The sequence below is a fragment of the Microcaecilia unicolor genome, unplaced genomic scaffold, assembly GCF_901765095.1.
Source record: "Microcaecilia unicolor unplaced genomic scaffold, aMicUni1.1, whole genome shotgun sequence".
Taxonomy (NCBI): domain Eukaryota; kingdom Metazoa; phylum Chordata; class Amphibia; order Gymnophiona; family Siphonopidae; genus Microcaecilia; species Microcaecilia unicolor.
In genome coordinates this window covers 119054-259818 of record NW_021963061.1, presented here as the reverse complement: position 1 = coordinate 259818, position 140765 = coordinate 119054, and the positions used below count along the sequence as shown (strand labels likewise).

At 47.3% G+C, this 140765-nt stretch overlaps 1 protein-coding gene across 1 annotated transcript; it reads right to left on the bottom strand.

Moving 5' to 3' along the window:
* Positions 1–19382: 19382 nt before the first annotated feature.
* LOC115458863 (E3 ubiquitin-protein ligase DTX1-like) lies at positions 19383–97390 on the bottom strand (the record flags this gene model as incomplete). Its single annotated transcript, XM_030188701.1, has 2 exons — positions 97132–97390; positions 19383–20064 (listed from the first exon to the last, which is right to left on the bottom strand). Coding segments are annotated over exons 1-2 (941 nt in total), but the record flags the coding sequence as incomplete, so codon positions are not given.
* Positions 97391–140765: the final 43375 nt, after the last annotated feature.

Sequence of the window (140765 nt, the reverse complement as noted above, 5' to 3'; positions counted from 1 at the left end):
ATGACAGCTTCAAGTATTATGGCCTTTCCTAACAGAGCAGCAAGGGATAGAGTAAGGAGTAGCCTAGTGGTCAGTGCAGTGGAGTTTGAACAACAAGACTAGGGTGTAAGTTCAACTCTTTTATTTCTGTACAAATATGTGAGCCCTCCTGGAACAAAGAAATACCTACTGTATCTGCACTTATAAGACACCTGCAAGCACAATGGTTAATGTAATGGTGTATCTTTAGATACAGTAGGTTTTTCTCTGCTCCTGGAGGGCTCAGAATAACATAGTGGTTAGAACAGCGATCTTGCAATCCAGAGGTGGCCGGTTCAAATCCCACCGCTGCTCCTTGTGATCTTGAGCAAGTCACTTAACCCTCCATTGCCTCAGGTACAAACTTAGATTGTGAGCCCTCCTGGGACAGAGAAATATCCAGAGTACCTGAATGTAACTCACCTTGAGCTACTACTGAAAAAGGTGGGAGCAAAAATCTAAATAAATAAATATAAAGGAATTGATAGAGGTCTATAAGATAATGAGTGGAATGGAAGGGTCGATGTGGAGCATCTGTTTACGCTTTCCAAAAATACTAGGACAAGGGGGCAGGCGATGAAGCTGCAGTGTGGTAAATTTAAAACGAATCGGAGGAAATTTTTCTTCACTCAACGCGTAGTTAAACTCTGGAATTCACTGCCGTAAAAGGTGGTTAAGGCAGTTAACTTAGTGGACTTCAAAAAAGGGTTGGACGGCTTCCTGGAGGAAAAGGCCATAGAATGTTATTGAATGGACGAGGGAATGCAGTATTTCTAGGATGGGCGGGACAAATTGCTTGTTCTTTTGGCCGCTGTCGGTGACAGGGTGCTGGGCTCGATGGACCCTTGGTCTGTCCCAGCATGGCGATGCTTATGTACTTATGAATTAAGGTGGGGTTTGTACCTGGGTCCAGTGGTGTTCCTTGGTCGGCTGCCACCCAGGGCAGATTGCTGCTGCGCACCCCCCCCCCCCGGGGCATCACCTCTTCCCCCCCCCCCCAACACATCACCTCCAACCCCCCTCCTTCCGGGTGCATTGTTCTTACCTCCTGGGGGTGCTGGGAGCAACTGCGTGGCTGTTGGCTACGCCAGGTCCCTGCTCCGAACAGGATATAACTTCAGAGGGAGCCGGGAACCGGCGGAGCTGACAGCCGCGTGGCTGCCCCGCTTCCCCCCCCCCCCCCCCCCGGCAGCGTGCACCTGGGGCGGACTGCCCCCACCTCCCCGCCCTCGGTACACCACTGCCTGGGTCCCATTGTTTAAAGTCCACTGCACTGACCATCAGGCTGCCCCCTCTGCTCTGCAGGGACCTGTGTGTGGCCATTTTTGTACAAATGATGCCAGCCAGACGTTTTTGCGCCTGCTTTTTCGGCGTTCATATTTTTGGATGCTTCATTTTGGACGTTTTCATTGCAAGAACAGCCTTCTCACACATTTTCAAACAGGAAATCCAGATGTTTTTCCTGTTTGAAAAAGGCTGTGAGCTGGACGTTTCGTTTGGACATTATGAGCAGGACATCCCAATTCTAACTCGGACGTTCTTTTGAAAATACCCCTCCACGCGTACAGATGGACAGACAAGCCGACAGTCAGAAGGACGGAGCCTCCCCGGCAGGCACTATCGCTCGGGCAAAACATGCCTACCATGAGGTAAATTTCTATACACTGGGGTTTCAGTTTTTGCAGATTTTTATTATTAGGATTTATTTACCGCCTTTTTGAAGGAATTCACTCTAGGCGGTGTACAGTAAGAACAGATCAAACGTGAGCAGCAGGCAATTAGAGCAGTAAAAATATTCGAACAAAGTATCTCATGCACAGCCATGGTGGGTACCCTGAAAGCCTGCCTGGCGGTGGGGTCCCCTAGACAGGAGATGAGGGGAAGGGACAGTGAGAAAGGAGGATGGAGAGCGGCAGAGAGTGCAGAAAGACGGAGGAGGGGCAGAGCTTTAATGATTCTCCAAGAATCCTCTGGTGCTTCACAGCACATTGCACCTGGGCCCCGGTTGCCATGGCAACAAAAAGCGACCTTTTAAAAAGACGCAGCCTAAATCGCAGCCAGCGTTCCCCTTCTGCAAAGCCAGAAATAGACCCGTGCGCCCCCTTCTTTCACTAGCTCCAGATCCGCATCTCGACTGTATTTTTAGAAAACACAAAATGTAAATCAACACATTAGAGCTTCCGTTCTGTGTGAATTTGCCGTCGCTTTACACCTGGTAAATACAGGGCCGAGAAAGCTCTTTTCCTTCTAGCTTCGATTACATTTAGTCTCCATTACACAACCTTTGCTGATCTAACCATAATCCGGCATATTCGACAGACCCCCGGTGACATCACGCAGCTTCTTTTTCTGTTTTCTGAACCCGGGACCCTATTTTTACTACCGTTGTGAGCCAGGACCCTGCTTTTACTGCCTTAGCTACTGTATCATTTGAGGGGTTACCACTGTTTTCCGTATTATCTGACTTTTCATTTATCCAACAACGGGTCGGTCCTGTTTAGGCTGGATAAGAGTAGACCAATGGTCCAACTAGCCCAGTATCCTGCTTTCCAAACAGTGGCCAAGCCAGGTCACAAGTACCTGGCAGAAACCCAAATCGTGGCAACATTAGAACCCCAAAGAATAGCAAGATTCTGGAATCCTAAAGAGTGACAAGATTCCATATAGAAACCCAAAGAATAGCAAGATTCTGGAATCCTAAAGAGTGGCAAGATTCCATGTAGAACCCCAAAGAATAGCAAGATTCTGGAATCCTAAAGAGTGACAAGATTCCATGGAGAAACCCAAAGAATAGCAAGATTCTGGAATCCTAAAGAGTGACAAGATTCCATGCAGAATCTCAAAGAGTAGCAACATTCCATGTAGAACCCCAAAGAATAGCAAGATTCTGGAATCCTAAAGAGTGGCAAGATTCCATATAGAACCCCAAAGAAGGTAAAATTATGTATAATCATACCTGATAATTTTCTTTCCATTAATCATAGCTGATCAATCCATAGACTGGTGGGTTGTGTCCATCTACCAGCAGGTGGAGATAGAGAGCAAACTTTTGCCTCCCTATATGTGGTCATGTGCTGCCGGAAACTCCTCAGTATGTCGATATCAAAGCTCCATCCGCAGGACTCAGCACTTAGAGAATTACACCCACGAAGGGACACTCTGCCCAGCTCACCACCGCCGAAACGGGGGAGGGGAATTAACCCAGCTCATCCCCACACAAGTGGGGGAGGGGAATCCGTCCAGCTCATCCCCGCGGAGCGGGGGAGGGACACCACACCCGCCGATGCGGGGGGATCTGGCTTATCCTGCAACCGCAACCGCGGGAGGAGCTGACTGACCCTAACACCGCCGAAGCGGGAGGGGTACAAAGCTGCCCTACAGCCGCACGAAGCGGGAGGGAGTGCCGGCAGAATTTATGTCTCAATCCAGCCCCGTAAAACGGAGGGGAGAGGAATGCAGCAGCTCACTGTAACACAAACTCGTCTCAACTCTTGAAGAATCCAAGTGAAAGAAGAACTTGAACACGAAGTCCTCCTGAAGTAACTGAAGGCTAAACTTGAACCTAAAATTCAACCAGAATATAAACAGTACAGATATCTGGGAGGGGCTATGGATTGATCAGCTATGATTAATGGAAAGAAAATTATCAGGTATGATTATACATAATTTTACCTTCCATATCATCAAGCTGATCAATCCATAGACTGGTGGGATGTACCGAAGCAGTACTCACCCAGGGCGGGACATAGAAATCCCTGACCTCAACACTGAAGCTCCAAACCGGGCCTCCGCCCGTGCAGCCACAGTCAAACGGTAATGCTTGGAGAATGTATGAGCCGAAGCCCACGTTGCCGCCTTGCATATCTCTTCCAAGGAGACGGATCCGGCCTCTGCCATCAAGGCCGCCTGAGCTCTCGTGGAGGAGCCTTCAGCTGGATAGGCGGCACCTTCCCCGCGGCCACATAAGCCGCTGCAATGGCTTCCTTGACCCATCTTGCCACTGTAGGCTTAGCAGCCTGCAGACCCTTACGAGGACCTGCAAACAGGACAAACAGATGATCCGATTTCCGGAAATCATTGGTCACTTCCAAGTATCTGATGATGACTCGTCTCACATCCAGATATTCAAGAGCGGAGTACTCCTCTGGGTAGTCCTCCCTACGAAAGGAAGGGAGACAGAGCTGCTGATTCACATGGAAGCGAGAACCAATCTTGGGCAGGAAGGCAGGCACTGTGCGAATAGTCACTCCTGCCTCAGTGAACTGCAGAAAAGGCTCTCGACATGAGAGCGCCTGGAGCTCGGAAACTCTTCTGGCTGAAGTGATAGCCACCAAAAAGACTGCTTTCAACGTCAGGTCTTTCAGAGATGCCCTCGACAAGGGTTCCAAAGGCGGCTTCTGCAATGCTCTTAGCACCAGGCTGAGATTCCACGCAGGCACCACTGAGTGCAGAGGAGGGCGCAGGTGATTAATTCCCTTGAGAAAGCGCACCACATCTGGCTGCGAAGCCAGGGAAGCACCCTTCAGGCGGCCCCTGAAGCAAGCCAGAGCCGCTACCTGGACTTTAAGGGAACTGAGCGACAGGCCTTTCTCCAGACCTTCTTGCAGGAACGCCAACACTGAAGAAATTGGAGCAGTGAAGGGAGAAAGTGAGCCTGCTTCACACCATGCTGCAAAGATACGCCAAACCCTGGCGTAAGCAGTAGAAGTAGAGCGCTTCCTCGCTCTCAGCATAGTGGCGATGACCTTGTCTGAGAAGCCCTTCTTCCTCAGACGCTGCCGCTCAATAGCCAGGCCGTAAGACCAAAGGGAGAGGGATACTCCATCACCACGGGACCCTGAGGTAACAGGCCCTGCTCCACTGACAGCCGCAGAGGATCGTCGACTGAGAGCCTGAACAAGTCCGCATACCAGGGACGTCTGGGCCAATACGGACCCACCAGGATTACCCTGCCGGGATGCTTTGCCACCCGGTCTAGCACCCTGCCCAACATGGGCCAGGGCGGGAACACATAGAGGAGCTCTTGTGTCGGCCACTGTTGGAGAAGAGCATCTACTCCCAGGGATCGAGGGTCCCGTCCTCTGCTGAAAAAGCGCGGCACTTGGCCACTGGCCGATGACACCATCAGATCTAGGCTCGGCTGGCCCCAGCGCTTCGTGATGTCCAAGAACGCCTGAGCAGATAGTTGCCACTCTCCGGGCTCCAAGGTATGGCGACTGAGAAAGTCCGCCTTGACATTCATGACTCCGGCAATGTGGGCCGCTGAAAGCTGCTCCAGGTTCGCTTCCGCCCACTGGCAAAGACTCATAGCCTCCTGGCTAGAGGGGCGCTCTTGGTACCTCCCTGGCGGTTGATATAGGCCACAGCCGTGGCATTGTCCGACAGGACCCGTACAGGCTTCAACACCAGTACCGGGATGAACTCCAATAACACCAACCGAATGGCTCTGAGTTCCAGGAGGTTGATAGACCACTTGCCTCTGCAGGAGACTAGAACCCCTGCGCTGTCCTTCCCAAGCAGTGGGCTCCCCAGCCCATCAAAGAGGCGTCTGTCGTGACGACAATCCACTCCGGGGTCACCAGAGGCAATCCTGCAGACAACTTGTCTGTCTGCGTCCACCAGCTCAGCGCCTTGCGCACTGCTGGGTCCACGGGAAGGCGCACAGCATAATCCTCCGACATCGGAGTCCAGCGCAGCAGCAGAGATAGCTGTAGTGGTCTCATATGAGCCCTGGCCCAGGGCACTACTTCCATCGTGGCCGTCATAGAGCCCAACAGCTGCACGTAGTCCCAAGCCCGAATAGGAGAGGCTACTAGGAACTAGTCCACCTGAGCCTGAAGCTTGACAATCCGATTGTCTGGCAGGAACACGCTGCCCACTTGGGTGTCGAATCGAACTCCCAGATACACCAGGGACTGAGTCGGGCGCAGCTGGCTCTTCTTCCAGTTGATGATCCATCCCAGGGAGCTCAAAAGAGCAACTACCCGGTCCATAGCTTTGCCGCACTCTGCATAAGAGGGGGCTCGGATCAACCAGTCGTCCAGATAAGGATGGACTTGTACTCCTTCCTTTAGCAGGAAGGCCGCTATGACCCCCATTACTTTGGAAAAGGTCCGCGGAGCAGTAGCCAACCCGAAAGGGAGGGCTCTGAACTGGAAGTGTCGTCTCAGGACTGTAAAACGCAGAAAGCGTTGGAGAGGAGGCCAGATGGGAATATGCAGGTACGCTTCCTTGATGTCCAAGGAAGCCAAGACCTCTCCTGCCTTCACTGCCGCTATAACAGAGCGGAGAGTCTCCATGCGAAAGTGCCTCACTTTCCAGGCCCGATTGACCCCTTTGAGGTCGAGGATAGGCCGGACAGAACCTCCTTTCTTTGGAACCACAAAGTAAATGGAGTAACGTCCCTTGCCAATCTGATTTTTTGGCACCGGAACGACCGCACCCAGGCGGATCAGGTTGTCCAAGGTCTGCTGCACTACCACAGCTTGACCGGAGACTTGCAGGGAGAGAGTACAAACCCGTCTCTTAAGGGTTGGCAGAACTCTAGCTTGTAGCCGTCTCTGATGACTTCCAGCACCCACGCGTCTGAAGTTATAGTGGTCCACTCGCCCAGAAACGAGGACAGCCGTCCTCCAATCTGCACTGGGGCGTGGACCAAGGCCCCGTCATTGGGTACGAGACCCTGGGGGAGGACCGGAGGGAGCACCTCCGGGACGGCGGTCTCTGCGAAAGGAATGCTGCTTGGGGGAGAAATTCCTCTTGAAGGAAGAGGGGGCAGAGGAACCCGACTTGCCCGGGCGGTACCGATGGGCTTCCTGCAACCGTCCTCTGGAGGTATCGGGACGAGTACTAACCCGAGCCCTGACCTCTGGTAATTTCTTGCCCTTAGACGTGCCGAGGTCGGTCACGATTTTGTCCAGCTCGACCCCAAAGAGCAGCTTGCCTTTAAAAGGCAATCTAGCCAGGCGGGATTTAGAGGCGTGGTCAGCAGACCAATGTTTCAGCCAAAGCCACCGCCGCGCAGAGACTGTCTGAGCCATGCCTTTAGCTGAGGCTCTCCAGACATCATACAGCAAGTCTGCCAAATAGGCTAAGCCCGATTCCAGGGCCGGCCAATCAGCCCTCAAGGAATGATCCGAGGGGGAAGCCCGCTGCACATAGTCCGGCACGCCCTGGCCACATAGGAGCCGCAAACTGAGGCCTGCAAACTTAAAGCAGCTGCCTCAAAGGAAGACCTTAAGGCCGCCTCCAATCTTCTGTCTTGGGCGTCCTTTAGGGCCGTGCCACCTTCCACCGGCAACGCCGTTTTCTTAGTCACCGCAGTGATTAAAGAATCCACGGTAGGCCACAGATAGGCCTCACGTTCACTCACAGCCAAAGGATAGAGGCGGGACATAGCCCTAGCCACTTTAAGGCTCGTTTCCGGGACATCCCATTGAGCCGCAATTAAGGTGTGCATGGCATCATGCACGTGGAAGGTTCTAGGCGGGCGCTTCGTCCCCAGCATAATGGCAGAGCCAACAGGGGCTGAGGGAGAGACGTCCTCCGGAGAGGAAATCTTCAAAGTGTCCATGGCCTGTAACAACAGGTTGGGCAAATCCTCTGGGCTAAAAAGCCGCGCTGCAGAGGGGTCATCCGCTCCATCCGAGCGGGGATCTATCTCCTCCAAGGAATCCGCAAAGGATCGTTGGGAGACCTCAGACACGCTGCCCTCATCTACATCGGAGGAGACAAAAGTCCTCCAAGGCCTGGAAATCAACCCGAGGGCGTTTACCTCTGGGAACCTCAACCTCTTTATCCGAAGAGGGAGCAGGGGCAGCGTTTTGCATGAGGAAAGCCTGATGCAGCAGCAAAACAAACTCGGGGGAGAAACCCCCCAGACTGTGCACTTCCGCAGCCTGGGCAACAGCCCTAGACGCACTCTCAACCGGCGCTCGCAATAGCGGGGGAGAGACATGCTGCGCATCCAAAATGGCGTCCGGCGCGAAACTCCGTGAAGGAGCCGCGCGGGAAGAACGGCGCTTAACTTTAGCCGCTTTTGTGCCGTCGCCCAAATTAAGGGCGTTCATGGCATTAATGTCTCCAACCTCAAGGGCGGCCCCGAAGAAGCCGTCCGAGCCGCGTGGCCGGCCAAGATGGCGGAGGCGAGGAGCGGGGGATGGGCGTTTATGGCGGGAAAAAAACGCCACGCCGGAGGAACGACCGGGACATTCATCGGTCACTAAACTATCACCCATCAAGGGCGAATCAGGTTGTAAAACCCCCTCATCCCCTCTAGAAGCGCTCCAGCGATCCGGGGAGCGACCCTTTGCGCCCCCGCCCTCCGACGCCATTGCCACGAGGAGAAGAATCGGGGAACCCCCTGCCCGCTATAAAAAGGTAAAATTACCTGCTTGCCGCTCCGAGCTGTAACGAACTGGTGTCCCAGTGAGTAGCTGCAATGAACGTTTAAAGAAACGTCGAATTAAACGCCTTTAAAGACGTTTAAAAAAATTTTTTTTTTTTTTTTTTTTTTTTAAACGGAGCCAGCGGGAGGGGGGAGAAAAGGAGGGACCTGGCACCACCAGGTTTGCACTTGCTCAAAAGAGCCCTCAACCCCAGGCCTCAACAAAACCTAAGGATTAGGCTTGGAGGCCTAGCCAGAGCTGCTGCTGTGTGTGACCACCACCTGCTGAGATAGAGAACATACTGGGGAGTTTCCGGCAGCACATGACCACATATAGGGAGGCAAAAGTTTGCTCTCTATCTCCACCTGCTGGTAGATGGACACAACCCACCAGTCTATGGATTGATCAGCTTGATGATATGGAATAGCAAGATTCTGGAATCCTAAAGAGTGGCAAGATTCCATGTAGAACCCCAAAGAATAGAAAGATTCTGGAATCCTAAAGAGTGACAAGATTCCATGCAGAATCTCAAAGAGTAGCAACATTCCATACTACAAATCCCAAGGCAAGCAGTTGCTTCCCATGTCTGTCTCAATAGCAGACTATAGACTTTTCCTCCAGGAATTTGTCCAAACCTTTTCTAAACCCAGATACACTTACCACTGTTACCACATCCTCCAGCAAGGTGTTCCAGAGATTAACTATTCATTGAGTGAAAAAATATTTCCTCCTATTTGTTTTAAAAATATTTCCATGTCACTTCCTCGAGTGTCCCCTAGTCTTTGTACTTTTGGAACGAGTAAAAAATCAATTTACTCAGGATTTTGTAGACCTCAATCATATCTCCCCTCATCTGTCTCTTTGGTTTATGCTGAAAAAACAAAAAGGATGGCTAAAGCATGCAGAACATTTATAAGACTTTGAAGAATTCTTTTGAGACTTTTATGAGGCCGACAGGAACTTGGCTGCTGGTGTAGCCTTCTTTAGTGAGGATTCGTTATGCTGCACCTTCTCCTTAGCTGGCACAGGTCTATGGCATAATGTATTTGGATGTTAACATCTGTTACTGAATTTAAGAGACGGTTGAAACCCTTTTGCTTATTCAGACTTTTATGGAATAAGAGGGTTTAGGACTTGTTTGATAATGTTATATTGGATTCTGTAAAGAAGGATGAATTATTTTAATTGTTGTTCTTTGCTTTAGATTTGATATACGATTTGTAATATGCTATTATTTTCTTTTTTTACTATGTGTGTTTCTTGTTTCTTGCCGAGTTATAAATAAATAAAATAAATCTTTCCAAACCCTCCATACGTGTACATGCGTGTGCCTGGCTGTGTTGTCTCTGACTTGGAGGGTTCAGGGGAGGAGATGGAGTGAACGGAGCAGTACTTGTAACATTCAGCTGGTTTGCAAATAATAACAAAATGAAATCAAGAGTGAAAAATACATGTAACCATTAGATGTCATTGTCAGACGTGAAAGTGAATTCTTCAGTTTATCTTCACTGCCACTATCTCAAGGCAGCAGGTGTTCCTGTGCTTCTCTGGCTCTAGGGGGCAGTACACATGCCAACCAGAGTGAGACCACAGAGCTGGTGTAAATGCTGGCACCTAACTCTTGGCATTTGAAGTGGGAATGGTGGTAATTCTGTGTGCAAATTTTTGGAATGCTCCCTTTTGAGTTTATTTATTTAGATTTTGCTCACACCTTCTTCAGTAGTAGCTCAAGGTGAGTTACATTCAGGATATTACTCTGGATATTTCTCTGTCCCAGGAAGGTTCACAATCTAAGTTTGTACCTGAGACAATGGAGGGCTAAGTGATTTGGCCAAAATCACTGCAAGACTGGTGCTCTAACCACTAGGCCACTCCTCCACCCCAAAGAATCTTGTTACTCTTTGGGGTTCTACATGGAATGTTGCTACACTTTGAAATTCTGCATGGAATCTTGTTATTCTTTAGAATTCTAGAATCTTTATTTATTTATTTAGAGTTCGGTCACACCTTTTTCAGTAGTAACTCAAGGTGAGTTACATTCAGGTACTCTGGATATTTCTCTGTCCTAGGAGGGCTCACAATCTAAGTTTTACCTGAGGCAATGGAGGGTTAAGTGATTTGCCCAAGATCACAAGGAGCAGCAGTGGGATTTGAACTGGCCACAACTGGATTGGAAGACCGGTGCTCTAACCACGAGGCCACTCCTCCACTAGGGGATTTAGACCTAGGAGGTGTTGGTGGGGGAGCAATTATGAAGGCCTAGACCAAAGGGGTCCATTGGCTGCTAATGTTTAAATGTAAAGAAAAAAATGTCTCCACACTTCACCATCTGTAGATTATGTGTCTGATGACCTTAAAGCTTCTAAACAGGTAGAAAAAGCGACGGTCAAAGCCAGAAGGATGCTTGGGTGCATAAAAAGAGGGATGACCAGCAGGAAAAAGGAGGTGATAGTGCCGTTGTATAAGTCTCTGGTGAGGCCCCATTTAGAGTACTGCGTGCAGTTCTGGAGACCGCACCTACGGAAGGATATAAACAGGACGGAGTCGGTCCAGAGGGCGGTTACAAAATTGGTAGGCGGTCTTCAACAGAAAACATATAGGGACAGGCTTATGAACCTCAACATGTATACGCTGGAAGAGAGGAGGGAGAGAGGAGACATGATAGAAACATTTAAATATCTCAAGGGCATTTTTTATTTTGGGGGGGTTTTGCCAGGTTCTTGAAGCCTGGATTGGCCGCTGTCGGAGACAGAATGCTGGGCTTGATGGACCCTTGGTCTTTTCCCAGTATGGCGGTGCTTATGTGCTTAGATACAGGAAGAGAGCCTTTTTCAAATGAAGGAGAGCTCTGGAATGAGGGGGCATAGGACAAAGTTAAGAGGGAATAGGCTTAGGAGTAACCTAAGGAAGTATTATTTCACAGAAAGGTGGAGGCGTGGAATGGCCTCCCGGTGGAGGTGGTGGAGTCGAGGACTGTTCCAGAATTTAAGAAGGCATGGGATAAGCATGTGGGATCGCTTAGGAACAGGAAGCGTTAGGGGTTACAGAGGATGGGCAGACTGGATGGGTCATATGGCCTTTATCTGCCGTCATATTTCTATGTTTCTATTCCACCAATGCCTAAGAGCCAACCTCATCAGTGATGTCACAATGGCTCAATTGTCCTATTCTTGGCTATTCCCCCCTTAGTGTGTTTCAGTCTCTGGTAACCAGAGCTCATATTGTGATGTCATAATGGGAATAGGCTTAGGAGTAACCTAAGGAAGTATTATTTCACAGAAAGGGTGGTGGAGGCATGGAATGGCCTCCCGGTGGAGGTGGTGGAGTCGAGGACTGTTCCAGAATTTAAAAAGGATAAGCATGTGGGATCGCTTAGGAACAGGAAGAATTAGGGGTTACAGAGGATGGGCAGACTGGATGGTCATATGGCCTTTATCTGCCGTCATGTTTCTAAGACCGGAACACGTCTCCCAGTTCACAGAAATAGAAACAATGTCGATCAGGGTCACTGATGTTCACCATTTCCACCTCTTTTTCTACCTCTATCAACCAAAGGACATGCTCCAGTCCCGAAGGCCCTCCGGCACCTTCCGCTTGGGATTGTTTGGCTTTTCTCTCCAGCACAGGACCCCTTTGGCCTAGGCCTTCATAATTGCTCCCCCACCAACAGGGGGGACAGAATACTGCTCAGGAAGATGCATGTGCAGAATCTAATTACTGCCAACTAACCGCAGTAATTGATTGTTAACATTCATTTATTGCTAGTTAATGGCTTGTTACCTAATTATTCTGCGCATGCATCTTCGATCCAGGTGTACATTTCGGTGCCATACAAAGAATTCGGGGGCTTATGTAAAATTTCTTTACAACCTACAAAGAATAAACCAGTTGTGCCCAGAGGTGCTTGTGGCTTCTGATGCTGACACCTGCCTGCAAACTTCATAAACCATGGATGGAAAACCCCCAGCGTCAGAGTCTGAGAGAATTGCTTCCCTCGCTGTCTTTAATAGAAATGAAATAAAGGAAGAAACATCACAAACAAAACAACTAGAAACAAAATGAAAACATTTCCATGCACTTTCCTGTGAAACAATCCCTCAGTCGCCCTTTGTTTTTTTGTTCTTGAGGACTGATTCACAAGGGTGGTAAGGCCCCTTCCCATCACCCTGGTAGCCAGCCTTCTTGCCCACCCCTAATGAGAGGCCTGCACACAGACACGCAAATACACGCATGCACACACTCCCTACCCACACGTGCACAGGCACTTATAGAAACACACACATACGCACACCCCCCTACCCACACACGCATATATATGTACACATACATATATGCACATATATACATGCATACACATGCACACACCCCTACCCACGTACACAAATATACATACACATACCCACCCCCCCATCCAAATATGCACATACACACACACATATACACACAAGCAAAACACCCTCTACCCACAAACTCAAATATACACACACATAGGCATACACACAGTGAGTATAGTGGAGGAGTGGCCTAGTGGTTAGAGCACCGGTCTTGCAATCCAGAGGTGGCTGGTTCAAATCCCACTGCTGTTGCTTGTGATCGTGGGCAAGTCACTTAACCCTCCATTGCCCCAGGTACAAACATAGATTGTGAGCCCTCCTGGGACAGAGAAATATCCAGAGTACCTGAATGTAACTCACCTTCAGCTACTACTGAAAAAGGTGTGTGAGCAAAATCTGAATAAGTAAATAAAGATTCTAGAATTCTAAAGAATAACAAGATTCCATGCAGAATTTCAAAGTGTAGCAACATTCCATGTAGAACCCCAAAGAGTAAAAAAAATTCTTTGGGGTGGAGGAGTGGCCTAGGTCTTGCTGCTGCTCCTTGTGATCTTGGGCAAGTCATTTAACCCTCCATTGCCTCAGGTACAAACTTAGATTGTGAGCCCTCCTGGGATAGAGAAATATCCAGTGTACCTGAATGTAACTCACCTTGAGCTACTACTGAAAAAGGTGTGAGCAAAATCTAAATAAATAAACAAGATTAAAGGTTTCCACAAATAAAATTAGTAAGTTAATAAGAAAAGTAGCAAGTGAAGCTGGGTAGACATAATGTATTTCTAAGCTTAACTCTGTGTTTATAGGTGAAAGTCTTGTGCAGTATGAAGATCTGATGAATCCTGCCTGTTCGGTTTCTAGCTTTCCCCCTCCCCTCCCTTCTCTCTGAGCATTGGGACATTAAGCTGCTTTCCACAGATCTAACTGTATCCAAACGGAAGAAGAAAAACGGAGTTGTGTTTTCTCCTTGGTTGATATTCAACCCTCTCCTCTGAATTCGCCTCGTCCTCCTTTCAGCATTACCGTTACTAATAGTTCGGGGTAACCTGACCTATGAACTCTTTCATACTTTACAGAAGGCAGTGGATTGCAGATCCAGCCCCCAAAAGTTCTTTTTTAGGAAAAGCACAAGATGTATTTAAGCATTTGAGTTAAAAACACACCCAAACCACAGGACCTTGCTAAATGCATGTTGTGGAGTTTTGGATGTGTGTATCCTGTGTTTCTAAAATCATGCCATCTAAATGGCAGTTCATGCCTGTCGAAAACGTGACTAGGGCAGTGGTTCCCAAACCTGGTCCTGGAGGCACCCCAGCCCTGTCAGGTTTTCATGCGCGACGTGAGGGGGAAAAGCAGCCACAGACGGAGAAGGCAGTTGGGTCAGGGGACAGGGAGGTGGGGCAAAATGTGCCCCCTCCACTTAGGGCTCCGATCCCCTCCCCAATTTTTGCTGTCTGGCTATGCGGCGGTCCATGGGGGAGGGGGCCCAGCAGCGGCGGCCCTGCCCCAGGTCCGGCTCGGTCTCTCAGCGGCCCTGCTTAGCGGGTGTTAACAGACATCAGTGAGCACTTGGTGCTAAGAAGCCCATGATATACTTCTGGGTTCTTAGAATTTAACGTGTACTAATTCTCTTAGCGCACACTACGCTTTTAAGAGGCCCTTAGTAACTAGTTAGCTGAACGAGGGTAGTGCAGGCAACCTCAGAAATTTTTGTTCCACTCGTCACACACCACAAAACCTTTTTAGCAAGGCTCAAAAGTGAGGTCAAATCATTCAAGTCAAAGGAACTAATCTTTTAGGGGCCCTTTTCCTAAGCTGCGTAAGTGTCTACGCGCGCAAAACGGAGTTACCGCCCGACTACCGCGTGGCTCTTGCGGTAATTTCATTTTTGGCGCGCGTCCAATACGAGCATCCGAAAAATATTTTTTTATTTTCGGGCGCGTGTAATGGACATACGCCAAGTGGCATTTGACGCACGTAGGTCATTACCGCCAGGTCAATGGCTGGCGGGAAGATCTCAGATCCAAAATGGGCACGCGGCAATTTTCGTTTTGCCACACGTCCGTTTTCGGCAAAAAAAAAAAAAGCATTTTTTTGTAGGCGCGCTGAAAAATAATTCTGCACATGCTCAAAACACGAGTCTACACTACCACAGATCATTTTTCAGTGCACCTTAGTAAAAGGACCCTTTAACTTCTTAACCAATAAAAGCCTCATTTTATGCCCCTAAAGTTATTTACTCAGTATTACCACACCCGGTTCCCAGCATAAAGTTCTACCGTTCTTATAACATGACAGTTCGTTTGTTTCAAAAAAATGCTTTTTCTACTTCGTAGTGACCTCGGCTGTGCACGTTGCCAACCATGTTTTATGGCAATGGATAAAGCACATACCTCTTCATGGGCTCACTTTTAAATTAGTGTTTGCTACAGCCTAATTATTTTATATTTTAAATAACTTGTGTTTATATATTTCTGTATAAGCTTTTATTATATCAAATATTCATCTTTATTAGATGTGTCTGGTCAGGGGATTGTTGTTATTGCCCGACATGCATGTTTCGCCCTTATCCAGGGCTGTCTCAAGGACTGACCCCCTTTGCCGTCTTTAGCGTCAGCTTTGCTTTCTAATTAAAGGGATGTATCCCCGCAAAGATACTGAGTGAAATTCTGGAGGTTCCAGAAATAAATACATCAAGAGAAAGCCTAAAGTTATTTAAACATGAGGAAACAATGCTCTGGCTTAAGGGGCAAGTCAGTGAGGCACTGGCTCAGGGTGCCCAGCATAAGAGGTGCCAAAAGCCTGCTTCATGGTTCGTCTCTCTTCACAGCGGTGGAGATGCATTGCTTCTCTCTCCTGCCATTGTGCTGTGCTGCTGCCTCCAGCCCTGCTGCGTTTTTCAAAGGTGAAGAGAAGCACTTCCTGTATCTGTTCTAACTTCTCCTTTTTAAAATGTAGCCAGGCCAGTGGCCGTCTGCTGCTGTGCAGAACATTAATCTGGCAGGGTGGAGGATGGGAAGGAGAAGGAGAAGGTGACTTGATGGCTGGAACTCGGATAAACATAAAGGAATCCTGTGCAGAAGAAATGGATCCTCAGAAGCTTAGCCAAGATTGGGAGGCGGGGCTGGTGTTTGGGTGGTGGGGCTAGTTCTGGGCAAGACTTCTACGGTCTGTGTCCTGAAAATGGCAGATACAAATCAAGGTAAGGTATACACAAGAAGTAGCACATATGAGTTTATCTTGTTGGGCAGACTAGATGGACCGTGCAGGTCTTTTTCTGCCGTCATCTACTATGTTACTATGTATGATGGCTGGAACTCATGTTGGAAGTAGGCTGATGCTGGGGCTAAGAGGGCTGATGCTGGAGGGGCTGGGACTAAGAGGGAACTGAGGGCGGGTCGCTGTGTCTAGAAGGGAACTGAGGCCAGGTCGCTGGGTCTAGACTCTAGAAGGGAACTGAGGGCGGGTCGATGAATCTAGAAGGGAGATGAGGTTGGGGCGCTGGGTCTAGAAGGGAACTGAGACTGGGTCACTGGAACTAGGACGGAACTGATGCTAAGGCACTGGGGCTAGGAAGGAACTGATGCTGGGCCTAGAAGGGGGCAGGGGCTGAGGCTGGGTAGCTGGAACTAGGAGGGGGCTGGGACTGATGCTAAGACTGGGGTTTGGGATTGGAAAGAGGGCTGATTCTGGGGCTGGGACAGGAAGGGAGTTAGTGCAGCGAGGTGGCTGGGGCTAATGCTGGGGAGTGGGGGGCTGGGGGTGATAATGCTGGCAGATGTTGTGGTCAGTAAGGAAAAGGGGGGCAGAGAGCTTGGAGAGTGAGAAAAGAGAGGAGGACTGAGACTGGGGGGAGGTAGAGGGAGAAGGAAGGTAAGGTTGAGAGGGAGGGGCATAGAGATGGATGCTGAGGTACTATGGAGGAAGACAGACAGGATTAATGAATACCGGAGAAAAAGTAGCTGGACAAGTGCTGAGGAAAGGGAGACAGAGGGCAGATACTGGGAACTTGGGAATGCAAAAGAGCAGAGACTTGCCCTTAAGCGGAAACTGTAAGACTTGGTAGGAGACCAGATGAAGATAGACTCTACGGTTGGCTGAGTATTCCTGGTATAAGCAGTATAAAATCTGTTCTAACATTTTTAGTATCTTGCCAGGTACTTGTGACCTAGATTGGCCACTGTTGGAAACAGGACACCACATTTGATGGACCTTCGGTCTGACCCAGTATGCCAATACTTATGTTCTTATGAGTAGTGGGAGTATAAATGGAGACTCAAGACTTGGGTGGGACTGAGTGAAGACTCAGTGCCTCAGTAAGGTGTGGGGATAGTTGGGACTAAGACATTGACTAGGGGTTAGGAGGCAAGGGGGAACTAGCTCACTGGATGAGGGTAATGAGTAAGACCAAGCGCAGAAACAGCAAGAGGAAAAATAGTTTGAAGGACCAAGGGAGTCTGGGAGTCAGCTGAAAAGGACAAGAGACTGTGGAGTGGATGAGCGACAAAGGAAAGGGTTGAGAGAGGGTAAAAATGAGGTGGGGAGGTGAAGGAGGTAAAAGAGGGTAAAAATGGGAGAGCTAAAAGGAGAAATAAAAGCCCGGATAGAGGGTAAAACATAAGAAAGGAACTGGAGGTGGAAGGGGATGAGTGAAAGAGAAGAAGTTGGGGTTGATTAGGGGATGAGAGACAGAAGAAGGTAGATGAGACTGGGGAGGAGATAAGTCCAAAGGGAGGAAATGGGGGACTAGAAAGTAGGTGAAAGGCAAAGAAATAGGGACTGGGGAAGGAAAGAGACAAGTGAGGCATGGGAGGATTAGGGAACTCAAAGTAGGAATTAAAGCTGGAAAGTAGGTGAAGGGTTAGAAGAGGGAGACTGGAGAGGAAAGGAGAAATGACACATAGCTATAAAAAGGCAGATGATGGAAACAGAGAAATGTCTATATGGACCAATGTGATATTTGTCTGAGGTTCTAATGAATATCAGCGTAGCAGAACCCCCAGTTTTCATAGATTACTGGAAGGGGCTAAGAAGGAGGTTTGCACAGATTTAAACATGAGAAGCCCAAGAACAAGGTACGGTCACATGAAGCTCACAAAGAACGGGAGAAAAGACTTTTCCACTGAGAGGCCGGTGGACACCTGGGACAACCACCAGTGAAGATTACAAGAGACACAGAAGGAGAGAAAACAAGCCTGCATGGTACAGATGCTCATGGACCTTAGCGGTGGGAAACAGGAATGCCAAAGACCGCAGTGCAAGTGCAAGCTGTGACAGCACGTCTGGCAGGTGCAAATGAGCGGATTGTGTGGCCCTTGCCTACCACTTTCTCTGTTTCTATAAATATTTCAGAAATGATCAATGGTCCTAATGCAACAGAAACCAATGTTCCAGCTTATGTTAATTATCTGATGCAAACTTTCAAAACAGAGTATGCTAATGCTGCTGTTTTTGGTGGCCCTTGTATCTTCCTAGCTAAGGAAGCCTAAAGAGTCTCTATATCAGCGGCGTAGCGAGGCCGGCTGACACCCGGGGCGGGTCGCCGCTGCGCACCCCCCCTCCGGGTGCAGCACGGCGCCTCCCCTCGGCGCGCGCAACCCCCCCCCCCAGAATGCATCTTTACCGCTGGCGCTCCGCCCCACCGAGTGCACGTCGTCTCTGGGAGCTGATTCGGCTCCATTGGTTCCCTGCTTTCTCTGTCCCGGAACAGGAAGTAACCTGTTCTGGGGCAAAGAGAGCAGGTAACCAGCGGCGCCGACACCCCCCCAGCGCGTGCACCCGGGGCGGACCGCCCCACCGCCCCCCCTTCCTACGCCACTGCTCTATATGTAGCTCAGAGCAATATCAGAAGATCTAAAATTGAATGGAAACACTTAAAAAATGTCCCCTGAACCAAGGAGAAAAAGGCTTTACTGGAATCACTCCCTTTAGAGAGGTATTTGGACTCTGCATTTAAGCAGTAAGGGGAAAATCTCAGGAACCTATAGACTGAACTCCAAACTGAGTCTTCTCATGGACTTCAGTGCGTCGTGGGTCACTGTTCCACCATCTCTGGCCGTACTGGAGTTTGATCACTGTGGTGAAGAGACATGGCTGCACTTTTTGACCCCAGTGATAAATAAAAGAATTATAAGAATACTAGTAAAAAAAGGCCCGTTTCTGTTTGAAAGGAAACGGGCGCTAGCAAGGTTTTCCTCTGAGTGTGTATGTTTGAGAGAGTGTATGTGAGAGTGACTGTGTGAGAGAGGCTTCTGTTCCTGCTGCTGTGCATTCCCCGTGTTGTGCTGATTCGCTGCTCCCTGTATCGTGGCTCCGCCCCTCTCCCTTCTACTGACCAATCTGGTGTGGGTTGTGTGACATCACTATTATCTACTCCAACATGATCCAGACCACCTCCAAGGGATCCACGGTTCCAGGCAGCCTCAAAATGTTGGAGGTGAGAATTATTATATAGGAAGTCACTGGTCCAAAAAAGGAACTAGTAATAACCAACCACAGCTGAAGGAACATTGAAAATCTCTGACATTTTTTTTTAACAAGTGATATGAAGTAGACTAATACATGATCTCTGGACGTTAATTCACTGCACTTCTGTAATGACAGTAGAAAAATGACACAGCGTGACAGAGTGATGAGAAAGTCTTACCCTGGTGGAATGGCTGCCCTGGTACTTAAGACAGCCGTGCGCTGTGTTCCTGGCCGGTTCAGATTATTTTGCCCTGGAAGCTGGGTGCTAGCGGGGGCACTCTGACTTCTGGAGAAAGTCGAATGCTGCGTGCCATTCAGGGGGCGCACCTGCTCCATTTTGGTTGGTCCTCCAGCTGGCGCCATGCTTGTTGACCATAACGCTGTGCCATTGAAAGTGTTGCTCTGTCTTACAGCCAGCGTCCCATTCCCAGTACTGGAATATACCTTCCTCCGCTGGGATGCCAGGATGGCATTTGAGGCAGCCCTGGTGCTGTTAACAAGCAGGCACTGCTGGCATGAACAGGGCTGCCCAGAATTGGTGCCTACTGGCCAAGACTGGGACTTAGGAATGGAGCCCATGGTAAGTGGGTAGGCTAGGTCCATGCGTCGACGGAGGCGCCTTTTCCGTTGAGTCTGACGGTTCATCTGAGACATGCTGTTGAAGTAGATCAGATAGCAGAAGCCAAGGGTGGTTAAGTCTAGCCAAGGGTGTTGCTTCTCATAAGCATTTTGGATGGTGATGCAGATGTCCATGTCGTAGGGAGTCCAAGAGCCATTATCATTCTCCCATTCCCACACAATCCCTTTCCCAGGGGCCGAGGACGGGTCATAGAAATTTCTCCTCACCGGGCGCATTGTTCCTGAGAAAACAAGATGAAGAATACTGTGAGTTGGTATTATTCTTGGTCTACCAAACTTATGCCTCGTTAATCTACAACACATAGCTTTAGATTCCACGTTTTCATGCCGCACATCTGCATTCACTGCTGGCTGGTCATGCAGCTCTGTGTACACTTTCAGATGCACCTGAACTGAGGAACATCTCCCCTGTCAGAAACATAAAAGAGCTGTCCAGATAATCTGCAGCGGAATTAGAACCACAATCAGAATTTAGTCAATGTTCTCAAGATGGAGAAACCAAGGCAACTGAGTGAAGTCGTCTTAGCAGAGTAATAACTCTACCCCCAAGCATTCAACACTGTTTTGATATTAAGTCACATCTCCTAAAACAGGCCTTGACAAATTTTTGTTAAATTTAGAAGCCAGCCCAAAAGGTAAAGGGTCCTTTTACTAAGACGCGTTAATGAATTCGTGTGCATTATGTGCCATGCTGCCCATAGGTATACAATGGGATGCGGCATTTAGTGTGTACTAATCCTTAGTGCGACTTACTAGAAGGAACCCTTAGGATCCAGCAACAACTAAGACTCATCTCACAATTACCCCTCTCTAGGAATGTGTTTTCATTATCTCGCATTTACCCCCCTGTTTACTAATTTGCGCTAGCCGCTACCACGCGCTAATGCTGACACAGCCCGTTCACTTTGAAAAGACTGCATCAGCATTGCTGCGCAGCTTAGTAAGCAGGGGGGGGGTTAGTTTGTTAGTTGCCCTTTTACTAAGTCATGTAGGCGCCTACACGTACCCAACACGCACCAATTCGGAACTACTGCCCTGCTACCGCGTGGCCTGGGCGGTAATTTCATTTTTTTACGTGCGTCCAGCACGCGCACCGGAAAATATATTTAATTTTCCATCACACAGTGCTCACTGGGTGTTAATCGTTGTGCGCGTGCTGACGATTACCGCCCGGTTAACACACGAGACCTTACCGCTTAGTGAATGGGTGGTGGTGAGGTCTCAGGCCCAAAATGGATGAGCGCCAATTTTCATTTTGCCGCACATCCATTTTTTGCCCCCAAAATAAAAAGGCCTTTTTTGCAGGCATGCTGAAAAACGGACCTTTCGCGCCCAATACATGCGTCTACAACAGCGCAGGCCGTTTTTCGGCGCACCTTAGTATAGGGACCCCTTAAGTGCCTTAAAAACTTTACCTCACACTAAATCGAAATTAAGACATATCAAAATCAGTTTGCATGCATTAAACCATCCCAATATACGTTAAAACGTTTTAACTGAACGTGTGAAATGATGTGAAGAAAAATCTGAAAATCAGAAGAAAGGCCCAAACACACCAAAAGCTTTCCCCCTGTGCATATCCCTTACCCCTCTCCAAATTTAAGAGTAAGGGTAGGGCAAAGTCTACAACAGCTGCATATAAGACCGTAAACCACTTTGGTTGAGCCACAGAACGGCGGAATCTCAAATCCATGACCCCCCTCCGGTTCCCTCAACAGTAAAGTATTTAAAAAAAACTGGTGGTCTCAGGGGCGGACTGCCCAGCCACTGTCCGACACACTCCCTATTGCCATGCTGCTCCCCCCCCCCCCCTCCACCACAGCCGACGCCCTTGCTGTACAGGTCCTACCTGAAGGACCCTGGTGGTCTAGTGGTCTCTACGCTGTGCTGCCACTGTTCCCCCTCTCGCCGGCACCGTGTTTTCAAAATGGCGGCTGAAACTTCCCGCAGTAGTCTCGCGGGTCTCAACAGTCTCGCAAGACTTCTGCAGGGAGTCTCGGCCACCGTTTTTAACAGTACAGCACAGCAGCACAGGGCAGGGGAAACAGCAGCAGCACAACAGGCAGGAAAGAACATGTTCCCCCCTCCCCCCACAAAGGCCACTAGATCACCAGCGGCGCACCTTTAAAGGTAGGACCAGGGAGGGCTATAGTGTGAGCCGGGCATCCAGGCAGAGCATCTGGATCCTCGTGCCCGGTTGCCCGAATGGTCAGTCCATCCCTGGGTGGTCTAGAGGACCCCACCTCCCTAATCCACTACCAACTGTAAAGAAACACCTCCCTGATGTCTAGTGACACCCCCATACCCCCCCCCCCAGTATCCCAAAGCAAGAGTGATGCCCATTTGTTCCTGTCTCTTGTGCCATCGTCTTTAAAATGGTGATGCAATCCTAGTCATTTGCCATTTGTGCAATTCATCTCTCAGACAGTATGAACCAGGAAGTCAAAGGAGCCTCCACACTAGTCAGACCATGAGACTGACACGGGAGGTCCTTCACCATGCAGCTCACACTTATCAGTGGCGTAGACTGCACAAGGAGCCTTCATTTTCCAGCACCATGGGTCATCTTCAACATTGAGGTGCAAAATCTCAGGTACCGCAACGCAACTTCTAGACACTATGGTGACCTGGTGCCCAGGATACCTTCAGCCCTGTCCTAACATATCAATTCCCCACCCCCGCCCTCTCTGTAAAGTCATCTATGATTCACTGGTATATTCAGACATGGCCATGCTTTACCATGGAGTAGCCTAGCGGTTAGAGCAACAGTCTTGACATCCTACTGCTGCTCCTTGTGATCTTGGGCGAGTCACTTAACCCTCAGTTGCCTCAGGCACAAATTTAGATAGCCCTCCAGGGACAGGGAACCTACTACTGAAAAAGGAGTGAGCAAAACCCAAATAAATAAGAAAATTAGTTCCTGAAGGTTTGTCGAGAAATAAATGGCATTAAGTAGCAGCAGATTCCTTTGGGGTCCTTTTATTAAGCTGCGGTAAGCACTAATGCAGGCCTTGCTCAGCCATCCTGCGGTAGTTTTGGGATCAGCGCACACTTTCACGTGCTGGGGGCCAGAGAGCAGGCATGTTCTAAACTAATCACGGTTAGTACAGCTACACTGCTGCACGCTAACCGATGAGTGCGTAAGTAGCGTGTGAGCCCTTACCGCCTAGAAAATAGCAGTAAGTTCTCATGCACTAATGCCCATGCGCTAATGGGGAAATTAGCGTGTGGCCATTAATAGGAAAAATGTATTTATTTATTTGTTAACATTTGTATCCCACATTTTCCCACCTATTTGTAGGCTCAATGCGGCTTACAATATATAAGCCGCATTGAGCCTGCCATGAGTGGGAAAGCGCGGGGTACAAATGTAACAAAAATAAGTACATAAGTAGTGCCATACTGGGAAAGACCAAAGGTCCATCTAGCCCAGCATCCTGTCACCGACAGTGGCCAATCCAGGTCAAGGGCACCTGGCACGCTCCCCAAACGTAAAAACATTCCAGACAAGTTATACCTAAAAATGCGGAATTTTTCCAAGTCCATTTAATAGCGGTCTATGGACTTGTCCTTTAGGAATCTATCTAACCCCTTTTTAAACTCCGTCAAGCTAACCGCCCGTACCACGTTCTCCGGCAACGAATTCCAGAGTCTAATTACACGTTGGGTGAAGAAAAATTTTCTCCGATTCGTTTTAAATTTACCACACTGTAGCTTCAACTCATGCCCTCTAGTCCTAGTATTTTTGGATAGCGTGAACAGTCGCTTCACATCCACCCGATCCATTCCACTCATTATTTTATACACTTCTATCATATCTCCCCTCAGCCGTCTCTTCTCCAAGCTGAAAAGCCCTAGCCTTCTCAGCCTCTCTTCATAGGAAAGTCGTCCCATCCCCACTATCATTTTCGTCGCCCTTCGCTGTACCTTTTCCAATTCTACTATATCTTTTTTGAGATACGGAGACCAGTACTGAACACAATACTCCAGGTGCGGTCGCACCATGGAGCGATACAACGGCATTATAACATCCGCACACCTGGACTCCATACCCTTCCTAATAACACCCAACATTCTATTCGCTTTCCTAGCCGCAGCAGCACACTGAGCAGAAGGTTTCAGCGTATCATCGACGACGACACCCAGATCCCTTTCTTGATCCGTAACTCCTAACGCGGAACCTTGCAAGACGTAGCTATAATTCGGGTTCCTCTTACCCACATGCATCACTTTGCACTTGTCAACATTGAACTTCATCTGCCACTTGCACGCCCATTCTCCCAGTCTCGCAAGGTCCTCCTGTAATCGTTCACATTCCTCCTGCGACTTGACGACCCTGAATAATTTTGTGTCATCGGCGAATTTAATTACCTCACTAGTTATTCCCATCTCTAGGTCATTTATAAATACATTAAAAAGCAACGGACCCAGCACAGACCCCTGCGGGACCCCACTAACTACCCTCCTCCACTGAGAATACTGGCCACGCAATCCTACTCTCTGCTTCCTATCTTTCAACCAGTTCTTAATCCATAATAATACCCTACCTCCGATTCCATGACTCTGCAATTTCTTCAGGAGTCTTTCGTGCGGCACTTTGTCAAACGCCTTCTGAAAATCCAGATATACAATATCAACCGGCTCCCCATTGTCCACATGTTTGCTTACCCCCTCAAAAAAATGCATTAGATTGGTGAGGCAAGACTTCCCTTCACTAAATCCGTGCTGACTTTGTCTCATCAGTCCATGTTTTTGTATATGCTCTGCAATTTTATTCTTAATAATAGCCTCCACCATCTTGCCCGGCACCGACGTCAGACTCACCGGTCTATAATTTCCCGGATCTCCTCTGGAACCCTTCTTAAAAATCGGAGTAACATTGGCTACCCTCCAGTCTTCCGGTACTACACTCGATTTTAGGGACAGATTGCATATTTCTAACAGTAGCTCCGCAAGTTCATTTTTTAGTTCTATTAATACTCTGGGATGAATACCATCAGGTCCCGGTGATTTACTACTCTTCAGCTTGCTGAACTGACCCATTACATCCTCCAAGGTTACAGAGAATTTGTTTAGTTTCTCCGACTCCCCCGCTTCAAATATTCTTTCCGGCACCGGTGTCCCCCCCAAATCCTCCTCGGTGAAGACCGAAGCAAAGAATTCATTTAATTTCTCCGCTACGGCTTTGTCCTCCTTGATCGCCCCTTTAACACCATTTTCGTCCAGCGGCCCAACCGACTCTTTGGCCGGTTTCCTGCTTTTAATGTATCTAAAAAAATTTTTACTATGTATTTTTGCTTCCAACGCTAATTTCTTCTCAAAGTCCTTTTTTGCCCTCCTTATCTCCGCTTTGCATTTGGCTTGGCATTCCTTATGATCTATCCTGTTACTTTCAGTTGGTTCTCTTCTCCACTTTCTGAAGGATTGTTTTTTGGCTCTAATGATTTCCTTTATCTTACTGTTTAGCCACGCCGGCTGACGTTTAGTCTTTTTTCCCTTTTTTCTAATACGTGGAATATATTTGTCCTGAACCTCCAGGATGGTGTTTTTAAACAGCATCCACGCCTGATGCAAGTTTTTTACTCTGCGAGCTGCTCCTTTCAGTCTTTTTTTCACCATTTTTCTCATTTTGTCGTAATCACCTTTTCTATAGTTAAACGCTAGCGTACTTGATTTCCTAGTTTCACTTCCTTCAATGCCAATATCAAAACCGATCATATTATGATCACTGTTATCAAGCGGCCCTCGTATCGTTACCCCCTGCACTAGATCATGAGCACCACTAAGGACTAAGTCTAGTATTTTTCCTTCTCTTGTCGGCTCCTGAACTAGCTGTTCCATGAAGCTGTCCTTGATTTCATCAAGAAATCTTATGTCCCTTGCGTGTACAGATGTTACATTAACCCAGTCTATATGCGGGTAATTGAAATCCCCCATTATTATTATTGTGTTGCCCAGTTTGTTTGCGTCCCTGATTTCCTTTAACATTTCCGCATCCGTCTGTTCGTCCTGGCCAGGCGGACGGTAGTACACTCCTATCACTATCCTTTTCCCCTTTGCACATGGAATTTCAATCCACAGTGATTCCAAGGAGTGTTTTGTTTCCTGCAGAATTTTCAATCTATTTGATTCAAGGCTCTCGTTAATATACAATGCTACCCCTCCACCAATCCGATTCACCCTATCACTACGATATAATTTGTACCCCGGTATGACAGTGTCCCACTGGTTATCCTCCTTCCACCAGGTCTCAGAGATGCCTATTATATCTAATTTTTCATTTAGTGCAATATATTCCAACTCCCCCATCTTATTTCTTAGGCTCCTGGCATTCGCATATAGACATTTCAAACTATGTTTGTTGTTCCTAAGTACATCATGCTTAGTACTTGACAGTATTAATTGGCAATCTTTTGTCTGATTTTTATTGTTATTTAAAGATACCCGATCTACTACAATCTCTTTTGCAACCTCACTATCAGGATACTCTATCTTCCCTGTTATGGTGATATCTTTGAAAGATACCTTATCCCGAACCATGCTCTTTTGAGCGACTGTCGGCCTTCCCCCCATTTCTAGTTTAAAAGCTGCTCTATCTCCTTCTTAAACGCCGATGCCAGCAGCCTGGTCCCACTCTGGTTAAGATGGAGCCCATCCTTTCGGAATAGGCTCCCCCTTCCCCAGAATGTTGCCCAGTTCCTAACAAATCTAAAGCCCTCCTCCCTGCACCATCGTCTCATCCACGCATTGAGACTCTGGAGCTCTGCCTGTCTCTTGGGCCCTGCGCGTGGCACAGGTAGCATTTCAGAAAATGCTACCCTGGAGGATCTGGATTTCAGCTTTCTACCTAAGAGCCTAAATTTTGCTTCCAGAACCTCTCTCCCACATTTTCCTATGTCATTAGTACCCACATGTACCAAGACAGCCGTCTCCTCCCCAGCACTATATAAAATCCTATCTAGGTGACGCGTGAGGTCCGCCACCTTCGCACCAGGCAGGCAAGTCACCAGGCGATCCTCACGTCCACCAGCCACCCAGCTATCTATATGCCTAATGATCGAATCACCAAGTACAACAGCTGTCCTAACCTTTCCCTCCCGGGCAACATTTGGAGATATATCCTCGGTGCGAAAGGATAATACATCCCCTGGTGGGCAGGTCCTGGCTACAGGAGTACTTCCTACTTCACCAGGGTGATGCTCTCCTTCTAGGAGACCTCCCTCCTCCAAGGTAGCACAGGGGCTACCTGACTGGAGGTGGGACTTCTCTACAACATCCCTGTAGGTCTCCTCTATGTACCTCTCTGTCTCCCTCAGCTCCATCAAGTCTGCTACTCTAGCCTCAAGAGAACGGACACGTTCTCTGAGAGCTAGGAGCTCTTTGCATCGGGCACACACATATGACACCTCACCAATTGGGAGATAATCATACATGTGACACTCAATGCAAAAGACTGGATAGCACCCCTCTCGCTGCTGGACTGCTGACTCCATCTTAGTGTTTTTTGAGTTTTTCCGTAATTTAAAACTTGCTAAAGTATTAAGGATATCAGCCTATCACTAACTTACAGTTCCTCCTTTAAACCCCAATCTTCAAGTTCCGAAAGCACAAGCAAAATTTGTTCACTTACCAGAGAAATATCCTCTTCTCCCAGAACTTATTAGAAGGAAAGCTGAGAAGGCAACCGGTGGGAGAGCTGGGCACCTCTCAACCAAGAAAAGGCTTACCAGGGGTTAGGCCGAAGCCAGCATTCCTCCCCCTGAGGGTCACCTGATCCTGGCTAGAAGTACCTGGTAGCTCTGGGTAGGTGGAGCGAAAGCCCTGGGTAACTGTGGCGAAGGCCCTGGGAAGGTCGGGGTGGATTTGGGAGTCACCCCGGATGCAGCTGTGAGGATATGCAGAACGCTGCAAGTCCTCCACAGCACCTGGTAGGAGCACTGTGCACCTTGAGCAGAGGCCCCGAGTGGATCGGAACGGACCTGGGAGTCACTCCGGCGAAGGCTCCGAGGATATGCAGATGAGCTGCAAGTCCTCCACGGCACCTGAGAAGGCAACCGGTGGGAGAGCTGGGCACCTCTCAACCAAGAAAAGGCTTACCAGGGGTACCAGGGGTAGATACTATTGGAGATTCTACATGGAATGTTGCTACTGTTGGAGATTCTACATGGAATGTTGCTACTGTTGGAAATTCTACATGGAATGTTGCTACTATTGGAGATTCTACATGGAATGTTGCTATTCCACTAGCAACGTTCCATGTAGAAGGCTGTGCAGGCTTCTGTTTCTGTGAGTGTGCAGGAACGTCAGACTCACAGAAGCAGAAGCCTGCGCGGCCACATTGGTGATCTGCAAGGGCCGACTTCTACATGGAATGTTGCTAGTGGGACTCTGGGCAAGTTAATTAACCCTCCATTGCTCCATGTAAGCCGCATTGAGCCTGCCATGAGTGGGAAAGCGCGGGGTACAAATGTAACAAAAATAAAATAGATACTATTGGAGATTCTACATGGAATGTTGCTACTATTGGAGATTCTACATGGAATGTTGCTATTCCACTAGCAACATTCCATGTAGAAGGCTGCACAGGCTTTGTTTCTGTGAGTCTGACGTCCTGCACGTCAGACTCACAGAAGCAGAAGCCTGCGCGGCCACATTGGTGATCTGCAAGGGCCGACTTCTACATGGAATAGCAACATTCCATGTAGAATCTCAAATAGTAGCAACAGTGGAGGAGTTGCCTAGTGATTAGGGTGGTGGACTTTGGTCCTGGGGAACTGAGGAACTGAGTTGGATTCCCACTTCAGGCACAGGCAGCTCCTTGTGACTCTGGGCAAGTCACTTAACCCTCCATTGCCCCATGTAAGCCGCATTGAGCCTGCCATGAGTGGGAAAGCGCAGGGTACAAATGTAACAAAAATAAAAAGTAAATAGTACCGGAGAGGCCTTTGCAGGCTCCGGTGTGAAGAAATACAGGGTGATGTTGTGGTAAGATCAAGTTCATGTGGCACAGCCACATTAGGGAATCGGAGAACGGAAGAGTGGAAGATGGGGCCTATTTATCACCATGCTAAACGTGGCCTCAGTGCGCGGGAAAGACCCGAGCTGGGGATAGTGCCGGCCACTTTTCAGGGCTGCTTAGTAAAAAGCCCCCACTTTTAAATTTTTATCCTATTTGATTTAACCTTTTTTGTTTTATTAGTTTTATCTTGTATTCGGTTTAGGTCTTTCCTGTCTTTCTTTGGTTTTCAAAACGTTTTATATATGTCGTTCACCACTTTGCGCACAATGTATTATGAGCGGTATATTAAGCATTGAATAAACCACAATCCATTAGTCCAATAAAACAATATCACTTCACTCTTTTTTTTTTGTTTGTTTCTGCACATTTAGGGGTGGACTAACACAGCAAACTCATCGCTCAGTCCAACTGGAGAAGAAAAGAAACGGATAGACCGTGAGATTCAGGGGAAACTGGAATTACACAGACAGCATTTAACGAGAAGCTACCAGCAAGAAATGTACTGACTGTGCGTTGCTTGGCTGTTCCCCAGAGCTTGTGCAGCTGGGGAGCTGAAATCGTAAGCTTTTTCATAAGTGTGACAATTAGGGAACTGGACGCACCAGAGTACAGAAAACTCCTTGGGAAATCACGAGCACCAGGGGCAAGTGGAAGACAGGAAACCCAGCGAGACTAAAGCTGACGTGGCAAACGTCTGGCCCAGCGAGAACAAGGATTCACCTCCCTCTACCAAACGTCTCGCAATAGCTATCACTGAGAAAGGCAAATATTTATCTGCAAAAATGTACAGATCACCTTCCCCGTACCCAGACATCCTACACAGGACTCACTGAGACAGAAAGACAAAGAGAATGCATGAAGAAACAATCAGAATAACACCATGGAGACCCCTCGGAAGACAAGATATATCAGAAGCCTGGACGAGCTTTAATTTCTCTTCTGTAGGGTCACAGCAGATTTACTTCTCTATCTGACGCTTTACAACCAAAGGGGGGTCATCTCCTAGAGCAGTGTTTTCCTACGTAAGTACATAATAATAAGTACTGCCATACTGGGACAGACCAAAGATCCATCAAGCCCAGCATCCTGTTTCCAACAGTGGCCAATCCAGGTCACAAATACAAGATCCTGAAAAAGTTCAATACATTTTATGCTGCTTATCCCAGAAATATAACAAAATATTTAAACACACATGAATACAAGTGTATTGCTTCTTCAGCTTATTGAGAGTGGAGTAGTCTCATATATAACACACGATAAAGATTATTTGATTTTTCACCCAATGACTGGGTGTATTATCTGTGTGTATTGTCTAATCATTGATTTAACCTCCACCACCCTTTGCTAATCTTATATATGAAAATATATTTCTGTTTATCAATATGCTATCATCTAATTTTATGCAGCACTTAGCTTGAACAAGTTGGTGCTCTTAAAACCCCGACAGGTCCCCGTTTCGTGGCTACTTTTTCAAGGGGGAGTCACCAGTTCAAGTAACTGTCTCAAGTGCAACTGCAGCATTACTCTGTCTCTCTCAAAATGGCCTGCTTTTCTTCTCGGAAGCTATTTATGGGTCTTCAGCAGGGTTGCCAAATAAAAAAAAAAATTCCCACACAAAACGGTCCAAAACCCGCCCAAAAACCGCACACACCCCACCTCCGCCGTCATCAACCCCACCCCTTCCGTCCTCACCCCCACCCCTGCCGTCATCAACCCCGCCCCTTCCATCATCACCCCCACCCCTGCCGTCATCAACCCCGCCCCTTCCGTCATCACCCCCGCCCCCGCCGCCGTCAGCCCTGCCCCCACCATCATTGCCACGCCCAATACGTCAGCAAACCCCGCCCAACACGTCACAAACCCCGCCTCTGTCGCCATTAGCCCCACCCCCGCCGGCCGAAAAACTGCCCCAAAACCCGCACAGAAAAAAACAAAACGAGCCCAAAAAACCGCAACCCGCCGCGGGCAAAAGTTTCCCCGCGGCAGGTTGCGGAAAACCGCCCATCTGGCAACCGTGGTCTTCAGTCTCTAAATCCCTCCTCCCCTTCTTTTTAACTACCCCACCTACTGGTGAGCTGGTCTCCTCCTCCCTCCCCCCCTTTCTAGGATACTCCTCCCAGCTCTCTTCCGGCTTGCGCCAGAACTTTCTTAATTGTTGTCCCCCTTTTCTGGGCTCTAGCAAGGCTTCCTGGGATTTGTAGTTTTTCCTCCCCTTCCCTTTCTTAAAGGGCAATAACCATTCCCTCCCCCCCTCCCCCGGTCCTATATCTGTCACACCTTAAAGAGGAAACATCATTTCCTTTTACAGCCCTGAACTTAGACAATTAATAACACTTCCCTGGGGTCCCTCCATGACATGACATGATCTTTGTAAATTATGAATGATATTTTTCTCAAGTGGTTGCCTCTATATTTGTCTGGGGGGGGGGGGAGGGGGCAATTAGAAGCTGTTAAGATGGTATTGATACCCAAACTGAATGATACCTCTTCCTTATCTTGATTCCTTTTATGAAACAATAGAAAGTAAAATTTCTACGTTGTTATAGCACAGCAAGACGCCAAGGACAGTACAAAGAAAATTAAAATTGGTTAAAGAAAGGGCGGAGTCAATTTCCCAGATTTCAAATTGCACCACTATGCTTATCTGATGGCTGCCGCATGGTTCACAGATAGTTGATGGGGTGGTTACAGCTGGAAGGGTGTTAGTAAGTTCTCTCTCTTTTCGTAGTTTGCTTACAGCTAGACGGCTGCACTGGAATGGGGTTAGCGAGAATCCCGTGGTTACCATTAAACTTTTCTGGCGATTTTACTCCCTTGATGTCTGGTTTGTTTTTGGTTTTTCTTCCGCCATTTTTTGTGGTTTGTTCCGTTTTTACGGGAGATTTGGACTTCCTTTTTTGTGTTTACCGCGGGGATGGACCAGGTCTGCGGGGATCCCACAGGGATGGACCTGGGTCCTGCGGGGATTCCGTGGAAGCGTAGGCAAGTCCAGTCTTGCCTCCCCTTCATCCCTGGGTGCCCTTCCCGAACGTACCTCAGTACATTCCTGGTGGTCTAGTGGCCTCTTATGGGCAGGAAAGATCCCCACTCTTTCCTGCCCACTGCTGGTATTTCTTTAAAATGGCTGCCGAGTGGGGAGGGAAGGAGAAGAATACAAGATGCAAACAATAATTGTGTGGTTTGTTGTGGTTATTTTGATGTAATATGCCTATTGTTGGCTTGTAGCCAGTTGATGCTGTATCTTTTTGAAATTCAATAAATAAACCTTAAAAAAAAAAAAAAAAAAAATGGCTGCCGAGACTTCAAGTGGGATATACTGATGTACGTTCGGGGAGGGCACCCACTCTGGGCTGGAGGGAAGGCGGATGGATGGAGTCGTGCATTGGGGGACATAGGAAGGAGGGAGGAGGCTGGAAAAAAATTTAGTAAGGGGCACGTACATGGAGAAGGGAAAAGGGTAAACAGAGCACATGGGATAGAAGAGGATGGAGAACAGAGGGGTCATGCTGCTCATAGAGGTTTGCGTTTTTGGAAATGTGCGTCATTTTACATTTTTTATTTAGCAGACTATGGAAGAAAATGCATTTATGTTTCTTTTATCAGTTTTTATAGAATCTGGCTTTCCTTGAGGGGGGGGGGGTGACTGTGCGGCGAGGTGCGATGCGATTCCGAGGGAGCAAAGTGCGATGCGGTGTGCTACAGATGGGGTCTGGGTGGGCCAGGGGTGGGAATGGAGAAGATTACTTGCGGTGGGGACGGGTTAGATTTCTGTCCCTGTGCAATTCTACTTACAGCTCAGGCTCGAAGGGTGGTTGCCTCACTCTCCACTAACTGCTATATCAGAAGCGCTAAGATTTATAGTCAAATACTTACATTTGTCAAGGCCTAGGTGGGAGAATATTTCCTTTTGGCTTAACCCTGAACTGAAGATACAAGATAAAGTACTTATTTGGACTGAACCAGGGGCATAGCCAGACAGCAGATTTTGGGTGGGCCTAGGCAAGAAGTGGGTGGGCACCAAATGTTCTCTCCGACACCCCCACATCAAACAAATATCTCAGCTGGTGGGAAGATGCTTCTCTCCGGTCTCCACCTTGGTAGTCTGCAGCAAGCATGCGCTGAAAACTGAGCATGCAGAGGTGCCAGTATTGTGGAGAGCAGCATTTTCATTACCATGTGCTACTGTTGGATGGGCCTGAGCCCTAAGTGGGTGGGCCCCAGCCCACCCAGGCCCACCTGTGGCTATGCCACTGGACTGAACGGCAGGATAGACATAGTTGGTTTCAACATCAGCTCCTTTAGATGTGGGGGTGAATTTGCCGCATCCAGTGTAGATGACATATGCTCCCATTTGTGCGATGCGACCCAACTAAAAGCACACCGTTTCCAAAGTTACACACTAAGCTGAAAGAAGACACAGAAAGAAATGAACTGACAAGAGGGGGAGCAATTTTAGATCTAGTCCTTAGTAGAATACAGGGCATAGTATGAGAGGTAACAGTGTTGGGTCCGCTGGGAAACAGTGATGATCACAACATGATCAAATCTGAGCTGATATCCGGGGTGAAGTCACCAAGGAATTCTACTGTAGCAGCATTTGATTTCTGAAAGGGTGACTATGATAAAATGAGGAAAATGGTTAAAAGAAAGCTAAAAGGATTAGCTGCAAAGGTTAGGCATGGCCTCTGGAAACCCAGAGTAAAACAAAAATGAGCGGAAGCTGACCAGAAAGACCAGACTGAATCCACAAATGTAAAAGCCAAAATAAACTATTTTGGCTTTTACATTTGTGGATTCAGTCTGGTCTTTCTGGTCAGCTTCCGCTCATTTTTGTTTTACTCTTGTTGTTTTGCGGGAGACTTCGGACTCTCCTTTGTTTTGTTCTCTGGAAACCCAGACCAGATTTACAAAGGTGGAAAGAAGAGCAAACAACAGCCATTGTGATTAAAAGGTAAAGTGAAAGAGGCTATTGGAGCCAAAACAACATCCTTCAAAGACTGGAAAATGGAGGAGTGGCCTAGTGGTAAGGGTGGTGGACTTTGGTCCTGGGGAACTGAGGAACTGAGTTCGATTCCCACTTCAGGCACAGGCAGCTCCTTGTGACTCTGGGCAAGTCACTTAACCCTCCATTGCCCCATGTAAGCCGCATTGAGCCTGCCATGAGTGGGAAAGCGCGGGGTACAAATGTAACAAAAATAAAATAGATACTATTGGAGATTCTACATGGAATGTTGCTACTGTTGGAGATTGAACATGGAATGTTGCTACTATTGGAGATTCTACATGGAATGTTGCTATTCCACTAGCAACATTCCATGTAGAAGGCTGCGCAGGCTTCTGTTTCTGTGAGTCTGACGTCCTGCACGTACGTGCAGAACGTCAGACTCACAGAAGCAGAAGCCTGCGCGGCCACATTGGTGATCTGCAAGGGCCGACTTCTACATGGAATGTTGCTAGTGGAATAGCAACATTCCATGTAGAATCTCCAATAGTAGCAACAGTGGAGGAGTGGCCTAGTGGTTAGGGTGGTGGACTTTGGTCCTGAGGAACTGAGTTCAATTCCTACTTCAGGCACAGGCAGCTCCTTGTGACTCTGGGCAAGTCACTTAACCCTTCATTGCCCCATGTAAGCTGCTTGATAAAGAAGGCTAAAAGAAAATATAAAGAGAAACTTGCAGCACAGGCAAAAACTCACAGTAATATCTTTTTCAGGTACATCATCAACAGAAAGCCTGCGAGGGAATCTATGGGACCGTTAGATCATAAAGGAGCAAAGGGGCACTCAGGGAGGACAAGACCACAGTGGAGAGACTGAAAGAATTCTTTACTTCGGTCTTTACAGAAGAAGATGTTACGAGATCTACCTTACCAGAAGTGGTTTTCAACGGTGATGATGGAGAAGAACTGAAATAAATGTCGATGAATCTGGAAACCGTACTGAGCCACTTAGACAAATTAAAGCGTAGTAAATCATCTGGTCCAGATGACGTGCACCCTATGGTACTGAAAGAACACAAACATGAAATTTTTGATCTGCTCTTAGTGATCTGTAACCTGTTGTTAAAATCGTCCATCCTACCTGAAGATTGGAGGGTGGCCAATGTAACATGGATTTTTAAAAAAGGTTTCGGGGTGATCTGGGAAATTAGAGACTGGTAAGCCTGATGTCAGTGCCAGGTAAAATAGTGGAAACTATTATAGTAACATAGTAACATAGTAGATGACTGCAGAAAAAGACCTGCACGGTCCATCCAGTCTGCCCAACAAGATAACTCATATTTGCTGCTTTTTGTGTATACCCTACTTTGATTTGTACCTGTCCTCTTCAGGGCACAGACCATATAGGTCTGCCCAGCACTATCCCCGCCTCCCAACCACCAGTCCCGCCTCCCAACCACCGGCTCTGGCACAGACCGTATATGTCTGCCCAGCACTATCCCCGCCTCCCAACCACCAGTCCCGCCTCCCACCACTGGCTCTGGCACAGACCGTATAAGTCTGCCCAGCACTATCCCCGTCTCCCAACCACCAGCCCCGCCTCCCGATCTTGACTAAGCTCCTGAGGATCCATTCCTTTGGCACAGGAATCCTTTATGCTTATCCCACGCATGTTTGAATTACGTTACCGTTTTCATTTCCACCACCTCCCGCGGGAGGGCTTTCCAAGCATCCACTACTCTCTCCGTAAAAAAATACTTCCTGACATTTTTCTTGAGTCTGCCCCCCTTCAATCTCATTTCATGTCCTCTCGTTCTACCATCTTCCCATCTCCGGAAAAGGTTCGTTTGCGGATTAATACCTTTCAAATATTTGAACGTCTGTATCATATCACCCCTGTTTCTCCTTTCCTCCAGAGTATACATGTTCAGGTCAACAAGTCTCTCCTCATACGTCTTGTAATGCAAATCCCATACCATTCTCGTAGCTTTTCTTTGCACCGCTTCAATTCTTTTTACATCCTTAACAAGATACGGCCTCCAAAACTGAACACAATACTCCAGGTGGGGCCTCACCAACAACTTATACAGGGGCATCAACACCCCCTTTCTTCTGCTGGTCACACCTCTCTCTATACAGCCTAACAACCTTCTAGCTACAGCCACCACCTTGTCACACTGTTTCGTCGCCTTCAAATCCTCAGATACTATCACCCCAAGATCCCTCTCTCCGCCCGTACCTATCAGATTCTCCCCGCCTAACACATACGTCTCCCGTGGATTTCTATTCCCTAAGTGCATCACTTTGCATTTCTTCGCATTGAATTTTAATTGCCAAACCTTAGACTATTCTTCTAGCTTCCTCAGATCCTTTTTCATGTTTTCCACTCCTTCCCGGGTGTCCACTCTGTTACAGATCTTACTATCATCCGCAAATAGGCAAACTTTACCTTCTAACCCTTCGGCAATGTCACTCACAAATATATTGAACAGAATCGGCCCCAGCACCGATCCCTGAGGCACTCCACTACTCACCTTTCCCTCCTCCGAGCGAATTCCATTCACCACCACCCTCTGGCGTCTGTCCATCAACCAGTTCCTAATCCAGTTCACCACTTCAGGTCCTATCTTCAGCCCATCCAGTTTATTTAAGAGCCTCCTGTGGGGAACCGTGTCAAAAGCCTTGCTGAAATCTAAGTAGATTACGTCCATAGCTCGTCCCTGATTCAATTCTCCTGTCAGCCAATCAAAGAACTCGATGAGATTCGTTTGGCACAATTTCCCTTTGGTAAAACCATGTTGTCTCGGATCTTGCAACTTATTGGCTACCAGGAAATTCACTATCCTTTCCTTCGAAAGTAGAGGGGGCCAGGGCTAAATCCGTGGGCGCCCATGCCCCCACCTAGCTACGCCCTGGTTATGGGATAGGAGGCAATGTCCTTATGTGGATTGATAATTGGTTATTGGACAGAAAACAGAGGGTAGGGTTAAATGATCATTTCTCTCAATGGAGGAGGGTGAACAGTGGAGTGCCACAGGGATCAGTACTGGGACCTGTGCTATTTAACAGATTTATAAATGATACGGAAATCGGAATGACGAGTGAGGTGAATAAATTTGCAGATGACACAAAACTATTCAAAGTTCTTAAAACACATGTGGACTGTGAAAAATTGCAGGGAGACCTTAGGAAATTGGAAGACTGGGCATCCAAATGGCAGATGAAATTTAATGTGGACAAACATTAAAAATGTAATGGGAGTCAGCACTCAAAGAAAAAGATCTAGGTGTCATTGAGGGGCATAATTGAACGAAAACGCCTATCTCCATGGGCGTTTATCTCCGAGAACGGGTCCGTGAAGGAGTGGACCGAACCGTATTTTGGGAAAAAATAGACGCCCATGTTTTATTCAACAATGTGTGAGCTGGGCGTTTTTGTTTTTCAGCGATAATGGAAAATGAAAGCGCCCAGCTCAAAAACGAATAAATCCAAGACATTTATTCGTGGGAGGGGCCAGGATTCGTAGTGCACTGGTCCCCCTCACATGCCAGGACATCAACCGGGCACCCTAGGGGGCACTTTTACAAAAACAAAAAAAACAGGTAAAAGAGCTCCCAGGTGCATAGCACCCTTCCCTTGTGTGTTGAGCCCCCCAAATCCTCCTCAAAACCCACTGCCCACAAGTCTACACCATTACTATAGCCCTAAGGGGTGAAGGGGGGCACCTACAAGTGGGTACAGTGGGGTTTGGGGGGGGGGTTGGACGACTAATAAGCATTAAGCAGCACAATTGTAACAGGTGGGGGGGGATGGGCCTGGGTCCACCTGCCTGAAGTCCACTGCACCCCCTAACAACTCCTCCAGTGAGCTGCATACTGCTGCCAGGGAGCTGGGTATGACATTTGAGGGTGAAAATAAAAAGTTGTGAAACATCATTTTTTTGTGGTGGGAGGGGGTTAGTGACCACTGGGGGAGTCAGGGGAGGTCATCCCCGATTCCCTCCAGTGGTCATCTGGTCATTTAGGGCACTTTTTGGGGCCTTATTCGTGAAAAAACAGGGTCCAGGAAAAGTGTCCTAAATTCTAGCTAAAAACGCATACTTTTTTCCCATTATCGGTGAAATGCGCCCATCTTTGTTCGGCAGATAACCACGCCCCAGTTCCGCCTTCGCCACACCTCTGACACGCCCCCATCAACTTTGTCCGCATCCGCGACGGAGTGCAGTTGAAAACGTCCAAAAATCGGCTTTCGATTATACCGCTTTATTCGTTTTTGTGAGATAAACGTCCATCTCCCGATTTAGGTCGGAACTTGGGCGTTTTTCTCGTTCGATTATAAGCAGGATTGTAAACAATCCGCTGAAGTCTTCTGCCCAGTGTGCGGCAGCGGCAGCCAAAAAAGCAAACAAGATGCTGACAATTATTAGGAAAGGGATGGAAAATAAGACCAAGAATCCTATAATGCCTTTGTATTGCTCCATGTTGTGACCTCACCTTGAGTATTGCATTCAATTCTGGTTGCCATATCTGAAAAAAGATATAGCGCAAATAGAAAAAGGTTCAAAGAAGAGTGATCAAAATGATAAGGGGGATGGAACTCCTCTCATATGAGGAAAGGCTAAAGAGATTAGGGCTCTACAGCTTGGAAAACAGATGGCTGAGGGGGGATATGATTGAGGTCTGCAAAACCCCGAGTGGTGTAGAATGGGTAGAAGTTAATCAGTTTTTTACTCTTTCAAAATGTGCAAAGACTAGGAGACACACAATGAAGTTAAAGGGAAATATTTTAAAAACAAGTTAGGAGGAAATATTTTTTCACTCAACGAATAGTTAAGCTCTGGAACTCTTTGCTGGAGGATGTGGTAACAGCAGTTAGGATATCTTGGTTTAAAAAAAGGTTTGGACAAGTTCCTGGAGGAAAGGTCTACAGTCTGTTATTGAGATTTTTTTTTATTTTTTGTTACATTTGTACCCTGTGCTTTCCCACTCATGGCAGGCTCAATGTGGCTTAGGTACTTACTTGTACCTAGGGCAATGGAGGGTTAAGTGACTTGCCCAGAGTCACAAGGAGCTGCCAGTGTCTGAAGTGGGAATTGAACTCAGTTCCCCAGGACCAGAGTCCACCACCCTAACCACTAGACCACTCCTCCACTCCATGGGGGAAGTCACTGCTTGCCCTGGGATTGGTAACATGGAATGTTGCTACTATTTGGGGTTCTGGAATCTTGTTACTCTTTAGGATTCTAGAATCTTGCTATTCTTTGGGGTTCTACATGGAATGCTGCTACTCTTTGGGATTCTGGAATCGTGACACTTCTTGAGGTTCTGGAATGTTGCTACTATCTGGGTTTCTGCCAGGTACTTGTGACCTGAATTAGCCACTGTTGGAAACAGGATACTGGGCTAGATGGACCACTAGTCTGACCCAGTATGGCTATTCTTATGACATTGTCCTGCACGTCCTGTTAAGAATGCCCAAAACGTATGCGCATGAAAATAAAAGTTAGCTTGTAGAGAATATGCTAAACTTTAAGAAGGAGGTGTCAAAGTAATATGTAGGCAGCCTGCTACAGTTCTTTTCAGGGACTCTGAAAGAGAGTAAACATCCACAGACACAGACAAGTGCTATGCCTTTAAGGTGCCCTGTTGGTTTTTGAACTGGACAGACCACCCGGCCATCCTTTCACTTTTTGTGCCACCACTGCTACAGCTGTTCAGTCCCTCCAGGGCACAAAGAAAGGGTGGGGAGCAAGGACTCTCCCTCTTGGCTCCCCGCCTTGTGATGTACAACTGACCTGCACCTTCCCTGCATGTTTTCCCGTGGTGACACTCTAGGACAGTGATGGCGAACCTATGGCACGCAGGGCCCTCTCTGTTGGCACACGCGCTGTCGCCAGGGGCGGAGCCACAGGCGGGCCCAGGCCCAGCTACTTTCCCTCCAGGCCCGCCCATCCAGCATCCCCTCGCATGTCCTCCCTGCTGGCGCTGATTACCTCCGTCGAAGCGGCCGCGTCTTTGAAAGGCCTGCCCGTCTCTAGCCTTCCCTTCGTGAGTTCGTTCCCTCGGAGTCAGTCCCGCCTTCTGACATCATTTCCGCGAGGGCAGGACTGACTTTGAGGGAACAAACTCACGAAGGGAAGGCTAGAGACGGGCAGGGCTTTCAAAGACGCGGCCGCTTCAACGGAGGTAATAAAAAAGACTTACATGCAGGGCATGGATGGGAGCGGGAGGGGAGGGCAGGGGAGAGAAGAGAATCGCTGGGTATGGATGGGTGGAGAGCAGGGGAGAGGAGGGTTGCTGGACATGGGTGGATGGAGGGGAGGGCAACTGTTAGACGGATGGAGGGGAGGGGAGGGAAGACAGGAAGGAAATGAACATGGATGGGAGGGGAAGGGAGTGATTGGCATGCATCACATTAATTATTCAAAAGCATGCCAAATGCTTTTAAAGTTCTGTTATTCAGGTTAAATTGCCCTGTTGGCACTTCGCCATAAATAATTAAATTTTGGGTTGCTGTTTGGGCACTCGGTCTCTGAAAGGTTCGCCATCATTGCTCTAGGAGAACAGAGGCCCCTCCCCCACTAGCTATGCTTCCTTTGCTCATAGATTTCTGTAACAGGGATTTCCCTCTCCTTCTTTTTCACACAAGCATGGGCAGATCTGTTAAATTCCCCTTCTGTCCCTTCTTCCTCTGGTTTTCACACCTAAATCAAAACGAGAGAAGATGAGCTCATAATTGCCAGACACACAAGGAAATGCAGAGAGAGAGACACACACACGTCGAAGATGAAAATTCAAGCATGTATAGGAAATATGCTTAACTAGCAAAGTGCTGTCAGTCTGTCTGTGGATGAATCTCCCTGCTGGAACCACGACAATGTTACCCAGCCTGGGGGCATAGGGCATGGGATTTGGTGGCCTTGTGGTCCCCAAACACACAGCTCTATGGAAACAGGGAGCCTAGAAGGTGGCAAAGGAACGGAGGTTCTCTGTGGCCCTACAGAGGTGGGAAGCCAGGCAACCAGCAATGACGGAGATGATGGAGTTATGCTGGGCAGGAGTGGTAGAGGGGGCAGGCAAACATTCTGAAGCGAAGGTCACTGGTCGTCAGGTACCCAGAAAGCAACAAGCAGAGAAACAGAATAAGGATAATAGATCAGGCCCATCTCCTCTGCCTAGTTTTGGAGCCAGAAGCGAGAGCCCCTCAGGGCTTCCCCCCACCCCTTCCCCGGGTAAGTGAAAAAAACAACAACAAGGGATGAACATCTTTAAAAGACTGATTGAACAAAGACTTATGACTTTACCTTCCTTCAAGGGTTTAAACTGATTAGACTCTCCAATGACCATTCCCATCTGGTGAGGCCCCACCTGGAGTATTGTGTTCAGTTTTGGAGGCCGTACCTTGCGAAGGATGTTAAAAAAATGGAAGCGGTGCAAAGAAAAGCTACGAGAATGGTACGGGATTTGCGTTCCAAGACGTATGAAGAGAGACTTGCTGACCTGAACATGTATACCCTGGAGGAAAGGAGGAACAGGGGTGATATGATACAGACGTTCAAATATTTCAAAGGTATTAATCCGCAAACAAATCTTTTCCGGAGATGGGAAGGTGGTAGAACGAGAGGACATGAAATGAGGTTGAAGGGGGGCAGCTTCAGGAAAGATGTCAGGAAGTATTTTTTCACAGAGAGGGTGGTGGATGCTTGGAATGCCCTCCCGCGGGAGGTGGTGGAGATGAAAACGGTAACGGAATTCAAACATGCGTGGGATATGCAAAAAGGAATCCTGTGCAGAAGGAATGGATCCTCAGAAGCTTAGCTGAAATTGGGTGGCAGAGCAGGTGGGGGGAAGAGGGGTTGGTGGTTGGGAGGTGAGGATAGTGGAGGGCAGACTTATATGGTCTATGCCAGAGCCGGTGATGGGAGGCAGGACTGGTGGTTGGGAGGCGGGAAATACTGCTGGGCAGACTTATACGGTCTGTGCCCTGAATAAGGCAGGTACAAATCAAAGTAAGGTATGCACATATGAGTTTGTCTTGTTGGGCAGACTGGATGGACCGTGCAGGTCTTTTTCTGCCGTCATCTACTATGCTACTATGTAAATGTAATTGAATAGACCCAAACCAATCGGCTTGAGAAACACTACATAAAAACCAGTACATGGACCAAACCACACAAGTCCACCCTGAAGAAAGCCACAGCATGATGGCTGAAATGTCGGTCAAGCAAACTCGGACATCTGGACAGCTGCAAGAACCTAAAATTCAGCAAGTCATCTTTTTGACTTGCTTAGTCGTGTTGAAAACTGAACCATTGAAACATTTCTTGACCCTGCCCCCTGCTGTAGGAGGCTTGTATGAATCAAGCACTGGAGTTGTTAACAAGCATTCTTTCCCAGTCTAAAAAAATCTATTTCATCCATAGATTTTCGGTAAAATGGGTCAAGCCTGACAATAGTGCAATCACTTGGCCAAGGTTTCCAGCTGCCGAGAGGACTGTAGAGTCATTCAAACTGAGTTTGCTCCCTGGCTTTATTACAGATAGTGACAAACCACATCCGCTCAGAACTGCAAACCCGTTTTTCCTGCTGTTTTGTAAAAATAATACAAGCTTTGGTAAGTCACCACTTTTGCTCCTAACGAGCAAGAGAAGGTATATGTGTATTTGTGTGTTGAGGGTTTCCATAGCAACTTCAATGACATGAAAAGATTCAAGGAAGAGGTTGCAGCTCTGGTGTGACAGGAAGTGATCTCAGAAAGCAGAACATCATGGAGCAGAGCAAAGCCAAGAGCAGGGGTCGAGGCACCTCCATCAATACTGCCATCACCCATCCACACAGGAAAGCTGAAATGGTCACAAGGTTTCGTGACACCTTGCTGCAAAACACCATAATGAGATCATGTTGCTTGGATGGGAAATGTTTATGTGAAGGACAGGAGCACAACAGGCATCTGGGACTTGGACCATGGAGATGGCGATTGCAGAGACTTCCTTCCCAGTCCTCCAGCGCTATCAATGGGTCTGATTTTCAGGACATCTCTAATGAATATGCAAGAGATAAATGTTGCATACAATGGAGATAGTAGGCATGCAAATCTCTCTCATGCATATAAGGGATATCCTGAAAACCTGTTGGCAGCCTTCCAAGACTGGGCATGAAGACTAAGGGTCTAAAGAGAAGCCAAGGGCAATGGCCCTATGCACCTAAAGCACATTAATGCTATAGCCAGCAATATCATGCATTTAAATGCCCGCATTATCCATCACAAGCTGTGAATGCTGTTCATTAACTTGCAGAAAATCACTTGCTATAGTATTAATGGGAAATTTATGTTAATGAGGTAATGAGATGCAAAGGGAGGAAAAATATTTCATTCTCTATTAACACGGTGAAGAAGGATGCATGTTAATGTGTTGAAAGTACTTTTTGCACGTTAACTCCAACATCTTAATTATACCTCTCTGAAGTATAGTTAAGTTTTTGTGATATTATTCACATGTATGCACAGACTTTAACATCCGTGGTAATGTGGGCCACATTTGCATCTCATTAGCAGTTAATACTGTACAAACAGCAAACTCACTCCCCTGTTTACCGCGCGGCAATGCTGACACAGCCCATTCAAAGTGAATGGGCTGTGTTGGCATTAGCGCACGGCAGCCGCCGGTGCAGCTTTGTAAATAGGGGGGTGGGGGGGGGGTCAATGTTTTGCATGTATTAACAGCTATTGTTAATCCACCATAGGTAGATGTACTCTTGTCATCTCAAGGTAAGACTATCCCGTCAGATCTCTGTCTCCACCTGCTGGAAGGCTTGCACAACCCACCAGTCTTGCTGGGCCTGTCCGGAAGGCCAATAAAGAAGACCAGATTGTCCTACGCAACTAAACAGCGATTCAACTCAATCCCTTCTTCAACTTACTCTCAAAGTCTTAAGAGCACTTAGTTGGGACTTTTAGCTGTTATCATTCCAGCATTCCGCTGGGGTCTTCAGAATTTGAAATACCCAGAGCAGTGGTTCCTAAATTGGTCCTGGGAACCTCCCCCCCCCCCCCCCATCCCCATCCAGTCAGGTTTTCAGGATTTCCACAATAGATGTGCAGGAGATAACTGCTCGCCTTCCCTGGGGATAAAAATACACGACGGCAGTTTTTTGGGTTTGGTGGCTGTCAAAAGTCTATGGCTTTGCTTTGGCTGCAGCTGTTCTGCCCTGCCCCAGATGCTGCTACCCTAGGCGACTGCCCAATCTGCTTGACGGCATACTGTTTGGAAAATTCGGCTCTAGGCTAGACCACAGCTGCAGATGAGGCTTGGCAACGCCCAAAGAATAAGCAAACACTGTAACAAATGGTCTGTTATTAGGGACTGGCACTTCATACCAGGTCACAGTCAAGCAGGTTGATCTAGTCTTGATTTGATCACAGCATGAACGCAGTTGTAGTTCTGAATTTCCCTAAGCAAATCAAACCTTCAGAACTACCCATGTAGTACAGCCAAGCAGGTCTGGCTTGACCTGCCTGGCTGACCTGGAGTGGGAGGTGGCACTCCAAGCTGCTGACGGACCTCCTGTGCTTTTTTCTCGGTCTCTCGCAGTTCCATCTCTGTCTACAAGGTTGACACCGCAGCCATAACAACAGCCTCGGTGTGCAATTAATAATTCTGTTTGAAGTGTTATGCTGGCAATGAATTTCTCCCAGGAGCCTCATGAAGGTAAACAGTCATACATTAGTGGTTTCTGTGGTGTTTGCTTTCAGGAGGGCTGGCTCAGCTGATCGTGCTGCTGGCAGCGATTGCAAGAACCCGAGAGACTGGTGCAGGAAAAGAGAAGCGCCCAAGCCCCAGCCCCATCGTTCCCAGCGGTGCAAGGGTGTAGCCCATGCACAGATTCACCCCTTCCATCATCTATCTGGACGGACAGGTCAGGAGACAGGGTTGTGTCCTATGTGTGACAGAAAGAACTGATATGTGTAATGTTCTGTGCACCTGTAAGCATGCAAGAATGCGTGAGAAGAGCAAAAGTGGGCGTGGCACAAAGCACGTTTGGGTCCGTGCAAATGTGACAAGAGAGAACGGGTGCGAAACCATGTGCTGGAGAATAAGCTTGCGAACACGTGTGCGTGTGTATGTGAGATTCTGTAACACACTGGGGTAATTCTACAATGGCGCTCACAAACGGCACCAGAAATGTTTGGCGCTAAGCGTTAGTCTGCGCACCCTTCACAGAATAGCGCCGCTTTCCACACCCAAATCTGGGCGCCAGACTTGCGCCCGCTGAAACCTGCTGTAAATCCTGGACCCGAGTTGGATGCCAAGACCTGGTATTCTAGACCACTGAAGCCTCGATGATCAGAAGCAAATGCGGGCTGCCAAAGGTCATTAACGCCAGACCTAGCGCCCCAGGATCAGAGTCAGTGAGTGCGTGAAACAACGTGCTTGTCGCATGCAAACTCATGCGAACGAAAGTCTCCCGCATTCCTCCTGAATGATCAGCGGGCAGCGCGCCAAACAAGGGTGCTGCACCCGCTGCAAATCCAATGCCAGCTCCCTGCCTGGTGCATCCTGGGATGTGCTGGGCAAGGCTTAACTTCCATATAAGGGCTCGTTAGCCAATTAAATTGTACACATATTGTATTTCGCATCTTGCATACTGCTTTTAAGAAACTTTCAAAGTGGTTCACAACATATATCATACCTCATTCAGATATGATATACAATTAAGTTTAAATAATTCATTAACTGAGAAATACTACAATGAGAAGATTTTAACATTTTACGAAAAAGTCTATAATCTGGTATTAACCGCATAAACACTGGCAGACTATTCCAAATTCTCGGGCCCTGAAATACAACACGAATGTTCCCAGACAGCTTCCTCAAGTGCGGGCACCATATATATAGAAACCAGGGGATTATACCCTCAAAACTTTGAGAACAGAGACACAGCACACATTACACCTGGGTGTGTGTTTGTGTTTCTATTTAAGTGCTACAGGTGTCCTGTACAACAGAAAAAGCTATGTACAGACAGAGAAGACAGCCATGTGCCTCACATGTACATGTACAGAGAAGACAGCCATGTGCCTCATATGTACATGGACAGAGAAGACAGCCATGTGCCTCACATGTACACATACAGACAGAGAAGACAGCCATGTGCCTCATGTACAGGGACAGAGAAGACAGCCATGTGCCTCACATGTACAGGGACAGAGAAGACAGCCATGTGCCTCACATGTACACATACAGACAGAGAAGACAGCCATGTGCCTCATGTACAGGGACAGAGAAGACAGCCATGTGCCTCACATGTACACATACAGAGAAGACAGCCATGTGCCTCACATGTACACATACAGACAGAGAAGACAGCCATGTGCCTCACATGTACATGGACAGAGAAGACAGCCATGTGCCTCACATGTACAGGGACAGAGAAGACAGCCATGTGCCTCACATGTACATGGACAGAGAAGACAGCCATGTGCCTCACATGTACAGGGACAGAGAAGACAGCCATGTGCCTCACATGTACAGGGACAGAGAAGACAGCCATGTGCCTCACATGTACATGTACAGACAGAGAAGACAGCCATGTGACTCACATGTACAGGGACAGAGAAGACAGCCATGTGCCTCATATGTACATGGACAGAGAAGACAGCCATGTGCCTCACATGTACACATACAGAGAAGACAGCCATGTGCCTTACATGTACACATACAGAGAAGACAGCCATATGCCTCACATGTACAGGGACAGAGAAGCCAGCCATGTGCCTCACATGTACAGGGACAGAGAAGACAGCCATGTGCCTCACATGTACACATACAGAGAAGACAGCCATGTGCTTCACATGTACATGTACAGACAGAGAAGACAGCCATGTGCCTCACATGTACAGGGACAGAGAAGACAGCCATGTGCCTCACATGTACAGGGACAGAGAAGCCAGCCATGTGCCTCACATGTACAGGGACAGAGAAGACAGCCATGTGCCTCACATGTACACATACAGAGAAGACAGCCATGTGCTTCACATGTACATGTACAGACAGAGAAGACAGCCATGTGCCTCACATGTACAGGGACAGAGAAGACAGCCATGTGCCTCACATGTACAGGGACAGACAGAGAAGACAGCCATGTGCCTCACACATACAGACACAGAGAAGACAGCCATGTGCCTAACACGTACAGGGACAGAGAAAACAGCCATGTGCCTCACATGTACACATACAGACAGAGACAGCCATGTGCCTCACATGTACAGGGACAGAGAAGACAGCCATGTGCCTCATATGTACATGGACAGAGAAGACAGCCATGTGCTTCACATGTACATGTACAAAGACAGCCATGTGACTCACATGTACAGAGACAGAGAAGACAGCCATGTGCCTCACATGTACACATACAGACAGAGAAGACAACCATGTGCCTCCCACGTTCACATACAGGATCTGTGCTAACTACAAATGGGAGAAATGTGGACTTTCTCTGTTACATCTTCCCTCTGACACCCTGCCACAGTGTGATGGCCACATGCTGGTGATACAAAGAAAATGGCTACAGCCTACGAGAACTGGCTGACTGCATTTTCCTTTCCTGAATTATAAGGCTTTAAACTACTATCCCAGCCATCCTTCTGCAACCAGGAATTAAAAAGAGGTCCATGAGCACCAGGCATCTTTCTAACTGGGGAGTTAATAGCCCATCCGCATGTTCCAGTCTTCACTGCTCACTTCCCTGGGAGGACCTGTCATACTCTGACAGAGGATGGCTGTCTCTGTGGGAGGACTCATACCACCAGTCATACTTCTTTACATAAAATTACCCAATTAGTAATCAGGGCATGACAAGCAAGAGAGAGAGAGGGAGGGACAGGGAGACAGCCATTTCTGCAGACTCATTTTCATTACAATGTGGTTGGGGGCGGGAGTCTCTGGGCTTCTGACTGGATAAGAATAGTACTGAGCAGAGATATGGATGTTACCCCCTTCTAGTCCAGCTGCAATTCTTGGCCATAAACCCTGAACCCCTCTTGAATCCAGTACAAATAACAGCCAAATGCTTGCTGCTGTGATGATATTTTCCCCTCCCCCACCATTTCTTTGACTGGTAGTGGGGGGGGGGGGGGGGGAGATGCATCAAACTTACCGGGCCAGCAACGTGCTTTCTTGACTGGATCCAGCCAGTTTAGCGAGCACATTATTCAGCAGGAGACGCAGAAAGGGCTGTTTTCCGTTCATGGCAGCAGACAACGGGAACGGTATGAAAAGTTATTAAAATGAGTTGATTACCATTCAACTGTGCATTCCGAGCGATGCACCAGACTGCAGCCCTGCCTTTTATGACAAAACTTTTACGGGAGGTCAGGAGCTGTCAACGGTAAGCTGAAGAGGCGCTTTCCCCATGTGTTGGAAGAATGCTACCGGATAGTACTGCTGGACAGGAGTCCAGTGGGTTGGTGAGGGTTGTCTTCGCTTGTGTGCTGGATTCTTTCCCCCCTGCTCTCTCGTTTTTGCCTTCCCTCTGACCAGGAACAGGACATAGCGTCAGAAGAAAGGCTTAGGGCCAGTGCAAGCAGCGGCTATGAGTCGCTGCTTGCTGTCAGCAAAGAACTGATGCCCTCATGATCAAAAGCAAACTCCAGCGCTAGAGGCTGTTAACGCCATACTAGCGCCAGAGTTTGCAGCCGACCCATGATCAGAGCCCTTGAGCGCCTGAAACAGCGCACTCGAGGGCTCTCAGCGCAAGTAGCATGCAAATGCATGCTAAACAGGGCTTCTAGCGCAATTAACCTGCAAATGCATGCTAATTGGCGCTTAACGCATTCATCCCCAATGATCAGCGACCAGCGCGCCAAAGATTGGGTCGCTGGCCGCAGCAAAATCAACGCCAGCTCCGAGCTGGCGTTAGATTTTGCGGATCATTGGGGAGGAATGGTGAGCCCTGTCCAGCATGCAGTTGCATGCTGGCAGGCCCCCCTTCCCCCCCAAGGCAAACGCGAACGGGGGGGCTGGAGGTCCGGTGGACCTCCGGTCCCCCCCCATGTTCACAGAGGGCACCCCCGAACCCACGCCGCCTCCAGAAAAACGCTGTCCCACACTCCCACCACTGTGATCCATCGACGGGACGGGGGGGGGGCTGAAGGTCCGGTGGACTTCCAGCCTACCCCAAATCCTCCCCCCAGCGTTGTCCTTAGATTCCCTGGTGGTCCGTGGTGTGCTTTGGTGTCGTGACACCCCCCCTACCTTTTGTTGGAGGAGGGACGCAGCCTGCCTGCCTCCCTCCTCTTCCAGTCAGTCGACGCCCAAACTGGTGGTGCCCAGCCCCGCCCAGTGCATCCTGGGATGCACTGGGCATGGCTACAGACCATGTAAGGATGCAATGGGCTGGGCGCCGCCATTTTGGGCGTCGACTGACTGGAAGAGGAGGGAGGCAGGCAGGCTGCGTCCCTCCTCCAACAAAAGGTAGGGGGGCCGGGAGGGGGGTGTCACAACACCACAGCACACCACGGACCACCAGGGAATCTAAGGACAACGCTGGGGGGAGGATTTGGGGTGGGCTGGGCGTTTTTCGGGAGGCGGAGTGGGTTCGGGGGTGCGGCCACTTAAGGATTGGGTTCGGGGGGTGGGGATGCTGGAGACCCACCGGACCTCCAGCCCCCCCCCCCCCCCCCCCGTCGCTGGGCGGGAGGGTGGGAGACGGTTTGCGCGGCATGCCGTTTGACAGGTTTGGGCGTTTGACAGCCCAGACCTGTCAAACAAGTGCGGGAGGATTGTGCTGAGTGCATGCTTGGCACAATTCTCCCGCACTAAAACATGATGATCAAAGATAATAGCGCTGCTTAGATTTGCATGCATTATCTTTGATCATCGATGCAGAAAAGCCCTGCGCTATTTTTAGGGCGCTGTTTGGAACAGCGCAGGGCTTTTGATCATCTGGGCCTGAATGATTTAAAAAGGTGCCATGGGTTTGGGGGAATGTTGTTGAGACGCCTGCTCAACTGCGGGGGAGGGGAGGGAGACATACTGGGAGTCTTCGGATAGCGGGGCTTGGGGATCCCCACCGGACGCATCACATCTTTGCCGCTGCTGGATGGCCCCAGCCATGGCTACGCCACTGGCGAAGAGAAGCAGGACCCAGGATCAGAGACTGAACCTGGAATACCTGCAGGTAGCAAACACTGAATTGTGTTGCTTTTTTCGATACCAGGATCAGGCAAAAAAAAAAAAAAAAACATCTGATTTGCTTAGCCCCTTTCTTATACTATGATGCTGTCCTAGATACAGAATAATGTGGTTTCACCACAAGCAGGATCTGACTGCTCTCTTAAGCAACAGTCACGTATGGGAAAACAGCAGTATCACCCTTTCAGGCATTCTTTGTATTGACATTGCTATAATTAAACAAAGAGAAGCTGATTCAATAGTCAATGCAGCAAAGATTTCTGAAACACAGCTTAACAGAGTGAATGGAAATTCTCCCCCCCCCCCCAAGAAGCCTGAGGGTTTCCAAGCAGCCCCTCCCTCTTTACTGGTAAAGACAGGTGATCTTAGGCTGAATGTGAACTCAGGAAGAGGAAGGGTGTGGGAGGGTGACACAAGACACACCACGTTTGACTCCTTCTGACATACAAGACCGGTTGTTCACTCACTACTTCAAGGTAGCAGACAGTCTTTGGCTTTTTTTTTTTTTTTTACCTAACTCTGCACTACCCAAGCTGCAAAGGACTCAAATACAAATCAACCTGGGCAAATCTTTCCTAACTGCACCCATCTCCTCCATCGCTAACTCCAGACTCCACTCCTTCTATCTCTCCGCGCCTTATGCCTGGAATAGGCTTCCTGAGCCATTACGTCTAGCTCCATCCCTCGCAGCCTTCAAATCCGGGCTAAAGGCCTACCTGTTTGATACTGCTTTCGACTCCTGACTTGTAGCTTTTATCTTATCCTTATGTGTCCTTCTGTCTGTCCTTCCCTTATCCTTTTTGGTCCTGTCTGTTTGTCCTGATTTAGATTGTAAGCTCTTTTGAGCAGGGACTGTCTTTCTTCTTCATGTTCAATTGTAAAGCGCTGCGTACGACTGGTAGCGCTATAAAAGTGATTTATAGTAGTAGTAGTAACCTACGCATCCAGTTTTTGCTTCATAAGCACACAACTGTGGAACGCATTACCAAAAGCCTTGAAAACTACGTACGACCACCTAACCTTCCGGAAAACACTAAAAACTAACATGTTTAAAATGGCAAACCCTACCGCTCCAAACAAAAAAACAGCACCACGGGCCTTTAAAATGGAACAAAGTTCTTTAATGAATGAGCCTTGACCCGACACGGGCCGTGTTTCGGTGACTAGCACCTGCGTCAGGGGTCACAGTGATGACGTGGAAAACTTGGGGAATAACTCGAATATTTTCATCTACAATATTCCTTACCCCACGTCTCACGTAGCAAAAGTTATAAAGCACCAAGGCACCTTCACTTTCTGTATCCATTTGGTGCTTTATAACTTTTGCTACGTGAGACGTGGGGTAAGGAATATTGTAGATGAAAATATTCGAGTTATTCCCCAAGTTTTCCACGTCATCACTGTGACCCCTGACGCAGGTGCTAGTCACCGAAACACGGCCCGTGTCGGGTCAAGGCTCATTCATTAAAGAACTTTGTTCCATTTTAAAGGCCCGTGGTGCTGTTTTTTTGTTTGGACTTTAGTTTGTACTTTGTTCCCTCTCTTTTGTTAAACCCTACCGCTCCAACATAAATGCCTGATATCTGCAACCCAACAAAACTAAAGTACGTAATGGACATAACACAACTCTTCCGCTTTACGATTCCCTAACGTGGCTGTGCCACATGAACTTCATCTTAGCACAACATTACTTTGTATTTGTTCACACCGGAGTCTGCAAACGCCTCTCTGGTACTATGTAAGCCACATTGAGCCTACAAATAGGTGGGAAAATGTGGGATACAAATGTAACACATAAATAAATAAATAAATGACAAACCAATCCCTTCATTGTGTAATCTTAGTGCACTAAGATTATTAATACTAGCACTTAAGCACTAGAATGTTACGTGCTAAAACGTAGACCAACTAAAGAGAAGTAGAGGCTGACCAAAAGACGAATCCAACGTAGATATCGTGAAGAAATACTTTATTGTAGCTGAAAGAGGAACCCGAAACGGTCCGTGTTTCAACGCCATAAAACGCCTACATCAGGGGTCATATAATGGTTCTAAAAAACACCAAGATATAAAATACAAACATATAAAAAAAACAAAACTTAAAAGCAAAATGTGCATGTAATGGACTAATAACGAATAAAATCGTTATTGCTTGGTCTTTCTGACGTAGAGGTTTCTTCCTGCCTTTGTTTTCACACGTGCTAAAATGTAACATTTACACGCTCACCTATCCCTGCCCTGTACATTGTGTGAAAGTGGGTTCCTCTGGATTTGCCTCAATCTAGAATTCAGGCCCTACAGGTCATTCAAAATTGCTGCTGCACAGTCTGTCTCATTGCAAGATTAAAACACATTTCACCTGCGTTGCAAAAATTACATTGGTTACCTGTAAGCTTTAGGATACAATACAAGAATTTAGTTTCGATCTATCAGGAGTTTATTTTGCCCTTCTCCTGTGTACTTGAAAAATGCGGTGCAGCCTTATCAAGCTACTAGAGAACCGAGATCGGGTTTGGCGAAGAAGGTTGTATTCCCAGATTGGAAACAGACACATTATTCTGTTAGCCTTAAGAACTGTAATTTTGTTCTTCCTTTTTACAGTTTTAAAGAGCTTTAAAAACACTTCTTTTTTTTTTGCAAGCTTTTCTAGGAGCTTAAAAGTTATATTTTGATGGGCAAAACCCAAAATCTGTTGGTTCTATGATGTTTGTGATTCCTGTTATGTTGTTTTATTTTATGCGGCTAATACCAGATTATAGACTTTTTTGTAAAATGTTAAAAAATCTCTCTTCTCTTTGTAGTATTCCTCAGCTAATGAATTATTTAAACTTAATTGTATAACGTATCTGTATGAAATATGTCGTGAACCGCTTTGAAATTCTGTTAAAAGCGGTATGCAAGATTATTAGCGGATGAGAAATTTTTTAAAATAAATAAATAAATAGTGACCAACTTTGAGGGTCTTTTACTAAGGTGCGCTGGTGTTCTTAGCGCGGGCGAAAAATAGGTGTGTGCTAAATGCTAGAGACACCCATAGGAAAACATTGGCATCTCCAGCGTTTAGCGCGCGCCTATTTTTCACGCACACTAAAAACACCATTTTGCCTTAAAAGACCCCCTTAAGCTGTTTTATGCCATTCAAACAAGCTTGGTTTGACCGTTCGTTTCATTTGACTCTACTGTGATTGTGGTTGAGCAGCCCTGGGCGGTTCAGTTTCTCAGGGGCCCTTTGCAAACCAGGCTTACTGAGGGATGCGCTGAGGCAGCCTGTGGTAAAATCCCACCGTGCATGCACAAACCACGCATTCAAAAATTGTGGGGGGGGGGGGGGGGGGGGGGAACTTGTCTGGGAAGAAGCCACGTTTGGAGGCAGAAAGCGAGTGTGACAGTGCAAAAATCAATCCGCCGCGCGGTAACTGATTAGCATGTGATTACTGCGCGAGCCCTTACCGTCTTCAAAATCGGTGGTGGTAAGGGACTATGTACTAATGGCCATGCACTAAGGGAAACATTAGCACGTGCCCGTTAATTCCATAAATTCCAGAGGAGTGGCCTAGTGGTTAGCGTTGTACGTGCAGGACGTCAGAAACAGAAGGAAGCCTTTTGCAGGAAGAAGCGGACCTCAGCTGGCGGGGGTTGGGGTCCCCCGCCAGCAAAGGCAGGCGACGGCGGGTTGGCGGTGGGAGGGGGGGTCGAGAGGGTCATCAGCAGGGGGGTCCAGGGCCAAATCTACGGGGACCCAGGCCCCCCCTGGCCCCATGTAGCTACACCACTGGGTGAAAGAGGATACAGTCAGAACAAGTAACCTGAGAAAATACTTCTTCATGGAAAGGGTAGTGAATTCATGGAATGGCCTCCCGGTGGAAGTGGCGGAGATGAAAACAGTATCTGAATTCAAGATACGTTGGGACAAGTACATAGGTTCTCTAAGGGAGTGATAGGGAGAACAGATGGCATGGAACGGCAGACTGGATACGTCATATGGTCTTTATCTGCCTTCATGTTTCTATGTTTCACCCAGGAGCCTTCAGGATTGAGGCACCACAGCCTTGCATCTCGTTACTGCACGGCCTCTGTCACTGCATAGCCTGCAAGATTCTGGCTTCTGCTTGCGTTAACTGACCTGAATATGTATACCCTGGAGGAAAGGAGAAACAGGGGTGATACGATACAGACGTTCAAATATGTGAAAGGTATTAATCCGCAAACGAACCTTTTCCGGAGATGGGAAGGCGGTAGAACTAGAGGACGTGAAATGAGATTGAAGGGGGGCAGAGTCAAGAAAAATGTCAGGAAGTATTTTTTCACGGAGAGAGTGGTGGATGCTTGGAATGCCCTCCCGCGGGAGGTGGTGGAGATGAAAACGGTAACGGAATTCAAACATGCGTGGGATAAACTTAAAGGAATCCTGTTCAGAAGGAAAGGATCCTCAGGAGCTTAACTGAGATTGGGTGGCAGAGCCGGTGGTGGGAGGCGGGGCTAGTGGTTGGGAGGCGGGACTAGTGCTGGGCAGACTTCTACGGTCTGTGCCCTGAAAATGGCAGATACAAATCAAGGTAAGGTATACACAAAAAGTAGCGCATATGACTTTATCTTGTTGGGCAGACTGGATGGACCGTGCAGGTCTTTTTCTGTCGTCATCTACTATGTTACTATGTTACTATGATCAAACCAAACGAGCCAGCACCCATAGACTCGAGACATCACAATACTACGCAATATGCATTAAGTATGGCATTAATAAACCTATCAATGTGATGTACGAATGACATATATGGCAATATAATATCCCATGGGACCTAAAAATAATCAAACACGGGAGAGGAGTGCATACATACATGCAACCTTTTATAGTTAAAGATCCCAGAGTGAGACTTTAGATTGTTGTAACTAAAACTATTTCATTTTTATTATTAAAGTTGACTAAATATTTCATAAGCCATCTCCAGACAGGGATTGGCCACTGGTACAAAAGCTCAGCATCTGTGCTGGTGGCCAACTTCATCAGAGCAGCATTTTATTAAGAGGAGAAAGAAAAACCAGAGACGTCAAAAGCAAGATGCTGAACAAACCAAATGCAGCTCTAATTAATGGCTATTTACTCTGGCCTGAAGAGCAGCATTCAGGAACGGAGGGGACGCCACTCAGAATTAGTGGAGCGGCCTAACGGTTAGTGTAGCGGGTTGCGGACCTGGGGGACTGGGTTCAGTTTCTGCTACTGCCTGACGGTCGGCAGCGGGTTGAGATCCTGAGGAGCCGGGTTCAATTCTCACTCCCGCTCCATGAGACCCTGGGCAAGTCACTTAATCCTCCGTTGCCCCAGGTACAACGGTAGCACAATGTACCACTCTCAGACGACCCAGTACCTATAAAATGAAACTGTAAACTGCTTGGGTCTAAGTGGTATATAAATACTGAAATGAATGAACTGCCTGTCTGCTGAATTTATGAAATTCTAGCGTGACAGGTCAGGCTAGGAGATCTGGATGAGAAACGCAAATCAGGTTCTTCTATCACATTCTCACCATCCACACGGATGGAACCCAGGACATCATCTCCTCTTGCCAGAGGCTGTATCAAGTATTCATTTCAGTTGGACATTAAAAAAATCCAGCTGTTCCTCAAATTATTACATTAAAAGGAGTGAAGCCTGTGAAAACTGGGATTACTTTAATCAGTGGGATTCGAATTAGAGACTTAAGTATATGTATTGTTAAATAACTTCTGGTTTTTAAAAGAGAAAGAATGTAATCAGATCTATTATTTCTAAATAATATTGGACAATAAGTATGTTTCAATGAAATGAATTGACTATACACCGTATTGGCCTTGAAGAAGCCAACCAGATGATCAATGTGGAATAATGAATTAGATGAGTAATATCTGGGGATAATTAGGTTAATACCACGTTTTTTTTGTTTACTGTTTAGTTGATCTCCTTGTCGTGTTTCACTCTCCCTATTTAGTGGTCTAAGGAAGAGAATAGAATTATCTGACTGAAATAATTCCTGCATATTACTCTCTCTGTATTTCCAGCAAGTTGTTTTATCGCTTGTAAAAACTTAAATGGTTATAAATAAAGAAAAAAATCCAGCTTTGGGTCTCCTGCTTTTTAAGGCTGCACCCTACAATTTCATTCCAAGAGCTTATGGAAGAATGCTTTGCTTTCATTTTCATCCCAGACTTGTTCATACAGTATCTGAAAGAAGGGGAAGGTTTCAAACCTTATGCCAACAAAGCCGGCATTCGGGATCCGTCTCCAGTTCTTCTGATGCACACACTACCTTTAATTCAAATATTGTGATTAAAAACGTTCAAAGTGTAGAAAAGCTTTGGACCTGGCTGCATTTCTTAGACATCTCATTGGAAATCTTGGGAGTTAATTATTTTCCATTTCAAGTAGACACAGACATTCATTTCAAGGTAGCCTCCTTCTGGAACAGTGGCACAAACAATAACATAGTAACACAGTAAATGACGGCAGATAAAGACCTGTACGGTCCATCCGGTCTGCCCAACAAGATAAACTCATTTTACGTGGTAGGTGATACTTTATATGTATACCCGAGTTTGATTTGTCCTTGTCATTCTCAGGGCACAGACCGTAGAAGTCTGCCCAGCACTGTTCTTGTACTAAAAGTTCTGAAGATTCTGGAATCCTAAAGAGTTACAAGATTCCGGAATCCCAATTAGTAGCAACATTCCATGTAGAACCCCAAAGAGTAACATAGTAAATGATGGCAGTTAAAGACGTGAACGGTCCATCCAGTCTGCCCAACAAGATAAACGCATTTTACATGGTATGTGATACTTTATATGTACACCCGAGTTTGATTTGTCCTTGTCATTCTCAGGGCACAGACCGTAGAAGTCTGCCCAGCACTGTTCTTGTACTAAACGTTCTGAAGATTCTGGAATCCTAAAGAGTTACAAGATTCCGGAATCCCAATTAGTAGCAACATTCCATGTAGAACCGCAAAGAGTAACATAGTAACATAGTAAATGATGGCAGTTAAAGACGTGAACGGTCCATCCAGTCTGCCCAACAAGATAAACGCATTTTACATGGTATGTGATACTTGATATGTACACCCGAGTTTGATTGGTCCTTGCCTTTCTCAGGGCGCAGACCGTAGAAGTCGGCCCAGCACTGGTTTTACTCTCTAATTACCGGCGTTACCACCCAATCCCCGCTAAGATTCCGTAGATCCATTCCTTCTAAACAGGATTCCTTTGTGTTTATCCCGCGCACATTTGAATTCCATTACCGTTTTCATCTCCACCGCCTCCCGCAGGAGGGCATTCCACGTATCTACCACCCTTTCCGTGAAAAAAATACTTCCTGACATTACTCCTGAGTCTGCCCCCCTTCAACCTCAATTCATGTCCTCTAGTTCTACCACCTTCCCGTCTCCAGAAAAGGTTCATTTGCAGATTAATACCTTTCAAATATTTGAACGTCTGTATCATGTCACCCCTGTTTCTCCTTTCCTCCAAGGTATACATGTTCAGGTCGGCAAGTCTCTCCTCGTACGGTTTGCAACGCAAATCCCAAACCATTTTCGTAGCTTTCCTTTGCACCTCTTCCAATCTTTTTACATCTTTAGCCAGATATGGCCTCCAAAACTGAACACAATACTCCAAGTGAGGCCTCACCAAGGATTTGTAGAGGGGCATCAACACCTCCTTTCTTCTGCTGGTTATACCCCTCTCTATGCAGCCTAGCATCCTTCTGGCCATGGTCGTCGCCTTGTCGCATTGTTTCTACACCTTCAGATCCTCGGACACCAACACCCCAAGGTCTCTCTCCTGACTCGAGCTTACTGATCTCTCCCCTCCTATTCGGTATCTCTCTTATCATTTCCAGGGAGCTACACACATCCTTTCAGACTACACCAAAGCTGTAGTCGACACAGAAATGCCAAATCCTCTTTAATTGTTTCAGTGTGCTAGTGTTTAAAATAGTTTGTTTGGGGTTTTTTTTTTTGCTTTTAAGAGTCTGTTGAAATATACCCTACCCCTTAAAAAAAAGCGTAAAGGATGTACATGCATACTGGCTGCACCTGTGTGGGCCTGGCATTCTAGGCATGTTCCAGTCAGTTGCACAGGATTGGGTTCCCCTCCCCCTAGAGACGGGCCTCTCTCCAGCTGCAGACACATCTGGCGCTCACTCCCCAACTCCTTCCTGCTGTTTGCTGGATGACTTTTACATGCTGTCCCACTGCAGCCAGCCCTGAAACAGTTCAAACTTCTTGTTTTACTGTATTTTTACTGTATAATGCTTTGATTACGAATGCATTCTTCTGTAAATCGCTTTGAACAAGTACTCAGTACTGGTAGAAGCTGTATAGAAATGTTTAATAAAGATCAGTGGCGTTCCTAGGGTGGCTGACACCCAGGGCGGATCGCCAAAGCGCCCTCCCCCCCCCGGGTGCATCTTTACCTGCTGGGGGGGGTGCCACGCTTCTGTCGGCAACGCTCGTTCCCTGCTACCTCTGCCCCGGAAGGGGTTACTTCCTGTTCCAGGGCAGAGGGAGCAGGGAACAAGCGTTACCGACAGATGTGCGGCACCCCCCCAGCGGTGAAATGATGGACACGACCTCCATCCCCCCCCCTGGGTGCGCGCCTGTCGGCTTCGCTCGTTCCCTGCTCCCTCTGCCCCGGAACAGGAAGTAACCCCTTCCAGGGCAGAGGGAGCAGGGAACGAGCGTTGCCGACAGACGCACAGCACCCCCCCAACGGCATGCACCTGGGGCGGACCGCCCCCCCCCCCCCTTGGTACACCACTGATAAAGATAACAGAGAGGAATGACCAAGCCCAGTGGTTCCCAAACCTGATCCTGGAGGCACCCCAGCCAGTCAGGTTTTCAGGATATCCACAATGAATCTCCATGAGAGAGATTTGCATGCACAGCCTCCACCTCATGCAAATCCATCTCATGAATATTCATTGATTTCATTCGACTTTTATAATATTTTCTTCTTTACTGAAATATTTTATGCAATAACACTTTCTTGTGGAAATATTTCCTGTTTATACTGCATAGACACAAATCAACCTACATATGTATGTTATAACATCATACTTACTAAACACCAAGCATACCACCCAGTGGAGTTCCTAGGGGGGGTGCGGTGGGTGCGGTCCGCCCCGGGTGCACGCCGCCGGGGGGGTGCCGCGCGCGCCTGTCCTCCGTTGTTCCATGCTTGTTCTCTGCCCCGGAACAGGTTACTTCCTGTTCCGGGGCAGAGAAGAAGCATGGAACAACGGAGGACAGGCACGCGCGGCACCCCCCCCCCCCCCCCCCCCCCCCGGCGGCGTGCCCCCGGGGGGGGGGGTTCCTTCGCGGGGGTGTCCTTTCGCCGGGAGGGGGGGTCCGCATCGCATTGGGGGGGGCGCTGCATCCGGGGGGGGGCGGGGCGCATCGGCAATCCGCCCCGGGTGCCAGCCCCCCTAGGAACGCCACTGATACCACCATTCATACTTCAATGGAGCTCACTGCCACCGCTCTTTCCTTTTACTCAAAATACAAATGCAATACAAAAACACATCCTAAGCACAAACAAATGTCCTGAACCAATCTGTAACAAGGTTACACTTTTAATTTACTACTACTACTATTTAACATTTCTAAAGCGCTACTAGCGCTGTACAATTTAACATAGAAGGACAATCCCTGCTCAAAGACCTTACAATCTAAAGGACACGTGAACAGTCAGACCGATAGGGCAAGACAAATTGGGGCAGTCTGGAATTCCTGAAAGGTAAGAGTCAGGTGCTGAACGCAGCATTGAAGAGGTGAACTTTAAGCAAAGACTTGAAGATGGGCAGGGAGGGGGCTTGGCGTAAGGGCTCAGGAAGGCTGTTCCAAGCATAGGGTGAGGCGAGGCAGAATGAGCGGAGCCTGGAGTTGGCAGTGGTGGAGAAGGGTAATGAGAGGAGGGATTTGTCCTGTGAACGGAGGTTTCGGGTGGGAACGTAAGGGGAAATGAGGGTAGAGAGGTAGTGAGGGGCAGCAGACTGAGTGCATTTGTAAGTAAGAAGGAGAAGCTTGAATTGAATGCGGTATCTGATTGGAAGCCAGTGAAGTGACTTGAAGAGAGGGGTGATATGGGCATATCGGTCCTGACGGAAGATAAGACGTGCAGCAGAGTTCTGAACGGATTGAAGGGGGGATAGATGGCTAAGTTGGAGGCCGGTGAGGAGTAAGTTGCAGTAGTCAAGGTGAGAGGTAATGAGAGCGTGGACAAAAGTTCGGGTGGTGTGTTCAGAGAGGAAAGGGCGAATTTTGCTGATGTTAAAGAGGAAGAAGTGACAAGTCTTGGCTATCTGCTGGATATGCACAGAGAAGGAGAGGGAGGAGTCAAAGATGACTCCGAGGTTGCGGGCAGATGAGACGGGGAGGATGAGGGTGTTATCAACTGAGATAGAAAGTGGAGGAAGAGGAGAAATGGGTTTTGGTGGAAAGACGATAAGCTCGGTCTTGGACATGTTCAGTTTCAGGTGGCGGTTGGACATCCAGGCAGCAATGTCGGATAAGCAGGCTGATACCTTTGCCTAGGTCTCCGCGGTGATGTCTGGTGTGGAGAGATACAACTGGGTGTCATCAGCATAGAGATGATACTGGAAACCGTGAGATGAGATCAGGGAGCCCAGGGAAGAGGTGTAGATTGAGAAGAGAAGGGGTCCAATTTAGCAAGGAGTCTTCTGAAAAACAGTGCTGCATTTGTAATCCCAAAAAGTCTTATCTTAGAGCACTGCAATCTTGTAGGCTCCTTATTTTTCTAATGAAATCTGTGATTTTCTGACTGGCATTCGAAGTAACATATAAATTGTATGCACAGTTTGGGTACGATAACTCACTTAGTATCATATGAATATTCATTGTGGATATCCTGAAAACCCGACTGGTGGGGTGCCTCCAGGATCAGGTTTGGGCACCACTGCACTAAGCTAATCCCAAATATGCCAAGTTACCCAGTTTCAGACTGGAGACTTTCTTTGGAAAGTCCTGGTTTTGAACTCGCATCCCAAAGGAATGTGGTAGCTGCAGTGCCTTATCCTGCCCACTGAATTCAGTGCTTGTCATTAATTTAAAAAAAAAATTACGTAAAACAAAATACAAATGTTACCTTTGCATTATTAGCAAAATAAAAACGTTCAACAGGATTGTTGTAAATCCTGTGTGGATGAATCTCACTGGCAAAGTACAGCTGATTGCTCAGAGACACAAGAATGCAAACATATGAGAACAATAAAGCATGTAGAAATAACAGAAAAATACAGAAGCTGTATCCTTGACTGACCTTTACAAAGAGTCATATAATCAAGATGGGACTTCAAAATAAAAGTTATCTTCAAGGAAAAGTGTATTCTTAAAGAAAGAGAGACCGTAATTCTGTATAGAATGTGAAAACATTACACTTTAACTGTAACTAATACATTTGCTATGATCCCCTCTTCTGTCTTGGCATTTTCCTGGGAAAAGGCAAGACAGATAGATAAAAAGTTGTAGAGAAATGCTGCATGTTCTTGGGACATGGAAACCTTTGGATACATAGTTAAAACAAGATTTGTAATCATATTGACATTCTATGTATGGATACATAAAGGCCCAAGGCAGTCAGTGGAGGAGTAGCCTAGTGGTTAGTGCAGTGGACTTTGATCCTGGGGAACTGGGTTTGATTCCCACTGCAGCTCCTTGTGACTCTGGGCAAGTCACTTAACCCTCCATTGCCCCTGGTACGAAATAAGTACCTGAATATATGTAAACCGCTTTGAATGTAGTTGCAAAAACCTCAGAAAGGCAGTATATCAAGTCCCATTTCCCTCTCCTCCTTATGACATCACAATATCAGAAGTGTATTGGGCAATCAAGCCATTGTGACATCACTGATGAGGTTGGCTCTTATTGGTGGAATGAGTGGAGGAGTAGCCTAGTGGTTAATGCAGTGGACTTTGATCCTGGGTTCAATTCTCACTGCAGCTCCTTGTGACTCTGGGAAGTCACTTAACCCTCCATTGCCCCTGGCACAAAATAAGTACCTGAATATATGTAAACCGCTTTGAATGTAGTTGCAAAAACCTCAGAAAGGCAGTATATCAAGTCCCATTTCCCTCTCCTCCTTATGACATCACAATATCAGAAGTGTATTGGGCAATCAAGCCATTGTGACATCACTGATGAGGTTGGCTCTTATTGGTGGAATGAGTGGAGGAGTAGCCTAGTGGTTAGTGCAGTGGACTTTGATCCTGGGGAACTGAGTTTGATTCCCACTGCAGCTCCTTGTGACTCTGGGCAAGTCACTTAACCCTCCATTGTCCCTGGTACAAAATAAGTACCTGAATATATGTAAACCGCTTTGAATGTAGTTGCAAAAACCTCAGAAAGGTGGTAGATATCAAGTCCCATTTCCCTTTCCCTTATATCTACTGATGATACCCTTTGATATTCACAGAAAACTATCGATTTATTATCCCTTTTTCTTTTTTTTCATGATTTTAGTATTGTTTTTTTCCATAATTGTTTTTACAATTCTGTTCATTTGCACATGTAATGTATTTCTCTGATGAAACATGTTTTTGTTACTTTGCTTAAAAATGTAAAACAAAAAAAAAATTGAGCTGAATTCAGTGCTGGAAATCCCAGAATTGTTTGCAGAATTGGTGTATGCTTTTGTAGACTGTTGTAGCCACTTTGAGCCTGCCCATGGGTGGGAATATTGTGGGATATAAATGCTATAAATAAATAAACAATGCACCAGTATGGGGTGGTTAGAAATCCAGAACTGTCCTAAAAATCTCCAGCTTGGAGCTGGATAACTTGGCATCTATGGTAAGCAGTGACTCCCCACATTCCTTGAATATATATATTCATGATTCTGGGAAGGAGATGTCTCCCCCCACCACCACCACCCACCCAAAGTGGGAATTTCCCCCGTTCCAAGCAGGTCTGCATGAGGAGAGACAAGACCATCTCAGAGCCTGAGAAAGTAACGCTCACATGCCCCGCATTGCATGCTTTTTTCTGTTGGTCATGCTGACCAGGATGAAGAAGAAGAAAGCTGGGTGGAGGGATGGGGGAGGCAGGGGAACATTCCAGGGACACTTCCTCCCCTCCCCCAGTGCCTGTGGGTGCTAACCTTTTAAAACCAGCCCTGTGCAAAGATGAATAAAGTTTCCTGTGGTTTTACTCTTTCCCTCCATCAAGCGCACTTTTCCTTTCCCCCAGTCCTGTTTCTTATTGTCTTTTCTGTAAACCAATATGCAAAATAATCTACTTTCTGGTAAAATGCCAGTAAGAAAAAAAAGAAGAAAAACTCCAGAGAACACCGATTTTGAAAACCAACAAAATTTCAAATCACGCCCTGCAGTGGGCTATATTAGCGGAAATCTAGAGCCTGGTCAGTAGCTCCAGGACAGTGAAGCACTTTGGCAGTTCCCAGGATATAAAAATCCCGAGCTTGGGGCTGGATGCTAAGCTGAAGGGTATTATATTATTATTATTTGTTGCATTTGTATCCCACATTTTCCCACCTATTTGCAGGCTCAATGTGGCTTACATAGTACCGGAAATCGCTTGCACAAACTCTCACTGCCAGAGTCCATCCAAGGACAAGAAGATACATATTTATGTATGAACATAAAAGTTGCCCTAGTGGGTCAGACCAAGGGTCCATCTGGCCCAGTATCCTGTTTTCAACAGTGGCCAGACCAGGTTACAAGTACCCGGCAGAGTCCCAAAAACAGACTGCTTATCTACAGGGATAAACAGCGGCTTTCCCTAGGTCTACCTTAATAACGTTTTATGGACTTTTCCTCCAGGAATTTGTCCAAAATTTTCTTTAAACCCAGCTACTTTACCCCCTTGCTCCAGCAATGAGTTGCAAAGCTTAATTACATGTTGAATGACAAAATAGTTTTGCCTCTTTGTCTTAAATGTGCCACTTTGTAACTTCATGAAGTGTCCCTAGTCTTTGTACTTTTGAAAGAGTAAACAATCATTCCACTCCTTTCAGGATTTATAGACCTCAATCATATCCCCTCCCCTCAGTTGTCTTTTCTCCAAGCTAAAGAGCCCCAACCTCTGTAGCCTTTCCTCATATGAGAGTCGTCCCATCTCTTCAATCGTTTTAGTCGCCCTTTTCTGTACCTTTTCCAATTTTTTAAAATTATGCCTCTGAGTTAAGTCTGTGTTGTCCCAGATGGCTTATGTCCCTTTCCTGACCCTCAAAAACAGCGTTGTTGCAAGAGAGACGGGCACCCCCTGGAATGCCAGGCTGCGGCTCTGTTAGACCAGAAGAGGTATGTTCTGCACAACCAACTCAATGCTATGTCATCAGGGGGGGGGCCACCCTGAAACTCACGTGCCAGCTAGAACTCAGAGCACCCCCTCTCCCCCAAAATGCTGTTCCATCTGTTTCTACTCAAACACACACCACTTTCACACACATCACCCTTCCATGACCTCACGAATACACAAGGCTACCACCCATTATGTGACCCCTTAAGTATGCATTACACAGACAGTGATCCTTGGACAAGACCACGGTCACATGACTGAACAACCTCTCTGTGACTTTATTTTCTCTTTTGCAAGATCTGATGTAACTAAGCCAGGTTTACAAAGGCGCTGGAGGCTTTTTTGTTTTTCTGAAAGGGTCTCTGGTGGGGGAAACACTTCGTTCTTGTGCTCTCACAGTACTTGCATTTCCAAGGCTTTTCCATATAGTCCGAGGAAAAATGCCGAGGGAAAAAAAAACACACACACACAATCTAACTCCAACCACCACAGTTCCAGTGAAAACATTAATTGCAGTTCTTTCCCTGCTGCTCTGTTCTAGACAGCAAACTCTGTTTACTCGCTCAGCATATGGTACTAATCCAATAGAAATAGCTCCATCGGAGGACACGATACTTCCCCATGGCATCCTGCCCAGGAGGATAAGTTCAACAGTTGGTCAGGATCTAGCCAACCATGAAACATCTGGGCTTTCTCACATCTTGCCAGCTGTGTTACTATACACGGGCTCGTGGTGGGGCTTATGCCCCAATTCTGATTGCTAGCGTCTGAATGACACTAATGGTTAGTGCAGTGGGCTGAGAACCAGGCGAACAGGGCTCGTTCGATTCCCACTGCAGCTCCTTGTGACCCTGAGCAAGTCACGTAACCTTCCATCGCCTCAGGTACAAAAAAATTCAGATTGTGAGCTTACAAGGGACAGAGAAAGTACCTGTACACACACCCGGATTCTATATAAGGTGCGGCAAGTATCGTGTGTTAAATTGTGGACAGAGACAATTCACGCGTGCTACTCAATTGGGTAACGAGCCAATTAGTCGTGATAAGTACACATGTGTTGCCATACTGGGACAGACCGGAGGTCCATCACGCCCAGTATTCTGTTTCCAACGGTGGCCAATCCAGGTCACAAGTACCTGGCAAGATCCCAAAACAGTACAATACATTTTATGCTGCTTATCCTAGAAATAAGAAGTGGATTTTCCCCAAGTCCACTTTAATAATGGCTTATGGACTTTTCTTTTAGGAAGTTATCCAAACATTTTTAAACCCCGCTAAGCTAACTGCTTTTACCACATTCTCTGGCAACAAATTCCAGAGTTTAATTACTTGTTGAGTGAAGAAATATTTTCTTCAATTTGTTTTCAATTTACTACTTAGTATCTTCATTGCGTGTCCCCTAGTCCTAGTATTTTTGGAAAGAGTAAACAAGCGGTTCACGTGTACCCGTTCCATTCCACTCGTTATTTTATAGACCTCTATCATATCTCCCCTCAGCCATCTTTCCTCCAACCTGAAGAGCCCTAGCCGCTTTAGCTTTTCCTCATAGGGAAGTCGTCCCATCCCCTTGGAATTTACATGCGCTTGTAAGTTCCAACCCGCGTAGCTGAAAAGGGAGCAAGGCCACGGAAGGAGTGTATGTTGGAGGCATCAATCAAATTTACGTGCATTGTTACGGAATTTGGGGGAATGCATGCACATTTAGGCGCAGGTATTTACACCAGATTTTCAGTGATGTAAATGGTCGCTCGTTTCTCCGGCCTATGCGCTATTCTATAAACTACAAGAGGATTGAAAAACTACAAGAGGACCTTACGAGACTGGGAGTCTAAATGGCAGATGACGTTTAATGTGAACAAGTGCAAAGTGATGCATCTGGGAAAGAGGAACCCAAAATATAACTACGTCATGCAAGGTTCAGCGTTGGGAGTCACGGACCGAGAAAGGGATCTAGGTGTCGTCGTTGATGATACGTTGAAAACTTCTGCTCAATGTGCTGCTGCGGCTAGGAAAGCAAATAGAATGTTGGGTATCGTTAGGAAAGGGATAGAAAACAAAAATAAGGACATTATTCTGCCGTTGTATCGCTCCATGGTGCGACCGCACCTCGAGTATTGTGTTCAATTCTGGTCGCCGCATCTCAAAAAAGATATAGTGGAATTAGAAAAGGTGCAGAGAAGGGCGACAAAGATGATACAAGGGGATGGGACGGCTTCCCTATGAGGAAAGGCTAAAGCGGCTAGGGCTCTTCAGCTTGGAGAAAAGGCGGCTGAGGGGAGATATGATAGAGGTCTATAAGATAATGAGTGGAATGGAACGGGCAGATGTGGAGCGTCCGTTTATGCTTTTCAAAAATACTAGGACAAGGGGGCATGTGATGAAGCTGCAGTGTGGTAAATTTAAAATGAATCGGAGGAAATTTTTCTTCACTCAACGCTTAGTTAAACTCTGGAATTCGCTGCCGGAAAAGGTGGTTAAGGCGGTTAACTTAGCGGACTCCAAAAAAGGGTTGGACGGCTTCCTGGAGGAAAAAGCCATAGAATGTTATTGAATGGATGAGGGAATAATACAGTATTTCTAGGATGGGCGGGACAAATTGCTTGTTCTTTTGGCCGCTGTCGGTGACAGGGTGCTGGGCTCGATGGAGCCTTCCTTGGTCTGTCCCAGCATGGCGATGCTTATGCACTTATAACCTCATCTTACTGTAGACTCATTTTACAGAATATGCATGTTATTCTGATGCCTTATATAGAATCCGGCCCATAACGTATGGAAACCACGTTGGTTGTACTACAGGAAGGCGGTATATCAAATTCATGACCCTTACTCTTGCCCTCTACACTTTTAATGGGGCCGACCAGCAGGGTGCTGTGACTGGATAACTTTTCAGAAATACACAGTGGCCGGGGTCAGAGTAGTCATTAGGCACAACAGACAGCCACCCAGGCCGACAGCTTCTGGGAGATGACAAGAGCAGCTGCATTTAGAGAAAACAACCAAACTCAAAGGACCATCAGCATGCCAGAGAGGGCAAATGGCTTTTGAAAATCGCCCTCTGCCGATAGACAAACCTACAAAACAAATAAGGGGTAATTCTCAAAAGGTCATTCCCCTTTATGTTCCAAAAATACTAGGACTAGGGGGCATGCGATGAAACTACAGTGTAGTAAATTTAAAACAAATCGGAGAAAAAATTTTTCTTCACCCATTGCGTAATTAAACTCTAGAGTTCGTTGCCGGAGAACGTGGTGAAGGCGGTTAGCTTGGCAGAGTTTAAAAAGGGGTTAGACGGTTTCCTAAAGGACAAATCCATAAACCGCTACTAAATGGACTTGGGAAAAATCCACAATTCCGGGAATAACATGTATAGAATGTTTGTACGTTTGGGAAGCTCGCCAGGTGCCCTTGGCCTGGATTGGCCGCTGTCGTGGACAGGATGCAGGGCTCGATGGACCCTTGGTCTTTTCCCAGTGTGGCATTACTTATGTACTTATGTATTAAAGATACAGCAGACTAAAAATCAACAATCTCAACATACAGCATGTAAATCCCAACAAAGGGACGATAATACAATAATAGATATATCCGCATAAAAGTTTTCATTTTCTCCCCCTCCCCCCCCCCATCAATTCCCTGGGTCACAGCAAATTCTGACCCAAATACTGAAACAACCTCTCCTCCCACATAATAAACAGTTTACAAAATTAGACCACCCTCCCCCAAAGTCAACAACAACTTGTCTCGCAGGGTCCCAGCACTTGTGACGTAAAGATTAATTGTGTTTGGACAACGTAATAAAACTGTCCTATATAACATTAAAGCATAACAACATACAGCCTTTTATCTCGTGACACCAAAGGAACAATTGAACAATGCCATCACCAACATGTACCACTTCTTTCTCCCCCCCCTGCCCCGCCCCCCCACCCCGTTCCCCTCCCTCCCAGCCCTTCCCCACTACCCACCTCCCCCCCCCTTAATACTGATTAGGGCACATTACCAACACTTATCCAACTCCCCCTATGTATTGGTTGATTACCAGACTGCGTCCTTTAGGGGTCAAAATCTGCAAATAAGGCATTCAAATTTGGGTGAACAATTTCTTTCGTTTAGGGGAGACCCTCGCCTCCCTAGCTGCCTGAAGATGCACCTGATTCCACTAATGCCAATAAGCTTGCGGCTCCGAGGAAGTCCAGTATTGTAAAACACATTTTCGTGCCACCAAACTCAATTTCCGACACAAAAGGCTGGGGTGACGGCCTAAAGGAGCGAAAACTCCGGGTTGATCCAGCAAGAGCTGGCCCTCCGTCCCCTGAATTGTTCTCCCCAACAGTCCAAATATTTTTTTACTGCCAGACACGACCAAATCGCATGATAGAACGACTGGGGAATAAGTTCACATTTGGAGCAGGCCGAATCCCTCCCACTCCCAATGTGTGCCAATTGCGCCTCACATCCCTCCTTTTAATTCAACCCCCAAAATCAGCCCCACCAGCATCTTTTTGCACAGGTCTGCAGTGGAAAGCACTTTTGTTAAGTCTTCTCCCCCTCCCCCATTTACCCCCCCCCCCCCCCGATTCTATAAAGGTCACCAAAATTACGTGTGAAACTTGAGCGCGTACCCAAAGCTGCTTATTGCCAATAATTGGCTTTGTAACAAATTAGACTTAATTGCCACTAATTAGACTTAACTGGCATTTATGCAAGTATATTTAGGCATGGGATCCGCACCTAAATTTTACCCACAAGTAAAAAAAAGAGGTGAAGAAATGGGAGGGTCAGGGGTGGAACGGGGGCGTTCCTAGCATTTACACATGTTGTTACAGAATAGGAGGGGATACGTGAATAATTCAGGCAAATACATTTGCGCCACTTTTCAGTTGGTGCAAATAACCAGGCCGAAAGTCGCGATTCCCAAGCATAAGCACTATTCTATAAAATGCGCCTAACTTTAAGCGTGGCTTACAGAATAGCAATATGGATGTCTCTAGCGTCTAGCACGTGCTACAAACTCTAGCGTACCTTAGTAAACAGGGCCCTTCGTGGACTAACTGGACACAGGGTTTTTCCCCTTATTTATATAAAAACTACCTTCTAACTATTTGGGTTTTGTGGGGTTTTTTGCCAATGTATACTGCGATGTTCTTTTTACCTATGAAGTTATTCGTAGTAACATAGTAAATGACGGCAGATAAAGACCTGTAGTGTCCATCAAGTCTGTCCTTCAAGATAAACTCATTTTATATGGTATGTGATACTTTATACCTGAGTTTGATTTGTCCTTGCCTTTCTCAGGGCACAGACCGTAGAAGTCTGCCCAGTACTGTTCTTGTACTAAAAGTTCTGAAGATTCTGGAATCCTAAAGAGTTACAAGATTGCGGAATCCCAATTAGTAGCAACATTCCATGTAGAACCCCAAAGAGTAACAAAGTAACACAGTAAATGACGGCAGATAAAGACCTGAACGGTCCATCCAGTATGCCCAACAAGATAAACTCATTTTACATGGTATGTGATACTTTATATGTATACTTGAGTTTGATTTCTCCTTGCCATTCTCAGGGCACAGACCGTAGAAGTCTGCCCAGCACTCTTCTTGTACTAAAAGTTCTGAAGCTAACGTCAAAAACCCTTAAACACTCCAGCCCATCCGTATCTATTCAGTCACGATCAAGGCGTAGACCGTAGAAGTCTGCCCAGCTCCCATTTTGTTTCCCAATTACTGGCATCGCCACCCAATCTCCGCTAAGATTCCGCGGAACCATTCCTTCTAAACAGGATTCCTTTGTGTTTATCCCACTCATGTTTGAATTCCATTACCGTTTTCATCTCCACCACCTCCCGCGGGAGAACATTCCACATATCCACTGCCCTCTCCGTGAAAAAAATACTTCCTGCCATTAGTCCTGAGTCTGCCCCCCTTCAACCTCAATTCATGTCCTCTAGTTCTACCGCCTTTCCGTCTCAGAAAAAGGTTCATCTGCGGATTAATACCTTTCAAATATCTGAACGTCTGTATCACGTCACCCGTTTCTCCTTTCCTCTAAGGTATAAGATATTGTTAATGATAATTGCATGAATAAAAATTTTAAAACGAAGACAAGCTCTTCTCACTTCACCGTCTTAGGAAAGTCTCTTAATGTTCCTCCAGATGGGACTATTCAGGGATTCTGTGCTATCTTGGAGTTCACAGATATATGGGCTGTATATGTTCTTAGTTCTCATTTTTCACACGGTTCACTCCCTCTCCCACAGACATTTCTGTCCCTGTGAATTTTATATGTTAGTGCAGAGAGGCTCTGGGAGATTCTCAGATTTCTTAACCCTGACAACGTCGTCGGCTGAGCGAAGCCTTCCCGAGTCCTACAGAAACAACGCAGGATGCTGCGGGTCAGAACCAAGGTGGGGCTGGGCCCGATGTGGCACCTACAAACGTGGACGTCCCTGTAAAGCTGTGTGTTTTCTCCGGCTCCTGCAAAGCAAGGCCCTTCTGTAAAATATTCTCGTTTCTGTTTTGCTTTCTCAATAATTAATAAAACAGAAATAGAAATGGCAGTTTATTGCTGCAGGTTGTAAAAACATACAGGGTGAAAGGTGATCCTGGTTGGCAGCTGAGCAAACACTCCAGGCAGGCTGTTTTGTCCCCTTAATCTTCCAGGCCGAAAGGTGTGTGTCTGCTGGGCCAGACAGGACCCCCCCCCCCCCCCCCCTTCCTCCAGAGATGGAACCAAGTTTGATTTTTACTTGGAAATACTCTTGTATGGGAGCTGGCCTGTTAGTTCACTGCTTAAGACCTGGAATTGATTCCCTGGATGGCTGGGGCTCAGCATTTATATATATTTTGTTATTTTAATTTCCTGGAGCAGGAGAAGAGTGGGAACAGAACCAGGTTCTTCAAAAAAAAAAAAACAGACTGAAGACGTCCAATATTTGAAGTAAAGTTTATTGAGGGAAGACTCTACGAAGTACCCTGTTTCTGGATTGAGTCTCTTGGTTTTCTTCCTCCTCAAGCTAGTGGTGTCTAGAAGCCATATTTTCAACTTTACCCCAAAGGTCTTTTTCAAGACCATAATGTTTCTCAACAAGAGACTCAATCCTGAAAAGCTTTGTCCTGAAGAAGGCACTTCCAGTGCCGAAACAGGAAAGGTTGCCAGATGGGAAAAATTTTCCCCACCCAAAGTCAAACCCCGCCTCCAACGTCATTGACCCCGCCTCCAACATCACCAACCCCGCCCCGTCACCTCTGATGTCATTACCCCGCCCCCAACGTCGCCTCTGTCATAAACCCCGCCCCCGATGTCAACCCCGCCCCGGAAAAGCTTCTATTGGACCAAATTGGACCAATAGAAGCCCCGGAAAAGAGCCCAAACCCTGCACAGCTGCAGTGGAAAAGAAGCCCAATTTCCCGCAGCCCGCAGCCTTCGATAATTTCCCGCATCCTGGCTTAAAAACCAGCCCAATTGGGTGGGAAACCAGCCCATCCGGCAACTAGAGTCTTCCCTCAATAAACCTTATTTCAAATATTGGACGTCTTCGGTCTGTTTTTCTGAAGAGCCTGGTTCTGTTCCCACTCTTCTCCTGCTCCTGAGATAATCCGTGGGACACTGTTGTTGTTGTTCTTCTTCTCCTCCTTGGTGGTTTTCTGCTTCATTTTAGTTTCCTGCACATTTGTCTTTTTCAAAACTAAAGGTGCACATAGGAAAATGGACGATTGATTAACTTGGCAATAAATACCAACATTAGATACAAAGTACATGCAGCTTTCATTACATTCTTATGTGATGATGTTATTTTTATACTTAAGTTTTGTGGTAAAGTTATATTTTTGGATGCTTCAATTTTATTTTGAAAAGCAACGTGGTTCATTTATTCAATAATGTGTTCGTTTACTTTTGTTATGTTCTTTTAGGGTCCTTTTTACAATGCGTCAGTAAACCCAACGTGGGCTTAGCGCTCGCAGCGCACCGCCACATTTGGCGTTACAAAAATATTTTTATTTTTGTAGCGCCAGTATGTTCCCGGCGGTTACTGCCGGGTTAGCGCGGGAGCCTTTACTGCCACCTCAATGGGTGGCGGTAAAGGCACCCCCCCCCCCAGAAATGGCCGCATGGCAAGTGCTTCACTTGCCGCACAGCCATTTCTTGAAAAAAAAAAGAAAGACCTTTTACTCGCAGCTTGATAAAAGCGGCCCTTAATGACCTTTCATAGCTTTTTATGTATGTTTTTAATCAAATATTTATGGTGTAAATCTAATATTTTATATTCAAGTTTATTTGCCTAGACCCCTGATGCATGCATTTTTGACGACACATTGACCGTGTCAGGTCTGACCAATAAAGTACAGCTGAGACGCCCCTAACTTGAAGGCTTCTTGTGCCTCTTTGTTTTCTATTCACCTTTGTGCATTTGGATTCCCTCTCCTTGTCGCTCAATATTCTGTGGCAGCAAGCATAAATTCCAAAGAGCCCTGGAGATGCAGGGAGCTCAAACAACGACGGAGCCCACCCTCCCACTGCTGGGGGGGCCCGGTCCAAGGGAAAAGAAGCCCCAGCCCTCACTCACAGTAGCACCCATCTTGGGAAGCACTGTGGTCTGGGCTTTTTTTGAGGGGGTACTTGGAGGTACTGAGCACCGGCACCTTTTCCATTGTCTGCTAAAATTGACCCATGGACTCCGAGCTTTAACGCAAGAGCTCAGGCTCTACACATCAATTCTGCCTTGTTATAGGTTCTGTGACTGGTTGCAGGGGGCCTGGCTATTGTGGGGTGGGTCTCTCAGTGATTACCCCACCCTTGAAGGATGGCCTAGCATTTGAGTACTGGCACCTTTTCCATTGTCTGCTAAAATTGACCCATGGACCCCGAGCTTTAACGCAAGAGCTCAGGCTCTACACATCAATTCTGCCTTGTTATAGGTTCTGTGACTGGTTGCAGGGGGCCTGGCTATTGTGGGGTGGGTCTCTCAGTGATTACCCCACCCTTGAAGGATGGCCTAGCATTTGAGTACTGGCACCTTTTCCATTGTCTGCTAAAATTGACCCATGGACCCCGAGCTTTAACGCAAGAGCTCAGGCTCTACACATCAATTCTGCCTTGTTATAGGTTCTGTGACTGGTTGCAGGGGGCCTGGCTATTGTGGGGTGGGTCTCTCAGTGATTACCCCACCCTTGAAGGATGGCCTAGCATTTGAGTACCGGCACCTTTTTTGCTAGAAAAAATACAGCCTCTGAGTGGGGATTTTTACTAAAATAGTTGGACTTGCAGAACAGTTCTAAATCAAGGGGGGAAGCCATGCATGGCTGTGCATGAACGTTCATGGGCTCACAGCTCAACAGAGACTGGTTCTGATTGAGCTGGAAGCCCAAAAGGAAATTTAAAAAACTGCTGGTCAAAACAATGTGTGGCAGCTTGATAAGGTGCTGAAGACAGTCCATATGCTTGATAAGCAATTAGAATTACATAATATTGATCCCCACAAGCCCTTCTGGGACTGCTGAGCATTTCCAAGCTTACAGAAACAAGATGTTGTAGGCAGATACTAAATTTGAACATATGGTTAGCCCAGTCTCTCATTTTCTTCCCGACTTTGTCGTTGAAGTTGTGGTAATAAATGTAAAGATCTGGACCACATCTTGCAGAAACTAAACTGTGCGGTAGTGTAGGTGTGGGGTTTGGACGCACGCCGATCCATTTTTCAGCACGCCTACAAAAAAAGGCCTTTTTAAAACTTTTGCCGAAAATGGACACGCGTCCATTTTGGGTCTGAGACAGTGGCGTAGCTACGTGGGGCCTGGGCCCCCGTAGATTTGACCCTGGACCCCCCTGCCGACGACCCTCTCGACCCCCCCCCTCCCGCCGTCGCCGTCCTGCACGTTGTCAGAAACAGGAAGCATTTTGCGGAAAGAAGAGGACCTTGGCTGGCGGGGGTTGGGGTCCCCCGCCAGCGAAGGTAGGCAACGGCGGGTTGGCAGCAGGAGGGGGGTCCAGAGGGTCGGCGGCGGGGGGGGGGGGGCAAAGTTGGTGGCGGCAGCGGGATTGGCAATTGGGTTGGTCAGCGGTGCCGGGGGGGGGGGGGGCTAAAATGTGCCCCCCACCTCGGGCTCTGGACCCCCCTCCCGCCGAAGTCTGGCTACGCCCCTAGTCTGAGATCTTACCGCCAGACGTTGACCTAGCGGTAAAGACTCACGCTGTAACCGAGCGATAATGACCTGCGTGCATCAAGTGCCACTGGGTGCGTGTCCAAAAATTATTTTTCGGACGCGCACCAAAAATGAAATTACGGCAAGAGCCACATGGTAGTCATGCGGTCACTCCATTCTGGCGCGTGGAGACACTTACACGGTTTAGTAAAAGGGCCCCTTTGTTTCCAAAAATAGACTGTGAGTCGTGGCCATGTCAACTGTCCCATACTCTGGAAGAAGAAGAAGATGCGTGCATCTGTCCCGCTGTCTGTATGCATTAATGCATGCATGGCTGTATGTCGAGCACAAGAGTGTGAGGAAGAGCCACGCAGTGGGTGCAATGAAGGCTGCAGTGCCGGCGGTGATCCTAACCTCTGCCAGCAAAGAGAAGGCCCATTACTTGTGGCATCCCAGGGGCCTGAAGAGATGGGTGAGCTGAGACATGCCTAGGAGCGGGTATTTGGGTTGTCAACTGCCTTATGCACTGACTGACTCAAGAAAACATAATAGTAATAATAATAATGGCTGAAGAACTGGGAAAGAAAATTTGCAAGAGCTTAAGTGTCCCTGGCCTAGCACAGAGAAAGAATCATTTGATTCCAAGACCAGATGGCCGAACGGACTGGCACCACTGAACTGACTGGCATCAGGAAAGACAATTTCTACATTCTGATCAAAAATCAGACTCAAGATGGTAATGATTAAAAGTTATTCTCAGAGGTCTTAGTCCAGGTCCCTGCGGAGAAGTGGCCACAAAACCCGGAGCAGCCTCATAACTGCCAGAATAAATGGCATTTGCAATGGAAGAGATGCAGAGAAGGGCGACGAAAATGATAAAGGGGATGGGACGACTTCCCTATGAGGAAAGGCTAAAGCGGCTAGGGCTCTTCAGCTTGGAGAAAAGGCGGCTGAGGGGAGATACGATAGAGGTCTATAAAATAATGAGTGGAGTTGAACGGGTAGATGTGAAGCGTCTGTTCACGCTTTCCAAAAATACTAGGACTAGGGGCATGCGATGAAGCTACAATGTAGTAAATTTAAAAGGAATCGGAGAAATGTTTTCTTCACTCAACGTGTAATTAAACTCTGGAATTCGTTGCCAGAGAATGTGGTAAAGGCGGTTAGCTTAGCAGAGTTTAAAAAAGGTTTGGACGGCTTCCTAAAGGAAAAGTCCATAGACCGTTATTAAATGGACTTGGGGAAAATCCACTATTTCTGGGATAAGCAGTATGAAATGTTTTGTACTTTTTTGGGATCTTGCCAGGTATTTGTGAACTGGATTGGCCACTGTTGGAAACAGGATGCTGGGCTTGATGGACCTTTGGTCCGTCCTAGTATGGCAATACTTATATACTTGGGATTCTGAATGGAATCTTGTTGTTCTTTAGAATTCTAGAATCTTTGTTACTCTTCAGGATTCCGGAATATTGATATTCTTTGGGATTCTACATGGAATGTTGCTACTCTTTGGGTTTCTGCCAGGTACTTGTGACCTGGATTGGCCACTGTTGGAAACAGGATGCTGGGCTCGATGGACCTTTGGTCTTTCCCAGTATGGCAATACTTATGTACTTATGAGATGGGTAGCTGAAACATGCCTAGGAGCGGGTACTTTTCAACCTGTTCTATTTTTGGCTGTTAACCTGTAATTTTGTGCATCTTATTCAGATTTTGTTCCTTCTTTCGCAAATGGCATTTATTCTGCCAGTTATGAGGCTGCTCCGGGTTTTGTGGCCACTTCTCCGCAGGGACCTGGACTAAGACCTCTGAGAATAACTTTTAATCATTATCATCTTGAGTCTGATTTTGCTCAGAATGTAGAAATTGTCTTTCCTGATGCCAGTCAGTTCAGTGGTGCCAGTCCAGCTATCTGGTCTTGGAATCAAATGATTCTTTCTCTGTGCTAGGCCAGGGGCATTTCAGCTCTTGGAAATTTTCTCTTCCAGGTCTTCATCCATTATTATTATTACGTTTTCTTGAGTCAGTTGCGCATGAGGCAGACAGACACATCTTCCACACTTTTTTCTTGTGTCCCACCAACTGCATCCGACAACTGAGAGTCGGCTCAGGGTCCATTTTACAGAGCGGCGGTAAGTCCAACATGAGCTTACCACTGGCTTTTTCAGGACTGCCGCAGGCCCAACGTGGCCACCGGCAGTAGTCCTGCCCTGAGCGCACACGCCATTTCTGGGGGGAGGGGGAAGAAACCCCCCCCCCCCCGGAAATGGTTTGCGCGGCGGTAACCCGGCATCGCCGTGTGCTGCCAGTTACCACCGGGTTAGCGCGGGAGCCCTTGTCGCCACCTCAATGGGTGGCAATAAGGACTCCCGTTTTATGGCCATGTAGTAAGAGTTGATGTGTGCTAGGGGCTTTTTTTTTTACCCGCTGCTGTAAAAAGGGCCCTGGTGCATGGGAAAAACGCCCCCCCCCCCCCCCCCCCCAGCACAGGGTCCCTCAGTGAGATCCTATCTAACTGCTGGATGCCAGGTCTATATTGGCCTTCTTGGACCTCTTTTCCCTTCCTGGTTTCCAGTTCATGCCTTGCCTTGGTATGTACTGTACATCCAGTTGCCGTTGTTGTAGGGTGGTTGTTTAGTTCTCTCTTACCACTTATCTCGTCACTGACATACCGGATTCTTCTTAAGCTACGTGAATCGAAACTATCTAATCTGCTCTGGTGTTTCGTTTACCTCCCCATATAACGAACTGGGTCACCTCAGTACTGTCATACATAAGCATCTTCATCTGAGGGTCTTATTGTCCCAAATCTTACCCCATCTGTTCATGATGCCGCTTTACCAATTCTCATTTTTATTTCTGTCTGTTCCCAGACTTCCTAAATACTTTTTCTAGTGCTGCTTCTTTTAATTTGATCGTCGTCTTATCTGCTATGTTTATAGTCATAAAGTTTGTCTTTTTGCTAGACAGAATTAGCCCCATCTGTCCACCAAAATGCATTTTTCTATCTGCCTTGGGTCTGCGTTCCCTGAAGACCCACTCACCAACACGGCCACACCATCTGCAAAATCCAACATTTCTAACTGCATATTCTCAAGCTGTGTGATTCCTGCATTCCGCATCCATTAGTCCAATGCCAAGTTGAATAACAATGGTGAGAACGCACAACTTCGCTGGACTCCAGTTGCTATGTTAAACTAGTTCCTGTAATGATCTCAACCACAGGCTCCTTAATCCCTGGGCAGACATCAAGTTCTTGAACCAACACTTCCCAATGGCTCCAAGCTGAAGTCAGCGGTCGTTCCCTCAATGACAATTCTTACTGCATGGAAGCTTACTAGTTTGAGACACCGAGATACACGTGCAAATAAATTGGACAACCAGCTCTGAACCACCAATAATTTCTTGCTAACAACCAACTATTGATGTTAATTGGAACTCATAAAAATGGATACTTGTTTATTTGTTGCATTTGTATCCCACATTTTCCCACCTATTTGCAGGCTCAATGTGGCTTACATTGTTCCGTCATGCCAATCGCCATTCCAGAGTGAGAGATGTATTACATAGAGAACATGAATAACAAAATAAAATTAAGCAAACAGGTATAAAGAGAGCATTTTCAGAATAATAGATAAAGTGGTAATGCGTTAAAGTTCATATGAAGGATCATTGCAGTAAGACTTGTTGAACAGGCAGGTTTTCAATGATTTCCGAAAGTTGGTTAGGTCGCGCTGGTTTTTCACGTCAAGTGGTAATGCATTCCATAGCTGCGTGCCTATGTAGGAAAAGCTGGATGCATGTGTTAATTTGTATTTTAGTCCTTTGCAGCTGGGGAAATGGAGATTCAGGAATATGCGTGCTGATCTTTTAGTGTTCCTGGGTGGCAAGTCTATGAGGTCTGACATATAAACCGGGGCATCGCCGTAAATGATTTTATGAACCAAGGTGCAGACCTTGAACGCAATACGTTCCTTGAGTGGAAGCCAATGCAGTTTTTCTCTTAGGGGTTTGGCACTCTCGTATTTTGTCTTACCAAATATGAGTCTGGCTGCAGTGTTTTGGGCTCTATGAAGCTTTTTGATGATTTGTTCTTTACAACCGGCATTGAGGGCATTGCAGTAATCTAAGTGACTTAGTACCATTGATTGTACTAAGCTGTGAAATATTTCCCTTGGGAAAAAAGGTTTAATTCTTTTGACTTTCCCTTATTGTTCTGTCTGTTTACCTGTCTTATCTAGATTGTGAGCTCTTTGAGCAGGGACTGTCTTTTTGTGTATGGTGTACAACGCTGCGTATGCCTTGTAGCGCTATAGAAGTGATAAGTAGTAGTAATGTAGAGAAGCCTGCCCTTGCAAATCAGCAACGCGGCGGCGCAGGCTTCTGTTTCTGTGAGTGCAGGACGTCAGACTCACAGAAACAGAAGCCTGCGCGGCCGCATTGCTGATCTGCAAGGGCAGGCTTCTACATGGAATGTTGCTAGTGGAGGAGTAGCCTTAGTGCAGTGGAACATGGAATGTTGTTACTATTTGAGATTCTGGAATGTTGCTATTACTTGAGATTCTACATGGAATGTTGCTATTCCACTAGCAACATTCCATATTCAGATTGTGAGCTCTTTGAGCAGGGACTGTCTTTTCATGTATGGTGTACAGCGCTGCATATGCCTTGTAGCGCTATAGAAATGATAAGTAGTAGTAGTAGTAGAATGGAACATTTTCTTTGTTGTATTCTTCACATGGCTTTCGAGTATGATGTTTCGGTCAATTGTGACTCCAAGAATTTTCAGGCTGTCTGAGACGTGCATCTGGCTCCACACTATTCTAAAAGGCATGGCGCCTAACTCCAATAACACGTATCTCAAAAGGAGCGAGGCCAGGAGTCTGTCGGGGCATTCTGAAATGTTCCGCACGAAATTACTGAATACTTCCTTACTGCACCTAACTTGGGTACCAGAATTTACACCAGCTTTTAGAAGGGCGTAAGTCTGGTGGCCAAATTTTAGGCGCGGTCTCAGCGCTAAGTATTCTCAGTGGAGGAGGGTAGTTAGTGGGGTCCCGCAGGGGTCTGTGCTGGGTCCGTTGCTTTTTAATGTATTTATAAATGACCTAGAGATGGGAATAACTAGTGAGGTAATTAAATTCGCCGATGACACAAAATTATTCAGGGTCGTCAAGTCGCAGGAGGAATGTGAACGATTACAGGAGGACCTTGCGAGACTGGGAGAATGGGCGTGCAAGTGGCAGATGAAGTTCAATGTTGACAAGTGCAAAGTGATGCATGTGGGTAAGAGGAACCCGAATTATAGCTACGTCTTGCAAGGTTCCGCGTTAGGAGTTACGGATCAAGAAAGGGATCTGGGTGTCGTCGTCGATGATACGCTGAAACCTTCTGCTCAGTGTGCTGCTGCGGCTAGGAAAGCGAATAGAATGTTGGGTGTTATTAAGAAGGGTATGGAGTCCAGGTGTGCGGATGTTATAATGCCGTTGTATCGCTCCATGGTGCGACCGCACCTGGAGTATTGTGTTCAGTACTGGTCTCCGTATCTCAAAAAAGATATAGTAGAATTGGAAAAGGTACAGCGAAGGGCGACGAAAATGATAGTGGGGATGGGACGACTTTCCTATGAAGAGAGGCTGAGAAGGCTAGGGCTTTTCAGCTTGGAGAAGAGACGGCTGAGGGGAGATATGATAGAAGTGTATAAAATAATGAGTGGAATGGATCGGGTGGATGTGAAGCGACTGTTCACGCTATCCAAAAATACTAGGACTAGAGGGCATGAGTTGAAGCTACAGTGTGGTAAATTTAAAACGAATCGGAGAAAATTTTTCTTCACCCAACGTGTAATTAGACTCTGGAATTCATTGCCGGAGAACGTGGTACGGGCGGTTAGCTTGACGGAGTTTAAAAAGGGGTTAGATAGATTCCTAAAGGACAAGTCCATAGACCGCTATTAAATGGACTGGAAAAATTCCTCATTTTTAGGTATAACTTGTCTGGAATGTTTTTACGTTTGGGGAGCGTGCCAGGTGCCCTTGACCTGGATTGGCCACTGTCGGTGACAGGATGCTGGGCTAGATGGACCTTTGGTCTTTCCTAGTATGGCACTACTTATGTACTTATGTAAGGTGCTATTCTATATAAAGAACGTTATTCTCCTATGTTTTATGTAACAATATTTACCTTTGTTCTTATGTAATGATTTTTAGCTTATTTGAGTTTCAAAGTACAATCATTCTCATTAATTGTATTTGTCCTCCACCTACAACTTAAAGGTTAAGCGGACTATAAATGCCTAAATTAAATTAAGTGTAATTAAGTGTAGGCACCCTTTATAGAAATTCCCTCCTTAGTGAAGTCACTTCTTTTATGCTGGTATCATAAGAACATAAGTGTTGCCATACTGGGACAGACAGAAGGTCCGTCAAGCCCAGCATCCTGTTTCCAACAGTGGCCAATCCAGGTTACAAGTACCTGGCAAAATCCCCAAAACGTACAATACATTTATTTTATGCTGCTTATCCCAGAAATAAGCAGTGGATTTTCCCCAAGTCCATTTTAATAATGGCTTATGGATTTTTCTTTTAGGAAGCTAGCCAAACCTTTTTTACACCCCGCTAAGCTAACTGCTTTTACCACATTCTATGGCAATGAATTCCAGAGTTTAATTACACGTTGAGTGAAGAAATATTTTCTCCAATTTGTTTTAAATTTACTATTTTGCAGCTTCATTGCGTGCCCCCTTGTCCTAATATTTTTGGAAACAGTAATAAATAAGTGATTCACGTCTACCCGTTCCACTCCACACATTATTTTATAGACCTCTATCATATCTCCCTTCAACCATCTTTTCTCCAAGTTAAAGAGATCTAGCTGCTTCAGCCTTTCCTCATAGGGAAGTCGTCCCATCCCCTTTATCATTTTCATCGCCCTTCTCTGCACCTTTTCTATTTCCACTATAGCTTTTTTTGAGATTTGGTGACCAGAATTGTACACAGTATTCAAGGTGCGGTCACACCATGGAGCAATACAAAGGCATTATATAATGTTCTCATTTTTGTTTTCCATTCTGTCCTAATGCTTGCTAACATTCTATTTGATTTCTTAGCTGCCGCTGTACACTGAGCAGAGGGTTTCAACACATCATCAACGAAGACACCCAGATCCTTTTCCTGGTCTGTGACTACTAATTTGGAACCTTGCATCACGTAACTATAGTTGAGGTTCCTCTTTCCCACATGTATCACTTTGCACTTGCTCACATTAAACATCACTTGCCATTTGCATGCCCAATCTCCAAGTCTCCCCAGGATCAACATAGCTACTACAGTGATGCATTTTTATATGACTTTTTATGGCATTAAATAGTTTAGGCAAAAGGGATTGGCATTAATACCATTTTAGAACAATCTTACATAAGTACATAAGTATTGCCATACTGGGAAAGACCAAAGGTCCATCGAGCCCAGCGTCCTATTTCCAACAGTGGCCAATCCAGGTCACAAATACCTGGCAAGATCCCAAAAATGTACAAAACATTTTATACTGCTTATCCCAGAAATAGTGGATTTTCCCCAAGTCCATTTAATAACGGTCTATGGACTTTTCCTTTAGGAAGACATGCAAACCTTTTTTAAACTCCGCTAAGCTAACCACCTTTACCACATTCTCTGGCAACGAGTTCCAGAGTTTAATTACACGTTGAGTGAAGAAAAATTTTCTCCGAACTTTTTAAACTCTGCTAAGCTAACTGCCAGGCTTTTACCTGGGTGAACCGGTTGTTTGACAACAGGCCTTCCTCAGTCTAGAATAAAACACGCGAACAGTTCCCTAATGCATCACTTTTAGCTAGACTGAGAGGAAGTTGTTCCTGGCAGTTCTAGAAGGAATTAGAAAACTAAGTACATAAGTGTTGCCATATTGGGAAAGACTAACGGTCCATCAAGCCCAGAATCCTGTTCCTAACAGTGACCAGTCCAGATCACAAGTACTTGGCAACATCCAAAAGAGTAAAACAGACTTTATGCTGGTTATCTAGAAATGTTTAATAGTAGTAGTATTAGTTATCCTAGAAATAAGCAGTGGATTTCCCTGAGTCCATCTTAACCCCCTCCTTTTTCAAAGCCACGCTAGCTGCTGCCAAACAGCCTCGTAAAAGGGGGTGGGGGTAAGTCTGAAATACTGCACACAATTTCTCATTAATTGATTGTGCTGGATCCTCCGGCAGAACTGTCTTATTTATATATATTTCTTTAACTTGATTCCAGTGGCGTAGCTACGTGGGGCCACGGGGGCCTGGGCCCCCCTGCCAACGACCCTCTTGACCCCTCCTCCCGCCACCAACCCTCCCCCGCTGTCGCCTACCTTTGCTGGCGGGGCCGAGGTCCTCTTCTTCTGGCACAGGCTTCGTTCTGTTTCTGTGAGTCTGACGTCCTGCACGTACAACGCGCAGGACGTCAGACTCACAGAAACAGAACGAAGCCTTGCGCCGGAAGAAGAGGACCTCGGCTGGTGGGGGTTGGGGGGTCCCCCACCAGCAAAGGCAGCCGACGACGGCGACGGCGGGAGGGGGGGGTCAAAGTTGGTGGTGGTGGCAGCGGCGCCGGGGGGGGGAGCTAAAATGTGGCCCCTCACCTCGGGCTAAGGACCCCCCTCCCGCCAGCTACACCCCTGCTTGATACAACCATAAATAGCTCCAAACAGGCAACTAAGCGGTTTCCAATAAAAGTAAAGCAATATATCTGCGCTGACGAAGGTGAAAGGAGATTCGTCTGTGAATTTTCCAAATGTTTTCCCATCTCATTAACATGCCAGGATTCTCTTTAGACTTTTGAAATGCCCTCTAACATTCAAGGTTCAAAGAAGAGCGACCAAACTGATAAAGGGGTTGGAACTCCTCCCATAAGAGGCAAGGCTCAAGAGGTTAGGGCTCTTCAGCTTGGAAAAGAGACGGTTGAGGGAGGATATCTTTGAGGTCTATAAAATCCTGAGTGGTTGAGAACGGGTTGAAGTGAATCCATTTTTCACTCTTTCACAAAGTACAAAAGACTAAGGGGACACTCAATGAAATTACATGGAAATAAAATAGGAGGAAATATTTTTTCACTCAACGAATTGTTAAGCTTCGGAACTCGTTGCCGGAGGATGTGGTACCAGCGGTTAGCATATCTGGGTTTAAAAAAGATTTGCACATGTTCCTGGAGGAAACGTCCGGAGTCCGCTATTGAGATAGACATGGGGAAGCCGCTGCTTGCCCTGGGATTGGTAGCATGGAATCTTGCTACTATTTGGGGTTCCGGAATCTTGTTACTCTTTAGGATTCTGGAATCGTGCTATTCTTTGAGATTCTACATGGAATGTTGCTACTATTTGGGTTTCTGCCAGGTACTTGTGACCTGAATTGGCCACTAAAGATGGACCACTGGTCTGACTCAGTATGACTATTCTTACGTTCACACAGAATATATAAAAAGCATGTATGCTATTTTCCCCCCTTACTCCCCTCCCCCATAAAAACAACAGGTGCCTAAGGTTAACTAATTTTCCAAGAAATACAACTCAGATCATTTCCCTCTGAAACTCAGCCACAAAGACGTGTGCTAAACACGAAAATATACTTTGCAATTTTGCAAATTTCACAGAACTGCCCCAGTTCTCAAGTAAACCAACCTAACTGAATACAGCTTTCAAACACTCACTTACAAACCATACAGGTCACATCTTAGTTTCAGATTCAGAATAGCCACATAGTTACACCTCACTATGAATCGTGCATCCACTGTTTCCAAATACCATTGCGTTTGTCCTCACTTTGAAGCATATACAATTCTTTCAACAGAAGTCATTTCAGATAAGTGACTCTTCCAATAGCTAATCCTGGGAAATTCTTTCCAGGTTGACACAATGGGAAAACTAGCTGCATATATCACCTGCAAAGCCAGCTTTTAAAGTTCCAGTTGGATGAAATCTGAGCTCCGGCATCAAAGTGACTGTATCCCACATCACAACCCCCAAATAATAAAAATGCTGTGAATTCCTTGTTTACTCTTTCCAAAATTCTAGGCCTAGGGGACACACAATGAAGCTACTAAGTAGTACATTTAAAACAAACCGGGGAAAATATTTCTTCACTCAACCTTTAATTAAACTCCGGAATTCACTGTCAGAGAATGTGGTAAAAGCAGTTAGCTTAGCGGGGTTTAAAAAAGGTTTAGCTAGCTTCCTAAAAGAAAAGCCCATAAGCCATTATTAAGATGGACTTGGGGGCAAATCCACTCCTTATTTCTAGGATAAGCAACATAAAATGTATTGTACTGTTTTGGGATCTTGCCAGGTACTTGTGACCTGGATTGGCCATTGTTGGAAATAGGATACTGGACTTGATGGACCTTCAGTCTGTCCCAGTATGGTAGCGCTTATGTTCTTAATTACAGGAGCGTCACATTTGGAGACCGCAAGCCCTCCAGCATAAAGACTTCAATGCGGGGGACATCTCATACTTTACTTTCCTGTAGGTGGAGGAATTTGCATTCAAGTTCTATACCTTTTCCCCATGACTTCCTTATGACAGTTCATATTTCCTGTGATATTCCTAGGATTTTTCCCTGCGATTTCTGCCTCTGTCTTGCTATTAGCCTACAGTTCGTGTTTACAATTAGTTACAGTTAGTTTACAGTTGGTAGAAATCAGCCATCTGCTGACCTTGATGTTACATTTCTTTCAGCTAGATATCTTAAGAGAAACATCAGCTTCTTTGACTGCAGCCTGGTGCTTTCCTGAACCCCTGAGAAGCCTCTGCTAGGGAATCCTGAAACTTGCAGCCTTAGAAACACAAAAGGCCTGTAACCTTGAGCACAAAAGTGAATCATTCTAAAAGCCAGTGTGATCCGACTAACATTTTAAAAGAACTCTATATAGGTCAAACTCGAGAGGCTCTACTAAGTTAAAAATAATGAGCCATATGTAACCCTGGTCCTCTCCAGGCAGTCCTGGATGCCGGCTAAGCTCTTCGGATCAGGCACTCAGACCAGGGTGTACAAAAGGTACTCTTTTGAGCTGGATGCAGGCCGGGGCCGGGCTAAATCCCAGTAGGCCGGGGGGGGTTTAAGGCACTGCCTTTATCACTTAAACACCATTCCAGAAAAAAAAAAAAAAAACTCACTCAAAGAGTTGTTTTTATATAATCTTGAACTTCTAGAACTTTAATCAACATGTCAGTCTAACAGTGATAGATCCTGAAATCTTGGGACACTAATCAGATGGACAGTCCCTTAAAATCAGTCTCTTTCAGTGCCCATTCAGCTCTTAACCCTCCAAGCCCATCCCAGCCGGCAGGACAATCCAAGGCTGCAGCTTGTCTTTTCAAGAGCGGACCTCCCTGTCTGTCCTTCTTCCCCAGAAGTAGGGTTCCTCTCACACACCTCCAGGCCTCAACAAGTCTCTCCCTGTTCCACTCCAGAAGGTGTGTGTGTGAGGGGGGGGGAGGGGGGGTTATTCTCTCTCTCCTTCCCCTGGAGCCTTCTTGCTACAACCTCTGGGGTCCTTTTTCTAAGCCGCGTAAGGCTCTATGCGAGCCCAATGCATGCCAAAATGGAGTTCCCGCCTGGCTACCTACCTGGCGCATACGAAAAATAATTTTTATTTTCAGATGCGAGTATTGGGCGCCAAGTGGCATTGGACGCACTTAGGTCATTACCGCCCGGTTACCGCGTGAGTCTTTACCGCTAGGTCAATGGCTGGTGGTAAGGTTTCAGACCCAAAATGGACACGCGGCAATTTTGATTTTGCCGCACGTCCATTTTCGGCAAAAATTTTAAAAAGGCCTTTTTTTTTTACAGGCGCGCTGAAAAATGGACCGGCGCACGCCCAAAACCCGCTCCTACACTACCGCAGGCCGCTTTTTTCATCAGAGATTACTCAATCACAGCAGCCCCTGCTTACTGTGCCGGCTAGGAAACCCCTTCACTCCATGGGTCCTGGTGGGTTTTGGGCAGCCAAAGACCTAAATGGCAGACACTTTTATTTCTCTTCACCCCTCCCCCCCTCTGATCACATCTCCCTTTCAGTCATTACAGTAACAATTTTTCCTGTCGTCCATTACAGTACCAGAACTGTACCGGCTGCCTATACACCTCCCCCCGCCATCTAATAACCACTCCTCCCAACCCCTGGTCAGGAGCCAGATATGATTCAGTAATCCCTTGGGGAAATTCACCCAAACTTCACTTCGTTACTAGTTCTCCCCAGGGGGTTTCATATATACCAAAGTATAAATGCAGCTGACAGGTAATTAACTTAGCCAAATGTATTGGTCTTCTCACCTTGTCTAGGAAAACTCATTTACAGCAAAATGTAACAGCCACGAATACACTGAGAGTAATATCATACACACCAATAGGAAAGAATCAATAATAATCCAGCCAATCATAACAGGGTGCGGATGTGATGTCACAATGGAAAAGATTCCAAGGAGAAAGCACAAAGAGGGAACAATGGAACTAGACTACCAACATTCCGGGGGGGGGGGGGGGGGGGGGGGAGAAGACAATGTCAAATTGAGCATCTACATCAGAGATTTTCAACCTTTTTCATCTGACGGCACACTTACACGGCACTACAACCCCACACGTTCCAGCGTTTTACCTTCTACCCAACCCATGGTCCAGCATTTTACCTTCCTCCCCCACCCAACCTCCACACATGGTCCAGCCTTTTGCCTTCTTCCCCCACCAACCCCCACACATGGTCCAGCCTTTTGCCTTCTTCCCCCACCAACCCCCACACATGGTCCAGCCTTTTACCTTCTTCCCCCAACAACCCCCACACATGGTCCAGCCTTTTACCTTCTTCCCCCACCAACCCCCACACATGGTCCAGCCTTTTACCTTCTCTTCCCCCCCCCCATCCCCACACATGGTCCAGCCTTTTACCTTCTTCCCCCACCCAATCCCCACACATGGTCCAGCATTTTACCCTCTGTTCCCCCCCCCAATCCCCACACATGGTCCAGCCTTTTACCTTCTTCCCCCAGCAACCCCCACACATGGTCCAGCATTTTACCCTCTCTTCCCCCCCCCCCCCCAATCCCCACACATGGTCCAGCCTTTTACCTTCTTCCCCCCCCCCCAATCTCCACACATGGTCCAGCCTTTTACCTTCTTCCCCCACCCAATCCCCACACATGGTCCAGCATTTTACTTTCTCCCCCCCCCAATCCCCACACATGGTCCAGCCTTTTACCTTCTTCCCCCACCAACCCCCACACATGGTCCAGCATTTTACCTTCTCTTCCCCCCCCCCAATCTCCACACATGGTCCAGCCTTTTACCTTCTTCCCCCACCCAATCCCCACACATGGTCCAGCATTTTACCTTCTCTTCCCCCCCCCCCCAACCTCACAAATAATCCAGCATCTCTTCCTCCTATCCCCTCTCCATCTGGCGACCCGGCATCTCCCTTTGTCTCTCTCGACCCCCTTTCCCCATGTACCTTTTAAAACTTTTCTTGTCTCTCTAACATTCGGCAGCAGCGATTCATAGATCCTGCTCACACCAGCTCCGGAGCCTTCCCTCCGACGCTTCCCGCCTACACGGAAGCAGGAATTTATGTCAGAGAGAGTTGGCGCGAGCAGGATCTATGAATCGATGCTCACTGCCGCCGACCGCTGGAGACAAGAAAACTTTTAAAAAGTAAATGACCTTCAACTCCCGCAACACACCTGCAGACTGCCTGTGGCACATCAGTCGAAAAACACTGATCTACATTGTATCTGCTGCCAAATGAATGGGATGAATGAAGGAGATCTGATCCTTATTAAAAAAATTTGTATCTGGAGAAAGGTTGTGGTTCTCAACAGCAAGCGCAGAATAAGTGTTGAAGAAATTGCAAGAAACACGGGCTCAGGAAGCAGCAGGGCTCGATCTGTTGACACTGAAGAACCAGGCAATGAAGTGACACAATTAGGTGAGGTGGCCAGCGTGACTGTAGGCTCTTTGAAAATTTATTCAGGATGATACAGCCCAAATCTCATTGAAATTAGTCCAGTTTTGACAGAGTTATGCAGAAAACAAACTTTTGTAATGTGTTTTGGTTTTGAAACAGTGTAAATTGCCAACCCCGCGTCACAGATCAGTGTGTCAGTCCCTTTGACAACATCACCACAATGATTCTTATCTCCCAACACCAGTGGTGTAGCCAGACCCAGTATTTTGAATGGGTCCAGAGCTAACTTAGATGGGCCATTCCACGGCACTCCATAGCCCCCCCCCCCCCCCCACCCGAGATATTTTAAAAATTATAGATTTTTTCACCTACCCAACATCATCTTTCCTCCTCCGCAGCGTCCCGGCATCTGACTGGCCATCGCCGAGCCCCGTCCCTCCCTGGTGTCCCTTACAGGCGTCCCCGGTGCCTGCAGTGATTCAATTACTGCTACCTGTACCGGCTCCGTAGGCTTCCATCGGCCAGGTCCCGCCAGACAGGAAATGATGAAAGCGAGGGCGGGACCTGGCCGATGGAAGCCTGCAGGGCCAGTGCAGACAGTAATAATGAATCATTGTAGGCGCCGGGGATGCCTGTGAGGTACACCAGGAGGGGAGGGGGTGTTCAGCGCCAGGCGGGCAGATGCCAGGACGTCAGGTCATGGAAGAGGAGAGATGTTGATGTGAGGTGCTGCCTGAGCCCACCCATAGCTACGCTACTGCTCAACACTCACCCTCCAACCTTGGTAAATAGTAACCTGCCTGCTCAGCCCCTCCCCCATACAAAAACAAAGCTACCCAAAACCCTAGGAAGCCCACCCAGCCATGCAGGGCCTCCCTCCCCCCTCCCCCAATACCTCTCTGCAGTTAGGAGAAGCAGTTTCCCTCCTGCTGTCATGATAAATCCCTGCCAGTTCCAGAAACTGTGAAGCAGGGCTGAGCCAGCACCATTTTGAAACAGCAGAAGTCAGCACCTCATCTTCTGCCTGAGGAAAGGAGGAGGCCAGTGGGGGTGGGGGGCAGCTGCAGGCAGCCCCCCCCCCCAGAAGCCACCAAAGAGTACAGCAAAGCAGATATGCCCGGCAGCACTGATTCCATCCAAAACATTAAACTATTTAAAAACACAAAAGCCTTCCAAAGTCATATGTTGAAAATGTCCGTAACTTTGTCAGCTGCCTGTATTTATTTATTCATGAAAAAAAAATATTTGTTAGTCACCCTCTGTTATCAAGAATACAAGGTACTGTAAAGAAAGTCCATCACTATCAGCAAATATCAACAGAACTGCATGAAAAACCCTAAGCCTGCGGTTCCCACGCTATGCGCTGCAGCAAACTCACAGGGAAGCCGCAGCATATTTTAAGATGTCCTCCAAAATTGTGGCCGGCTAGCGGGGAGGCCCAAGCCCCACCAGCTGAAGAGGTCTGAGGCCCGAGCGGCGACCAGATCAGCAGCATGCTTCAGCCGCTGAAACCAGCACGCCCACGCACGCTCAGTTCACGTTAAACTGAGCCTGTGCGGGAGTGCCAACGTCCGAAGCATGCCGCTGCTCAGGAAGCCCGGAGCTCAGGCCTCGGACCTCTTCAAGCTGGTGGGGGTTTGGGCTTCCCGCCAGTAAAACTGTGGGGGAGGGGTCCTGAGAGGAAATGTCTAGCCTAGGGGTGCCGTGAACCCGAGAAAGTCTAAGAACCACTGCCCTGAGCAACAGAGATCCTAAATGATGGCTTCCTGAAAAACAGATCAGGGGCTGGCAGCTGGAAACAAGACATCTGTGGATGTGAGGTGTATTATATTTCACAGCTTAATTAATAGAAACCAAAGTCCATATTTCCAGTGTCTGCTGTGTTTGGAGACATGTAGAGAGGAAAAGACACTGTTACTCAAACAGCTGCGTTCAATATTTGCATATATGTGCCCACAAGCCTTTCACAGAAGGAACTTTACCCAAACTGAGTGGGAGCGTTCCCGTAGGCGGCTTTGCAGACGGGTTGTATTCATGCACCTGCTTTTGAAATTATGTGTGTGTGTAACGTAAACGAACCCAGATCATTTGTACCTGCACAGAGCAGGTGGCGTAAAGTTAGGCAGAAACCCCTTGGGCAGTTGAGAACGAGAGAACGAGAGGACATGAAATGAGATTGAAGGGGGGGCAGACTCAAGAAAAATGTCAGGAAGTATTTCTTCACGGAGAGAGTGGTGGATGCTTGGAATGCCCTCCCGCGGGAGGTGGTGGAAATGAAAACGGTAACGGAATTCAAACACGTGTGGGATAAACATAAAGGAATCCTGTTCAGAAGGAATGGATCCTCAGAAGCTTAGCAGAGATTGGGTGGCAGAGCCGGTGGCGGGAGGCGGGGATGGTGCTGGGCAGACTTACACGGTCTGTGCCCTGAAGAGGACAGGTACAAATCAAGGTATACACAAAAAGTAGCACATATGAGTTTATCTTGTTGGGAAGACTGGATGGACTGTGCAGGTCTTTTTCTGCCATCATCTACTATGTTACTATGTAAAACGGATCAGTCCCCGCAGACTCGGCTCCACAGTTACCCCCTAATGCTGTTAAAATGCCAATAAGCGTTTGATATGGAATTCTGGAAGCACCTTAGGTACAAGTTTTGGAATGTTCTAGATTTTTTTGCAAAGTCAACTTTCACCTTTCGTTAAAAACAATGATTTAGTTGAATTGTTATTAGATGTGTTTTTCTTTTTTTTGCAGTGAGATGTTTTTCACCACATCCTGTTTTTTAATACACTGATTTAACAGCTGTGATTTCTCCACATTTTTTAGCAAATCCAGTACCCAAACAGTCGAAGGGTCTCAGTCACAGCCTTTTCCCCATTGCCTGTCTGGACTTGTACTTCTACTTTCTGCAGGTTATCAGCCTAAAGAGGGAGAACTGAGCTGAGAACCAGGGTTCAAATCCCCACTCTGGCCCCTTGCGAACTTGGATAAGTCACTTAGGGGGGTCTTTTACTACGGAACGCTAGTGTTTTTAGCACAGGCTAATATTTAGGGCGCGCTAAACGTTAGCCACGTCAACGTTTAGTGTACGCTAAAAATGCTAGCGCGTTTTAGTAAAAGAGGCCCACAACCTCTCTATTACCTCAAGAACAAACTCAGGGGCCCTTTTACAAAGCCACTGTAGGCAGGATCGTGTGCCTGCTGGGTGCCAAAAAAAGCACTGAGGTGTTCCATGGTAGCGTGCCAATCAGCGCGCGCTAATCCCACACTAAAAAAGTTTTTGGGGGCGCAGGAGGCGTGTGAGTGGTGGATACTTGGAATGCCCTCCTGCGGGAGGTGGTGGAGATGAAAACGGTAACGGAATTCAAAAATGGGTGGGATAAATATAAAGGAATCCTGTTCAGAAGGAATGGATCCTCAGAAGCTTAGCGGAGATTGGGTGGCAGAGCCGGTGGTGGGAGGCAGGGCTAGTGGTTAGGAGGCGGGGCTAGTGCTGGGCAGACTTCTATGGTCTGTGCTCTGAAAATGGCAGATACAAATCAAGGTCAGGTATACACATAAAGCAGCATATAAGTTAATCTTGTTGGGCAGACTGGATGGACCGTACAGGTCTTTCTCTGCCGTCATCTACTATGTTACTATCCGGGGCATTTTCGAAAGAGGACGCCCATCTTTCGACACAAATCGGGAGATGGGCGTCCTTCTCTCAGGGTCACCCAAATCAGCATAATCAAAAGCCGATTTTGGGTGTCCCCAGCTGCAGTCCGTCACGAGGACGACCAAAGTACCCGGGGGCATGTCGGCAGTGTAGCGAAGGTTGGACTGGGGCGTGCTTAAGAGATGGGCATCCTCAGCCAATAATGGAAAAAAGAAGGGCGTCCCTGATGAGCATTTGGTCAACTTTACTTGGTCCATTTTTTTTCACAACCAAGCCTCAAAAAGGTGCCCACACTGACCAGATGACCACCAGACGGAATCGGGGATGACCTCCCCTTACTCCCCCAGTGATCACCAACCCCCTCCCACCCTAAAAAAAAAAAATATATATATTTTTTTGCCAGCCTCAAATGTCATACCCAGCTCCATGACAGCAGTACGCAGGTCCCTGGAGCAGTTTTAGTGGGTGCAGTGGACTTCAGGCAGGTGGACCCAGGCCCATCCCCCCCTACCTGTTAGACTTGTGGTGGTAAATGTGAGCCCTCCAAAACACACCCAAAACTCACTGTACCCACATGTAGGTGCCCTCCTTCACCCCTTAGGGCTATGGTAGTGGTGTACAGTTGTGGGGAGTGGGTTTTGGGGGGCTCAGCACCCAAGGTAAGGGAGCTATGCATCTAGGAGCAATTTGTGAAGTCTACTGCAGTGCCCCCTAGGGTGCCCAGTTGGTGTCCTGGCATGTGAGGGGGACCAGTGCAATACGAATGCTGGCTCCTCCCAAGACCAAATGCCTTGGATTTGGTCATTCTTGAGATGGGCGTCCTCAGTTTCCATTCTCGCCGAAAGCCATGGACGACCACCTCAAAAACGACCTAAGGACGACCATCTCTAAGTTCGACCTAAATTTCATGATTTGGGCGTCCCCGACCGTATTATCAAAACGAAAGATGGACGTCCATCTTGTTTTGATAATATGGGTTGCCCCACCCCTTTACGGGGCCGTCCTGCGAAGACGCCCTCATGAAAACTTGGCCGCCCCGTTCGATTATGCCCCTCCACGTTGTCTATGGGCGGAAAGTAGGTGTGCCCTGCGCTAACTGGATAGTGTGGGTACATTGCCGCGCACCGCCCAATTAATGCGGGAGACCTTACCACCTAGTCAATAGATGGCATTAAAGGCAATGTGCTAATTGGGAAATTAAAATGCGGCCATTTTACCAGCACGCTAGCCACTTCTGACTGCAGCTTAGTAAAAGGGCCCCTTGGACTGTGAACCCTCTGGGGACAAGGAAATATCTACAGTACCTGACCTCACTACTGAAAAAGGAGGAAGCCAATTTCAAAACCCCTTCCCTATGCACCAAGGGAGGATCTAGTCATCTGTGTAGAACAGCAACTAAATCTCTGCTGAGCTCCTGAGGTTGGACCAGGTCCCGTTGCTTCAATTTAGAGCCGGGGGGGGGGGGGGGGGGGGGGGGAGAACTGACAGAACTAGAGGAAATAAATCGCCATGAATCAAGGTTGCAGGTGTTACTTGGGAGTAACATCAGGAAATACTTTTTCACAGAGAGAGTAGAGTGGTGGATTCCTGGTATAGCCTCCTGGAAGAGGTGGTGGGGACAAAACCACTGGCTGAATTCACAAATGCATGGGATAAACCCAAAGGATCCCTAAACAGAAAGAGGTTTGGAATCAAAGCAAAACCTAACCCACCCTTACACTTTAAAAAGAGCCTACAGAGGTATAACCTACACAAAGCGGAAGGTAAAAAAAAATTCTAGCTGCCTAACTGGGCAGACTGGATAAACCGTACAGGTCCTTTATCTGCTGTGATTTACTATGTTACTATGCAATTTCTTCACTCAACGTGTAATTAAACTCTGGAATTCGTTGCCAGAGAATGTGGTAAAAGCAGTTAGCTTAGCAGGGTTTAAAAAAAGGGTTGGATACCTTCCTAAAAGTCCATAAGCCATTATTAAGATGGGGAAAATCCACTGCTTATTTCTAGGATATACAAATATATATAATTAATGGCTCAATTTTGTCCAAAAGTAGTTTGTATGCATACACAACAGTTAGCGGACAAAACTAGTGTGTTGCAACACAACATTGTTGGCTGTAGAGGTTATCTCATATCAATCAAAACAACTGTGTCCGCCAATTTTTGGTATGGCTCACAGATTTGTATAGGTTTGTAATCATAGAACACCTCCAGCCAACCAGTAGTATCGAAAAAATGTTCATATATTTAAAGTTCAAAATATACTACTGTACAAAAAATAAACATTATTGCAATACACGGGCAAATAATGCACAAGTTTAACTTAGCTTAAAGGCTCCAGACTCAGATGTGCTGTCTTCTAGGGCTGGAGCTCATCGGGTTTCAACTGAACATAGTGAAACCTTCCAGCAACTCCGTTATCGTTGTAAGCCCGACAGGACCCTGTTTCGCGGTCTCTTGCTTTGTCAAGGGCATAAACAGCAATAACGACACATGTTGATGAATCGATACTACTGGTTGGCTGGAGGTGTTCTATGATTACAAACCTATACAAATCTGTGAGCCATACCAAAAATTGGCGGACACAGTTGTTTTGATTGATATGAGATAACCTCTACAGCCAACATTGTTGTGTTGCAACACACTAGTTTTGTCCGCTAACTGTTGTGTATTTCTAGGATAAGCAGCATAAAATCTGTTTTATTTGTGACCTGGATTGGCCACTGTTGGAAACAGGATACTGGGTTTGATGGACCTTCGGTCTGTCCCAGTGTGGCAACGCTTTTGTTCTTAATTTCTACAAAAGTAGAAAAGGCCTTTTTTTTCTCATAATATACATAAGACATTTGAATTCCCCCCCCCCCCAAAAAAAAAAAAAGCCCTATATGTATACATTTACCTTCTATTTCAAACCTTTCCATGTATTAATATTCTCTGCAAGCTTTCTCCACTCAGTTCCTTTACTCAGTCTTATCTGCCTGCTCCATGGCGTAGCAGCAAAGAACAGTAAATCACAGCTGCAGGATTGGTTCATCCCGCTCAGCTGCCTTAAAACTCTAAAATGTCTAAAAGCCGGTGATCTTTAAGGCCTTCAAATCAATGCAGACCCCACTGAATTTTTTTCTTTTGACTGTGAAAAGGCAAACAGAAAGTTAACCCAGGGGCGTAGCCAGACACCCAGTTTTGGGTGGGCCTGGGCCCAAGTTGGGTGGGCAGAACTCTGCCCTGTCCCACAAGTGATTTGGTTTCTCTCTCGTCTGCATGCCATATGGTCTCTCAAACATCCCCCCTCCCCCGCATACCTTTTAAATAGAAGATTTTCACTGGCAGAGAGAAACAACTAATACTCACTGCTCATGTTGGCCCCCACAGCCTTCCCTGATGCAACTTCCTGTTTCCACATAGGCGGGGAATACATCAGAGAGACCAAGATCTGCTGTTTACAAGGTAGGCAGGAGGGACAGCTGTTGGGAGTGTTCAGCTGGGGGGGGGGGGGGGCTTGGGAATCCCTGCCAGCCACATCATAGGTGTGCTGCTATTGGGTGGGCCTGAGCCCAAAGTTGGTGGGCCTGGGCCCACCCTTGGCTACGCCACTGAGTTAACCACTTATCCTGCAGCTACTGTGCAGTGAGATTTTTTGACACTGGGGATGGCCTCTCCCAACACAATGTTTGCCCTCACTCTTCCAGGGCCAGCTCAGAATCTCAGTAAACAGCACCAGCCGTGGCAGGTCATGTGATGATGTGGCCAGGGAGAGGTTGTTTCCCCATGACAGCACTGAAATTTTGGTGCCCTGATTCACACTGCTGCACAGTCATAGCCAGATCCAGCCTCCTGGTCCACCCTGCAACTTTTCTCGGGGGGGGGGGGGGGGGCAGGACAGGGATGGACACATGCTATTGGACTGGTGGATGCATACACCCACCTCCCTTGGCCCCTTTCCCTCTTGCACCCTGTTCTGGCTTGCTGTATTTAAAAAAAAGTGCAAGGGGGGGGGGTCCCTATGGCTCCTTCTGGTGGACTGGAAAAAGAGACAGGGGGAGAGAAGGGAAATGTTGGATATGAGGAGGGAAAGTGAGAAGAGGAAAGATGCTGAACAGCGAACAGGGTAGGGGGAAGAGAGAGAAGGGAAATGTTGGATATGAGGAGGGAAAGTGAGAAGAGGAAAGATGCTGAACAGGGAACAGGGTAGGGGGAAGAGAGAATGGCATCTTGGATTCTGGACTGAGGATTTTGGATAGAACAGAGAGAATGGTAACTGGGTGGTTGGGGGAAGGGGCGAGTGATGAGCAGAAACTTCACTGTTGGGTGACTGGAGAGAGGAGGGGACCCAGCAACAGGGGAAAGGGGACTCAGCGGTTGGATGGGGACTGCACAGCGGGGACTCACTGAGTGCACTGAGAATGCAGAATGAAGACAGAGAGCGAGAAGATGGGCAGGGCATTGAGGCACCAAGTAAAGACTGATGAGTTTAGTATAATGTCATTGGGACACAGTAGCCTCCTGCTTAGCAATTGGAGAGAGATACTGGCCTTACAGCAAAATGTCGGTCAGTTCGGGCACCCTAGGAACAGAGAGCGTGAAATCAGAACCAGAAGTTGCAGCAAAAGAGCTGGAAAATGCAAAGCTTCAGCAACATGGAATCAAATAACACTGAAATACCAAAGCCTCTCCTCTTGTGGGGGGGGGGGGGGGGGGAATCTTTCCAATTGCATATACTCAAACAAGTCCTTTAACCTTAACTCTGTAAACCATGCATCTGGACTACACAAGATTTCCAGAGGCCAGTGACACCTTCCTGCACCTGTCTCGAAGGCACACCTTGCCAGGCAGGTTTTCAGAACTACCACAATGAATATGCATGAGAACACATCTGCATACGAGGTTTGCTGATCTATCTCCTGCATATGAATTACTGGCTATCTGTGTTTTCGACCAACCGATTCATTGAGGAAAGAGTTTCCCAAGCCAAGAGTGGCCTCTGATCCTGGAAAACCGGTGCCTCGGTAAACCGGCGGCTGTAACCGTACTATGCAATCACGTTGCATGATCTTATGTGGCCGGGTAGCCACTTTGTGACTCGACTAGCCACTCACCCGTGTCCTGTCGGAACTGGTGCATGGACTGCAGGTCGATGACGTAGGGCACAAGCTGCAGGTCCACCTGGCCCAGCACCACGCTGCCCCTGGCGTCCTCCTTCAGCACGTTCTCGATGTGGTGGCACACGGTGGCCGAGTAAGGTCGCCACCGGCCGTGCTCGTTCAGCCACTCCCAGACCACCACGCGCGCCAGGTTCTGCGGGGGGAAGCCCAGCCCGCTGGCCGAGATCAGAGCCCCCGAGCTCGGTCGCGACATGGCGACGACACCTCTCTCTCAAGGGCTGACCGAGACTCGCAGCATCTGGCAGAGGGAGGGGGTCAGACCCGCTCGCTCCTCGGTTGAGTCCGATGCAGAGAAGCAACAGATCCGCCCGGATTTCAAGATTCGCGATCCACTCGTGCAGCTGGTCCCAGATGCCCTTCTGGTCTCCTCTGATACTTGTTGTCACTGGTCCCCGGTGGCCTCAGCCCAAAAGCTGAGCCAGAGAGAAGGAAAGCTCAAGGCAAAAAATGCATGAACAGATCTGCTGGGGCTGCAGCTCCCCTTCTGCAAAAGTTGCCTTGCTGCAGCAGAGAGACAGCCTTCCAGGGCCCCCCTCAGCCCCTCCTCTCCTTCCCCGGGGGGTTCTCACGCTTCTTTCTCCCCTGGGGCCTCTTTCGGAGTCTCTCGGGCTTCCATCTTCCCTTCTTCCTCTTTCACTTTAGCAGCTCTGGGGCTGGGAGGGAGGCAGCAGCGCTTCGCCTTGCAGCAGGCAGGCACCGGTGGAGGGGAGGGAGGGGAGGAGAGGAAGCAGCACCCACTGCAGGTGGAGGGCGATCGGCTTCCTCTTACCACATCCTCCTGGCTCCCCCCTCCGCCTTCTCCCGTGGAGGTGCAGACACGCTCCCCCACCACAATCACGGGGCAGGGGGGGGGGGGAGGAAAAAATAACGACAAAAATTAAAATCCACGCTTGTCTTTCGTGCTGATCGCGCTTCTCCCTCCCTTCTCTCTCCCTCCCTCCTTCATTTCCAAGTCTCTGACTGTCTCCTCCCCCTTTGCTGTGTTTTTTTTTTTTTTTTAATCCCTGATCTTTTTGCCTCCCGGATTGGGGAAAGCCGCCTTGTTTTTAGATTTACTGTGACACACGGGGGGGGGTTGCTAAAAACATACACGCCCCCCTCCACCACATCCAGAGCACAAATCATGCAGAGCTATTCCACCCCCCCCCCCCCCCCAAAGCTCCAGCACATTCACTCCTCATCCCCCTGAGAGGCGAGGTGAGTTAAAGACTAGAGACAGATCCGAAAGCCCACTTGATATTCAGCGCCAGTGCTGAGCTCCCTGCTGTACATTTCATTAAAATGGGTTTAGTGCTTCCCCCTCCTGCACGCTCTTTAATGCAGGCATGACAAAGATTTCTGCGGTGCCCCCTTCGCCCAACTCCGATTGACCACCTACTAACATTAAAGCCCCCACCCCCTCCTGCAGCAAACGTTGTCGTCAACCCAACAAACCGGGGCTGCCCAGGGGGAAGGGGAGGCTGCTGTGGACCAGCAGGACTGGTCACCTCTAGCTTCAGTGGCCATTGAGGCTCCCTGGTGGTTCCCCTCTTGTCATTAGCTGTCATTCCAGTGGCTGCTGGTTCGCACTGGCAGGGGGAAGGTGGCACGGGAGCAGGGGAGGGGGTTAGATCACAGCACAACAGCCCAGCTCCTTTACCCTGGCACCTGTAGCCCCTCTGCAGCTCAAAGAAATCCAAATTGATTTTATGTATCTAAAATATCGCGACCTCTCTTTATATAGAAAAGGGGGCCAGATAGTAAGTACAAAACCAGGGCCGCAGGAGCCAGCAGATCCCCCCCCCCCCACCCCTTCCTTTCAGCTGGAATTTCACCAGCCTGCTGCACAGGACACCCCTCCCCTCTTTTCTAGCTTACTTCACTGGCTTGGGACAGTCCCACATTTCTTTAGGAAACATATGTATTTCAGGGTCCCCCCTGTCTCCTCTCTTTTTTTATATTACAGTCTTTGCTTTCTTACATTCTCTTTGATTTTCTGCCTCTTTCCCCTCCCTTCTCTCTGTTGGTGTTCTCGGGGTCAGGGCCAGGCCCTGCTCACACACCCTGGGTGCACTTTTATCTTCCGTCTTGGCTGTTCCTGTCACTGTTTCACGGATCACAGGGAAACCTTAGGAGCTCTCTGAAGGTCTCTCTCCATTTCATTTGTTCCCTCACCGCTGCCTTCTTTTGGACATCTTCTCCTTATCTTTGATTCACTGTACTGAAAACTGAATTTCTCTTTGCAACTTTTGTTACTGGAGACCATATTCAAAGGCCCTGATCCACTTAGCAGGTGCCGGTAACTGGAGACGTGCCAGTGAGAGGTTTATTCAGCAGCAGTAAGAGCACAGGTCTAGATTCTATACATGGCCACTGAAAATTCCATGTGGAAAAAAAATACGCCTAGGCGGATTCTCTAAAATGCCTATATTCAGGGGCAGACTGCCCATTCGGGCAACTGGGCAGTGCCCGAGGGCCCAGAGGTTCTAGGGGGCCCAGAGGCTCTGCTCGGATGTCCAGCGTGCCACTGGTGATCTAGTGGCCTCTGTGGGAGAGGGGAACATGTTCTTTCCTGCCTGGCCCACTGGGCTGCCTGCCACTACCCCCCCCCCCCCCCCCGCCTGGCACCACCGTATTTTAAAAATGGCAGTCGAGACTCCCTGTGGAAGTCTCAGGAGGCTGTCGAGACCCACAAGTCTACAGCAGGCGGGGGAATAGCGACAGCACAGCAGGCAGGAAAGAACATCACCCCCCTCCCCCGCAGAGACCACCAGGACCCTTCAGGACCTGGGCAGCAGGGGCATTGGCTGCGGTGGCAAAGGCAGCAGGGAGTGTGTTAGGCAGCAGCCGGGCATGGGGCCCAGACCACCCCCAGTCCACCTCTGCCTATATTTTATTGAATAGGCTTAAATTTCTACGCAGTATATAGAATACGCTGAGTGCGTCTCCATGTGATCAAATTTAGTCAAGGCCATTTATGCCATGTTTTACTTGGCGTAAGTCCCGACGCCTAAATTAGGTACAGAGCTACTGTATTCTATAACAGCATGCATAGATTTTAGAAACACCCACGCCCTCACCCCCTTTTTAACTATCGGGCTCATTTTCGCAAGAGAAGGGCGCCCATCTTCTGACACAAATCGGGAGATGGGCGTCCTTCTCTCAGGGCCGGCCAAATCGGCATAATGGAAAGCTGATTTTGGGTGTCCCCAACTGCTTTCCGTCATGGGGACGACCAAAGTTCAAGGGGGCGTGTCGGCAGTGTACCGAAGGCGGGACAGGGGGCGTGGTTAAGAGATGGCCGTCCTCGGCCGATAATGGAAAAAAGAAGGGCGTCCCTGACAAGCATTTGGCCGACTTTACTTCGTCCCTTTTTGTTCATGACCAAGCCTCGAAAAGGTGCCCAAACTGACCAGATGACCATCTGAGGGAATCGGGGATCACCTCCCCTTACTCCCCCAGTGGTCACCAACCCCCTCCCACCCCAAAAAAAACTTTAAAAACATTTTTTCCAGCCTCTATGCCAGCCTCAAATGTCATACCCAGCTCCATCACAGCAGTATGCAGGTCCCTGGAGCAGTTTTTAGTGGGTGCAGTGCACTTCAGGCAGGCGGACCCAGGCCCATCCCCCCTACCTGTTACACTTGTGGTGGTAAATGTGAGCCCTCCAAAATCCACCACAAACCCACTGTACCCACATCTAGGTGCCCCCCTTCATCCCTAAGGGCTATGGTAGTGGTGTGCAGTTATGGGGAGTGGGTTTTGGGGGGGGGTTGGGGGGCTCAGCACACAAGGTAAGGGAGCTATGCACCTGGGATAAATTTATAAAGTCCACTGCAGTGCCCCCTAGGGTTCCCGGTTGGTGTCCTGGCATGTGAGAGGGGACCAGTGCACTAGAAATGCTGGCTCCTCCCACAACCAAATGGCTTGGAATTGGTCGTTTTTGAGATGGCCGTCCTCTGTTTCCATTATAGGCAAAAACCGAGGTCAGCCATCTCTAAAGTCGGCCTAAATGTTGAGATTTCGGCGTCCCCGACTGTATTATCGAAACGAAAGATGGCCGCCCATCTTGTTTCGATAATACAGGATGCCCCACCCCTTCGCCGGGCCATCCTTAGAGATGGGCGTCCAGTTCGATTATGCCCCTCCATGTGACTTAGAATTTAAGCGCACCAAATTAAAGATTAGGCTTAGCAAGTTGTGCGCGTCAATCTTAATGCCAATTAGTGCTGATAATTGCTTGTCAACCTCCAATTGACAGCACTGATTATCTAGTTAACCAATTAAGTTACATGAACTGTTATTGAATACACTTTGATTTCCATGCCGAAATTAAGGCGCGATATATAGATTCCCGGGGTCAGTGAATATGCCCTCTGACCACCTCAGCACTATCTGGGTGGAGCCAGAGGTTATCCAGTTAGAAGTAAATTCTATAAAAGATGCCTAAAAAAAAAATCAGTGCCGAAACCCCCCGCTTAAGCGGTTATTCTATAAGCCGCACCTAAAGTTCGGCATAGTTTATAGAATATGTGTGTAAGCGAAAAGTCGCACGTAAATTTGGCCATGGCCATTTGCACCAATGAAAACATGGTGCAAATACCCGTTGCCTAAATTTACCCGCCGAGCACCGTTATTAACATTACATGTACATTCCGCCATATACCTTTTGGTTCAATGTGGATCACACATTAAAGAAGACTGAACATTGCCAGGAATAACAAAACATAACCTAAAAAAAAACCCAGAATATCCCTGACCTACATCTTTCCTATGAAGAGAGGCTGAGAAGGCTGAGGGGAGATATGATAGAAGTGTATAAAATAATGAGTGGAATGGATCGGGTGGATGTGAAGCGACTGTTCACGCTATCCAAAAATACTAGGACTAGAGGGCATGAGTTGAAGCTACAGTGTGGTAAATTTAAAACGAATCGGAGAAAATTTTTCTTCACCCAACGTGTAATTAGACTCTGGAATTCGTTGCCGGAGAACGTGGTACGGGCGGTTAGCTTGACGGAGTTTAAAAAGGGGTTAGATAGATTCCTAAAGGACAAGTCCATAGACCGCTATTAAATGGACTTGGAAAAATTCCGCATTTTTAGGTATAACTTGTCTGGAATGTTTTTACGTTTGGGGAGCGTGCCAGGTGCCCTTGACCTGGATTGGCCACTGTCGGTGACAGGATGCTGGGCTAGATGGACCTTTGATCTTTCCCAGTATGGCACTACTTATGTACTTATGTACTTATTTAGCACAAGAGATTTCAGACATCAAGATATCCTTGATAGCCTTATCCAAACGAACTGTTTGATATGAAAAAAAAAAAGAATATCAATTAGTCTAGTTCTTATATTTTTTAGAGAAGGAAAGGTGAAAAGTTCTGAAATCCTGGTGACTCCTGTTACCAAAAACAAGATGGTTCAATAAGTGGGGATAAGCCATGTATAATTTTATACACAAAACAAGAAAATGTAAACAAAATCCTGGCTTGCACAGGGAGCCAATGGAGCTTCGCATAATAACAGGATACACTGTCAAACGTTTTTAAAGAAAAAAATTAGACGTAATGCTACATTCTGTATAGTGAGAAATTTCTTCAATATCTGTTTGGTTGCTCCCAAAAAAAACAATCTCATTTATTATAATTTTCCAATCTGTGTTCCTGGCTGGCTGGGATCGTAACTGTATGCAAATGAGCTACTATGTAATCGGCTTGCTTCCAGCCTTCCCTTCTCTCTCAGTGTCCCGCCCTCGCGGAAGGAGGAAATTACTTCAGAGGAAGGCGGGACACTGAGAGGGAAGGGAAGGGAAGGCTGGAGCCGAGCCGAGCCTGCCGCTTTCAATGCCGCCGCTGCGACTTCAAGTAAAATGAAAGTTTTAAAGGCAGGGTGGGAGGAAGGAAAGGAGGGCTATTGTGGGAGAAGAGGGTGGGCAGGTGAGGGCAGGGGTTGAACTGGAACTCCGGTGCTTAAAAGGGGGGCAGGTCCCCCTGGGGCAAATCACTGGACATGGATGGGAGGGGAGGGCAGAGGAGAATCGCTGGACATGGAGGGGAGGGGAGGGCAGGGAGGAATCGCTGGACATGGAGGGGAGGGGAGGGCAGGGAGGAATCGCTGGAGGTGAGGGGAGGGCAAGGGAGAGAGGAGAAATCTCTGGACATGGATGCGAGAGGAGGGCAAGGGATAATCGCTGGACATGGATGGGAGGGGAGGGCAGAGGAGAATTGCTGGACATGGAGGGGAGGGCAAGGGATAATCGCTGGACATGGATGGGAGGGGAGGGCAGAGGAGAATCGCTGGACATGGATAGGAGGGTAGGGGAGAAAGGAGAAATCGCTGGACATGGAGGGGAGGGCAGAGAAGAGTTGCTGGACATGGATCAAAGGAGGGGAGGGCAGGAGAAATGCAGGACATAGACGGAGGAGAGGGAAGACAGCAAGGAGATGCGCATGAAGAGCCGAAGCGCAAAGAAACACGCGTGCAACTATGAGCGGAGACCAAAAGGCCCTTGAAAGGGAATAAGCCACTGCAAGGAAAAGGTCCAGGGTGGCGAATATGACTGATGACCAAAGAGGAAACAATAGAAAAAGAAACGCCGATTTGGAAAGGCAAAGAAATGAAAACATAATGGCGATTAGATGAAAGCCTTGCTAGGGCCTGTTTCATTTTTAGTGAAACAGGCTTTTTTGCTTGTATTACAATGATCAATCAAACTCAAACTCAAAGCCTGAACAATAAGTTGAAAATGGTTTTGGTCAAAATGTTTCTGAATTTTACGCAAATTACGGAACAGAAAGAAGGAGTGTTAATTTGCGTTTCTAAAGGTCACTTATTATCCAACCCTACCCCCAGAATCTTAATGGAAGATGAAAATTGATAGTCTGATTTATTAAAATACTCTTTTCATCCATATCAGGGTTACTACTAATTAACATCAATTTAGTTTTGTCAGAATTTAATTTAAAAGCTTATGCTTTTAGCATCCAGTGTTCTATTTCTTTTAAAATGTTTTGCAATAACTCTAAATGTGAAAAAGTGATGGTAATTGTAATCATAATACCATCAGCATAGCTGAAAAGATAAACTCTAACTTTTCTAAAACAAATCCCGACGATTGTCAGTAAACATTAAAAAAAGATTCCTGTGGGACTCCCACATTGATAATACCAACTCTCAGAATAGTCACCATCAAATCTCACTCGGGGCTGGTGGTTGGGAGGCGGGGATAGTGCTGGACAGACTTATACGGTCTGTGCCAGAGCCGGTGGTTGGGAGGCAGGGCCGGTGGTTGGGAGGTGAGGATAGTGCTGGGCAGACTTATAAGGTCTGTGCCAGAGCCGGTGGTTGGGAGGAGGGGCTGGTGTTTGGGAGGCGGGGATAGTGCTGGGCAGACTTATACGGTCTGTGCCAGAGCCGGTGGTTGGGAGGAGGGGCTGGTGTTTGGGAGGCGGGGATAGTGCTGGGCAGACTTATACGGTCTGTGCCAGAGCTGGTGGTTGGGAGGAGGGGCTGGTGGTTGGGAGGCGGGGATAGTGCTGGGCAGACTTATACGGTCTGTGCCCTGAAGAGCACAGGTACAAATCAAAGTAGGGTATACACAAAAAGCAGCAAATATGAGTTATCTTGTTGGGCAGACTGGATGGACCGTGCAGGTCTTTTTCTGCCGTCATCTACTATGTTACTATGTTACTCTAGAAAAGCGATCTTTTAAAAAAACCTGAGAACCTTTTATGTACATTGCCAGTTATTCCTCTGCTGTCCAGAATATGTAAAACAAAATCGTGGTCTACCAAATCAAATCATACATACAGGCAGTGCTCTCTGTTCCATATCAGTAATAGATTAATAACTAGCAGAATGCACTGAATATAAACTATAAATTTGACGACATGTGCTATGTATTCAAAAGTCATGCAGTTGGAGGTATATATTTAAAATATATGATGCAATCTTATTTAAGTCTTATTTCCAGGGCTGCCGAGAGGGGGGGCAGGGGGGGACAAAATTCTCCAGGCCTGGGTCTCCAAGGGGGGCCCGGCGCAGCAGTCCCACCTTCCCGCCCTCGGCTTCGTCAACCGTCCGCCACCGGGCCCCCTCCAAATCACAGCGCCTCACCACCTCGCCTCCCTTCGGGCCTTCCCTCCCTGTGTCCCGCCCTTATCTGACGGAACTTCCGTGTGTATAGGATTTATTTGTTGCATATATGGCTTTATAGCCGATTAAAAATTCCGACCTGCACTTCATCTCAGGCTCAGACATGCGTATTCTAAGGTGTGTTTAACTTCTTGTTTATCTAAGAAGAATTTGAGGGGTCCTTTTACTAAGGTGCGCTGAAAAATGGCTTGTGGTAGTGTAGGCGCAGGTTTTGGGCGCGCGCCAATCCATTTTTCAGCGCGCCTGTAAAAAAAGGTCTTTTTTTGATATTTTTGCCAAAAATGAACCTGCGGCAAAATGAAAATTGCCACGCGTCCATTTTGGGTCTGCGACCTTACCGCCAGCCAGTGACCTAGCGGTAAAGTCTCACGCGTTAACCGGGCAGTAATGACCTATGTGCGTCAAATGCCACTTGGCGCGCGTCCGATACGCGCATCCAAAAATAAAAACGATTTTTGTGGCTGCGCGTATCGGACGTGTGCCAAAAAGGAAATTGCCGCAAGAGCCACACGGTAGGGGTTCTTAACCCAGTCCTCGGGGTGCACCTAGCTAGTCGGGCTTTCATGTATATTCACAATGAATACACATTTTATTTATTTATTTATTGCATTTGTATCCCACATTTCCCCACCTCTTTGCAGGCTCAATGTGGCTTACAATACATCGTGAATGGTGGAAATATGATTAGAAAATCTACATTTTGTGGTACAGAAGGATATTGGGTAATATAATAATTAAAAAAAACCATGATAGTAATATAACAAGCAGTTCTCCACTACTGCCTACTCCAGACTTCGCTCCTTCTGTCTCGCTGCACCCTACGCCTGGAATAAACTTCCTGAGCCCCTACGTCTTGCCCCATCCTTGGCCACCTTTAAATCTAGACTGAAAACCCACCTCTTTAACATTGCTTTTGACTCGTAACCACTTGTAACCACTCGCCTCCACCTACCCTCCTCTCTTCCTTCCCGTACACATTAATTGATTTGATTTGCTTACTTTATTTTTTGTCTATTAGATTGTAAGCTCTTTGAGCAGGGACTGTCTTTCTTCTATGTTTGTGCAGCGCTGCGTACGCCTTGTAGTGCTATAGAAGTGATAAATAGTAGGTTAGTAGTCTCTTGTAACCAGAGCTAATGTTGTGATGTCATAATGCCTCAGGCCACCAATAAGAGCCAACCTCATCAGTGATGTCACAATGGCTTGATTGTCCTATACTTGGCTCACTTTTATTACATAGCTCTTTGAGCAGGGACTGTCTTTCTTCTGTGTTTGTGCAGCGCTGCGTACGCCTTGTAGCGCTATAGAAATGCTAAATAGTAGTAGTAGTAGTTCTGTCGGTTTGTCTGTCCTATTTAGATTGTGAGCTCTTTGAGCAGGGACTGTCTTTTAATGGATGGTGAACAGCGCTGCGTATGCCTTGTGGCGCTATAGAAGTGATAAGAAGTAGTAGTAACGTAGAAGCCTGACCTTGCAGATCAGCAACACGGCCGCGCAGGCTTCTGTTTCTGTGAGTCTGACGTCCTGCACGTACGTGCAGAACGTCAGACTCACAAAAACAGACGCCTGCGCGGCCGCGTTGCTGATCTGTAATGGCAGGCTTCTACATGGAATGTTGCTAGTGGAGGAGTAGCCTAGTGGTTAGTGCAGTGGAACATGGAATGTTGTTACTATTTGAGATTCTGGAATATTGCTATTACTTGAGATTCTACATGGAATGTTGCTACTATTTGAGATTCTACATGGAATGTTGCTATTCCACTAGCAACATTCCATATTTAGATTGTGAGCTCTTTGAGCAGGGACTGTCTTTCTTCTATGTTTGTGCAGCGCTGCGTACGCCTTGTAGCGCTATAGAAATGCTAAATAGTAGTAGTAGTAGTATAATAGGACAGTTCAGACTATATAAGGAGGAATTGTGTATGTTCATATTTTTTAAATCTTTATGTTATGCCTTGTTAAAGAGATGCATAGAAAGGAGTCAGTGCATGCAAACTGTCTCGCCCAGATTCATTGTGGATATCCTGAAAACCCAACTGGTTTGCCCCGAGGACCAGGCTGAGAACCACTGCACTAGCAAGCTTAGGATTTCTTGCAGACCTTCTGAGGTATGGGATAAAATGACCAAAACAGACCAGCAAAAGCAGAGGCTGACAAACGTACAAACCAATAGGGAGCTAATATCGCAGAGCAGTTTATTCAGAATATTCATATCAAGGACCCGACACGGTCCGTGTTTCAGCGCCAAAGCGCCTGCCTCGGGGGTCACAAACAACTTTCTCTGAAAAGAAGCTGATTGGCTTGGATAAATCCCGTTTTGAACGCACGTGGTTATATAACAGTTGAATCCACGGAGAGAACCAAAAAAAAATAAAAAACAGCTAACCGATCAGCAAACAACACCTCATGACAGGAAACTGCTCTTTGGTATTATCTCCCTGTTGGTTTGTACATTTGTCAGCCTCTACTTTTGCTGGTCTGTTTTGATTTTCCGTGGAGGCTCCTCCTGTTTTCTTTTATAAAATGACCAGATCATCTGCGTATACCAGGGGTTCTGAAGCCGGTCCTTGGGCACACCCAGCCAGTCGGGTTTTCAGGATTTACTACTACTACTACTTAACATTTCTAAAGCACTACTAGGGTTACGCAGCGCTGTACAGTTTAACATGGAAGGACGGTCCCTGCTCGAAGAGCTTACAATCTAAAAAGACAAATGTACAGTTAATCATATAGGTCAGACAGATTGGGGCAACCTATATGTTCAAAGGTTAGGTTCCGAATGCAGCATTGAAGAGGTGAGCTTTAAGCAAGGATTTGAAGATGGGTAGGGAGGGGGCTTGGCGTAGGGATTCAGGAAGATTGTTCCAGGCATAGGGTGAGGCAAGGCAAAATGAGCGGAGCCTGGAGTTGGCAGTGGTGGAGAAGGGTACTGAGAGGAGGGATTTGTCATGTGAGCGGAGGTTACGGGCAGGAACGTAGGGGGAGATGAGGGTAGAGAGGTAGGGTGGAGCGGCAGAGTGAGTGCATCTGTAAGTAAGGAGGAGAAGCTTGAATTGGATGCGGTATCTGATTGATTTACTGCTTCCATTGTATACAAACAGATCTTATGCTTATTCATTGGAGAAATCCTGAAAACCTGACTGGATTTTAGCCCTTGAGGACCAAGGTTGTCCACCCCTGAGGTAGTGCAGGCAAATCCATTTCATGCATATGTTTAACTCCTTGTATTGATCATTGTGAGCTTCTTCATTCTACTCAATCCAGTTTCAGAAGAAACTACAGCAGTGGCGTTCCTAGGGTTGCTGACACCCGGGGCGGATCGCCGATGCACCCCCCCCTGGGTGCAGCGCCACCCCCCCCCCCCCCCCCCCGGCGAAACGACGGACACCTCCCCCCAGCAAATTGCCGATGTGCCACCCCCCGGGTGCAGTGTGACCCCCCTCCCCTGGCGAAACAACGGACACCTCCCCCCGGCGAATCGCCGATGCGCCGCCCCCCCCCCCCCCGGGTGCAGCGCGACCCCCCACCCCCGGCGAAACGATGGAACCTTCCCCCGGTGAAACGACACCCCCTCCCGGGTGCATTTTTACCTACCAGGGGGGGGGGGCCCGCGCGCCTGTCAACTTCGCTCGTTCCCTGCTCCCTCTGCCCCGGAACAGGAAGCAACCCATTCCAGGGCAGAGGGAGCAGGGAACGAGCGTTGCCAACAGACACGTGGCACCCCCCCCCAGCGGCGTGCACCCACGCCCCCCCCTTAGTACGCCACTGAACTACAGTACAGCGACAGTGATTGGTACGCTGGTAGCGCAGGGCAAACGGCTGCTGAGTAAAGGGCAATGTGCTGTTGTTTTTCAATTTGACTTGCCTAGCGTGTTTGATCTGGTAGACTGGCAAATTCTAACCACTATTTATCATTGTGGGATTCAGTCTAAAGTTCTTTCTTGGCTGCAGGGTTTTCTGATGACAAAATGCTGTTTGGTTAAAAAAGATGCAATTCTGTCTGAAAATGGAAGGTGTTAAGTGAGGCTCCTCAGGGGTCACCACTTTCCACGATATTGTCTAATCTATGAATGAGATCACTGGGTATGATGTTAGATTTTTATTTATTTATTTGCTACATTTATACCCCACATTTTCTCACCTATTTGCAGGCTCAACGCGGCTTACAAAGTATCGTAAAGGCGTTTGCCATTACGGTTGATAACAAATACAAGATTGTGTTGTGGTCACATGAGGGTCGGGAGGGAAGAGGAAGTAAATTGTCCAGTGCGATCTTTGATAAATCTCAATTTATGCATTTTATCTACGCAGACGATACCACTGAATTCCAACCATGCTCTCCATCTTGGACTGAAACACTGTCTTGCGTACAATTATGTATGTCTTTAATTGGTTCCTGCATTTTCCAGTCATCGTCTGAAACTAAATAAAGAAAAAAACTAAGGGATCCTTTTACTAAGCTGTGGTAAAAAGTGGTCTATGGCAGTGTAGGCATGTGTTTTTGGGGTGTGCCGGGCCAGTTTTTACCGCATCTGCAAAAAAGGGCTTTTTTTTTTTTAATGGGACGGGAAAAGAGCATACGGTAAAACTGAAAGCAGTGCACGTCTAAAACCGGCCTGAGCCCTGAATGCCGTCCATTGATCTAGCAGTAAGGGCTCACGTGCTACATCCGCGATGACCGGTCAGCACACGCCAACTGCCGATTACCGCTGGAAATGGTGCACGTGGGAGGAAATAAATCATCTCAGCATTATGGGTGAGCGCCAAATCTGAAAATACCGCCAGGGGTAGGGTTACCATATTTTGTCCCCCAAAAAGGAGGACCCATGCCCCGCCCCTACCACACACCCCACCCGTCCCCTTTCACACCCCACCCTGCCCCTTTCACGCCCTTGTTCCGCCCCCTGTCACATTTTCCTCTCCCCCCTGTCACACACCCCGTCACCCCCCTCCCCGTCACCCCCCTCCTCTTACCTTACTACTGCCCTGGTGGTCTAGGGACCTCTTCAGGGCAGGAAAGAGCCCCCTCTTTCCTTCCCGGAGCGCTGCCCTGCATGCATCCTTCCTGTTCGTGATCTCGGCGCTGATTCCAAATGGCCACCGAGAGTTGAAGTCTCGCGAGGTCACTTCAACTCTCGGCGGCCATTTTGAATCGGTGCCAAGATCAACAACAGGAAGGAAGCATGCAGGGCAGCGCTCCGGGCAGGAAAGAAGGGGCTCTTTCTGCCCCGAAGGCGGAAGAGGTCACTAGACCACCAGGGCAGTAGTAAGTAAGGGGAGGGGAGGCTAGCAATCTGCCCGTTTGTCCGGATTTCTGGACAAACGGGCAGATTGGCAAAACCCGCCCAGTTGCCCGATGGTAACCCTAGCCAGGGGGCATGGTAGCCTGGCGGTAGTTTCATTTGGGCATGTGCTACACGTGCAAAGAGCCTAACGCATCCTTGTACAATGGCCCCTAAGTTTCTCTGCATAGGCTCAGATCGAGACAAAAGATCTACACCTAGGTTTGTAATTGATGGAAATGAGTTTACATTAGATGTCCAACCAAAAATTCTGGGAGTTGAACTGGATACTTTGCTAACAATGCAGCCTTATGTTTCTATACTGTCCTATACTATACTATCGGAGTTTTCTATACCGCTGTCGTTTCCGAAAGGATTCATGGGCAGATGATCAGAAGCCCTGCATTGTTCCAAATAGTGCTCTAGAAATAACGCAGGAACAGCGCCCCGATGATCAGAGCTAATCACATGCAAGGCACAATCCTCCTGCACTAGTTTGACAGATCCCGGCTGTCAAAAGTCCAGACATGTCAAATGAAGAAATAGAGGTCCATGGGACCATCTGCCACCCCAACCCATCCCTCCGGCACAGCGACATGGGGGGGGGGGGAGCAGGAGGTCCAGTGGATCCCCAGCCCCCTAGCCCCGCCAACAACCAAAGAACTAAACCCTGGTGGCCCAAGTGGGCTGCCTTCCAAACCCCAAACTATGCTGGTGGCCTAGCGGAGCCCTTCCCCCTCCCCCTGTACCTTGTTGCTGGAGAATGGAGTAGCACACTCCCTCCTCGTCCAGCACCACCTTTAAAATGGCGGCGCCCTGCCCAGTGTATCCTGGGATGCGCTGGGTGTGGCTTCTCTACCATTTATGGACGTTTTTCCCTTATATGGTTGGGAAGCCTTGCCCAGTGCATCCCAGGATGCACTGGGCAGGGCAGGGCCCTGCCATTTTGACCAGGTTGTGTCCTGAGAACCCCTGTTCCAGCATCATCCTTGGGAGTTCATATGAAGAGGATGGGAACCAGACTACATCTGTCCCTCACTCTTTGCTCCAGTGTTAAACTGTCTATAAACCAGTCTAATTTTACCTTCTGGCCGATAGATGAATACATGGATTTAATTATATCATAGGCTTTTCTCCCAGTTCTGTTTGTAGTAGTTTCAGGCTGAAGCTTGGATGTCAGATAGAATCAAAGCTTTTCCAGCAAAGCATTTACATTTTCTCCCTGGGGGAGTGTATTTTTTAACATGTTTGTTAGAAAGTGTGTTTAAGTGAAGATGTGGTCAACAGGGGCGTATCTACGTGGGACCGCGGGGGCCTGGGCCCCCGTAGATTTGGCCCTGGACCCCCCTGCCGATGACCCTCTCGACCCCCCTCCCGCCGCCAACCCGCCGTCAACTCGCCATCACCATCTTCTACCTTTGCTGGCGGGGGACCCCAACCCCCGCCAGCCAAGGTCCTCTTCTTCCTTCGTTCTGTTTCTGAGTCTGACGTCCTGCACGTACAACGTGCAGGACGTCAGACTCAGAAACAGATCGAAGGAAGAAGAGGACCTCGGCTGGCGGGGGTTGGGGTTCCCCGCCAGCAAAGGTAGGCGACAGCGGGGGAGGGTTGGCGGCGAGAGGGAGGGTCGAGAGGGTCATCGGCGGGGGGGGGGGGGGGGGTTCTGTACTGTGGGAAGAACCCAGCCTAACTCCTGGGCAGATTTTTGCTGTCCATTAGGTTACCCTTTTACTAAACCGCGGTAAAAAGGTGCCTGCGGTAGAGCGAGCGCGTCTTTCGGGCACGCAAAAGGGCCTTTTTTTAAGGGGCTGCAAAATAGACGTGTGTTACAGTTGAAACTAGCACGCATCCATTTTCAGCCTGAGACCTTACCGCCCGACCCACTGACCTAGCAGTAAGGTCTCACATGCTACCCAGGCGGTAAGCATGCAGCACACGCCAACTACTGTTTACCACTGGGTACGTGCCCCACGGTACAAAATAGAAAATATTTTCTACTGTGTGTTTTCAGTGCATGCCAAATTCGGAATTACCACCTGGGCATGCGGTAGCTGTGCGATAATGCCAATTTGGCACACCCTGGATGCGCGTAGGCCCTTTAGGGCGCCTTTGTAAAAGGGCACCTAGGAATTTTAATATTAATCTTTTCTGTACTACAGACCTCTAGCGTTACTGTTGACGCAGATCCCTCTGTACTGTTGTAGGGGTTAGTGATATCCCTTTGTTTAGAGATAATGAAACCCTCTGACCGTGTATGAGGGAAATACTGTAGGCAGAAGTGGCTCAGATTAAATAATGGTCCTGGTGCTTCCTGCAATTGTGCACTGCTGAACTGAGCGTTTCAGTCCGCTCCGTATCCTATCAGGGTCGCGTGCTGTTCTGGGCTTGTGTCCGGAGGCACTCCATGATTTCCTGAATTGTTATCGGGATGCGCAGTGCTGTTTGACACTCTTTGGTTACTCATTCCAGCAGTTTTAACCTCTCGTGGGTGAGATCGGACCTCTTTGGAGCTACGCTGAAAGGGCTCAGTCCAGATTGTACCATTTTGGGTGGCTAATGTGGGAGTTGTTTGAGTTTTTATTTGCAATCCATGCGTCCCAGAAGGAATGTTCTCTGTAGCTGCTCAGAGGCACTTTTTCATTTGCACGTTCAGATTTATTCCATTATTGGGTTATTTTTTAATTTCTAAGATTTTGAATGTTGGTGTTGTATAGATATTCTTGGAGCAGCTTCCTATGTTTCAGGTTAAAAATGTTATATTCCTTTTCAAACCCGGCTGTCTCAGATGTGTTTTGCTTAATTTATTTTATTCTGATCTGGCCCCTCTATGCAATCAGATTTAGATTTATTAACCTCTTTTTCCCAAATTGTCTTTCTGTCCATTATAGCTCGGTCAGCCGGGGCCTGGCTGTAGTTCTTAGTTGGGAAAGTGTTAATTTAGTGTGTTACTGATTGGATTTCCAAAGATTTCTGATTATGTATTTGGAGGAAATCTGTAGAGACTTGGGGTGAGCATTGCATGCTGGTATTTTCTTTGGTTTGTTGATGAACAGGACCAAGGCAAGACTGGAATCCGAGAGCAATGGGTCAAGGACGCAGGAGACCGGGATCCAGGAACAGTGAAACAAGGCTCTGATGCAAACATGAGGCATGAAACGAGATATGAAATGAGAAGCAATAACCCGGCAAAGAACCAGCCCAGAGGCAGGTCAAGTATACCTCAAGCCTACCTTCATCCAACAGATGCAGGAGAAACTGGTGCAGAGCGCCACCTGGAGGAGTAGTGAAGGCTTGCACCCAGGACTGTGTGGTTGATTTTCTGTCCCGTGCTCCACAGTCCATGCTTTGCACTGATGTTCCATAGGTGAAGGAATTTTCCTCATCTGCATTTATTGCCCTGGCTGAACTCGTCCTGTGACTGTTTGTTGGGGGTTTTTTTGAGACATTAAGAACCAAATTCTAAAAATGACACTGAAAAATCGGCGCAGGAAAAAAAAGCGCTATTCTATAAATGGCGCTCAAAGTTAGGCACCATTTATATAAAAGTGCTTAGCGCTGGGATCCTCGACTATTGTTAGCCATGAGGATTTACCCCAACTGAACCCTGGTGTAAAACGTCACGCCTAAATTAGGCACATTCTATAACAGTGCACATAAATTGTAGAAACATCCCTAATCTGCCCTTGACCCTCCCCCATGGCCATGTCCCCTTTTTGAGCCATGTGTAAAATTTAGGCATGGATTCAGGTGTGTAAATATGCGTTAATGGCAATTAACATTGATAACTGATTGTTAGGGCCCAATTATCGATGCTAATTGGCTTGCTATTTAATTAAATTGCGTAGGCACCCAAATTTGCAATTTTTAGCACCATGCATAGAATTTGGGGGTAAGTAAGGTATCTTATCTTTAGATATGCACTTGTTTCTCTGATGATAAAACCTAAGCCCTTTCTATGTATGGATTTAGGTCCCCAAATATAAAGATTTTCCATTTTGTTTGGAAGGTAGAGGTGTCAGAATGCAGGACTGTAAAATATTCCGTCCAACACAGGGTGAATCGGGACACTGTATGTCGAGGGCACAGAGAGATGTGTGCTGAGGCACCCGGAGTGGATCTTTTCATATTTTAATTCACATATGTGTTCTGCCTTTTAAATAAGCATAATAAATAGAAATAAATCAAAACGGAGAAAAGAAAATAAGATGATACCTTTTTTATTGGACTAACTTAATACATTTTTAGTCCAATAAGAAAGGTATCATCTTATTTTCTTTTCTCTGTTTTGTTTTATTTCTATTTATTACCTTCAAAAGTGGACTAACATGGCGACCACGTCACTTTAAATAAGTGTAATAAATTCGGCTAACTTTTCATCGTAACATATTATGATCCCCCTGTAATTAATTTCCTGCCATTAAATTTTTAGCAGGATCTAACAGCTGTTTGAAGCCTGTAGGGTTATGTGTGCTGAATTCTTTAGTTAGCAGGTTTCATGTAATGACACATTGATATTGTCACTTGAAAAGGTCAGATCTCTGATGTATCCTGTATCGCTGGAGATTCTGGTTTCCTGATAACCTCTGTGAGGGTAAATCCTATGTCAGGATCATTCAGTGAAGGAAAATATGGCACCTACTTTTCTTTGTAGCCCACAAGAGTAGCCAGGCCTATAGGCACTCTTTGCGCTTAGGTGCAGGGCCGCCAAGAGACTGGGCTGGGCCTGGGGCAAGGCCGCCCCCGGGGCCCCGCTCCTGCTGCCCTCACCCCCACGAGGTTGCCGCCGCCGCCGCTCCCCCTCCACCCCCTCCCCGAGGTCACCACCGCTCCCACCCTCCCCGAGGTCGCCGCACAACTGCTCCCCCTCCACCCCCCCCCCCCCCGAGGTCGCCGCCGGTCCCCCCTCCGTCCGCCACCAGGCCGGGCCCCCTGCATTGAAATCGCAGTCTCACCTCTGTGAAAGCAGCGCTGCAGGCAGCGGAATGCCTCCCTTCGGCCCTCCTTCCCTCCCTGTGTCCCGTCCTCACAGAAGTTACGTCAGACGAGGGCGGGACACAGGGAGGGAAGGAGGGCCGAAGGGAGGCGTTCTGCTGCCTGCAGTGCTGCTTTCATGGAGGTGAGACTGCGATTTCAATGCAGGGGGCAGACGGTCGACAACGGAGAGCGGGTGGAACTGTGGCGCCGGGCCCCCCTTGGAGGCCCGGGCCCGGGGAATTTTGTCCCCCCTGCCCCCCCTCTCGGCGGCTATGCTTAGGTGCCATCACACTAGTCATAGAGCTGTTCATGCCTAAGTACTGGAAATACATGTATGTCTTATAATAGTCTATAAGGTATGTGTGTAAATGTGAGTCCTGCCTGTGCTCCACCCATGTGTACGTCCACCTGTCAAATATGTGCTATGCAAGATATAGCATAGTGCTTAGGTGGAATATTGGCATCTGTGCACATATGTGCATGTATGTGTATGCTGGTATTCTAGAACATGAGAATAACCATGCTGGGTCAGACTGATGGTCCATCTAGCCCACTGTCGTACTTCTAACAGTGGCCAATTTAGGTCACACATACCTGGCAGAATTTCAAAGAGTAGCAAGATTCTGGAATCCCGAAGAGAAGCAAGATTCCGGAATCCCAAAGAGAAGCGAGATTCCAGAACCCCAAAGTGTATCAAGATTCCAGAACCCCAAAGAGAAGTAAGATTCCACACTACTAATCCCAGGGATAAGCAGCAGCTTCCCCGTATCTACCTTAATAGCAGATCATGGACTTTTCCTCCAGGAACTGGTCCAAACCTGTTTTAAACCCAGATACGCTAACTGCTGTTACCTGAGTTACATTACATGCATGTAAACGTTAGCGCCTGAGTTATAGAACTGCTCCTAAATGGGGTATTTGTAGTTTATCCTGTTCTGGTCTGGTATCAGTGAAGGTTCTTTTGAGTTTCTGCTCTCCTGGGTCCCTCTGAATTGGGCATTTCTGGATCTAGCTCTGTTCCTATATTGTTGCAATGTTGTCCGCTCTGTTGTGGTTCTTTTTGGCTCCTTCTGTATAACATTTGTAAGATTTGCCCCACGCTGCTTTTGATGCTTCACTTGCGGATTCCTTCTTTCAAGCTCTTTTGATCTCCCTCCTGGGTTGCTGACATAGCGTAGTTGATCTTTCTCTTCAAATACATTTTCTCTCTTTTCTTCGCTGTGGTTGTTTCCCCTGCTGCACTGTGAGCTTTGTTTTGTGAGTTGTCGCAAGATGATTTTGTCTATTAACATTTTACTGATATCACTTTAAGTTTTAATGTAGACGATATATAGATATCAATATATATAAAAGGTGAGTGTCGTACTCACTCGCAAATGCGCAGTAGAGACCTCTGCCCCGCCCCCGCGTCAATACGTGATAATGGGAGGCGGAACAGAGAGGGTCTGTACTGCGCATTTCTGAGGGATGGACACTGCCGTCTAACGCTCCCCCCACCCGAGTCGCCACCAACACCCACCTTCTACCCGGTCAGGCCCTCGCTCCACTATTGAAACAGCGAGGGTCCGGGAACGCAGCACTGAGCTCTGCTGAGCTGCCGACATCGCTCTTCCTTCTTCTTCTCTGCCTCTGTCCCGCCCTCGACGACGTTACGTCACACGAGGGCGGGACAGGCAGAGAAGAAGAAGGAAGGCCTGGCCGACGTCGGCAGCTCAGCAGAGCTCAGTGCTTTGTTCCCGGACCCTCGCTGTTTCAATAGCGGAGCGAGGGCCCGGCCGGGTGGAAGGTGGGTGGTGACGGCTCGGGGGGGCGTGAATTCGGAGGGGGAGTGGGAGGGGCAGCGGTGAACTCGACGGCGGGGGCGGGCCTTTCAACCCCCCCTTCCTATAATAGCCCGTTTTTATGGGCTCAAAGGCTTGTAATACAATAAATAAAATCGGTACATCCAAAATACCCCGAGATTATCATTTGTGAGGCCGGTCCTTAAAGCCTGTGGTCGGAATTCACTTATATTCAATGCTGGTATCCTCAACATTCTATATATGGCGTCCATATTTATGTGTGTAAAATTGCGCAGTACCCCGAGGTGTTCACGTAAATAAAGTGGCTAATGAGCCAATTAGCAGAAATAATTGGGGACTAACAATCAATGATTGGCGTTAATTCTCTTTTTTTTTTTTTTCATCTTTTTTTTATTGGTATAGATTTATCTTATATTACAACAAGCAAAAAAAAAAAAAAAAACAGATAATAAAACAACATTACATATCATGCTTGATTTACTTGTCTAACATCTGAAACTATCCCTATACCTTCCCGTCCCACCCTCCCCCTCCTCCCTCCCTCCCTCCCGTATCATGGTGGTGCTTCTTGCTGTTCTTTAAACTGTTCATAGGACTGCCATAATTTGCCAAAGGGTCCCATTCTTCCTCTTCTGATAGCTGTCAGTTTGGCCATTTGATACAAAAAGTCCACTCTCTGCAATACTTTTTGCATATCCGGCGACTGTTGTTTTTTCCAATTTCTTGCTATAGCAATTTTTGCCGCGACCAGATATTGTGTCGCCAGCTTATGCTGTACCCCCGTCGTTGAGCCCGGTTTGATATGGAGCAAACAATTTTCGGGCTTGCATGGGAAGGGTTGCTGAATCACTTTAGAAATTGTTGAGATAACTGTCTTCCAATATTCCATTATTCTGGGACATTCCCACCAGATGTGCATAAATGTTCCTTTCTCTCCACAATTTCGCCAACAGTCTGCCGATACCTCTGGATATATACGATGCAGTCTTTCTGGCGTATAATACCACCAGTAATATATCTTATATCCATTCTCGATTGCACTCTGAGCCAAAGATGGTTTAAAGAGATACCTATATCCTCTCTTCCAGCAGTCTTTAGTTATTGTAGTTTGCAATGCTGTTTCCCATCTATTCACATATATTGTTTGGGGGTCAGTATGACTTAACAACGCTAGATATAAACGCGATATGCTCCCTCTGCCCCCGCCCTTCTCTAATGCATTTTCTAAAGATGTTTTTCCCAGTTCCAACTCCTCTCGTGCCTTGCTAAGGATATAATTACGAATACAACAGTAATAGACTTGATCTCTGGCTTGCAGCCCGTATTCCTCCTGCAATATTGGAAAGTCTACCACTTTGTCCTCATCCCATAATTGACCCAGAGTGTATAGCCCTGCACGTGCCCAATGTTTATAACTAATTTCTGACCCTCCAAGCGGAAACCCAGGAGCCCTCCCTATTCCTGTCTTGTGAAAGTATTTTCTTTCCGGAAACCATTTCCTCCTAATTTGATGCCATGTGGTTAGAATGTGCCTAATTCCTATGGGTACCCTTCTACCAAAACTCCCCAGCTCCTTTTCCGTTGACCATAGAATGTCTCCTATTTCTCTCATTCCCATCCATGCTCTTTCCCAGTGCAGCCATTTCTTAGTAACCGCCGGGTGCCAATCGGCTAAAATTCTTAATTGGGCAGCCTGGTAGTATAATAGGAAATTAGGCACTCCCATCCCTCCTCTCTCTTTTGGTTGGTACATAATATTGCGTTTCACCCTCGGTGGTCTCTTCCGCCATATAAAAGCAAACAGTTTTCTGTTTAAGTGCTTGAAAAAGCTTTGTGGGATAGGGATGGGTAATGCCATAAAGAGATATAGGATCTTTGGCAAAATAATCATTTTTATCGCATTAATGCGCCCCGTCCAGGATATATTTAAACCTTCCCATCTATCCAGTTCACCAAATAGTTCTTTCACTTTCTGAGGATAATTGGCCTCATACAATTCCTCCAACTTAGGAGTTACCTGTATTCCGAGATACCTTATAGACTTATTGGCCCATATAAAGGGGAGCTCAGCTTTGAGCCGTACTACCTCCTGCTTCGGTACTGTGAGATTTAGAATCTCTGTTTTATTAATATTTACCTTAAAGCCCGATTGTGCCCCATATTGTTTCATTATCTCTATAGCCTGCTTTATGGAGGTATCTGGGCTTGTCAGCGTCAACAGGATGTCGTCTGCAAATAACATTAGTTTATGTTCCCTTTTCCCACGCAGTATCCCCTTAACTCCTTCCTCCTTTCTGATAGTGCATGCTAATGGCTCCATTGTTAGTGCGAACAGCAATGGTGACACTGCACATCCTTGTCTAGTACCTCTCTTAAGATGTATTGGCTCAGAATAAGACCCATTTACTTTCAAAATCGCCAGGGGAGCCTGATATAAGATCTGCAGCCATTTTAGAAACCTCCCCCCCACTCCAATCTTCTCAAGTGTCGCAAAGAGAAAAGGCCATTCTACTCGGTCGAACGCCTTTTCTGCGTCCACCGAGAGAACAACTGCCGGTACCTGTTCATCACCGACCTGCTGAATGAGATGTTGTAAGCACCTAGTATTGTCATATGCCTGACGTCCTGCAATAAATCCCACTTGATCCTCATGTACCAGTCTGGGCATCATCACCTGTAGTCTGCTAGCTAGTATTTTTGTAAATATTTTATAATCTACATTTAGTAGGGAGATAGGTCTATATGACCCACATTCTTGTGGGTCCTTCCCCGGCTTAAGCAGAAGAGTGACTGCCGCCAGCCGCCATGTATAGGGCAACTCTTGTGCCTGATCATACGCCAGAAACAGTCTCCACAAAAGTGGGGCCAACAGGGATGCATATAGCTTATAAAATCTTGCTGGATACCCATCAGGCCCTGGAGCCTTGGCATGTGGTAAATTTTTAATTGCTTCCTTTATCTCTTCTATTCCTATTGGCTCCGATAAGCGCTCTCTTTCTCCCTGTGTCAATTGTGGTAGCTCTACCCCCTGTAGATATGTAGTTATCTCCCCAGCTGTAGCGTCCACTTCTGATTTATAGAGGCTTGTGTAAAATTTATGGAATGTCTCTTGTATATCCCCTGTTTCCGTGACTGCCTGGCCTTGTTGTGTTTTAATACTATGAATATGGTTTCGTGTCATCTGCTTTTTCAGCTTGTTTGCTAGCAATCTACTTGCTTTATCCCCCAGCTCATATTGCTCCTGTTGGACTTGTTGCAATTGACTCGCCATTTCTGCCAACTGCAGCTCATTAAGCTGCATTTTAAATTTATGAAGTTCATTCTGGAGATTTATATCTTCAGGTTTCGCCTTATGTTGCTGCTCTAGCTGGGCTATCCCCTTTCTAAGTTCTCTCTCTTTGGCTGCTTTTTGTTTAGTTAAGTGGGCCCTAAGGGAGATCAACTGCCCTCTCAATACCACCTTTAACCCCTCCCAAAGGCTCTCTGGGCGGACTTCTGCCACGTCATTAAACTCAATGTAATCTTTTATGTATTGTTCCACCTTTCCCACAGTCTCTGGGTCATGTAATAAAGCTTCATCCATCCTCCAGTACTTTCTACCTCCCTCTGAATGTCCACTCCCAATAGTCAGCTGGACTGGAGCATGGTCAGACCATATACGAATGCCTATTGATATTTTTTTTATAGCTCTGGTCACCAGCCCATCCCCAAGCCAGAGATCAATCCTTGAGTATGAATTATGCGGTGCTGAATAGTATGTGTAGTCTTTTTCCTGCATGTGTGATACCCTCCATAAGTCTATTAGACCCCATCTATGCATAAAACTAGAGATCTTTTCTCTATCTTTTCTAGCATATCCCACCTGCCCTTTTGAATTATCCATCATCGGGTTCAGGGTCAGATTGAAATCCCCACCCAATAATAATTGGCCTTGCATGTTTTCTTGTATCACTGTTTCAAGTTCTTCTATAAATTTACCTTGCCCTTCATTGGGTGCATACACTGTCATAAATGTATAGTGAGTATTATACAGTGAGGCTATCACCATAAGATATCTGCCTCCCTTATCTTCTACTGTTTTAATAATGCGCCATGGCAGTTTATCTGAGAAGGCCACCAACACTCCTCCCTTTTTATGATGTTGCCTGTTCGCAGCGTGGTACATTACTGGATATCTTTTGTAGGCTAACATTTTCTCATGACATTTTTTTACATGCGTTTCTTGCAGCATAATTATATCACCTTTCATTTTTAACAGTTCTGTATATATGCGCTTACGCTTAATGGGCGAATTGAGGCCCTTAACATTCCATGTCACACATTGAAACATGTTATACATTTCTTTCCCCTATATGCTAGCCTAGTCAGCAACCACCAGATACTCCCCTCTAGACCCCCCCCCCTCCCCTCCCCCCCTTCCCCCCCTTTCACACAAAGGGCATGACCCATTCTCCTTTGGGCCCATGCCTCTAGCTGAGAGGAGTGACGTCATCTCCCGTCTCACAGCTCGCTCTAGTGACTTCTCCTTCCCCTCCTATTGACATAGTTATTTGCCAACCTGTTCCAGTGATCGATCATCCAGTCATTCTGTTGTCCATCTCATTTTCCCGTTCGTGAATGCACTTGCTTGCCCGATAGTTGCCGTCGGAGGCGCCCTCGGCCTTGTGATACCCTTTGCCATTTAGGTTTTGGAGGGCAGACTACCGCTCCTTGCCCATCCTGTGGAGGATCCTCTGCCGTCTCCCTTCGTTTCAGATACTCCTGCGCTTCCTCAATTGACGCCACTCTCCTTTGCTTTCCCTCTTGAAAAAAGGTTAGGGCAAATGGGTACTGCCATTTATATGATATTCCTTCGTCTCTCAGCTGTGCAGTCAACGGACGGAGTTCTCCCCTTCGTTTAAGGGTTAATGCTGATATGTCCTGGTATAGTTCAATCGGGTAGCTCTCCCAAGTTATAGGGGCCGCCCCTCTTGCCTTCTTCATCACTGCTTCTTTCACTGTGAAGTTTGTAAAGCATGCCACTATATCTTTCGGCTGGTTTTGTCTTCGTACCCCCAATGCCCTATGGGCACGTTCAATGCTTATGGTTGTTTTATCATAGCATTCAGATTCATTAGATAATAATTGCGCTGCAATGGATCTCACCACCTCTTCACAATTGTTAAATTCAGGTACCTCAGGAACCCCCCGAATTCTTATATTGGAGCGTCTGCTTCTATTCTCTAGATCCTCCACTTTGTCTATGAGGTATCTAGCTTCATTTTTCCTCTCTTCCAATTGTTGCTCCATAGCTTTTAACGCTTCTCCCTGCTCCTCTTGCTCATTCTCTACCTCCAGGACTCGATTTCCCAGCTCAGTTATTTCCCCTCGCAGCTCCGCGCTCAGTTGGGCAAAGTCCCTTCGCACTTCTTTGAGGTCCGTTTTAATCTCTTGAAACCATGAGCAGAGCTTCGCCCATATTTCTGGTTCTACCTCCATTCTTTCATTTGAAGGCTCTTCGCGTGCTCGTTCTGTGTTTTCATGTTCTTCCCTCGTGCTGCGAGCGCCATTTTGTTCCGTTCTCCCTTTCTGTTGCTGATATGAGAACGCTGCTAGGTCCGGCAGTTTTGCCTTCGCTTGCGACATCATTTGATTTCGTTCTTATTCACCAGTCAGTCGCTATACTTTTCAGCCGATTGGAGGGGTAAGGATCGCTACTTAAATGCTTTTTTTAGTGCTGATCAGCGGGAGCTTCGTTCTCACTGCTCCATTCAGTAGCGTGACGTCACTTCCTCCGTCGGCGTTAATTCTCAATAAAGAGAAAACGCGGTGTCTAATCCTTTCGTCTCAGCATAATGAGGTTATCCCAGCTTCACTCATCACAAAGGATTACACTCTTCCGATCTCAAAAAGTCTGAAAATCCCTTGGTGTCTTGTTGGATAATCGCTTGCTACTGGACAGCCAAGCTAAACTCATCACATAAAGAACGTTGCACTCCATGTGGAGATTGAGGCGTCTCAGGCAATTCCTCACAAGGGAGCTCTTCCATACCCTTACTCACTGGTTGGTCCTATCCCATATCGACTGCTGCAGTGGAATTTATGCTGGTTGCTGAAATTTCATTCTGAAAAAGCTCCAGACTGCTCAGAACGCTGCTGCAATGCTAATATTAGGCAAATCACGTTTTGATCATGCCCAGCCTCTTCGTTTTAACCTACGCTGGCTCCCCATTATAGACCGAATTACCTTCAAAATACATTGACTCACAAGATAATATCTGGGGAAGCCCCTGCTTACATGCTAGATTTAATTGATCTGCCATCCAGAAATTATTCGATAACTGCTCGATCCTACCTTAACCTACACTATCCAAGCTGCAAGTCAGTTAAATATAAACTGCTTTTTTCATCATCTTTCTCCTACGTCAGCCCAAAGTCCCGCAATGTTCTACCAAGGCATCCAAAGGAGATTGACGATCACCAGCTAGTCAAGAAGTCTTTAAAAACATTTTTCTTCGAGAAAGCTTATCCTACCAATTAACGCTTAATCCCCGCCTACCTCAATTTGTCTAGACCCATTTACTGATATTGGGTGGCAGAGCCGGTGGCGGGAGGCGGGGATAGCGCTGGGCAGACTTATTCGGTCTCTGCCAGAGCCGGTGGTTGGGAGGCGGGGATAATGCTGGGCAGACTTATACGGTCTGTGCCCTGAAAAGGACAGGTACAAATCAAGGTCAGGTATACACAAAAAGTAGCACATATGAGTTTATCTTGTTGGGCAGACTGGATGGACCGTGCAGGTCTTTTTCTGCCGTCGTTTACTATGTTACTACTCCAGCCTATTCAAGCATCCTTGTATAATCCTCCTGTACTTTCCCGTCTTTCTGACTTGTCATGTCATTACCCTCATTGCATTGTAACATTTTGTAACACTGTAAGCCACATTGTGCTCGCTCTAGTGGGAAAATGTGGGTATAAATGTACCACAAATAAATAAATAAATTTTGGATTTGCACCTGCATCTATAAAGATCCTCATGCAAATCTTTATCTATCTATATATATATATATATATATATATATATACACATACAGTGGTGTGCTGGAGCAGACTCTCACAGGCTCGCAAGAGCCGGTTGTTAAGTTTTTAAGAATTTTGGGAGCCGGTTGTTAAAGTAGGGCCCTCCATGGCTACTTTAACAACTGGCTCCCAAAATGTGGGCTTGGGCCCCCTGCTGAATTCTCTTTTACTTTGCTGGTGGGGATGCTGAGCCCTGCCAGCCAAGTAAATAGACTACTGCTGCTACCCTGCTCCTTGTTTCCAGCTCTGGGCAGCAGGCTGAGACTTCTCCAGCATGTGAGAGAAGTTCCAACATGCTGCTCAGAGCAAGACATCGGGAGTGGTGGCAGTCCATTTATTGGCTGCCAGCAAAGGTATGCCTAGCGTGCCCGCAGGAAGGGAGGGAGGAGAGAGAGACAGGTGTTGCTCCCCCCCCCTCGGCCACCCCTGGCCCTTCCAACTGCAGAACTGGCTATGTCCGGAGAAAGAGCCTGCTGTTAAAAATTTACCAGCACACCCCTGTATGTATGTATGTATATACATATATATATTTTTTTTTTAATAAGTTTTTCAAGTTTTATCCAAGCAATTTTCATTTGTACAGAAAAGTGTTTTACAAGAAAATTATAATCTCTCATTTAAAAAAAAAATAAAAAAAAAAAATATATATATATATAAACACTCAAGGCCACAATATTAGGATCCAAGACTAATGAAAAGGAGAAATTGAGGAAAAATTAAAGGCAATGTTATACCTGAGGAATATGAGCTAGAAATTAATTTTATACAGAGCTTTACTTAATCTCCTGAAACTCTTTTAGTTGTTATAAAAGCTGACAAGTGAGAAGTTTCAGTAAAAACGTATTTTACAGCTTTATATCTAATAATGCAATTGCATGGATATCTTAAGAAAAAAGTTCCACCTATTTGCAGAACTCCAGGTTTCAATAATAAGAACTTTTACGTCTACATTGAGTATCTCTTGATACATCAGGAAATAATTGAATCTTAAAGCCTAGAAACAATTTCTCTCTGTTTTTAAAACACATTTGAAATAACCATGGTTTATCAGGAGATAAATTAGCCACCGAAGCAACCAAAGTGGCAGCAGCGGTGGCTGATTCTGAATCTGAGGTATCCAGTAAAGTGGAAACGTCCACAGAATTTTGCTGTTGTTCCGCTGCTTTTCTCGGTAGATAATAAGCTTGTGTAAAAAGAGGAAATGGAATTCCCAAGATTTCCTTCATGTAACGCTTCAGCATTTCCAAGGGCCTAACAAAAGTTACCTGTGGAAAATTTAGAAAGCGAAGATGATTACTCCTTACATAATTTTCAAAAGTTTCAGATTTATTTCTCAAATTAGACAAGTCCTTGACCAATGAAATCTGTACATTTTTGAATATTAGAGGAATCCTTGTCAATTTGATCCATTTGAACTTGCAAATCTTTCACTTCTGTTTCAACTTTTCCCAGTCTCTGTTCTACATAAGAAATCTTCTGTGTGAACAGGGCCGGTCCTAGGGTCTCTGGTGCCCCCCTGCAGACTATGAGTTGGCGCCCGCGCCCCCCCCCCCCAGCACCTCCTTTCTCTCTTCTCCCACTCTGCCCATGTCCAGCGATTCTCCTTCGCCCCATCCCCCGCCATACCGCGCCACCCTTGGTGCTTTAAATCTTTAATTTACCTCCATTCCAGCAGCAGCGTCATTTGAAAGCCCTGCCCCATCTCTAGCCTTCCCTCCCTTTGTGAGTTCCTTCCCTCAGAGCCCCGCCCTCCAGGAAATGACATCAGAAGGCGGGACTGCGGAACGAACTCACGAAGGGAGGGAAGGCTAGAGATGGGGCAGGGCTTTCAAATGATGCGGCTGCTGGAACTGAGGTAAATTAAAGATTTAAAGCACCAAGGGCGGCGCCCTTGAAGGCAGGTGCCCCCCTGTGGTGCTTACCCCGCTTACTGGGTTTGACCGGCCCTGTGTGTGAAGGTAGTAGATTGTGTAAGAAAAGTCTTACCTAGTTCAGAAATTAGAGACCATAAAGAGTCTAAAATTACCTCTGTAGGGGTGGAGGAGTAGCAGCCTAGTGGTTAGTCCAGTGAACTTTGATCCTGGGGAACTGAGTTCGATTCCCACTGCAGCTCCATGTGACTCTGGGCAAGTCAGTTAACCCTCTGTTGCTCTAGGTACAAATAAGCACCTGTATATACTATGTAAACTGCTTTGAATGTAGTTGCAAAAACCTCAGAAAGGCGGTATGTCAAGTCCCAGTTCCCTTTCCCCATTTGAGATTCTACATGGAATGTTGCTACTATTTGAGATTCTACATGGAATGTTGCTATTCCACTAGCAACATTCCACGTAGAAGCCTGCCCTTGCAGATCAGCAATGCGGCCGTGCAGGCTTCTGTTTCTGTGAGTCTGACGTCCTGCACGTACGACGTCAGACTCACAGAAACAGAAGCCTGCGCGGCCGCGTTGCTGATTTGCAAGGGCAGGCTTCTACATGGAATGTTGCTAGTGGAGGAGTAGCCTAGTGGTTAGTGCAGTGGACTTTGATCTTGGGGAACTGAGTTTGATTCCCACTGCAGCTCCTTGTGCCTCTGGGCAAGTCACTTAACCCTCCATTGCCCCTGGTACAAAAATAAGTACCTGAATATATGTAAACCGCTTTGAATGTAGTTGCAAAATACCACAGAAAGGTGGTATATCAAGTCCCATTTGCCTTCCCTTTCACCTTCTTAGCCAAAAAATCAGGAAGAGATACCAACGTAGATTGAGAAGTATCACTTGTCGTTTCAAGCTCAGGAGCACTTCGATCCCCCGTCTCACTCACAGCAAGTTTGTTTCCCCGGGAGAGTGTTTCCAGTCCTTCTCCTCCAATCCCCCCCCCCCCCCCCCCCCCCCCCCCCAGTTGTAGGTAAGCCTCGCTCACAATGGTGCCTTGCATGCTTCTCAGAGATGGCACCATCGATTCAGAGAGGGGAAAACTCAAACCTTGTGGTTGCGAGGGAGGAGCTCTATCATCAGGGCTCAGCGTCGTCTCAAGCCCAGGAGATGCCTCCACCTCCTCTCTCAAGCCGGTGTCTTTGCTAGGTCCACTCCCGACTTCTCCTCCAGCCCCAAGATTCCTCACATGGTGATCCATTGGACCCACAATAGGGGATACCAGCAGTGGGGAGGCTCGAATTGCTGCTTTACCCCGACATTTAGGCATTTCACAGAGAGGGGAGTCTGCCACTCCTCAGGCATGTGCGGCCATCTTGAATCTCTTTCCATGCAAAGCTTATTCTGCCAGGTACTAGTCATCTGGATTGGCCACTGTTGGAAGCAGAATACTGGGCTAGATAGATCTTTGGTCCGACACAGTGGCATAGCCACAGGTGGGCCTGGGTGGGCCGGGGCCCACCCAATTAGGGCTCAGGCCCACCCAACAGCAGCACACGTATTAGCGGTAGCAGGTGGGGATCCCAAGCTCCGCCAGCAGAAGACGTCCCCCTGATGGTAATGAAAACGCTATTCTCCAGGATACCAGCACCTGCGCATCCTCAGTTTTCAGCGCGTGCCTGTTGCAGACTGCTAAGGTGGAAAGAAGCGTTTTCCCGCCAGCTGAGATTTTTTTTTGGTGGTGGGTGAAGGGGACAACACTTGGTGCCCACCCACTTCTTGCCTAGGCCCATCCAAAATCTGTTGTCTGGTTACGCCCCTGGTCCGACCCATTATGGCTATTCTTATGGGAGAATCTGGATGCTGTTGGGAATGCAACAGAAAAGAGAAAAAGGGGACGATTCCTGGTTCAGAAAAGGGGGGGGGGGGGAAGGAGTGTTCCTGGTACTGGGAACTGTGGGGGGGGGGAGGGGCTAATGGCTGAATGTTCATCTACAGCATCCAGTACCTTTGCACTCACTCCTTTTTTCCAAGTCCCATTTCCTTTTTGATAGCTATAAAACCACTGATATTAAATGACAGCTATCACAGAAATACTCAGTAATTCCAACAAGCTCTCTGTGAAGTAAGCACACCATATGGACTCCATAATTGGGTACCATATGTTCCAATGCACAAATTCACTTTAAAGTGTTAGCCAAAGGCCTGGATGCTCGGAACACAATGTGCTCAGGTTCAGATGTACTGAGGAATCTGTGGTGCTTTTCCCACAACGTGGTTGAAAGTGTCTTTTCTGGACCAGCCTGGTGGCGGCTCAGTGTGTCTGCTAAGCCCTGCCGTACAGAAGGTCCCTCATTTGGCTGGGGACACTGCGCAGATAGCCTTCACTGGCCCTCCTCTGGGGAAGGAAGTCACGGCGATTGCTCAGAAGTGACACCTAGTGGATGGATTTAGGGCTTGTGATTTCAGAATTGTGTAGGAAGTCCTGGGTCATAGCCCAGGACTGACAGTGCAGTGACCAGACTAGGGACACTGGGAATGGGAAAAATCCCAGCCTGGTTCTGATTGAACCGGAGGTAGAAAGGAGCAGGAGAATAACTAGTGGGTCAGAGAAGTGCTTCTGTTGAAAGAACGCACAATTTCATATCTCTTAAGTTCTCCTGAAGAGCATCTCCAGGCTCACAGACAGCCAGGTCCAGGGTGGAAGCTCAGGTCGTTCCAAGGGTTTTAAGTGCCTGTTCAATTAATTTGTAGATCCCCAGGCTCTTCCTCTCTACTGAGATTACCCCATCGTATCATCTATAAAAGCATTCTTTTGGTATAGAAAACTCACCTCTATGACGAACCTCTTATCTTTCTCGACTGCTAACCCCCCCCCCCCCACCCCATTCCACTCAGAGAACTCTACGATCTTCAAATCAGAACCAATTCATGGCTTCTTCCTTCCAAGAAATCTTTCATGAACCTACCAGAAAAGCAATTTTTTTTTCTGTACAAGGCCCACAGCACTGGAATCTCCAACAGTAAACGTTGCCTCAAAATTTCAAATCACAATTAAAAACCTTTCCTTTAAGGATGCATATACCTAATAGCCTCATCCTTTGAGGTGGGCTTAAACGACTTTACCCCTCCTTGTCCTGTCCTTTTCTTTCACTCTGCAGCTCCTCAGTACCTCTTCACTGTCATCTCTTCCTACATTCCTCCCCGGGAACTCCGTTCACTGGGTAAATGTCTCTTATCTGCACCCTTCTCCTCCACTGCTAACTCCAGACTCCTTTCCTTTTATCTTGCTGCACCATTTGCCTGGAATAGACTTCCTGAGCCGGTACGTCAAGCTCCATCTCTGGCCGTCTTCAAATCTAGGCTAAAAGTTCACCTTTTTGATGCTGCTTTTAACTCCTAATCCTTATTCACTTGTTCAAAACCCTTATTTTATCATCCTCCCTTTAATATTCCCTTATCTCTTGTTTGTCCTGTTTGTCTGTCCTAATTAGATTGTAAGCTCTGTTGAGCAGGGACTGTGTCTTCATGTTCAAGTGTACAGCGCTGTGTACGTCTAATAGCACTATAGAAATGATAAGTAGTAGTAGTCATTGGGATTCCGGAATCTTGCTACTCTTTGGGATTCCGGAATCTTGCTACTCTTTGTCCTTATCCCTTATTTGTCCTGTTTGTCTGTCCTAATTAGATTGCAAGCTCTTTGTCCTAATTAGATTGTAAGCTCTGTTGAGCAGGCACTGTCTCTTCATGTTCAAGTGTACAGCGCTGCGTACGTCTAGTAGCGCTTTAGAAATGATAAGTAGTAGTAGTAGTCTTTCCTATTGACGATTATAGTTCCATCCTTGTTATCTTTTTAATCAAGTCTTCTCATCCCCCTCCTGCCCCTTCTTCCCTGGCTTAGACAGTAAGCCACCTAGCTGATCCCCTCCTCGATGGGCGGGATAGTAAGTCCCAATAAGCTTGAGATTTTGATCACTTCAACACAACCCCCCCCCCCCCCCCCACCAAGCTAGCCAGTTAAAAAGCAGAAAAGTGTACATTTCATTAAAAACCTTTATCTTCCACCTTTTCATTCTCACAGAATGTGCTAAGTGGTTAACAGTAACACAGAAATTGTCTCCCTAATTTTAGAATCGTGTGAGCTCAATTTTATGGTTTTACCACACAAAAATGTGCAAACAGGTTATAGAATACATCTAGTTACATGTGTAACATAATTGTTAAATCAGGCACTAATTGGTTGGAGTTAATTGACACTAATTGCAGTCATGCATGTTAACTGCACATACAGTAGAAGTCTGGACCACCTGAGAATCCGGCATGCAGCAGGCCTTTCCCCTCTGACCCGTCCTGCCCTTCTGACCACAGGAAGTTGCATTACAAGGGGTGGGATGGGTCTGAGGGGAAAGGCCCGGTGCATGTAGGAGGAAGCCAGCAAGTAAGGTAACAAAGAGCAAGCGGGAGGGGGGGAAGGTAGCAGTAGGCATAGCAATGGGAGGGGAGCTTGGGGGCCTGGGAGAGTGGAAGAGGGACTGGCTGCTGGGTAATTGCTGGGTAATCTAGACTACCCCAACTTGACATTTCGTCCTTTAGATTGTAAGCTCTTCTGAGCAGGGACCGTCCTTAGTTTGTTAATTTGTACAGCGCTGCGTAACCCTAGTAGCGCTCTAGAAATGTTAAGTAGTAGTAGTAGTAATTCATGGTAAAACAAGTATTGCTTGAGAATCCAGAATGTCTGAAAATCCAGACTGACCCGATCCCCGAGCAGTACAGATTTTTGGACTTCTACTGTAGTCGGTAATTCCTTTAGCATATAACTGCTTTGGGAGTGAATATGGGAGGGGCATTTATGGGTCAGGGGTGTGGCTAGCACTTTCACGCTAAGGTAACAGAATACTGTCAGATACACCTGTGCTTCCTAAGTCCGGTCCTGGAGTACCCCTTGCCAGTCAAGTTTTCAGAATATCTACAGTGAATATGCATAAACTTGATTTGCATACACTGCCTCCATTATATGCAAATCTCTTTCATGCATATTCATTGTGGATATCCTGAAAACCCGACTAGCAAGGAGTATGTCAGGACCGGACGGGAAACACTAGTTACGCCTGACAGCAATTAGGAGTGAGCATACGTGTATGCACCTAAAGTTAGACGCGTTACTGCGGACTCACGCTAGTGTTCTCTGATGACAATTGTGCACGTAATTCCAATATAGAATTTGTGCTTTGCACAGCATCCCAGTACCTAACTTTAGATGACCTTTTGAGAATTACACACATATCTTTGACTCTTCTCTCTCCTTCTCTGCTCAAATCCAGCAGATTGCCAAGACCTGTCGTTTCTTTCTTTACGAGAGAAGATCCACCAGCAAGCGGAAAACTCAAGCACCCCACGGTAAAAACAATAATTTGTAAAAAGTGGGAGTACGACCAAGGATACCAGAAACTGGAAGATGTTCTTAAATAAAAAACTTTATTAAAGGTTTGAAGACTCGACACGTCGTGTTTCGGCCGTCAGGCCTGCATCAGGAGTCTGCTGTGCAGAGTGCTGCAGAGCAATGACGATGGAAATCCTCTGGAGATTTTACAGCAGTCTCTTGCACGGAGAATTGCTAAATGGTAATAAGGTTGATTCTTCAAAAATAACGTGGTAGTCTTTAGAAAGACTATTTAAAATGTCCGTCAGAAGCGCTGCACGCACTCTTGATAATGCAGATGAAAAAAAGTCGCTTTACTCATACTACCCCTCTCCTCAAGACCCTTCACTGGCTCCCTATCTGTTTTCGCATCCTGTTCAAACTTCTTCTACTAACCTATAAATGTACTCACTCTGCTGCTCCCCAGTATCTCTCCACACTCGTCCTTCCCTACACCCCTTCCCGTGCACTCCGCTCCATGGATAAATCCTTCTTATCTGTTCCCTTCTCCACTACTGCCAACTCCAGACTTCGCGCCTTCTGTCTTGCTGCACCCTACGCCTGGAATAAACTTCCTGAGCCCCTACGTCTTGCCCCATCCTTGGCCACCTTTAAATCTAGACTGAAAGCCCACCTCTTTAACAGTGCTTTTGACTCGTAACCACTTGTATCCACTCGCCTCCACCTACCCTCCTCTCCTCTTTCCTCTACACATTAATTGATTTGTTTGCTTTATTTTTTTGTCTACTAGATTGTAAGCTCTTTGAGCAGGGACTGTCTTTCTTCTATGTTTGGGCAGCGCTGCGTACGCCTTGTAGTGCTATAGAAGTGATAAATAGTAGGTTAGTAGTCTCTTGTAACCAGAGCTAATGTTGTGATGTCATAATGCCTCAGGCCACCAATAAGAGCCAACCTCATCAGTGATGTCACAATGGCTTGATTGTCCTATACTTGGCTCACTTTTATTACATAGCTCTTTGAGCAGGGACTTTCTTCTATGTTTGTGCAGCGCTGCGTACGCCTTGTAGTGCTATAGAAGTGATAAATAGTAGGTTAGTAGTCTCTTGTAACCAGAGCTAATGTTGTGATGTCATAATGCCTCAGGCCACCAATAAGAGCCAACCTCATCAGTGATGTCACAATGGCTTGATTGTCCTATACTTGGCTCACTTTTATTACATAGCTCTTTGAGCAGGGACTGTCTTTCTTCTATGTTTGTGCAGCGCTGCGTACGCCTTGTAGCGCTATAGAAATGCTAAATAGTAGTAGTAGTAGTAATATCTCAGTCAAGATCCTCTCAAAGTGAGTCTATATATCAGTAAGTTCTTATATATTTTTTTCTTTTTAAGTTTCTATAATATATTAATCAATTAATTAGCATCACATAAAAAGGAAGGAAAAAGCCTCAACTGACTTCTTTAGGGCTAAAAGCCAAACACTTCACAGAGTTTACTCACATCGTCATCATCGGCTAAAAAAGAAAAAAAACCTCCCTAAACTTCTTTTAGAGTTGCATTTATTTCAAATCAAAAAACGAGCCACTTAGTCCCCCTTTTACTAAGGCACGCTCACGTTTTTATGCGCACGCTAAAACTGTGGGCGCGCTAAACGTTAGAGATGTCAATGCATTCCTAAGGGCGTCTCTAACGTTTAGCGTGCTCTAAAAACGTGTGCTGGAGCAGGATCTCACAGGCTCGCAAGAGCCGGTTGTTAAGTTTTTAAGAATTTTGGGAGCCGGTTGTTAAAGCAGGGCCCTCCATGGCTACTTTAACAACTGGCTCCCAAAATGTGGGCTTGGGCCCCCTGCTGAATTCTCTTTTACTTTGCTGGTGGAGATGCTGAGCCCTGCCAGCCAAGTAAATAGACTGCTGCTGTTCCCCGCTCCTTGTTTCCAGCTCTGAGCAGCAGGCTGGGACTTCTCCAGCATGTGTGAGAAGTTACAGCATGCTGCTCAGAGCAAGACGTTGGGAGTGGTGGCAGTCCATTTATTGGCTGCCAGCAAAGGTATGCCTAGTGTGCCCGCATGAAGGGAGGGAGGAGAGAGAGGCAAGTGTTGCTCCCCCCCCCCCCCCCCCCCCCCCGGCCACCGCTGACCCTTCCAACTGCAGAGCTGGCTACATCCGGAGAAAGAGCCCGTTGTTAAAAATTTACCAGCACACCCCTGCGTGAGTGTGTCTTAGTAAAAGGCGCCCTTAGCTTTTAGCTCATATCAAAGTGCTGGACCTTCTTTACAGCAACTCTATTCCGCAGTCAACCACGGCCAAGATTTCGTGACCTTCTTCACACAAAAAAAAGCAACACTGGGCCTTCAAGACTGGGACAACTGAAGTTCTTTATTGATGAGTGACCCGACAAGGGCCGTGTTTCGGCGTTAATCAACGCCTGCCAGTACCTTTTTCTGAGAAGTTCCAAGAGAAGAGGACATTTCTCTGACCCCTGAGGCAGGCGTTGATTAACGCCGAAACACGGCCCGTGTCGGGTCACTCATCAATAAAGAGCTTCAGTTCAGGGGCGTAGCCACGGGTGGGCCCAGCCACTTTTGCTCCAGGCCCGCCCAGCATCTTTTGCCCACTCTCCCCATCCGCGTGGTCTGCTCACTTTTACTGCCCTGAAGTGCCGTTCTCCCTCCAGCACCACTGGCGATTCCCACAGCCAGCCTTCTGCCAGCGCGCGTCGTCGGGGCCTCTTCTCAGGCACGTCCCGTCTACTCTGCAACTTCCTGCGTCCCACGTTTGCGGAAAACAGGAAGTTGCAGAGTGGGCGGGATGCGCCTGAGAAGAGGCTCCGACGACGCGCGCTGGCAGAAGGCTGGCTATGGGAATCGCCGATGCTGGAGGGAGAATGGCGCTTCAGGTCAGTAAAAATGACCAGAACTGACCATGTCCAGGGGGCTGTCGCGGGGGGGGGGGGGGGTAGCGGATGGACAGGAAATGCGGCGGCGGGCTGGCGGGTGGGGGGTGGTAGCGGGTGGAGAGGAAATGCGGCGGCGGGCTGGCGGGTGGGGGGTGGTAGCGGGTGGAGAGGAAATGCGAGGCCTGTGCCCACCCAGTCCAACTCCAGGCCCATCTAAAAATTAAACTCTGGCTACGTTATTGCTTCAGTTGTCCCAGTCTTGAAGGCCCAGTGTTGCTTTTTTTTTTTGTCTGTACACTTTCTATTTATGCTGTATCACCCTCTCTATTTGTTTTGTGACCTTCTTCAGAGCTCGTGGAACAAAAAACTGTCAAAACACAAGGAAAAAGTTGTTAAAAACCAACATTTTACTTCAAAATCTTATATAGTCATATACTTTTGATAGACTTCTGCTTCTCACAGTCTTCTGTGGTTACTCAGTCCTTAGAGTGTTAGAAAAAACGCTGCTCCACTTTCTGTGACAAAACTACTGCTGAAGGTCATCTTGGATGGTCAGTTTTGCTATCCGAGCTAAGCCTTTCTTGTCCCTGGTTAGCTGTTTTATGTCACTACCCCTGATGCAGCTTTATTGGCGAAACGTGGCCACGTTGGGTCTGAACGAATGGAGAACCTTCAGTGTCCGCTTTCTGTTTATCTCATCTGTTGTTGCAAGACACTCAATGCCTCTTTGCTTTCTCAGTGACTCTTAAACATGGCTCTGACTGTTCAGTAATTCCAGTTTAACAGGGGATTACATGCGTAATTTCTTATTCAACTAGCCGTTGAGCCTGTAAAAAACGGGCTAGTAAAGGAAGGGGGGGGGGTTGAAAGGCCCCCCCGGAATCGGCGCCGCCCCCCCCCCCGGAGTCCCCTCCGCCCCCCCTCCACCCGGGCCGAGTACCTGGCTTCACTATTTAAACCGCCGGAACGCAGCACACAGCTCATCTGAGCTGCCGTCGGCCTTCCTTCTTCTCTGCGTGTGTTCCGCCCTTGTGTGACGTAACGTCGGCGAAGGCAGGTAAGGAAGGCCAATGGCAGCTCAGATGAGCTGTGTGCTGCGTTCCGGCGGTTTGAATAGTGAAGCCAGGTACCCGGGTTGGGTGGAGGGTGGGTGGCGGCGACTCCGGGTGGGTGGGGGGAGTGGTAGCGGCAACCCTGGGGGGGGGAGCGGTGGCGACGGCGGTTCCCTCACTCGCAGGTTCCCTCTCTGTCGCGCCCCCGTCATCACGTATTGACGCGGGGGGGGGGGGGGGGGGACAGAGAGGGTCTCTACTGCGCAATTGCGAGTGAGTACGCCTCTTGCCATTTATATGTTTGATTGGGAAAAAGGAAAAGGCAAGGCTCCAGTTTACACAGGATACTGATACTTATTTCCACTAGAGGGCAGCCTGGAACCAGCAATCCTGTAAAGCAACTTGAACAAACCAGTAAACAAGGATTGTTGTCATCAGCTCTGATTGGCCTTTACCCTGCATGTACAAGTCCTAAGGAAGCCCTTGGGGTTTTCAGCTAATGAAATCATGCAGGCACCTGACACCAACCATGCCTCTAATTCACTGTATAGTCTGGAATTGTGGGGGCAGAAGAGAAAACAAATGAAGATATAAATTCCCCTGCCCTGCTGTTTTGCAGCTCCCTGTGGCTTATGGTGCTACAAGGTTGGATTTTCCAGAACACAAGCTCTCATGAAGAGTTTATTCGGTGTACTAGTAAAAGAGGCCCGTTTCGGACAGAAATGAAACAGGTGCTAGCAAGGTTCCACGCCCCCCCTCCCTCCCTCCCTCTCTCTCTCTCTCCTCCGAGTTCCAGGCACCCCTCCCCTTCGAGTTCCAGGATCCCCTGCCCCTCCCCTTCGAGATCCAGGACCCCCCTTTTCTTCGAGTTCCAGGATCCCCTCCCTCCCTCCCTCCCTCTCCTCCGAGTTCCAGGACCCCCTCCCCTTCGAGTTCCACGCCCCCTCCCTCCCTCTCTCTCCTCCGAGTTCCATGCCCCTCTCCCTTCCTTCCTCCCCTTCGAGTTCCACGCCCCCTCCCTCCCTCCCTCTCTCTCTCTCTCTCTCCTCCGAGTTCCATGCCCCCCCTCCCTCTCTCTCCTCCGAGTTCCAGGCACCCCTCCCCTTCGAGTTCCAGGATCCCCTGCCCCTCCCCTTCGAGTTCCAGGACCCCCCTTTTCTTCGAGTTCCAGGATCCCCTCCCTCCCTCCCTCCCTCTCTCTCTCCTCCGAGTTCCATGCCCCCCTCCCTCCCTCCCTCTCCTCCGAGTTCCAGGACCCCCTCCCCTTCGAGTTCCACGCCCCCTCCCTCCCTCTCTCTCCTCCGAGTTCCATGCCCCCCTCCCTCCCTTCCTCCCCTTCGAGTTCCATGCCCCCTCCCTCCCTCCCTCTCTCTCTCTCTGTCCTCGAGTTCCATGCCCCCCTCCCTCCCTCCCTCCCTCTCTCTCTCCTCCGAGTTCCATGCCCCCCTCCCTCTCTCTCCTCCGAGTTCCAGGCACCCCTCCCCTTCGAGTTCCAGGATCCCCTGCCCCTCCCCTTCGAGTTCCAGGACCCCCCTTTTCTTCGAGTTCCAGGATCCCCTCCCTCCACTTTGAGTTCCAGGACCCCCTCCCCTTCGAGTTCCAGGACCCCCTCACTCCCCTCCCCTCCGAGTTCCACGCCCCCCCGTCCTCCGAGTTCCAAACCCCCACGCCTCCCTCCCTCTCTCTCTCTCCCCTCCGAGTGCAAGCACGATCTGTCCCCCAGCAGCCCCTCGCCTTCCTAAGTGCCGGGTGTAATTTTAAAATTCTTACCTTCCCATCTGTCTCAGCTCTGCCTCTGGTCCTGCCCTCATTTCCTGTTTCCGCCACTGGACTACTGTGGATGGGGTTATCTCAGTCCATTGTAACAATATACAACGCTTTGCCATTAAGCAAGCTTTATGCAAGAAATGGACTGAAAAGGTCATGCCCTCCACTGTCCCATCCATTACATCCAGGATGGACCTGTGAGGGGAGCGCCAACCAATGACAGCCATACATAGAAACATGATGGCAGATAAAGGCCATATGACCCATCCAGTCTGCCCATCCTCTGTAACCCCTAATTCTTCCTGTTCCTAAGTGATCCCACATGCTTATCCTTTTTAAATTCTGGAACAGTCCTCGACTCCACCACCTCCACCGGGAGGCCATTCCACGCCTCCACCACCCTTTCTGTGAAATAATATTTCCTTAGGTTACTCCTAAGCCTATTCCCATTATGACATCACAATATGAGCTCTGGTTACCAGAGACTGAAACACACTAAGGGGGGAATAGCCAAGAATAGGACAATTGAGCCATTGTGACATCACTGATGAGGTTGGCTCTTAGGCATTGGTGGAATAGAAACATAGAAACATGATGGCAGATAAAGGCCATATGACCATCCAGTCTGCCCATCCTCTGTAACCCCTAATTCTTCCTGTTCCTAAGTGATCCCACGTGCTTATCCCATGCCTTTTAAAATTCTATAACAGCCCAAAACACAGCAGCCAGACTCATTTGGAAAAACGAAATACGAAAGTGCCAAACCCCTAAGAGAAAAACTACACTGGCTCCCATTAAAAGAACATATTACGTTCAAAATCTGCACTCTGCTTCATAAAATCATTTACGGAGAGGCCCCGGCCTACATGTCAGACCTCATAGACTTACCACCCAGGAACACTAAAAGATCATCACGCACATTCCTGAATCTCCACTACCCCAGCTGCAAAGGTCTAAAATATAAACTAACATATGCATCCAGCTTCTCCTACATAAGCACGCAACTATGGAATGCACTACCACTCGCCATGAGAAAAATCCAAGACCTAACTAACTTTCGGAGATCACTGAAGACCAGCCTGTTCAAAAAGGAGTACCACAGCGACACATCCTAACTACCAGACAAGGGAATTGAAGACCGAACTAGATAAAACCTAAATCTCTACACTCAACTACCAAAATCTACTCTACCACAAATGAACTTTATCACATCATCACTCTATCTTTAATTCCAAATACTACTACTACTACTTAACATTTCTAGAGCGCTACTAGGGTTACGCAGCGCTGTACAATTTAACAAAGAGAGACAATCCCTGCTCAAAGAGCTTACAATCTAATAGACAAGTGAACGGTCGGTCCGATAGGGGCAGTCAAATTGGGGCAGTCTGGATTCACCGAACTGTAAGGGTTAGGTGCCGAACGCAGCATTGAAGAGGTGGGCTTTAAGCAAAGACTTGAAGATGGGCAGGGAGGGGGCTTGGCGTAAGGGCTCAGGAAGGTTGTTCCAAGCATAGGGTGAGGCGAGGCAGAATGAGCGGAGCCTGGAGTTGGCGGTGGTGGAGAAGGGTACTGAGAGGAGGGATTTATCCTGTGAACGAAGGTTACGGGCGGGAACGTAAGGGGAGATGAGGGTAGAAAGATAGTGAGGGGCAGCAGACTGAGTGCATTTGTAGGTAAGAAGGAGAAGCTTGAATTGAATGCGGTATCTGATCGGAAGCCAGTGAAGTGACTTGAGGAGAGGGGTGATATGAGTATATCGGTATATGAACTCTTTATACTTGACTGCTTAATCTATTATGTCAATCATGATCTCTAGTGTAATACCACCTGTGTCTCTCACTCCGGAAATGGCGATCGCCATGACGGAACAATGTAAGCCACATTGAGCCTGCAAATAGGTGGGAAAATGTGGGATACAACTGCAACAAATAAATAAATAAATAAATAAATCTGTTGGAGACTATAGGGATAGCAAATTACCACTAGATGGCAGTCTTTCTGTTCTGGCTGGGTAATAGACACTCCAGCACAGGAACTGGTTCTTGAGACACTTCATTCAGCGCTTATACGGTAGGACCTCACACAGTCCAGTGTTTGATATCGTGCTGATGCTCTCAGGCTGTGCTTGATGTTTATATGTTTTCTGAACGGAGTACTTTGGATATTCCCACACATTTATATTTGGTTGAATATCATTGCGACCCCAGAGGTAGGCGTTTTATCACGCCGAAACACGGGCCGTGTCGGGTCCTACTGTATAAGCATTGAATAAAGTATCTTTCAAGAACCAGTTCCTGTGGTGGAGTGTCTATTACCCAGCCTCTACTCCCTTCTGATTGGACTGTCTACTTGGAGGCTGTTTCCTGCTTATTTTGTGGGTCTTTCTGTTCTACCAGCAACAGAGGGCCTTCATGCACTCAGGTTACCACAGTGCCAAAAGAAGGAAACTGTGAGGTTGCTGCATGCCAACATCTGTGCAATTTGCACTATTATAATACTTACCATTTTTATACCTCTCCTGGGCATATGCAGTGTTATACAGTGGTACATATCGGGACAAGAGATCATATCATGATCAAGTCTGAGCTACTATTTGGGATGAACCCACAAAGGAAATCTACTGTAGCTGCATTTAATTTTCGAAAGGGCGACTATAATAAAATGAGGAAAATGGTTAACAAGAAGCTAAAAGGATTGGCTGCAAAGGTTAGGACACTAAATTAGGCATGGACATTATTCAAAAATGTTGGAAGCCCAGACCAGATGCATTCCACGTATTTGCAAACGTGGAAAGAGGAGAAAATGACAGCCAGCATGGCTAAAAGGTGAAGTGAAAGAGGCTATTACAGCCAAACAAATGTCCTTGAAAGAATGGAAAAAGGACCCAAATGAAGAAAATAAGAAGCAACATAAGCACTAGCAAGTCAGATGTAAAGCATTAATAAAGAAGGCTAAAAGAGAATATGAAGGCAAACTTGCCGCAGAGGCTAAAACTCACAGTAACAACTTTTTCAGGTACATCAGAAGCAGAAAGCCTGAGAGGCAATCTGTGGGACCTTTAGATCAAGAAGGAGCAAAAGGGGTACTCAGGGAGGATGAGGCCGTAGCGGAGAAACTGAATGAATTCTTTGCTTCGGTCTTTACGGAGGAAGATGTAAGCGATCTGCCTGTACCGGAAATAGTTTTCAAGGATGATGATGTGGAGGACCTGAAAAAAATCTCAGTGAACCTGGAAGATGTACTGAGCCAAGTCCACAAATTAAAGAGTAGTAAATCACCTGGACCGGATGGCATACATCCAAGTGTACTCAAAGAACTCAAGAATGACATTGCTGAGCTGCTGTTAATAATATGTAACCTGTTGTTAA